Source organism: Patella vulgata, chromosome 2 (genome assembly GCF_932274485.2).
Source record: "Patella vulgata chromosome 2, xgPatVulg1.2, whole genome shotgun sequence".
NCBI lineage: Eukaryota > Metazoa > Mollusca > Gastropoda > Patellidae > Patella > Patella vulgata.
The window spans coordinates 19,076,032-19,220,210 of NC_065880.2; the positions used below are offsets into that span (position 1 = coordinate 19,076,032).

The 144,179-nt window shown below is 33.5% G+C and overlaps 1 protein-coding gene and 1 long non-coding RNA gene across 5 annotated transcripts; both read left to right on the top strand.

The window, feature by feature from the left end:
* The first annotated feature begins 13,499 nt into the window (after positions 1-13,499).
* Positions 13,500-75,947, top strand: LOC126811382 (pituitary homeobox x). Of its 4 annotated transcripts, none has more exons than XM_050536957.2 (4): positions 13,500-13,606; positions 21,228-21,453; positions 66,122-66,324; positions 74,021-75,947. In XM_050536957.2, exons 2-4 carry the CDS (start codon positions 21,252-21,254, stop codon positions 74,543-74,545), a joined length of 930 nt encoding a protein of 309 aa, XP_050392914.1. In that variant the 5' UTR covers positions 13,500-13,606; positions 21,228-21,251; the 3' UTR covers positions 74,546-75,947. The 4 variants fall into 4 exon arrangements, with proteins under 4 accessions (XP_050392914.1, XP_050392911.1, XP_050392910.1 ...); XM_050536954.2 differs by lacking the exon at positions 13,500-13,606 and adding an exon at positions 15,426-15,444; XM_050536953.2 differs by lacking the exon at positions 13,500-13,606 and adding an exon at positions 21,050-21,106.
* Positions 75,948-85,090: 9,143 nt separating this feature from the next.
* Positions 85,091-120,308, top strand: LOC126810205 (uncharacterized). Its single transcript, XR_007675101.2, has 4 exons — positions 85,091-85,341; positions 94,889-94,976; positions 115,552-115,608; positions 119,945-120,308. It is a non-coding gene; the product is annotated as an uncharacterized LOC126810205 (long non-coding RNA).
* The last annotated feature ends 23,871 nt before the right edge of the window (positions 120,309-144,179 follow it).

Below are 144,179 nucleotides of genomic sequence, written 5' to 3' on the forward strand. Positions count from 1 at the left end.
GGGCCATAATTCAGGAAGTTTCGGTCCGATACATGCCAATATCGAAAGCAACCGAGGTCTGTTGGAGATAAACCTATATTTCAAGATTCGTCAAAATCGGATAAGAATTGTGACCTGTAGAGTGTCCACAAATAATTGTGGACGGACGGACGGACAGGGGCGACGGCAATATACGTCCACATGAAAATGGGGCTTTAAGGACGTCTCAAACTGATCCGGAAGTAAAGGATTTACCCCAGTCTACTGTAAATTTTCCTGATTTGAGATTTGCATGGTGAACCTCAGATGATTGCCAGGTGTTATAGTTTATGCCCTGTGAAGGAATTAGCTCAACAGATATTGTGGAAAGAAATGAAATGAAATAAGAGTTACAGCTTGTGAAATAATGTTTTGATCTGTGGCCTGTCTGTAGTGAATGGCACAAATTTTACATTTGTTTGCTGTGATCAAAGTTTTGAAGATTTTTACTTGAAATTTTCAGAGCAGGTACAGTTGACATTGTAATTATTACAACATCTTTATTTCTTAATTAAAATTTCAGGCACTTGGTTTAAAATTTCTGTTTGTTTACACTTTTCGTGAAAGTCACTAATATCGTATGCAACGGTGTAGAACAGTGATTCTCAACCAGTGTGCCGTGTGCCGCGAGATCTTCCTAAGTGTGCCGCGAAATTTTGAACGGCACGCTAAGAAACTGCGAAAACAACATGTGATCCCAATTGAGTATTCACTGGTGTCTACTGATAAGTTCATAGCTGTGTTTTCTTTATTTACTTTGAGTCATCCTATGTGTCTATGGCTAGTCTGTGTCTACGGTTCTATGCCGTATATGATTTGCCATGTTTTTATTTTGAAAAATTCAAATATTTTTCATATATACTATTCAAAAAAAGTAGGGGATATTTGATTTTGGGGGCATAATACTAAAATATGCAAATGACTACGAAAAAAGTCACTATAGAACCTAACAGAAGAAACATTTCCAGTTACATGTGACGCCCAAACGCACCAATAGCTACCGCATGGAATGTATGTGATGCTTGGGATCATCATGGGGGTCCAACCCAAGATTTGCACGACTCTGACTTTGAATGTTACAGTCATTGTGGCATTGAATTCCAGGGTGGAAACATCAGTTTAATTGTTTTAGTGACCAGAAAACAAATTTTGATATGCGTCGGCTTACCCAAAATGAAAGGTTACGTGCCCTTGGCATGCTACAGATCGGCACAACACAGGCGGTTGTGGCGCGGACGATGAATGTTTCTCAGTCTGTCATAAGCAGGCTATGGTCCAGATACCGTGATACACAATATGTACAGGACAGACCACGCTCAGGTCGACCAAGGGCGACAACTCAAGCCCAGGATCGATTTATCCGTACCTTGGCCTTGAGAAATCGTGTCATCACAGCAAATCAGATCAGCGCTCGTCTTCAAACAGACACTGGTGTGAGAGTGAGTGGCCAGACGATTTGGAATCGACTGCATAGGGGTCACCTTCGCGCCCGACGTCCACGCGTGATCCCTTGTTTGAGAGATCATCACATTCAGGCAAGACGTCGTTGGTGTAGGGATCGTCAACACTGGGATAATCGACGCTGGAGCAATGTGATGTTTTCAGATGAGTCAAGGTTCACTGTTGATTTTTTGGACAGACGTAGGAGGGTGTGGCGTCGTCGAAACGAGCGCTTCCAAGACGTTAACGTCATCAGACATGATCGATTTGGGGGTGGTTCTGTTATGGTGTGGGGAGGCATCACTGTTGCTGGAAGAACGGCTTTACATGTTGTTGCAGGGCGTGTTACAGGCCAGTACTACCGGGACAACATTTTGGCAGTCCATGTTGTGCCGTTCGCACGACGTCATGGCCGCCGTTTCATCTTCCAGGATGACAACGCAAGATGTCACAGGGCCAGGATCGTTACAGGTTACCTCCAACAACAGAACATCACCACATTACCTTGGCCAGCACTGAGTCCCGACCTCTCCCCCATCGAGCATGTCTGGGACATGCTTGGACAGAGGTTACGTCAACGTCAACAACGTCCTGCCAATGTCCAAGAACTTGCTGCTGCGTTGCAACAGGAATGGGACAATCTGGACCAAAATGACCTTAGACGTCTCATTAGGAGTATGCCACGTCGGATCAATGCTTGTTTGGCAAACAGAGGAGGATTTACCCGTTACTGACTTGGTTGTGATGCTGTGGTAACTTTGCTGTTTGACCCCGGGTATCATTTTACCCTTATAATGGTCAGTCTTGGCCTTACTTAGTCTAACGATCATTTGGAATAAATCGATGAATGTGAACTTCATTTCATTTTGTCATTTGTTTCTTCGTCAGTTTCATTAGGTGACTTTAATAACACTTAAAAATCAAATATCCCCTACTTTTTTTGAATAGTATATATTTACCCAGGTGTGCCGCTATTTTTTCATGTGTTGCAAGGGGTGCCGTTGGCAAAAAAAGGTTGAGAACCACTGGTGTAGAACAATGTTTATTATTTGTATTAATACTGTATTCTACCAGTATTAGACAGCATAGTTTCAAAATGGGAGCAAGGTTTGCATTTTATGCTGATAAAATTAATTCAAATACTCTAATGTCTGCGAACGGCCACTGTCAAATTTGGCAGGGGTTGAAAACTAGTAATGGCAGATATGGCCTAATACGTTTTAAATGTCCTTCTGATGGTATCTGGCGTACTAAGAAGGCCCATAGATTGTCATTTATGGTGTTCTGTATATTAAATTTCGATTTACCAAGTGACTTGGATTGCTCACATCTGTGTCATAACAGTCTGTGTGTCAATTCAAGTCACCTGAGTTTAGAACCGCACAGTGTCAATAATAACAGACAGAGATGCAAATCTATTGGCTCTTGTACAGGGCATGGTGAATATAACATGTGTTTCTTGCACTTGATGCATATTTAGGTGGGTATTGGCCACTTTTATTGCAGGTTTATTTTTTTAAGAGCGGGTGTGCTGAAAATACTTTAATACATGTAGGCCTATTTCCGGTGTCTGTGATTCTCCCAAAAGGCCGACCCCCCCCCCCCCCAAGAAATAATGCTACTTGATGATAGGGATTCCTTTAATTCCCGCTTATTTTTTTCTACTGTAAAAATTAGAACTACCGGAAAATTTATAGCATTTAAACAGAGAATAAATTATCTGGATATCTTATTTTGATACAAAAACTGTAATACATACATAAATAAAACTTAAGGGACCTTAAAAATAAATTATATACGTTTTGTTTGACACATATTTCTTTTATAAATTCAGTCTTTATCATTATAAGTATTCTAGTTTTCGTATGAAGAAAATGAATCCGACAATGTCATTATTTATGGATATTCACGTCAATTTTCTATTCAGACCCCCATCCTGTAGCTCAGCTGGCGTCGAATTTGAGTTCACGTTTGTGTGTAAGAATGATCCTGCACTGATTCCTCTTGTGTTTCCAATATCTCTTTCTTATAACCAGGAACAGCAGAATGTGTCTGTTTGTATTTGGCAAAATCATACAGTTTTCTTTCCCTAGACCACAGAGCACGCCCGGGGTAAATTCGTTCTTTCTTCAGCGGATTTATTTTTGGATAAAAGGAAAAATGAAGCACCAGTATGTCTGGTCTATTTTCCAAAGATTCCCTAAAGCCAATATTGTTCCGTAAAACTGTCGACGAGAGCCTACCCATATCACATCTTCCAAAATTTGCATTTTTGGGTAAGGAAATACTGTAGTACTATCGGACTTCGTTTCTTGTGTTTCTTTCTTCGCGATCGTAACAAGACTACAGCATCAATGGTTTTACAACTTTATTGCTGCTAGGAATTTCTGAATGAGCTCTGATCTACCTCGCTCTACACCCAAATTTATACCCCCTAATTTATGCAGGTCTTCGATAACCTTGAAGTTAATTTCCATTCCAAATATGGACTAAACCTCTTTATTTCACACGTCTAAAGGAGGAGACATTACCTTATTTGGTCTACCAACCATAGGTCAATTAACAGCAAGAATTTGATGGATATCTTGATAATGGTTATGATTTTACCAAAAAATCACTGTTTTTTATGTATAACTATATATTCACGTTTATTAAGTACGTGTGATTTGACTCTTTAGACAGAATGAAGCAACAATTTTGCAAAGAACCAAAATTGTCTCAAAGACCAAAGTGTTACAACACGTATAGACTGGTTCAGCACCGCACATTTTTGTGTGACATCTGGTTTTTGAACTGGCTTGCTAAGTCTAATTTTCAGGATCTCATTTAATATCAATTTATTATTTTCATTCATTTGCAGAACAGTTATATTGTTAGAGGTCAGGAACATGGAACGTAACCATCAAGAATTGTGAAAACCACCCCCACACACGCTTGAACAGCTACGACATTTCGAACAGTCACCATTACATCCTCACTGAAGATTTTCTTATTGCTCCATTGTTCTAGTCGCTAAACTTTTCTCAGCTGCACTGTCTAAACTGTGAGTCTGCCAGGTGTGTGGGCGCAGGTAGTCTCTGCGCTTTCCACGCCATCCCCGTCTGTTGTCACACATTTGACGGGGGGCGTCCTGTAGAGCAAACCCCTTCCCCAAATCTATACCTATGTCCAGCTCGGAAAATGTAGCCTCTGTTAATAAGTTCGCTGCGCATCCTTCGTGGCCCCCCTGGACATTGTACAGAAAGGCATTTCCCTTCAACCAGGCTCCAATCCAACTGAGTTTGTTTTGCATGACCGCTCTAATCCAACAGAGTTTGTTTGTTTTGCATGACCGCCCCTAAGATGTATTGATTTTGTGTGTTAGTTTCACATGTAAGGGCTATTGCCTGCGAAGTCCCATGGCCTGGCTTTTTGCGCAATGGTATACAGTTGTTTCTGTCATCAACAGCAACATTTATTATAATTGGATCTCTGCCCCCCCCCCCTTTGCATTTATGGCTTTAACTTCATCAACTTGTTCCTTCATTTACTGAGAACTTAACTGAACTGTTTTATCACTGACGGTCTTTGATAATATCTGTCAACTAGTCCGAGATGGTGGTGGAATATCGAAGCCTGGCCTTGGTGTATCCAATTAGTATATCCAACAATAATTTTCAGAAGTAATTACCCTTGTTGGTTTCAATAATTGAAAAGCGTTAAAATTTTACAAATTATTTTGATAAAGAGGCAAATATACTCAAAAGGCATAAATGGTGGAAAAGTGTACAAATGTGTGCACAGGGTGCGGGTGATATGGTCTAGGATGGAGAACATAAGTTGGTTTCTAAATACATGTACAGCAAACGTCATCTCTATATGGGACACTGGTCACCAATACATTCCTATTTTGGTTATCCACGAAAAAAATCCTATTTTTCTCGTACTTTTTTCTCCCTTTTTCAGACGTATTGAGTTGTGTGTTTTTTCTTGGGTTTTTTTTTTTTTTTTTTTGGGGGGGGGGGGGGGGGTAAGATGAATTGTTGTGACGGTGTTGAATATTGAATATTTAACCAGGTTTGGTGGAAACAGACGTCTCACTTTGAACCAGAAGTAAAGAATTGACCACCCCACCCCCCAGTCTACTTTAATTTTCCTGATTTGAGATTTCCATGGTGAACCATGAGATGATTGCCAGGTGTTATAGTTTATGCCTTGTGGAGGAATTAGCTCCATGAATATTGTTGAGAGTTACAGCTTGTGACATGAGTGTGAGATAACATTGAAGACAATGAGGAAATTAATGGTGATCTGTGTCCATATGGGTCCAGACTAGTAATCCTCTCCCCACTGACTTCAATGTTAAATCCATAAGTATTTTAATTTGCATTTTCTGTCATGTTAACAGACATGCATTAGGCGAAATCACGTACAAAAGTGATGTCAGAGCATATATATTCCTTTAACCGGGTGGTTAACATCTTTCAATATTTTATCAGATGATTGTGACATGTTGACATTTTTGTGGTTATAAATATTAAGATGACCGATGACCGGAATGTTCCGAAATAGGTTATAAACCAAGGAATGGCATTGAAGTAAACGGTGAGATGATTGCTTGTCTGGATCTGTATGTTGGCCACACTAAGGGAGATAACTCCATTTTACAATAAATTACATTTTTAAAATTAATTCTGATCAAACAGATTTGGCGTACAATTGGTATAAAAGTGTTGTATATTAAGGTGCGTATTAATATATTTGTTGCTACTTATATTAAAAACAAAGTGATATATTAGAACAATATTTTAAATTCCACTGAGGTAGAATACAATCTAGGAATAAAGAAGAGATGGAATCGGTTGACCCTGATGGCATAGGGGTTCGAATTATTTCACTTCAGGCCTCCCAAAAATTTATCTGTGTTTACGGTTACCCGACCGACCCTTTTTATTTTTGTTCCGATCAAATCGCCTACCCTAAACTTTTTCCCTTATTACCCATGTCCTATAAATCGATTTTGGCGTGGCTTTCGGCAAACACTTCAATTTCGGTATATGTAACGGTCCGGATTGGGATTATTTTACAGTGATTCAGCTTTTAAAAAAATCGACCGACCGACTCTATTTTTGTTTAGCCTTACCCACGTCATTCAGCAGATATTTCTTCTGACGCTGGAAACAGACGTTACAGCAACAGATCCGCCTATTTTGTCGCATTTAAATTAAATTTCTTTGTAAGATACATTCACAACAAACTATTAGTTCCGAAATGACTATACTAGGAGGATGAGACACTATGAGACACTGATTACTGATGTTTCAAAGTGTTCTGAAATGCCATCATGGAAACTGAAGTTAAGGTTGACATGATAATGAAGTGGAATTGGGTTTAATATCATATCAGCACAATGCTTCCGTAATTTCGAGACTAGTATAAAACAAATAATTTATTTCTGTGGTTACGTGTCTGTTTGGGTTTTGATCTAAATTCTTGAAAATGATTATAATCATACTAAACATGATTTACGAAACAAATCTAAAAAATCAATCATATTAAATTTTGTGAACATCAAGGCATATACTTTTCAGGATGTCAAATTATCATGACTAAACTTCTTTTGTCCCATGAATTGAAAGAAATACCATTACACTGAGCCCTGTTGACACTATTGAATGACCAAAATGACAAAGTCAGACGGTAGTTATTTCCCTTGTACTACCAGCCACTCTGTCTAAAAAAAATACAGCTAAACCATTCACGTAATCTTTATTGTACGTGCCATGTCAGGAGTTTTTTTTATAAATATATAAGATTATGTTTTAATTCTATCGAATGTTACCCGGTACAGTAATCAGTGGAATATTTTACGTATTTGGTATGGATGAAAGTAACTCAAATAATATTAACTGATTTCTTATTCGTCCGCATTTCTGTAAAGCAATAAATAAAACATGCCCATTGGGCTAAGTAGTGCATACTGTATTGTAAGATAGCCACGCAAAGCTTGGAGATATACACATAGCAGCAGCTTATTCAAAACAACAACTTGGATGTTGACCAAATTTGATAAGGAAAGGATCCTTCAAGAATTGCGATCTCTATCATGTTCGCACCCACAGGGTTTTCGGAAAAGAGAAAATATTTCTGGTACCATTCTTCACACCCAATTTGAAAAAGACCTTTCATTCTTGACGCGCCTATTGACGGACAGGGTGACGACTATAAACACACAAACTACGTGTGGGCGTATTAAAATGGATCAATACCATTGGGCCTGAAACAGCTGACAAGCCGCTGTAAGTGCGTGTTGGCAAACATGCAGACAAGTTTTAATAAGCGCCAATTTTTTTTTTCAATATTTTCTGGTCGCTTTTCAGTGTTGTTATTCATTTTTTTTTTTTAAAAAAACAACAACATTTAAATGGTTCTCAAATGTAAAATAATGACATAACTTTAAAAGGTCTCTCGTTGTTAATGCTTAAAAATAATCGACCAGTTATAGATAGTCTACCTGGGCTAAAAAAAAACATGTCTGGAGCTTGTACTAAAATCTTCGATTAATTAGCGTGGAAGCACGTCAGCATCTCACAATGCCACAGCTATTTAATACTTACATAGAGTCGGTTTTCCGAAGTTGGATGATTAGAGATGTTGATAATTAGGTTCCTGTTTTGAGCAGTAATATGGTTAATTTTGAGCTAAGTTCCAGCTATCCACTACGGACATTTCACATTTCATCCGGTTAGGTATACAGGATGAATTTAGTATTCGTGGAATACTTCACGTGCAAGCCATTCCATATCGTTCAACCTAAGTATATCGAGAGCCATATTTCTCGCCCTCAAATAAACGAGTCTTCTGAGAGTATTTAAGTCTGAAAAAAATGCAGCAGTGTACGAACCTTCGATCAAATCTAAGCCAAAATAATTCAGTACAAAAGTTAATAGAATACCACGAAACGTGCTCTGTAACTTTGAGAAGTCTACCAACCTGTAATCAAATACCTCAAATTTAACCAAAAGTAATTACTGAAAATATAAATCTTGTCAATTTTGTCAACACAGGGTCATAATTCAGCAAAACATTAATGAAATCCCAAGAAACCCGAACTCGTTGCTAGAGTCGCCATGAACACTTTAAAAGCGCATCAGCGCCCCGACACTCACGTGAATACTTCGGAGAAATATTTCTCGCCCAGTAGCCCTCAAATAAATAAGCAATCGGAGAGTATTGAATTATGTCAAATACAATAATAATAATAATAATAATGAGGTTTTATATAGCGTCTTCTCCATGTTGACACATGCTCAAAACTCTTTTAGTAATGGCTCTACTGGTAAAACTGTCGAAACAGGAAAGTCTTTAGTGCGGATTTAAATTGATTAAAAGTTTGTTCCATAATCTAGGACCAGCTGAACTGAAGGACCTATACCCATATGAGTTTAAATTATATCTTGGAACAACTAGTGGCTGTTTATTTTGAGAGCGAAGTGATCTAATAGGGTTGTAGCCATATAAGAGTTCAGATAAGTATTGCGGAACTGCATTATTGCGACATTTATACACTAATGTGAGTATTTTGTATTTGACTCGCGCCTCAGCAGGTAACCAGTGTAAAGAAGTTAGAGCACATTCTGGATGTGATCAAACTTATGTGTCCTTGTAACTATTCGGGCTGCAGTATTAAGAACTTTCTGGGTCTTGGCTAAATGTGCTTGTGGGATTCCATAGAGTAAACTATTATATACAGCATAATTCAACAAAAACATTAATGAAACCCCACAAAACGCGAACTTGATCTCTAAATCTGTTCAAAAATTCCAATCACATATCTTAAAAATAGATTTAAACATACATTATGCAAGAGCTAAATCTGCCAATTGCGGGTCTTTCTTTAGGCCTGAAATGTTATCTAAATTATTAATTAGGCATTAATTAACTTATCCAGATCATAATCAACTCTCGATGGCATCGCTAGCTTGCGATATTTACTGGATTATGAACCCATTTGCTTCTCGACTTCCATTCATAACTTAATCATGAAATGGATGATCGAGACTATGTTTTTATATCGTACAGACTTTAGTAATGATGATCGAGGCTAGACCGAAATTTCAATCTCTTAATTCTCGGTTCATAGTGGATCAATTTGACTGAAATTTTCAGCAAATTGCCTTTACATTATCTAGTTTTTAACTATTATAGTGAGAACTGTCAGCTCTTTATCTTATCTTTAAAATATATTTTCTGGAAAACAAAAAAATGAGAAGTTCATAGATTTAAGGTTCATAATTGTGTTTTTAAAAAAAAATAACATAATCTCATGGGATGTAGAGACAGTGATATTGTACCACAGGGATTAAAATTTAAGGGTATTCCTATTGTCACTATTTTTTAATAGTGATGGGATGACTAGTGGTCTAGGCTCTAGGGTGTCGTGCTTCAAGCTCTAGCCGGCCTGTCACCTCTGGCTTGCAATGATGGTTTCGGTCTCTGGTGTGAGCGTATATGGCTTGGAGATAGGGGCACCTTCTCAGCCTCGTGGGTTTACTCCGGGTACTCCGCTTTCCTCCCACAGGAAAGACCCCTGCGCGAGCGCTAAGAGGATAATATGCCCCTCGGTAGAAGTGGACGTTAAACACTAAAAACAATCACTAAATACCAGTGTGCTTTATAGCGATAAAATAAAACTAGTGATTGTTTTCCATGGTTTATATCCATGAAAGCCGAGAAAGCACTCATCCTTATAAAAATTTTAATTAAGAAATCAGGTATAATTTTTCCAAAGAAGGCTTTTAAAATCTTTGATTCTATTATAAGACCGATATTGTTATGATAATATGGTTCACAGTTATGGTTTTATGAATAATGAACGAGTGCATGTCGTCTTTTGTAAGTTTCTTCTTCACTTGGCGTTCGCAAAACTAGCACAACAGTGTTGGGGAAGTGCGGACGAACTGGGTAGTCTGTAAGTTTCTTCTTTATCTGGCGTTCGCAAAACTAGTACAACATTGTTGGGGAAATGCGAACGAACTGGGTAGTCTGTACAGTATTTATTAAACTGGGCTGAGCCCACTTCAAAGTCAGATACGAGACAGACAAAATAGGTTTTTCCTTTACATGCTCAAAAGGCTTGACAGTATTGGTAGAAAAAATGGTGTACAAAAATAAAACTCGTATTCTGTTCGTTAGGTTTTGGTTATGCTTTGTTTCAAATGTTTCAAACTAAATCTTTTTCAAGAAGAATATTTAACATTATATATGAATTTAAAGATCAAACAGATTATTACAAAACTAAGGATGAAATTTTTGCCATTATAAATATCAATAAAATCACATCAAAAACTACACAGATGGATTTGCCTGACAAAACCTGAATCTTTGCCTGACATTGTCTGTGACAGATGCCTTATTTTCAGGCTTGGTTATTTGGTATGGTGCCCCACACAACCAGAAATGGGCTCTAATGAAAGTGGAACATACTTTAGTGAATGTTTAGTGAATCGATTCCGCAAATGATTACATCTTATGAGTGGGAATAATTATCGAAATAATTGTGAGAATTGTTTTGTTTTGGGGCGTTAAAGAAAATCAGATTTTTGTGAACCTTACAATCCTATCCTTACTTGTTGGGTGTTTTAAATTGTGATAGATAGAATTTATTTCATAAACATGTAAGTGTTTGATATGGTATGGCTTTGGTGTGTGAATAGACTTTTATTTATATGTTTTGTGTTCCAGATATTTTTCGATTTATTCTTTTAATGAAATAGGAATAATTTAGTAGGCCAGATACCGATAGAAACCAAGACTATTTCCCAAATCGTAGCTTCTGCGAAGATCTAACAAATGGCATCAACTGTAACTATTTCTATAACGTTCCAACTTATGAATGGCTTGGATAAGTTTTAATTTAGTACCAATGCCACTGACGGGTTCCTCTTAAAACGCGCGGTAGAATTGTGTATATCTCAGTCAGTGGGGCCTAACGTCCGCTTCCACCTAGGGTGATATCGTAGACAATAGGGCGTATCTACATAACGACACTAATTTGTAATAAACGGCCTAGATCATCATAGCCAAATAAGTCATGTTTATTGCAATTAGGGGGGTTGGATGGCCGAATGGTTAGCAAGTGCGCGCTGCGCTGTAACATACGGTCTGTCATTGAGTCAACTGGCGGGGTTTCGATTCCCCGGTTGTACGTGACAAGGAGTAGGGTCGCCTGTCCAACCTCGTGGGTTTTCTCCGGGTACTCCGGTTTCCTCCCACTGCTAAAAAACCCTACGTGGACGTTAAACCCCATTTCTCTCTCTTTCTCTTTTTGCATTAAGATAAAAACAATATACCCGAACATCAAAATATTGCCCAAAACGTATGTAGGATCTGAAACAAGGAGTTAAAAAATCTGATTTTTAAATATTATTTTTTAAAATTCCAGGAAAACAACTGCCTGGTATTCCTAGCAGACATTTTGGATTTATGTTGTTAGGGGTTTAATTTTCATGCATACACTACACAAGAAATAGAAATTAGATTTTCAGACATAAATGTGAAAACAGCTTGGTTTGCACCGTTATAATGATAACTGTGTCCTATTATATCTCTTCTTTAAGTAACGGTTCATAAATTAGTTAATTGTTTGAAAGAAAACTCGATATGCATATTATAACCGTTAATCTCCTGTGATCGGAATGCTTTATTACTCTCGAGACGGGGCTAATGAAAACTATATTACGCGTGCGTTGAGACACATGTGTCGTATTAGTATCTTCTATGAAATTCATACTATTGTTTGTTCATTACAACTCAAATACAAACATCGATTTCACTTGCGCGTGACATAATGACAGAATAAGTTGGTCTCGTGGGATCTTAAAAGCTCGTAGTTTACACGAGGACGCTCTCGGACCAGTGAGGACACAACAGATGGCCTCTTGCCAGTGACCACCGACAAATGGTCACTTGACGGAAAGTATCAACTGACCATCACATTTGTATCATAGTTGAAGTTCCTGTTGTTTATCACTCATTTGCGGTTTCCTTCAAAGGCCGCATACTTCAAATCTGAATGAAATGTACATGAGTGGACATGTACACTCGAAAAGGTCCAAACTATCTTCAGAATTCTTGATGACGCCAAAATCATCAAAAAATCCCGAAGGAACAATACTGTTACACATCAGATTGTTTGGAATCTGTGGATCTTTAAAGAGCCTATATTGTCCTTTTGACTTCGGGGCATACCTTTCCGTAATTTTATTTTCTTGTAAATCCGCTGGTTGTTTTTCTTGTTGATTAAAATGTATCTATTTTTCCCAGGGACGTCGTGTATGTCGTTAATTTCGCCCAGCATTTATCGGCTATACCTAGGAATCAAATCAGGGGGGAAATTACGTCTATGCTACAATTTTCTGTATGTATGCATTAGAACTACAATTTTCTGTATTTTAATTGATTATTTAGATTTATGTGACACATTAAGAAAAGAAAATGAAACGGAAAAAAAATAACTGCAAAGGGAAATAAAGTACTTGTACTTTATCTACTTTATTTTATATACATATACATACATTTGTACCGCGATCGAGTACTTTATTTATTACTAAATACAATATACTTTTATGTTCTTACTGTCATAACATCACAATTACAAAGTTAACTTTTGTCATATGTCCTAAATTATTTCTCGGGCTGTCTTTTTTTTCATAATTTTTGTTATAAGATGAAATATATTGTTTTTAAATATTTTAAAAATATTTCCTATGGTGTGTATAAATTGGTTTAAAAGGGGTGAAAAGTTCACATTATAGGGTGAAAATCTTCAAGTTGGTCAACCTTTCCTCAAAAATACACAAAAATCAAAACAATTCTTCAAAAGGGACAGCATTTAAAGACCTTGGCATGTGAAACTGTTACAAAGAGAAAAGAAACAAGTAAACCGTATACATAAGTCTTAGTGAGAATTAACCTTCTAGCTCTTTGCCAAACTCTCGTCTTGTAGAAAGCTAAGAGTTCTTGACTATGTAAATAGCCGATATTATCATGTCGGAATGGTATCTATAGACACTGGAAGTGTTTAAGCACCATTAGGTAACACATTTCCACCTCTAGTTATAAGTCATTACTGCTTAGTAATAGCATTTGGACGACGAGTGACAGTGCCGTAAGTAGCCTTTATTTTAACATACTTTAACAGAGAGATTTCTGTTCGTTTAGGGCAAGTTTTCTTTACAAAGTACGTAATTCAATGAGACTGAAGATTTTATCAGTATCCAAATAAAAGTCAATAGCAGACTAATAATTCTTGTAGTTTTCATTAGGTATTTTATTATATATACTGTTATTTCTTATGAAAGTCATGAAAAGAAAAGAAAACTAATTTTCATTTTAGAAATATCCAATACAGTTTTTTCCCTAAGGTAAATGAGTAATTTTATTTTGTCAAAAGATTATAATATTTAGGAACTTAATTAATAATGAAAAAAGATCAAAAATGTAAAACAAAGGTAGTTCAATGGGTGAAAGGTTATTTATATTCCACTTACTCTGAATAACTAATGAATATAACTAGTTATATCGTAAGCTTCTTTTCATTCCTATAATCGTGCTCAACCTGGACCGGGATCATTTCCAATAATACATTAAAGGGGAAGTAACTCGAACAACGTTCACGTGTCTTGATCTGTCGTATTTCTGGAGTATTTTACTGCTATATTGATGGAAACGGAAAATATTGCTTCCAAATATAATTTTTTTCTTCAAGGTTTATATTTTAATGTCCGAAATTTGCTTTTTCATAACGTAAGAGGATTACGTTTATAATTTTTAAAAAAAAAAAAATAACATAATAACTTAAGGTAATTTAATGAAAAACAAACTTAGTGTGGATTTATTCTGTCTTGAGTGTATATCTACTTGTATACCTCAACAGTCTCAAGCCATTAATTTAGCAATCCTTGTAACAAAATAAAGTAACACACCAGTCTGAAAATTCATCAGGACTAGTTATCAAGTACCGTTATCTTAATGACATAGGAGATATCATCAGAAAGCACCTATGATTATAGATTCCTTATAAATTTTGATCAATAAAAAGCTCTGTCAAAACGAAATTTCATCTTTTCTGAATTACACTATGATAAATAACAAAAATCTTAAATTTACTAATCTTTTTTAATGTCGTAATTGGTTTTATCTCAAGACTGGCTTTATATATAGGCGTAAAATTTTGAAGGAAGGCTTTTTTGTCATATCTCAAAACAAATACATAAAATTCAATGAAATCAACAATTATATTTCGACCTAATCAAAGAAAAGCACGATCTTGCCAACCCATGAAACACAAAGAAGACAATAGAAATAAACAAAACTGTGAAGAGATTGTAAATATGTGGCTTATGTTGTAAACATTATATTTCGACCATACCCCTATCTCCCCAAAATAGGAGGTAGAAAAGGACAATATTTGGTTGATTGTTGCATTGTGACACGGCCCGCAAACGATATTTAAATTATTAGCCCATATCAGAGATAGCCTTTAATATTTCAAAGTTTTAATGATGTGATTGAATATTTTTAAATTGCTTCGTGTCTTTATCTGAAAGTGTAATAATGTGTTCCCATCTTTTACTTTAGAGAATCTTGTGGTGGTGTTCTTAAATCCATACAGATTTTAAAAATTCTTATTCATTTTCATAGATATTGGAAAATGAAATAACATATTTGAAATTTTATACACACATTGTTTAATTTAAAACTTTTTATACGCCCACACTTCATTTTATGCATATTATGTTTTCAGAGTTTAAAATCTGCTGAAAATGGTGTTGTTTGCTTTCAAGTCAAATATTTATGTCATTTCTGCTTTATCAAAGCGATAAATTACGACAGGTTCAATTTTCCTAAAATAATCTTGGGAAGTAACTCCTTGCTCAGGCAACTAACGTCACATCATATTCAATCATGCGACTGTATCTAGCGCACGTCGTCCAGTGACGGATGGTGAGTAGAAAATGACAGTAACAATTATCACAGTGACGATTTATTGTTGTGTTTGTTCTGTCAGTTTTGTTGACAATTTTTCCAGTCTAATTCGCAATCAAATTAATTTTTGTGGTTGTTAAGAATGAATGGTTTGTAGTTTTAAAATAATTGGTTTCTAGATTTATTTCAATGTGTGAACCGAAACAATGTAGCGAAAAGGTAAAACACTACAGTAACAAACAAATATAAATTTCATGTTGAAATTAACAGTCTGAATATTGTTAGACCTCGATATTAAACCCCTTTCTTTCTCGGCATGTACTGTAGTTATAAGATCGTGTGGATTTAATTCTCGAGAGAGAAAGTAAAAATAGTCTTATATTAAACCAGTCTTAAGACAAGATGAAAACTGTGCCAGATAGACGGAGGTCGGGAACCTGAACGTGAATAGAATGATATTGTTTCACGTTTAGTTGTTATTATAACAATATTTTCTATTGACAACCTGCATTAGAAGAGCGATCCATTAATCTAATTATAAAGCAGTTTGAGCTGAATAAAGCCGAATAAAGCTGACCAGTATTAAAGTGATTATGAATTCTTAATAAAGTCTATTTTTCTTTATAACAGTAAGTAGAATCTAGATTTTATGGTAGTTTTTGTTACCAAAGAAAGGCATTGAATTAATATCACAATTTATAATTATAAGAAGTCGCAGTGTGGAAATTTTGGTTTGACAAAAAAAAAATTATGAACCGAAAAGGAAAGGCCAGTGGTATCTTTTATGTTTGCCAGTGTCTCAGATTTGGGTGAAAACAAGCAGCGCCACCTATAATTTTAGCTCACATCATTTGAAACCAGACCAGGAGATTATCTTTTCTCAATTAAATGCTAAATTTTAATTTGTGTACATTTTCCTGTATAAAATAAGATACTCTCCGAAAAATGCAAATGACGGCTTTAAACTTTTAGTTTTTAATTCGTTCATCAGTAGTAAGTAAGTTTATATAATTCTATAAGCTAAGATCTGAAATATATTTTGTAATATCTCTAGTTACGGTTAAAAACTAAACTATTTTCAAAGATCGCTATTGATAACCTAATAGAGATTCTTCAAATATTAATATATTTTTAATGTCTGATCGACATATCCATTATATCAAAATACGGAGTAAAACACATGTTACATTTAATAAACACGATGCACTGTTTTAAAGTTAACAGTCTTCAATCAATTAAAATTAATATACTAATAACAAATTTCAAATAAATGTATAAGACTGAAAATATTAATGGTCTTCTCAAAGAAAATATGTAAGATAAACAAAAATCGTATTCTACGGCGATTGAAGTGGGGCATCATAAATCCTAACATAAACACAATATAGATAACTTAAATCCTTATAATCGTGTGAAATGAAATGAGGTTTAACGTCCTACTGTTCTGCTCCGATATAATCGTGTAATCACTCGTTTGGGTTGTGGATTTGGGGTATCTTTTGATGAGTTAATTTTTACATTTTTGTTGTTGCTATATAGAGAATCTCCTACCAGTCTTTTTTGATATCAAAAAATATCAACAAAAGTTGATAAAGTAAGAAAAAACGAGGCTCTGCCGAGTTTTTTTTTTTTACTTTATCAACGAGTGTTGATATTTTTTGATATCAAAAACGACGAGTAGGAGATTTTATTTATCACCCAATCCCTTGTTACATGCACAAATAGATAAATATAATTCTTTGCTGTAGATTTCACTTTTACTGAACATTACGGCGTAGTGATACATCATTTTTTGACAGCAATTCAACCATTGCAAAGTCCTTTATATTGACCCAGTGTTTCCATCAAGGTCAATGGAATAACAATAGTTCATTTTTAATTTAAAAAAAGTTACTTTTAATAAGAAATGAACTGTTCTTTGAAAATAAAAAAAAGTAGTTCCTTTTCAACTGACCAATCAAATTCATGTAAAACGATATCTCCTAAGGAGATATCGCAGTAGATTATGAAATATATCACACAAGCCATATCTACTGTAGAATGTATTATTGGGTGATAAATATTCTTAGTGGCATAACCAACCACTGTATCTGCATTGAAAAAAAAACCCGTCTCCTCTAAATTCTTCTAAAATAAACAACATTTAGTATGAATGTATTTCCGTGGTAGAGGCTTCTCTGCAAAGATCACCTATTTATTTTATGCAGTCTGAAAAGAGGCAATTTTCCACGATATTTGGCTTAATATAAATATGAAAACTGATTATTAAAATATATTATTATACCCACCCCCACCATCCCCACGTACGGTGACTATAAAACGATAGTAAATGTTATGTATTTGCATAGTTTAAACAGGGGAATTAGCAAGGGTAGAAACTACTTGGAACAGATTTGAGGGGAGGGATGTAAAAAAACTAATGTTGCGGGTAATTATTTCATCGCACACATAAACTTCAAGGACTAAAAATATAACAGACTCAACGAAATTTTTGAAAAGGGTCATTTACAAACGACTTTAAAATTAGGAATTCTTAAACATACATTATGCAAGAGCTAAATCTGCCTATTGTAGGTCTTTCGTTAGGCCTGAAATGTTATATAAACTATTAATCAGACATTAATTAACGTATCCAGGCCATAATCAACTCTCGATGTCAACGCTAGCCTGCGATAATTGTTGGATTATGATCCGATTTGCTGCATAACTTTCCTCCTCGATTTAACGATTAAATGTATAATCGAGACTATGATTTTTGTCGTACCGACTTTAGTAATGATCACCGAGGCTATGCGGAACTTTCGATCGCTCATTTCTCGGTTCATAGTGGATCAATTTGACTGAAATTTTCAGCAAATTGGCTTTACATTATCTAGTTTTTAACTATTATAGTGAGAACTGCTAACTCGTTATCTTATCTCCCATAATGTATCTTTAATCATTATTATAGTGAAACACATATGTGTGAAAGTCAATTCACTAAACGTGTAAATTTCACTATTTTTTTGATTATCCTTGCACATCTTTTATGTTAGAATTGTTTATTCTTATATATATTTATAGCAGAGGGTTAAATAGGCCATGCCTGTCCTTAAATCCCATTCATTTATGAATAAAATATTGTTTATAACCGAAAATTCTATCTGACCAAGTCGTCTTTACGTTTTCCCGTGTGATATTACCAGAAATCGCGCCTATTTTTTTTTTGTCTGAAAAACATTGTTACATAAATTCTCTGTGCATCATTTGTATTTTTAGGAAATATCCGAATTTCCTCGACTACAGATTGATTATTTAACAGTTAATTAAGAAAACAAAAACTATAATATCATTAAAATCTCCCAGTTTGGATTCAATCGGATTAAAAGGTTGGGTTGGTTTATGTTTTCTTTATCCAATAGATCGTTGGTGGTGGATTCTGAATATTGACACATTTTCAATCATCACATTTGTAAACATTGAACGGAATGAAGCCATTTTTGAACTGATGTTCCTGATATTGTAATCTGCAAGAGATTGAAAATTCCTCAAATATTATCCAGAGACTTCAATGTAGAGTTCCCATTAAGGAAAGTAATTTAGAAAAAGGAATAGACTGGCGATTTAAATTATGTTTTAATTACCCCGATTTGTTATCTAGTATAATTCACCCTCGACAATTCAGATTAAAAGGGATTCGGAATATATCTTGTAAATTTAACAAATGGAATATAAATTTAACAATCTTCAGATTTAGCCTGTTATTATAGCCAGTGTTCTATTGATGTAGATTTCATTCATACCAAGTCTATGAACTAATGTTTAGGTTGGAAGAAAGTTTTGTGTCTTTTACTTGGTTATCTGTCTGTTCGACAAACCATCTCTTTTAATCAGCGCTGATTTAGAGCGGATTATTTAAAAGAAGCGACTATCATAACACTGGTAATTTAATAAGTTGATCAATAAAGACAGAAAGTGTGTTTTTCATTATGAAATGCTATCATACGTGTCTTGTTGCCCTTGCAAATTCGTTGAGAATTAATTTGGATTTTCCGAGTGAAATGAATGAGTATGTGAAGATTTTGTTTTTATATGTTTGGCGTCTGCCGATGTTTCAGGGGTCATTTCAGACAAACAGACGACTAATTCGCGTCGGAAAACATGGTGCCACTTTCACTGTTAATTCTAACGGGAAATAGCTTCTTGTTAATTTGTTTAATTGCGACGTTCCATTTCAATGTGAAATTAGATCTCCATTCGGCGTTGTTTTTGCGCACAAGGCGGCATAAAAGAAATAGTTATTGTTCATTTGAACGGCTTTGAAGGAAACACCATTATTCTCACTCCAACCTCTTTTGCTTGTTGGAAGACGAGACTAATTTTCATCTAAATAGCACTTGAATGGCCATTTAATGAGAGTCACGGGAAGGAGGGTGATAAATGGTGAAAGTGATTTATGTTTGTATTAATCCTCTTCTCCCTTATATGAAATTTACATCTCGGCTGACAACAGGATGCTCGGAGGTGGAAAACGACAATTCACCACATGTACATTTCAGATGAAATTGACAAAAATTAAGTTAGCCAGAAAAATGAAGCAAAACCTAAGAGAAAATGAGAAAGTTGTGCATTAATCTTTTCTGTTTAATCTGGACTGCTGAAAGGCGACAGATTTGAAGTGTCTAGGGAATTCGTCAGCAATCGTTTGTTATAAGCGGAGCGTTCTCATTTTGTTACTCGCCCCATCAAGACGAACATAATCAAAATTTGTGATCGACATTCAGTAATTAGGCTGAAGCGATCCAATAAAGATATACACAGAACTGGCTGCACTAAATGCCCAGATTCTATTTCATAACCCGCCATAACGTTTCTCAATAACTCCCGCTATCATCTTTATTTCTTATTTGTATGATAATTTTACCTCCTCTGGGACCGACTCCCGGGTCACATGTCAAATATGGAGTCATATGCAATATGATTCATTTCGATAATATGCCATGGAAGATAAAATAGGAAATGCAGTCACGTGGAGACGATTTTAACTGAAGTTTATTATATCAGAGGAAAATCCCGTTACTCAACTGTCTTTTGATTAATCTCTGCTCTATTTACAAAATTTCATGGCTGATTAGCCGATTGATTAACCCTAGCAAATCGATGTCATCTCTTATTACTGAACAACAAGCCGTCTTTCCCTTCATTTGCTCTCCGATTATATTTATAAAGCGTCAATATTACTACTGGCATATTGAAGGTCTACGTTAAAAGTTCGCCCGGTTCTTTTTCTGCCTAGATTCCAAACGGCATTATACAGATAATACAATTATAACACATCTTCAAGCACCTAGGCTTTACAACAGATCGACAATAATCGGGTGACTTTGGAGAGAATTTCCTCTCGATCTGCCTATTACTGATTAATATACTGATAAAAGTAAACACTGGCTTTCTATCTTAAACCAACTTAAGAACAGTTACTTTTGGCACAATCGACTTTGATGCGATTAATAGCCGGAGAGCCTTATTCAATCACAGATTTAATTCTACTCTGACAGAGATTTTCAGGATTTAAGACATGGTTTCAAACACTCTTGAAATAACTTAGCTGGCATCACTCGAGCGAGCATTTTGTACGGGGCAGACGTGCTATTGCTACAACCGAATGACTGAAAGCGCCATAACTCTATTACTGAAGCAGGTTGTTTTAATGATCGCACCTTTTGCAGAAATTGCACGCGTCTTTACTTCTGTTTCAAGTCGCGTTACAAAATGGTCTAATACAGCATATTATATAAGTATTCTCTTGTCTTTCTTTTCAGTTTTACGGGAAGTTGACTACAAATATGCAGTCATTTTCCGCATTAGAACTTGGCAGAAGTTCTATGCCGACGGCGTCATCCAAGCATTCAACGGTGTCTGCAACAGTCGGAATGTCATCATCTGAACTAAAGATGTCTGGACACATGTCAACACATGAAACTGTCTCACCTTTTGCTGAGATAAAAACAGAGAAAATATCATTTGAAGAAAGTTTGAATATTCAAGGTAAGTCTTACATTCAAGTGTCATAATATATTACTCTTCAAAATCTATTTCAAATTGCATACATTGAAAAATCTAGTTAATATGCCTTTAAAACGGGGTACATAATTTTATACCTAGTAAATATAGTATCAATAGTATTTTTGATTTAGATACGTTCTGAGCAGGGGTTGGGAATCGGAAATAGACGATGTATTTTGTATTAATATGTTAATATTAATCTATGATTTCGATTCGGGATTTCAAGCAAAACTTTAAATATTGGATTTAATAGATTTCTACAAAATAATATTAATATAACTTGGCGAAACTTTTATTTTGTGTACTAGACAATAATTATGTATCTAATAACGATCTTCGAAACATGGATTTCTTTTTACAAACCTAAAGGATGAAAAATGAGAAATATGTCGTCCATCACATAATTCTTCAGATTAAATACTAAAACATTTACTTCAAGTAAAACATTTTTTACAAAGAAACTACAAAAGATGTTTTTAAAAAAACGTATACACTTTTTGGCACTATGACGCTACTAAAATTATCGGAGGAGTTTCGAGGTATATGTTCTGAAAACAAGGCATATCGATCGCTTTGATCTTTTGACAAAAAGCGGATATGAAAGATTGACACAAATGTGTTTATATTTTGGTAATTCAAAGATTGTATAATCTCCACCCGAATCAACAAAATTTGAAATTTGGTTTCATTTTTTTCTTTTTTCTTAAAAGATTTTATTTGCTGTCAACAAACTTTAGATCAAGCTTTAAAAGATAAGCATTATTTAAAAAGTAGCGACCCCTGTCTTTAGGAAAATTCTCTTTTCTGTCGCCCAAAAGAGCTTGAGATGGGAACTCTTTTACTTCATAAAACAAATAAGAGCCAGATTAGACTTGGTGAATCACGCAAACAAATGGAGGCACAGATATTGTGCAAGTGTTTTCGCTTTCTTTCAAAACGGCGAATTGTAATTCTATAGAATTTTTCAAGGAGACTCTTATAAATTAAGAAAAAAAATATTTTTCGACAAGTGGAACTTTACAAAGGGTGTTTAGGTAGGACACCTGCCTCTTTCAGGATTAGCCTAACCCTAACTCTTGAAATGAAATTTTCTATTGTATTCTATATTGGCAACAAGCGATACATGTTTAACAGTATTCAAGTGTCTATTGTAGCCAATGTTTCACCACAAATGTGCAGAGCAAAGAAGAGATTAGACGAATAATGCAGCATATGGCATTAAAATCTCAAGTTATACCTCATTACCATTTTCTATCATTTACATACACGACCCTTTAGTTCACTAAACTCTCTACAACACAATTCTCAAATATTTACATTTGTGTAAATGAAAACGTTTTCATAGAAATTACCGTAATTCGGAACCAATATTGCTGTTGTTATTCAATATGGGGATTTATGTAATCAAAAGGAAAATTGTTCTCGTTTGAATTTTTATTAATATAATATTTGTAACCATTAAAGTAATCGGTTACATGTTTTATTGTATCTTATATAATCATGCAATAATTTAATAATGATTTATATTTTACAATGAAATCCCATTATTGTGGTCCAAAATATTTCTTTCAACATCACTTCGTATTTTGACAGTTATTTCTTAAATACCTATTTGATGGTCAAATATGGAATTTATTTTCCTTAATTTATTTTCATAGACTATGTATATTTTTGTCTAATACGGATACATATTTTTAGAATAATAATAAAAAAAAGTGTCAGTTGGAAAATGAAGAGAATTTTTTATGATTACAATTTTCTTTTTTAAATATTATGTTGTGTTTATGAAATTATTCCTTGTGATCGGTTTATAAAATTGTTCTTTATTTGTTATGCTCAAGTCAAGTGTTTTATATTTTATTTTTTTATTTAAAAGGATTCTATAAACAGGAATAAAAAAAGCTACAATTTGTGTTAGCTTTAAATTAATTTTTAGTGATTATGTCATTTAACGATAAATTTGAAAACTGTATCTTTGAGGCAAAAGAATTCATAAGAATTGGAAGAAGGCACATTCAATGGAGACGGGAGCTTATCGATATCAATTGTATTAAATAACACGAATAAATATTACATAATGTAAATCTATCAGGTTTCGGAAATACTACATTCTATAAATAGCTCATTGGCGAATTAAAATTGAATCAAATTCTATTGTTATGTAATATCAAACATAATACACGCATTAACAAATATTACGGTTATTATTATATCTTAAAAACAACCTACACAAATATTTAGTTAAGGATAAAAGGACTCATTTTCTGCCCCAAATGGAAGTCTGTCGGTGTCGTTGGCCCTGTTTAGAAATTTTTGGTTTATGTATCACTACTTTTGATTGGGATCAAGTAATTATTGTAACAGGCGTTCTTCCAGATGGTCACGCGACTACACTGTATGGTAATAAGAAAAGAAGAACGTGAGAAGAGTTGAATACGTGAGCAATAGCCTTCTAGCTGGTCTTTTTATTATCCCGTTGTTACTATTACAATACACGGTATTGCTCTATTGTAATGGCACCGTCTCGACCTCTAATCTGCATATAAGATAATAACAAGATTAATGTATCCAGATTCGTTGATAAAAGTCTCTTGTAAATTGATACTGATGAGTTAAAGACGTCTCATTGATCTTTCACAAAGATGATGTCTCTATCAGAGATGTTCCATCACCGTGCTCCTGTTCTCTTAATTTGTTCGCCCCGTCATACACTTTCTTATCAAAATATCAAAGCTCTTGAATATAATCAGTTCAGTGATTACAAGTACTAATATTAGTATTTTTGTGTCACCATTTCCTTTACTTTATGTTTCATTTTCTTTACGTGATTTGTGACCTCAGATTTATTGCAACGTTTGATTTCACTCCCGACTGAACAGGAAAGTAGAAATTGTATAATTATATTCCCAAATAAACATTGTAAATGAAAATATAAATTGTATTTTTATGGTTCTATTCTTGATATTTTTGATAGTTTAGTTTTAAAGATTGTTTAAATGTCCAAAGATAAATGATTACTTTAATTAGATTGTTCCGGGATATATATTATATACAAAGTAATTACGTCCGATTTCTTTTTGAATATTTGACCACACTAAACATTTGTTAACTACGGTAAGTGGTATGAGGTGTTAAACTATCGACATGAAGTTGGACATATGTCTTTGTCAATAATATCTATATTCATAATGAATCGCAAGGTGGGTGTTTTATACCTCCGTATGTAATATAAATAATCAGTTCAGTTCAGTAGCACTGAGAGAACACTTGCTGTTCAAACAACGTTTTGAACGTGCCAAATCAGAAAAAGGAGGACAGAGAAGAAATTCACATAATGTCTACACGGCACAAAAAGTTTAGCTCGACGAATTTCGCTAACGCGATTAAAATATCCGTACTAGAAGTTCAAGTATTTTTTATTTGAATTTTTCTTTAATCTGAAATATATTAATTTCTTATCTTGAAAATTTCAACCCTAACTGTGTGTACCATAGATTATTTAATGTTATTATGATGAAAGATACATTATGTAAGATTTAGATAAAGAGCTGATTATTCTTGCTATAATAGTTCGAAAATAGATAATGTAAAATGAATAATTTGAAAAGTTCATTCAAATTACTCTATTGCAAGCGAAGATATTAGCCTTTGTAGGGTTGACAAGGTGTTTGCAATAATTTCAACCACTGTACTGGTTGTTCGAAGCTAAGTCTCGCTCCCCCATTTTTAGATTAAATCAAAATATGGCTGAACCTTTCTAATCTATTTAATATCGGAGAAATATCGATGCCATCGAGAGTTGATTATGGCCTGGATCAGTTAATTATTGTCTAATTAATAATTTAGAAAATATTCCAGGCCTAAAGAAAATATGCAATAGGCAGATTTAGCTCTTGCAGTATATTTAACGAATCATCAAAATGTTTATTTCCGGTAATTAGGAAACATTTAAGTCCATCTGCACTACTTTGAAAGGATGTACAAGAGACATGGCATGATACCTCTTCTGGGTTGGGGAATTCACATGGCTAATTGTACTTTTGTATTTAAACCACGGAGTTGGTGGTCTTTGGATCCGAGTTTATCTTTAACACGGTAGCTTTCGGTGTCTCAAGACAGTTAGCTATATAGAGTGTCGTGCATGGGGCATAATGTGCTTACTAACCCTAGAACACCTGATGTTACATTATTTGAGGAGTTCACATTGCTAACAGTTTAAGTTGTAATTTGGCATTTAGACATTATCTTTTTTAAATGTCTTGAGGTGTTTGTCTGGTCAATAAGGAGAATAGCCCGGGCGATAACGATGTTCGTGAGTGTAATTATCATTGCTATGTTAATCAACCTTATATCCAAGGTATAAAACTATCCGCCTCTATTAGAACTATTCAAGAAGTGAATAATCAGTAAAACATTATCTTTTTTAAATGTCTTGAGGTGTTTGTCTGGTCAATAAGGAGAATAGCCCGGGCGATAACGATGTCCGTGAGTGTAATTATCATTGCTATGTTAATCAACCTTATATCCAAGGTATAAAACTATCCGCCTCTATTAGAACTATTCAAGAAGTGAATAATCAGTAAAACAAACACAAGGGGAGATAATGGAAATTTTAACCTTTTAAATTGTTATTCTGGTGAAGAATAAAATCTTAAAAAAAGAAGCACTTCGAATACACGTAGTCATAATTCATAGACAGACAACATGATTTACTCTTTCATTATGATTGGTAATAAAGTGATTTGTTAGAACGGAAATTCAAAGGGGAACAATTCAAACTTAATTACGGAATAGTTCACTTTTACAATTTCATGGAAAGAAAGTGAACTTGTTTCTAAAATATGTTGTTTCCCACATTACATTGCATAAGTATACATTCAATACTTTAAAGCGACAAATAGTCATAATTTAAAGTGGAGCATTTACTGAAATGTTCACCTAATTATATTATAACGTTTTAAAGAAATATTCATATTGACTCTGAGTGCAATTTACATCAGCTGTCATTTCACTTACAGTTCAGTGGCTGTCGAACACGGTAATTTTTATAAACAAATTTTGAATCAAAACCATCGCAATAATAAAACATCTGACATACACACGACGGACAGAATAAATCGCATGGCATAAAATCTAACATACGCCCATGATCTAAAAAAAATGAAATATTTCTGAACTTTCGGTATGAATATCTGTACAAGAAATGAAAATATGGCCCGTTTATATTAATTGCAAGGGACATGGGGAAATTTCACATTAAAACTAGATTTCGACGTTTTAATCTACCCTATTATACCTACATAAACTATTTCTTTCACGGATATCATTGGCTAAATATGGCCAGTTTAGCACAAATTTGTTAAAGATATTGTTGGACCTTACTGTACATAGGATTGCTATGTGGTCAGTTATTAGTATTTTTTATTCCACGTTTAATTTCCAATCGTCATTTGTGTCGCTTTTATCTTCTTGTGGGTCTTTCTTGTGGAATTTCACAAACTGCAAAATTAGAATCGGCATTAGCGAATTACACCATATGAACCCATTTAGTAAACTTGTAAACAACGATTATGCCATCTTGCATATTAAAAGACCTGCAGATGGATAATGGTGGCGACAATAAAACCAAAGAACAAACACAATCATTTATACAAGCAAAATAACAAAATTCATTGAGGGAATTTGACAATTCAGCATCAGTAAGTGAGGAGCCATATACGTTGTTCCGAAACAAGTAAACGTACCGTGCCACTACCCCTGACATTAACAAAACTGTAACTGTGTAATGTTGGGCCTGCGCAGACAATTCTAGTAATAAGGAAATTGGAAATGGCAAGAGTATAGGACGAATTTGAGAATATAAATAGTGTTGCTAACGTTATTTAAACAGGGTTGTAGATTGGAAAAAATAATTTTAAATTTTACTTAACAGTTCCATCTAGGGTGCTCCATTTAGATTGTATGCAAATTCGGAGACAGATGAATGTGCCTCTCCATCCCCGAAATAGATATTTTAGGTTTAATACTAGTCCCACGCATAAGAAGCTAAGGAGCTCATCTAACGCAGATCATGGCTAGCGACTAATCACCGACAAGAGAGTTTTTGTCAATATCACCCAAAGTAGTGCAAAAAAAATTACAGACAAGGAAATATGTTAAGAAATGCATAATCTTCACGTCATATCCAAAATTGAACTCGTTTCATTAAAACAAAGACAAAATTATGGATAAGTGAAATCATGGACCTTATCATACAAGTGTATGCTAAGGTCCATGGTGAAATTTGACCAAACAAAACATTTTTGTCAAATTTCAATCATCCATTGGTTTTTTTTCAATTATTTGTGAATTCATTTGAATTGTGTAGGATATGCATATCAATAACATATATTTCCTTGTCGATTACTTTTTTTCTACTTTGGGGCTACTGACAAAAATATAGTCTTGTCGGTGATTGGCAAATCCTTTTTGTCAAGGTTTATTTTGAATAGGGTATATTATAAAATTACATTTTTGTTTTTATAGTGATTTAGCGTCCTTAAATTTTTCCAGCCATTGCTGTATTGTTAAGTAAGTTATGCAATATTCATGGATTTTCTTAAAACTCTTTTGATATCTGAAAAACCTCATCAATAAAGCGGTCTCTCGAGATGGTATCTTAAATTTGTATACGAGTGGGTTTTAAAATATGGAGATGGGTTATATTTTTACAGAGATTTGTGTGGCATTTGATTAAGGTATCATAACATATGATATATTCAGATCTCTTTTATATCTAGACAGACAGTCAATAGTGTGATGGGCGAGTAAAAATAATCTCTTGACTAATGTATCGTTTCCTTCTTCAAACTTTCTCCAAACAAATGAGAAATAGAAGCACTTCACCGCAAGACCTAATAAAACAATCCAAATGAGAAATCCATAAATTGCAAGCGAGGATATGAGACATCAATGTCGTCACGGGAGATTTTAAAGTGTAAACGCCATGAAATTCGCCGTCTCCAGAGACCCCTAGCGTTGGTTGACGACCAATTAATTATCATCTACCCAACATTTGCGTCACAGAAAACAACTGGTAGCCGTGGTGCTCAGTTTATCACAATATGTCAATCTTATTCACGATCGTTGGCGAGCGAAATCTGTCGCTTGCTTCATTTGCTTGGCTGTCAGTGCAAATTGAAATAAAGTTCCTTGTCCATTTTACGTCTGAAAAAGGTTAACGACGCCGTGACAGGACGTCTAACCTTACGACATCTCAATTCCATCTCGCACAACAGATTACTACACAGAAATAACAATACTTCATTTGCATCTAAATTTGCTCAAGTTTGCTAAAGCTCAGCTTTGTAATAACTGTTCTTTTTATCCATTATACGGCCACCTGATCACTCTCTGGCAAATATAAAATAACTTTTTAATTGGATGTCAGTGAAGAAATACAGTAAGAGAAGATGATATAAATGGTATTTGATATTTTATGGCTCCCTTGTTTTTGTTCCTTTTATGTGATTAGATTCAAATTGTTTATTCAGATTAGTGTGAGAATTTGATCAGTATCTATAAAAAAGACTTAATGAGGTATCGTTAAATCACTAACAGTTCCCTGGTGACTATTGATGGAAATCGTAAAACATACGTAACACTTGATGACAAAGGAATGTTTTTAAGTTACCAGATTTGTATAATATATATTCATATTTTTAAGTTATATTTTTAAATGTATTTAAATAAAGCCTTAAAATAGATGGTATATATATAAACAGCCCTACATTGTTAAAAGAATAATCCTATAATTCAATATTGCCAGTTGAGAAATTGGCAAAAATACCTTTTTTAACTGTTTGAAGATAGCTATTCCATGGGGGTAATAGAAAAAACAAGGGGGGTAATGTGTTATTATTTCCGGTGTGAATGATTTTATAAGTGTGGTAATGATACCTATGATCGTATAATAGTGAGTTAAAAACCTATTGAGCAAAAGACATAGAAATAATTATGTTTTGACTTTCTTAGAAAATATGAAATTATCGCTTTAAAGGGACGTAGAGAGTAGAAAAAGTATTTGTGTTTTGGACTAGGCTTTCAGTATTTAAGATTCTAGACAGTTGGCATTTTGCACACAGTTTATAGAGTTTAAAGGGTTAGGACTGTGATCTTAAATTTACAGTAGGAGTAAAGTAATAGAAACAAAAATTACCAGTTTATGGGCTAGTCTTTCTTTGATCTATAAAGTTGTCTTTCATATTAGATAAGCATCCGTTGTTTTTACTTTGCACTTCTATTAAACCTATATCTAGTGTACATGTATAGATCATATCCATGTCCGGCTTATTAGCAGATAAACTGCTCGTTGAAATCTCTGTAGACGTAAGTATATGTAGTGGAGATAACCTTAGGCTCGGTTCCTAGAAAAGTATTTTTCGTGCTTACTTTAAGTCAAAAGAAATAATCCGATAAACCACCTTAATCAATGTAACATTGGGTAATGAACTAATGGTAAATTCACATCCATTAAAATGGGGTTGCATTTTTTATTATTATTTTTTTTAGTTTTAAAAGACAACTACGTATGCCATATCGTTTCACGGCCGGTTTCTGTACTTTAAATGCTAGAATTGGGGTATTACGATGACATTAAATGTCTTTGTAGACTAGAAAATGTCGATTTTTGTGAGACCATAAAGACCTTATTAAATATAACCTACAGATTGATATATCAATTCTCGAAGGCAGCCATCTCCAGCAACGGAGACGGAAATATCCAGTATTACGCCCTCTAGTGTGTGAAATTATTTCCGGTCGGGAGCAATTCATCACCTAATCTTTTGACACGTTTTGGACTTTAATGGCGGTGTTTATTTAAGATTTCCCAATCCCTGTTGCGCCTTAAAGATTTAATATCAAAGTTTAAGGAAGCGCTAATTAATTTGTGGACAGAACCACTTTATATTAATGACAAACTTTCATTATAGACTACCAGTTTATTAGCTTTGGGAATTGAAAATTTCTTTGCTTAAATTAATGTGTTTTGTTTTAGTTTTTCACAATACAAATTTTGTGTGATAGTTTTATTTTCTTGTGTGTGGTTCATTTTTCGTTATTAAATTGAATGTACTAAATATTATAGAAGCTAAATATTAAGTCGAATATACTGTTAAAAGTAATACTAGTTTATCAGTTTATCTTTGTTTCGGGGTTGTTTTCTTTGGGTTTGGGGGTGGGGGCGGAGGTTAAATGGTGATTGCCCGAAAGGTGTTGTGATCAATGTAATCATAATGTAAATCAATTATGCTAGCCACAAAATACTTTATTCACGTTCGATGCTGACGAAAATTCCGTATTTAATTCATTATGTTCAAGAATGCATTTACTTTAGTTTTTGGCATACCAAGCCAAATCAACACATTGTCAAATAAGAGATGTAAGTGGTATGCTATCGGAAGTTATCACGGGCTTTTACTCTCTTAAAAAAGATATATGGCAAAATATTTTTTTTTTTAAGAATACTGTAAATGTTCGGTTCAAACGCATACCCGACTTCATTATTTGTTTCCTATCAACAATAAAACGTTTGTGCGTGTAAATGATATTTTCACTGTATTTACTATAATCGTGTTTACAATTGTCATCGAAAGGTAATAGAAAGTTTTGTGGTGTTATTCTACCTCTAGTAGTAGTATTATTGTTGATTTGTTGTGAACGAATATGGTCCGTTCATTGTTCAGTTGTAACAATCAAACGATGAACCCACTGAGTAAATATGATTTGTATCCAACGCGTATGCACCACGCATGGGGGAAATAACGCATCTCAACTGAAAGGAACTTTCCTCGCGAGTGACAAAGCGAAAAACTTCTAATCTTCAAATGGTATATTTAGATCCGACATTCTTTTTATGCCTGTCTAAGCCTAGTTTAAATAAAGTTGTTAGAGACAAACATTGGTCCTTCTACGTTAGTGTGCTATAGAGAAGAACGACCACTTTGCCCCAGTACGTATTTCCTTTGCATCGCTAACAGTTTGACGGAAGCTGGAGTAGTGTCAAAAATTTCATAATTTCTTTTGTTTGTGTTTCTGTTATTTGAAGTATTCTTTTAACCCAAGACGTGGGTCATGTAGAAGACCCTGATTCTGTGTCAAATGATGGAGATAGAAAATTGGCTTCTTTCCTTTAGGATGTGGTTTTAAGGTGTTGTTAACCTTTGAATTCCTTTGATGACAGTGATGTAATTTGACTTTTAATTATAAACTTTTGTATGTGCTTTCCTACAAATTATCTTGGGTCTGATATCTAGTCTTTAAATCTTATAATGTATAGGCATATATTATACGATTTCATCTAGAATTAGCACACATTTATCAACTTCATTCAAATAAATTAGGCATATATATATTGTCGACATATTGGGTGTGATTTTACTACTGACTACGCAAATTAAAAAAAACAACAACAAATATTTACATATACCATTTAATTAAAATACTAATACGGGTGTGGATATTCCCGTCTTGTGTATTAAAAACATAAGAGCATATTTTCATGTGAATTGAAAAAATATTATACCATTATGTAACTGACAAATTGATGGACGTAAATATCCCTATGAATCCTTTATATGGAAAATACGATAAATTCCCGTCAAAACAGTCACTCATATTTTCAGAAAGGCAAAAACACTATTTCAAGAATTTGTCTTTCTGTGCCAAATACCGTCATCAAAGTCTCTCCATTGTCTTTGATATGTTCGGATCATCCCGACTTTCCCATACATTGACATCATCCATTGGTTCATAACGTCAAATACTCCACATCTCAATCATACCGTGTTGCATTTTTGGAATTAACCCAATCGCAATTGGTATAAAATCCTTTGAAGAAAAATAAACTGTATCGTCTTTTATCTTTTTCTTTTGTATTTTATTGTTTATATGTGATACAATAAGTATGATGTCAATCTCTTTTGTATTGCATTTTCTAGAAGTGCAGTAAAATCCCGTTGAGCAGTATGTCTGGGTGGTGTAGATGTCCTTTACATTAAAAGTGTATATCTGATAAAATAGTTGAATGTCATTAAAATAAACATCCCCTCTTTTATCCCTTTGATATACTTTATTTGTTTGTTTGTTTGTTTCGTTCTTTGCTCGTTGTTGTTTTTTGCGAGCAAATAGATCCCCGTTTGTCGGGTGTGTCAATGGGAATCTGTCTGTGAGATTCAATGTCAAGCGATATTGTTGTAGAGTTATTATTATTACTAGAAACATTGATCAGAAATAGTATGTCTTTGAAATATTGTACAATACAACAATTGTTTATTCCTATCAGCTTACGGGATCATGGTGGCTAAGTGGATAAGATGCTGGATCTCTAGCCTGGAAGTCGGGTGTTCGATCCCTGCATTGGCCGTTCTTGCTACAATAGTTTAAAAAAATGAATATATTGAAACTTTCAGTCAAATTACATTATTCTGTGTGAAATTACGGGTGTGTTAAGTTAAGTGTAGATTGTTTATTATCGTAGCAAAACTACTTATCAGATTTCCCACGGCATAATCCACGCTAAAACTCACCCAAATTGATTATTCAACACCAAATCAAAATAGCAACAGTAAATAGCCGTCAGACTTGAATTCAATCGGACTAAAAAGAGGCTCAACAAAAGATTTCAGCGGAACTTAAAAGTTGCGCCGGTTTGTATAGACGAAACAGCCTTAAACCAAAGTTTGGTCATAACGACCATAAAGAAAAATCAAAACGATCGATTAAATATATGTTATTGAAAAGGAATCTGGTAATTTCAGGTACATTGGCCATATTATTGGTCGTATATGATTCAAGAGAAGTATCGCCGTTTTTGTTTAAGGCCGTTTAGATCATATACAGTTTATATTGTCTGGAGAGGATGCCAAACATTGCGAAATTCATCATATCTTTGTAAATACTGAACAGAATTGAACCACCTTTTTGGACCGATATTCTTTTTAGGAATTCATCCTTTACAATATTGTAGTTTTAGTGGATTTAATAATCCCCCAATTGACGCCCAGACACTATTAAAATAAAAATAATTAATTACATTCATAATTATATCGTTTCTTAAAGCGCTTATATAATTATAACAATTTTCTATTTTGCTGTCTAAATTCATGGATAATAAATACCTGTTTCTTACAGCATCACATGAAATATTTCATGAACACTATGAAATAATATGGTCTGATATATTACATATTATAATGTTCATGTTCCTTTCAAAAGGACCCATTTAATCTAAGTTGGGTTTTCTCGTCTGAAATTCCAAACAATGTCTTTTTTTTATTGTCCCGAAATATAAAAGTTTGCAGCTCTATATAATTTCGAATTTTATTCTGGTGGATTAAAGAAAATTCGCGAAAACGGAAACCGCCGCGTTGCATAAATCAATTGTATTAATGATGTCCATTATATTAATTGGGTTGTACAAGTGTTAGATTTAACACCTGTTTTACATAGAACAACTAAAGGGATTTTATTCTCAAGTACCAAATCCAAAAACATAAATCACGTTCTCTTAAAAACACGAAGAGCGCGAGATTGTATGTGGTAAATATGTCTTAAGCAATGATCTCAGGCTAAAATCTTAAAGACTAGTCTTATCTGGAAATCGTCGAGAACTTAGATAAAATACTCTCTCCAATAGAATTAGCTCATTTATGTTGCTTTACTAAAGGTATTCTACTATTGTTATATTAAGGACAGTTTATCAGGGATTTATGAAGAAATCCATGTTCTTAGACGTTATATCCCATTGTTTCTTATCTACCTTTTAAGAGATTCCGGGGAATTTTCTCAAAGACTCCAGAAGACGATTAACTAGCTCTGATGTCATTAATTTCAATTATAATTATGAAAGCATTGGTTTTCGATGGGAGGACTTAGTTGGGGAAAACTTACTTAATCCTTCGCAAGATTTACAAAGAACCTGTCCTGGTTCGATACCATTGTATGCATACGGAATTGGGCGCAAGTGATAGTTTCCTTTACGTTGTCATTATATTTGTCACAAGAGATATAAACTAATCCCCCAGAAGATAGGCAAGCATGCTTAGACGGGTGAAATGAATGTTGTGTGATTACCGAAGGAAATTGGCTTCGAACTCTTGGGGGAATCATTCGACGATAAGGATTACTTGCTGGCTGTTTTTTCCATTTGCATAAGCCCTCACGACGAGCACGCGCCATTAACTCTTGTTTGATAGCAAACATGCGCAGAGAAAATGTTGATTTTCTTCAAAGTGTATAAAGAGGCAATTCTCGATTCGATACTTAAGTTTACTTTAGTAAAGATTTTTCTCCTGGTTTTGACTTTCCGGACATGTTTCCTCCGATTCTCATTGATTTGTGTCGCCTTATGATCAGGACGTCACATTACATGTGTGGTCTGCTGTTCTTCAAATTATGTCTAATAATCATTATGAGAATATTCAAAAAATAAATATACCAATATACAAGAGATCATATATACAATATTAACAACGTTACACTATATTGTTTAGAACCAAAGAACACACATTAACAAGCCCCCCCCCCCCACTCCACCCCATAAAATAAATAATAAAAAACAAACAACCCTACCCCAAAAGGGGTTTATCAAATAATAACAAATGGAAATAGGGACAACTACCCGGCCATCCCCCACAGTAAATGTAAAGGCATGATGAATGATGTATTTTGGATATCTTCAGGTTCCATGAGATCATCACGTCACAAAGTATTCTCCACTCTTTAAACATGTTCAGCTATGTATTTTATATAAATATAATTTAAATAATTTCAAGTGTGTATTTTTATCTGATCATACATTACTTCAGATGTGGGGGTATCTAAAGTAACGGTTCTAAATATAAAACATGAAAAGAAAATTACAAACTAATTTGTTGATTTAGAAAAAAATGGAAACAAATATCAGGAATTGTTCTGAAAGAATAAAACGTGTTTTAATGGTAAAAAATTCCAGGAATCGATTTGGATTTTAAAGGTGATTGTTTGAGTAAAGGAATCGATATGTAATCCTCCATAAAACTAGCTTAAAACAAGAATAGTTATAGCTGGGTATTTAAATGTAATTTAGATACAAGTAAAATGTTATTTACAGATCAATAAATTATAGATTACATAAATAGACATGTTGTATAATTAAAGTTACTCTAACCTAGTCAGCCTGGTAAAGAGAATAAAATGATAATCTCGTAACAATAACTCCAATCTCTTATATTAGATGTCTATTTCCTGAATCACTGAGTATTTCAAAATTCCAATTAAAAAGAAAATTTAGCTTAAAGTTAAATATTCATAATATTAACTACTAACTAAATCTTAGCTTGAACTCCAATTTTAGTTTGCTTGTGGCAGTTTAATTTTAAAATTGTGGAATAATCCCACTCAACCCTTCGGAAATCTTGCATGCGCCATTCATCTATAAAATCTGTGTGCAGAGGAAATGTTTGCTATTGAAAAAAGAAAGCAAAGCGTTAATTCGGATTTGCGTTTAAGATTATTTATTCAAATGTATTTTTACTTTTATATCTGTTCATCAGTTAAAGACTACATATATTCGAGAAGCGAAGTAGCAAAAAAAAAAAATACCCGGAGTTTTCTTATTGTTATTATTATTTTGTTATTGGACTGTTATAGTATTCTTGTTTATATTTTTACAATAATCTGATTGCAAATTTACTTTTTATTTTGAAAATAATTCTGGGTTATTTGCTATCATAAACTTGTAATTGTCTTATTGGATCAACACATCTTAGATTTAGGACAAAACAAAATGTTTTATTTCGATTATTTCAGTGACGGCTCAAGTATACTGTGCAGTTAAATTCATTACAGCAATGAAAGTTCGCCTATTTACCGATTTTCTTTCACTTAAACTGTTACCGGTTGAATTTAAAATCGGGCATACCTCAACATTGACGCTATCTGCAGACGTATATTAACGTCGTAAACAAATTTCTAATTCTAACTTCAGTTTGTACTGATTTTACTTTCAGATTTTAACTATTTTCATTTTCAAAATTTACTTTGTTTTTTTTTATCTTGCATTAATCAACATTAGATAAAAATGTATCCATAAACATGGAAGTACATGTACCGGCATTCTTTATATTTATATACATTCTGGTTTTGTCGAAAACCGGAAGTGATAGAGAAGGTATTCTTTATGAAAACCGGAAGTGGTAGATACATCTGATTTGTAATTGCAATTTTGAAACTATTTGATATTTCGATGGATAATAAATAGGAATAGGCGGATAAGTCCACTAAAAGTAAAATAGTCGTTTTGCATCTCCTACATGTTGATATCTGGCCACAAAATAACATTAAAGTATACTTGTGGATTGTAACTTTTGATTTGGCTAGTAGAGAATTGGAAGTTATAGTTCATTTCAATAGTGCAAATCGAAAACCTATCCATGATCCAAAATAAATAAACAATTTGGAAATGTGCTGTCTTATTTTATTGAGTTTGGAATGAAATACAACAGATTTCAAAAGAGAAGAAAATAATAAATCAACAATTGCGGAAATTGCATGAAAAAAAAACGCTATTTCATTTGGGTGATTGTTTTCGGCTTTTGTTTTAAAAAAATATAGGGAATCAAAGTTATTGTGCACATTTAAATAACGATATTTCTACGTTACCAAGTTTTCTATAGTTAGAAATTGAATTTACCGCTGGTAATGGGACAGACAGTGAAATATGTCCCTCATCACTCAATGAAATTACATGGCAGAAACTACACCATCGATCGTCTGGTGTGACATTGATGATATTTAGAAGATCAGTAAAAACTAATTAGCACCATATTTATCATTTTTCATACCAGTTTGTTCTAACGACCATTGGTCCAAGACCATATAAATTTCAATTCCCGAGTATTGACACAGCTAGTCCCGATTGACTTATTAAATTCCTATCATAATATTCTTTGATTAAGTGATGGATTTTCTGCGCCACCAGAGCTTTTTAGTTGAGAAATTAATCTTTATTCGTTTTCTCGTTTCTTAAAGGATGAAGCGAGGTAATAAGTGTTACATTCAGAGGTTTTATGTCTATTTATTTTGCACTCTGTGATTCATTTAGAATATTACATCTTCCTAACTTCTTCCTTTATTTGCAATTTCGTGTATTTTTGTGCCATTCTAAAAGGTTAGAAAAATCTTCGCAGCGTCACAAAATGCCACAGAGTCTTACGATGGATGCCAAAGTCATTATTTAGAAAATAAGTTTGATTTGCAATCGTATGAATTCGGCATATCTTCATTGCTGGGTGTACCTTCGGGTGTATATTATTCTTTTCCGATTTTGATAACTCTCTAAAGCAATCAACATTTTAAAGTACTAATAAAATGAACAGGAGATTTAAGACGTTTTGCTAATACTGTCCGTCTGTTATTTCAAAAACCAGAAAACGGATGTAAAAAAAGTTAATAAAGCATAAGTTTATTTTTATATCTCTGTTCATTCCATTATAGGTTTTGTAACCGTGGGTGAAAATATTATTTTTTGTCCAAAAATTCGGGTAAAAATATTTCAGACATATACTTGTATAATTAAATGACATATTATGATTCAGGAAGTGGTTTTCTTGTAGAAGAATGTGTCTCATCCAAACAAGTTGCCACTTAGATAAATACATATCGTCTCAGACCAAATCCCCTTAAATCTCCCCGATTTGACGTGAAAGGTATCTTGGTTTTTGACTAAGCAGAGAGTTTTAAAACCATTGTGATTTCATTACATTAACAAAGATTCATTTCATTATTTTAGGCCCAAGAAACACCCCTTTCGTGCGCATAGGGATGAGAGAGAAGTCGTGGTCTTTGATACACTGTCGGCCAGATCAAAGAAATCCAGCATGTCGATTTCAGTCATGCCGCGTGTGACTTTAGAGCACGTGGAATGAAGCTCGAGCATCGATATTGGGGATTGAGAGATTCGAAGGCTTTTTGGCATGATTACTTGGTTTCTTTGCTTTTCATTTTATCGATGGGACATAGGACAGACTCGGGTTAATTGAGAACAAAAAAGATTAGATAATATGGCGATACTTGACCTACTCTCGTGTTGAAAATTAATAAGGTGTTTCAGAATTTGTTCCACGAATGAATACTAAAATCCCCCAATATTGATAAAGTGAGTGATTTATTTAAGGGTCGTTACCTAGTATCGATTTGGCTTGAAGTATTTTTCCCATTCGGTAAAAGTAAAAAAAAAATCTTACTTTTAATATGATCGTCTCTCTGGAATAGCTCCTTTATCACGGTGATTCAAGAAGGAAAGATAATGATTTTTAAAAAAGAAAAAACTTTCTTTCCGAAATTGCTTTTGGCCCAGAGATTAATTGAACGAACTGTATTATGTATATTTCAAACATGATGATATATCTTCTGACAGCAAATTCCAATTTATTAAATTAACATGTCTTGAAACCACAGGAGACATCAAAACATAATGATAAAGAACGACAACTCTGTTTGCATCCTAGAGAAATAGAGAACATAAGCCGAGCTGATACGTCTGATCTTATTCAAACTTTACAGTAAAATGTGACAAGACGGGCTTTAAAAAACAGAAAGAATTACTGAAATATGGGCCAAATATCATATATTCCAACGGTTTTCAAATCGCAGCATTAAGGTCGAAATATGATACGCTTGAAAGTATTACCAAAATTTGATTAAATCGACGGTAATCATGAAATAAATATTGTAAGGCTACGGAATTATAAGAAACATTTTTCTTCATTTCACATGGGTCACGCATTGTTATTGAAAGCTGAAGTAAAAGTAGTCCATCGAACGTGACATTGTCTACAACACCGTAAAGAAAACAGCTTGATCACAATTAAGTAAAAATTATTTGAGAGAAAAAAAATGAAAAGGTCCCCGCCAGAAGGTCAAAACTTGACTTAGAATGAAGGTATTTGTATTAACTCCATTTTTATCAATTAGGGATGAGTGTATAAAATCTCGAGGGACCTTTAGGACGCGGGTTGAATGTTCATCTTAACACAGACAGTTCTCTTTCAATTCTGTTGTAGCAACAACGTAACTAGGACGTTTGTACACGTTTCTACGTTAACAGCGCAACGGGTGTTCGATTTTATTGCATTAGTAAATTAATCCTTTCAGTTCTAGTCAATAATCTCTTCTAAAACTGTCCTTTTTCATCACTTATGGTGCTCCAATCCAGCTTTCTCTTTGAAACAAGTCATGCGTCTTTGCAGCAAAGATCGTGGTCTTTAACAAGCAAGCCAACGCCTTACCATCAATGAATAGAGGTAATCATTTCTGTCTAATGGCACCAATTCGCTCAATTCTCACGCACGAATTACGATTGTTCAATATTTTATTTGATACAGTCTGTTCATGTATGTTTGTTTTACATTCGTTAATGAAGTGAATTTAAAGATGTCTAGCTGATTGTCTCAGATGCCAATAGACAAGCTCCTGTACTGTGAATCTGAATAATGAGATTGTGTAGAACCTAAGATTAATGCTTCTTATAGAGTACCCCATTTCATTAAATAAAATGTCCAAATGATAACACGTCGGGTTTAGTACGACTTTGTGATTGCAAAATGAAATATCTTTAAATTGAGTATTTCATTGTACTCCATGAGTGGATTTACGTAATTGCTGCTTCCGTTCTGTTTGGAACTTCTACTGGATATCCCATTTATATACAAGTAACTTAATTCAATTGGCTAATAAAACGAGCTTGTTTAATTTCACACAAAACCAACTAATCTTATAATCTCAACAAAATATATAGTAATTAGTAAACCATTCTTACATTGTATAATACTGATTCGGGGAATCGTCTCGTTAAAGAGTCAAAGAAACTAAAAAACATTTCTGTATCAGTTAACTGACTGACTGGTTGGTGTTTAAAGGGGCATTATGGAAGATTAGATAAAGAGCTGGAAGTTCTCACTGTAACAGTTAACAACTAGATAATGTAAAGGGGATGTGCTGAAAATTTCAGTCATATTGCTCCATTCTGAACAGAATCAATCATCATTACTAAAGTCGGTGCGATAAAAAAGACATAGTCTCACTTATCCACTTTTGCATCTATCATCAGTGAGCGTTGAGCAGCAGATTGGATTCAAATCCAGTGAAAATTGAACACTAGTCAGGTCGCTTAAATATGACAACGTTCACTTTTTTGACAAAAGCTTCAAAAAGGACATATAAGTAGTTCTCGATGTTCTCTTACGAATAAGAGCGGGTCACACGCAGTCTGAGCCCATTTTCGGCCGCCATTTTGGATTCAAAATGGCCACTTCCGAAATATGAGATTTTGGCTTTTACACACGCAATTTGACCCCATTTTCGACCGCTGATTCAAAATGGCTGCTTCCGAAATATGAGATTTTGGCTTTACGATACGATAGAAATTTGATCTAAGTGTCAAAATCTATGTTTTAGCACCCACTAAATTCACCAGAAGAGCTTTCATTATCATATTTTCAAGATTAGTTACCGAAAACACCGAGAATTGTGGCGTTTCTCTAGTAAACGGCTGAAATCGACATTCACGTGGTTTTCTAGATTACTAGCTAACTTGATGAGCTTGTAAAACTTGAATAAACGGAGCAAATAAAATTGAACGGGGGGGTCAACAAACTTGAAAATTCACCCACCATATTCATTCTTTTATTGGTCACGTTTGATAACAAGTTCATTGCTGGCACAAAGTTCAGTACATGATAATGAAGCTACCATGCATTTACAAGATGGCGTGCAGACTTTCTTGCAACTATATATATGATGAGTTCTTTACAATGTCTGACTGTAAGGTATAGATAGACCATTTGTATCAGTTGTCCGTCCCCAGTTACTCGGACTTGAAATTTTCTGCTGCGGTATTAAAGCTTGAGCCCATACATCTTCTATGGGATTTTAATTTTGTATCATGTCACGTTGGTTGGACCTGTGAAAATCTAACCAAGCAAATGATGTAGACTTCACTTACCCAAATAAATTAGGTCTTACACCATGACTTTACAATAGTTTACAAGATGACAAGTGGATCTAAAACATAACTTAAACTGTATATCTTTAATTGAACTTGTCTGTTGTAACAAGATGAAAGTGAGGGGTGTTTCTTTGGTGCTATTGCCAACTACCAGAAAAAAAATGTATACTAATTCTTCTGGTTGGTATTTGTCCGGTACGTCTGTCAGGTTTCACCCACGTGCTTCTACCTATCTAGTATAATAACCCAAAGAGACAGTAGAAGGTTCAAAACTGAAATATAAGTCGCATATAAGTAACAATTTCATCCAGACATTCATCGCTTTGGATACAATTAGATACTGTCGTATCCTTACACCAAGTTGGCTTTAGTCTTCTTTTCATGATCGCCGACAAGAGATGAACGCGTTTGAGGCTCGGGTTTTATATATTCCTGGTCATGAGCGGGAGAAGGCGGTGTGCCCTATGTCATCCTCATTTTCAAATGACTGTGTATCGAGTATTGGCAGGGGTTGACCCCTACAGTCCACCATGTTAAGAATCAGTCAGTAAATCCATTTAGTCCGTGATGGTGTGAAAAGGTTTTTTGCGAATTGTCAACTCTCAGTATACGACACACAATTACAGAGTTTACCCTGCTACTAGCGCTATTCTAACAGAACATTGAACACTCCCCGTAGATGTCTTGTTTACCTGATGATCGGCCACTGTTTGATCGACAAGGTAAATTTGTTTTAGCGAGGCTCACCTGTGATTAGGAGACATTTTTTGAGAGCTTCAATCCCTTTGATGTGTCCGGCAATCTGTTTACCGCTAATGCCTCTTTGAACCCCCAACCGTCTCTATTTGAGATATTTCTCTCGCTACATACTCTGTTTTTTCCCTCCTGTTTGTACATGTGCAATAGTAAACACGAAAGCCTTGTAATCGGCAAGTCTTTCGTCCTAGTGCGTAACGCGTGTTTCTCTTTGAAGGTATCTTTCTTCACGTTGTTTTAACCAGGTGTGGTAGGAACACAAAAAACAGCCAATAATAAACACACCGGTCGCATTCAGCACAGAGGAACTCTTGAGGGCCACGTATATCTTGGCACCGTTCCTGGTTTTTGTTTGTCCTTAAAAATCATTCACAACAACCATGCAGCTCAAAGACTACCGAATTGTCATCCCCCGCATCAATTTATATATTCTCACGAAAGCGCGTATAGCTAGTCTGGGTGGCATATTTGTACCTTGACATGAAACGTTGAATGTGTACCAGTCTCTTAGATGTCTGGGTTTGTTCATCTCAATTATGCTCTGATTTGTTGGGGTTTTTTACGGAATAAATCATAATCATTGATGTTTTATCTCTCGGACTGCATTTGAAGGACCAATGCATATACTCTGATTCCTAAAACACTAAGATTAATGATGCATATGATCAAAAACAATGAAATGAGACGTGTCATTGCACATTGCGGTACTGTCCTGATGGGTATATTTCTATAAATATACTACACCTAAAAAGAACATGTTTGGGTTAATAAAATATATATTTATTTGGTAAATAAACGCGTTTTTGTGTTTTCTCCAAAACGATGAAAGGCGCACAAAAAAGACCTTGATTGTATCTACCTGGCAATAAACACACTTTTTATTTCGGTTAACGTTTCCACAAAGCCGAGTCGAATTCGGAAGACTCTTCTCTTTGTTATGGTAAAGCTCGGCTACGCATTATGCTTCCCACCTGTTTTTTTTATCAGCAGTTTCGTATGTATCAAATTCGGTGTTTATAAATGGTGGACAACTTTTTAAATAACGTGATACCACCCAAACAATATTTCATCAAAATGTTGTAAGCAGATCTCCAGCTATTGAGCTGTTCATAACATAATTCGCTACACTTATTCATAAGAATTATCAAACAATGGATGTAATCTTTGTATTTAAAGCCAAGTGGCCAGTAAATTTATAGCCAGCCATTAACTCAGTTTATATTTTTCGTAATAATATTTCAAATCGGGCGGGGGTTGGGGGTGTCGCAGATCTAAGAAAGTGTAATCGTATTCTTATTACACCTGGCTAAGATTTCATTACCTGGCGAATACGCTGACTTTAAATTCGGCCGACTCTACTGGCTTAAAATGTTAAGAGTATCAGTGATCTTATCAGTAACAACTTATTACATCAGGTGTACTTTGAGGTAGCCAATGCCCTTAAATTGTCATGTTATATTGCCAGGCCTACCTCCAAGTCTGTGTGACAATGTGTGTAAACTTTTAGTGGGATTTTGTGTAGGCGTGGGTATGTGTGATTTTATATCCTGTATTGAACTTCACTCGCCCTCCAATGTTTTAACATGATGTCATCAAAATATTGGTGAATGACATTTTTCTCTGGCTGTGCAAACTCTAGTATTTGCTACACATCGGGTCAACCCTTATCTCCTTAAATCTTGACACAAACAATTTCCTTTGAAGTCAGAAAAATCAGTAACATGTCTAAATAAAGAGCTGAAATAAAACTGGGACAAGGACAAGATAGAGATATATGTTAAAATCATTAACACAGGAACAAACGATCGATTGAAATAAATACAAGGACTATTTTCTACTGTTTGAAAATAATTTCTGGAATTTTCATTTGAGCATTAAAGCTGCGTTCAACTTAAGAAAATCGCTGAATCATAAATAATCGTATGCCTGAAACATCTTCGCATAGTTTCTAGTTAGCCGTAGTGGAAGCGGGTCGAATTATTTGGGAACCAATATTATTATATCAATTTTACATCGGTACCCTTCAAAATGATCAATAGTTGATTTTGTTTTTAAAGCATGAGATACACAACTAGCATTTGACACCAGTTTTGGGGCATTTACGTTACCAGCTCCTGGACAGTACAGTTGGCCAGGAGCTTCAATTTTAAAACTTCTAAATTCAATAGAAGTAATTCGAAACACTGAGTCTCTCGAATTGGAGTGCTCTGTGGGACCAAAACATATAACCAATATTTATTTTTCATATTAAAGAAATATCAATTTTCATATACAATGTGGTTTATGTTTAAATTTTAAATTAAATGGTAAAAAAACATTCGGTTTATAAATAATACATATTCATTCAGAATATTGAGATTAATATTGCCCCATAAAGCAGCTGTCTACTTTGTGGTAGCTTTAAGACGCTAATAATTATGTATCTCTGTGAAATAAAATGATTTTTATCTTGCCCGTTAATATGATTTAAGGTATTTTATGGCTGTATTATGATTGAAGGCTTAGCTACGTTTTACATCTCCCTTTTATTATGATATTTCTGTTCTTTACATTATTATATATCTAGAAGATACTTCCAACTCATCTTTTGGGTCGTTTCTCGGGCTCTGTAATAGAGTTGTAGCCTATTACATACAATCGACGATTGTGTAATTTTTACTACAATTATACTACTATCCATGTTTATTGTGGGATCAAACACGACACGATACATTTGTATCTTAATCGCATTTCATGATATAATATATAATCCTTTTCACCTATGCTTCATGGTACAAAATACCGTGCATGTCCAATTGTGTCGGCTGGAATGCAGTTAGCAAATAGAAGCGATATTAAATTCAGCCCAACAAATCCATACTTCAGAAATGCTTAACAAAAAGTAAAATAAATTTCTCATTTAATGTGATCTTTTGTAGCGAATTACACCGAAGTACCTTTGGTGTAGATTGTTGAATGTAAACTGAGGGGTTAACCTTTGGTGTATTAGAAAGTCCGCATATGCTAATGATAAATCACGAAACCATTCTGATCTGCACGTACAGTTAAACAGTAGGGATGTAATAGCCACCCTTGTCGACGTCCCCTCTATCTTGCCAGTATGTTTTGTATATTGAATCAGCTGGGGGGTTTGTATACTAGTATTCTACAGTCAGTCAACTGGCCTATCTGTCTAAATATCTGCCTATCATTAAGAGCTATCTGCGAAAGGAGAATTATCACGGTTACTTCACGTATAAACTTTACCGTAGACATGATGTTCCTTTTTAATCAAAGTGGTATTCACGGTTTTTAGTGTCCATATTTTGGTTGCTAAGTTTTCAGATACATAAACGGATACAATTAGTTGTATAGGCATACATGCACTTATTGTTATAGAAATTTAGATAAAAATAGTATCAAGCCCTTAAACCGGGGTTGTTGAGTACATCGATGTTTTTCCTTATTGAACAACCAATAAGTGTAAATTAATTTGTTTGTTGAAAAGATTTAATGTACGAAATTCACTGAAGATTTATTTACTTATGACAAAACGGGTTCAAAAGACCAGCATAGGGAACCATATCGTCTGATTACGAAAGGTTGCATAAAAATTGCTACTGCTAAATGTTTAGCTGCGTGTTCCTTTGTATCTTGGTACATGTTTGTGACCGTATCATGCTCATTTGTGAAAAAAGATGGTGTGTTGAGATATGCATGGATTCTTACAATCCGGAAATCTGCCTTAATTGTCAGTCAATTGAACTGTATTTTATATGAATTATATACATGACATACATATCTATCACACATTCATTTTTATATTTTATAGTGTATACAAATAGTGTCGAATTGTATGTTACGCTGTTTCGTCAAAATTTCAATTGTTCATAGTTTTGTCAAGTTTTGTATATATAAATTTTTATAAGAAAAGCGCTATTGTCATGGTTTGGTCATGGTTTCTATTGTAAAGTTCAAAATTTTTACCTTGTACAAATCCGCACATTACATACAATTGTTTCATATTTATTGATAAATTTTATATACATGTATTGGCAAGATACCGTTAACTTTATAATCATTTTTCACTTAGCAAAATTATGTATGTTTCCCTTTAATTTTATTTTAACTTAATGTCTAATGTTTACTGTGTGCAGTATGTAAGTGTAAGTTTCGGATGATATAAAGGTTAAGAGAATGTGATCTGTACCTAGATCAGCAAACTTCTTTGTATTTTCTGATAATTGATAGGATGGTTGTACTTCCGGTAGGTCATCTGTTCTTCAAATCCACGGCGGTTTTTACGAGAGTTCATATATGCTTCACATTAGGCGGGCCATTTGGCGGCATTGTAAGAAATGCAATGTTTGTACTTTTTGTGACTACATGCAACTTAGTCAAAGTAGTAAAATATCACCTCTGGTGATATAGAGCAACACATTAGTTTTAAAAAAAATGGTATATCGCTTCTGAATTTATTGCTAAACTGGTAAGCGAGGAAGTAACCTTTCTGAACTTTCTGTCACATACAATCACAGAATACAATATATTTCTCTGAATGAATTGCGCCCGTTTTAGATGTTCTAACAATAATGTGATAATAGGATACCTCTTTCAAACAATAGTCGGGTCGATTCGTGTCTTTGATGTTACAGGTGTTTTGTTAAATGTACAGGTGTGGACTATTCGGAGAGCCAAACTCGTTGTTCGTCAGGCGTTTAGCATTGGTAACATTTCCTATTCCGTTGGCTTGTATAGACACTCATATCACCCTGGTCGTATTTACTTTTGTTGAGTTAACGTCTCCCGGTGGCCCTCGCGTGTGCACGTCGAATCTGTGTACTTAGTTTCCGTCCGGTAGGCATGTCCGTTTTCCGGCCTAACTTCACGGCTGGCAGTCTGTGTTACAGATGGATTAGATCACCCCCACATGTCGACTGTCAGGTATAGGAAATAACATTAACTACTGTGCTAACATAGACATTGACACAGTATTAAATTAAATCTAGTCATTTGTAACTACAGGCACAAGTACAATCGTTGGTCATACTGATACTTCATGTTTTACATTTAGTTAAGTACAAGTTAAGGTGTTGAATTCTTCACGTCTAGTTTACAGTGGATTTGACAAATGATATTAAACAGTCAATAGATATTGGTTAGTAATATTCGGTATGACGTGCAACCTAAACTCTGGGCCAAAAAGGGAGCCACGGTGGCTAAGTGGGTAAGACACTGGCTCGCTAGACTGGAGGTCGCGTGTTCGATCCGTGCATTGGTCGAGAAAGTTTATCTGGATTTTCCGACGTGGTTTCCCCTTGTCAAAGGTGCAGGACGGAGGGCCTGAAAATGACAGCTGTCTAGTCGTTCGGGTGGCACGAAAAACCGTGTATACATTGGCGTGCACGTAAAAGATACATATACAGTTGGAATTCGATATAAGAGTAGGCCATAGTGCCCGCCAAAATTTCCCAAATAGCACACTGTATGGCGTATGCTCGTCTTCATTAGCCTAGTTGGAGGAGAACATTTTGAAGTTAAACTCCATTTTATTTAATTGTAAAGTTGTTCCCCAAAGAGTAGGCCTACGATACTCGTACACAACACATGGCACTAACTTCACAGGGAAATCTTATTCAAACAATTTTTAGAGCTCCCTATACCCCCGAAAGGATGCTTCTGTCGACAGCTAGGGATCAAAATCGCACAAAGTTTCGGAGGCTTCCATCGCTTCACGGACCCCCAGTTGGTTTACTCGCAACCTTCCCGACATTGGTTTGGCTCTTCCTATGACCACTACTATCTCTGATTTGGGTTTTGGGTGAACTCAACATTTGATGTTTGAATAACAATTGCTATTAAATCATTAACATGTATACGCGAATAAAGATTTTTGTCGTGATGTAAGATACATTTTCTTGACAAGATACGAAACACTTCGTTTCAAAAATAAATCCTAACTACGGGGAAATATATATATGTTACAATAAATGGCATATCTTACGAGATACTTTAAAGGAGCTAAATCGCCAATATTTGGGACCTAGAAATTGACACAAATGGGTCGCAACGCATATAATAATGTACATGTAATATGAATGTATATAAACTGATTTACATTCAATCGTTTCCGTTTTTACTCTAATTTCAAATCGTTCGTGTTCGGCGAAATATACGCCAAAAGTCTCAATCGAGTCTACACCGATAGTATTTATTGTGCATGCTCTCTAGATAAGAATATGGCGTTACCGTTTGACATGACTTGTAGAATATGTCTAGCCTAGTTCTTCAAGTCCCTTCTTACAAATGGCGTTGAAACGCATTATGGTACACGAATCGTGTAAAATGTTTGTTTTGTCTTAAATATTGGATATCATAAGCCCATCTTTTCTCGGTACGATGACAACATCAGTGTTGATTTAAATTGACAAATAATTCGCGTTTTCAATGTCAAAGACTTGGGATGATATTCAGTTAGAGACTTAGCTACTTTAAAACAAGCACATTGCACATAACTATACAAATATTAAGGCACAAAGCTCTATACGTCACTAAAATGGGGCTATTGTTTCTTACTATCCTTTTTGTGACACGGTGACTTTCAACGTTATTTATATTATTTCTCCGGTTTCCTCCCACTACTAAAGACCCCTACGCGCAAGCGAAGTAATGAAGTAAAATTGAACCATATGTTAGTCCCGAAATGACCTAGTTTGTGTCGAGTGGACGTTAAACCCCATTTCTCTCGCCCTCTTTATATATAGTTTCTTTGCCGGAAGTGCATGTTTTTCCTCCAAATAACATGACCGAAAATTCAGCTCACATGTACTGTTATTTTATTTTTATAAAAACAATATTTTTATACCTCCATATTTCAGTGTATGCGTATTATGTCGTAACCCTGTCCGTCGGTCCGTGTAGCATTGTGGTCATGAGAGGACCAACCCTATCGATAATCAGCGTTGATTATGTATAGTGACTAGAGTTTTTAAAAGGTTTCTTTCTTTCAATTTGTTGTGAGGCATTAGAATTGCGAGGGGATTAACCGCATTTATTTTCAAATTTGGTGTAAGTGACGCAATGGGTTCGGAGAGGGTGAACCCTGTTGAGTTTCGGCATTCTAAAACTTTTTGGTCAACAGATATATTATGTGTTCAGAAGCGCTTGTGGTCATGATCAAATTTTTCATTTCCGATAAGCTCGTGTCTATAGCTATATTTCTTTCGGTTTTCGAGGTTATTTTATTCAAAAATTGAAAGACATTGAGGAACTGTCATAGCCTATATTATCCCGCTGACCTAAACACCCCAACCTCTCTCTCTCTCTCCAGCACTATTACTTCATTTTTAAAATCAATTTATCTGTTAATTTCTGTTTTTTCAAATATATCATTCTGCTTTATATTAAATTAATTTTGATTGCAAATGGAGGTCGGGCTTTCTACCCTATGGTCATTGAATTTGATCATAATGGAAATCATTATTTTGTAACTTGCGTTTCGGGTATGATGGTTTATATATAGTTCGTGATTTTTCAGCATTCTTTGTGTGTAGTGTTAACTAGCAATAAAATTTTACCTGTTACTAATATCAATTGGGGTACAATGATATTTAGTTTTATACTAAATTTACTTTAATATTGACCATAATAATATTTCTTATTTTACCATATATCTTATCATAATCGCAGTAATGCCATTTAGCTTATGGTGTCTGCATAAATATCAATATATGTCACTGAAAAGTTGTAAAGAATATATCATTGGTGAACAGAGCTTGTGGTATTTTTGTCACGAGTGTTACTTATAGTCGGTTTGCTGTTTGTCCGTCATAAACTTGTCATACATAGTCCAACGCTCGATCGAGTTTGTACGTCACTTCTATCCCTTGCTCGTTACCGCCGACACCATATATATCATATTCGCATGTCTTATGAATATATCAAATAACATATCTATTCTCTATAAGTCATAAATTACCCACTAACTATAATTACTAACGGTAGCGCAGACCTTTTTTTTCCTTTGGGTTCGCTCTCCATTATTGACGTCTTGTATCCCATTCTTTTTATCTTATTTTATACAGGATTAAAATCTTATTATTCGTCTTAAGTATTTAAGATAAAAAATACAATTACGACGATGTATATGGTAATAGAATGAACATATTTTCTTTCCGTAATTAGATTTAAACTAGACCAAATTCACACCAAGACATGTGGACAAGGAAAGAAAATATATTAAGGGGTTTGAATTACGTAATTATTGTTTATTTCAGAATAAAAATCCGCGCATAACATCTGTCAAGGATATTATGATTTTAATAGAAAATACATTCTACTAAAATAATAGAATAAATTTGAATGTTTTTTTTTTGTTTGGTTTTGTCATAGAAATAATATGAAGTTCAGTAAATATATTTAATCAAGTCCAAAAGATATAATCGTTATATTAAGCATTGTGGTCCATAAGTATAATATCTAAGAAAATTATGAATAATTTATAATCGTAATCTTACAATAATGAAGTGAAATAAAATAATAGCTGTGTAAATATAATACGTTTAGGAATCGGACAGAATTAAAATAATATTTTCCTTTCAAAGTTTTTAGTTTGAATACTAGTATTAATAATTTAAGAATAATAAACGTTGTATAGCCTACTGATTTTTTTATTATTATTATTATTTTATAAATCATAAACTCATAGCAAATTTCCAATTTTTAAATGACAACAATAATTATATCCATTGGTCGTAACAGTATTGGTCATGCTGGGGTTGGGTATCCCATACATTACATACCTGTACTTACCTCCCTTGAATAGGTAAACACAGTTTTTACATGGTGTGCATCGCGTCTCTGTGCTTATGTACGCGTATGGGATATCTTTCTTATTGCTTCTCTACAAGCAAATCCCAGTATCGCCTTATTCATAAACTTCAGTTTTAAATCATAGAATATTGGTGCATGTTCTGCTTTTGATTTATATTTTGGGAAAATTAATATACGAGATTGAAACTGAACGAAAAAAAAGAAAATTGCAAAAAAATATAATCCACTTCTGCTATATTTTTAGCGTTACGTGTGCATCTGCCAAAAGATTCTTTGATATATAAGAGAGGTGATCTCTGTCCAACATAATTCTACTCCTGCCCTTTGCGTGATTTGGCAAGCCAACTAAGCAAAGTGGGTCTGATTTCAAACGACTTCCAATTCAACAGAGTTTCGTCTTTCACTCGGATTCATATCTTAAGTGCATGATTCGCAAACAACTCTAAAAATCAACTTTATTAAAAATACACAGACAGTTTAGGGACACGGTAGCAAAGTTCAGATTCATCTGAAGAAGTTTATTGCCATCTATTTTCAATATTTATCACCAATGTAACTACGCACGGCGAGAGCTTGTAAATTGAATTGTACTTGCATGTTTATTCTGGATAATAATTCCTCTTTTCTCTTTATTTAGTAAACTTCTACTTTTCAAGACGGAACTTTTCAATGTCTTTTGTTCAAACAAGCCGAGATGTAATTAAGGAGAGTGCGCGCCTTGCTATCAGAAACACAAATTTCAGCACGCACAAAATTTTCAGTTTGCTTGGTTATTCATGAAGCACGATCGTCGAGGTTTATGAATACTTGAATCTCGTTGACACCAAGTTTCGCTTATTCAGTCAGTGCATGTACTTCTTTCTGATGTTGGAAATGACAATCCGGCAATTGACTACGGTCCAACGTCGATACCTAATCTCTTTTCTATGAATAAAAGAGAGATCGCCGTCTTTATTAATGTATTGGCCAAATACAAATAAATTCTGTTCACGCCCATGCCTAGAGATTGTATCACTTTGGTATTAAACGACTTGTACATGGCCACATTGTGTGTAAATTTGTTTGCTTTTTTCATTAATTCATCGCCATATTCTCGCTGTTCAAACTGTTACCAACTGTCTATATTTATTCAGTAATAAATAATCAAATATCACACAGTGGCTGGTTTTATTAAGATATATGTTTTATATCGGTACTTTAAATTAAACTTATTTTAGGAACAAGAAAATGGTTGGTTTACATCAACAATTTTGAATAATAATTAGCATGGCATCAAATTTGAGTAAAAGGTAGGGCTATGTAAGAAAATTAAATGACAATTAGGTTGTACCATCCTGTTAATAACTTAGTTGTTTAAGGGACAAAGCCTTGTTGATTAAGTCAAAATAAATTGTTGAATTGGGTTGGTCTCGGTTATATTTTGAATAATAATTACGCAAACCCCTTTACAGTTTATTTTTTTCTTCGCTGGAGCTGGCGATGTTGATTGGTTTAATACTTTTAGTTTCGTATTTTTAAAAAACACAAAATCGTGTTAATACTATGGACATTAGTCTTACTTTAAATTAACGCTAACATGTACTTTCAGGAAGTCAAATCTTTATTTTTACGAAATAAATCAACATACGATACGCAGTGTGCTATGAGGGAAACCTCGCGCGGGCAGCGGCGCTACGGCCTACTCTTTCGAATTTCAACGGTCTTTTACGTGCACGCTAATGTGTACATTGGACCTCGGTTTTACTTCCCATCTGAACAACTATACATTGTTCCTTGCGAGAACCATGGTCCGGGGGGGGGGGGTCTAGTGGATGAACGCGTGCGCGAAAAATGGCGTCGCCTGTCCAATCTCGTGGGTATTCTCCGGGTCCTCCGGTCCTCCCACTGCTAAAGACCCCTATGCACAAGCGAATTATTGAAATAAAATTGAGCCATATGTTAGTCCCGAAATGACCTAGTTTGCGTCGAGTGGACGTTAAACCAAATTTCTCTCCCTCTCTGCCTTGGTCCTACACCACAGAAAGGGACGGAGCCACGCCGAAAAATCACGATGAACTTTCTCGTCAATGCCAGGGTCGAACACGGGACATCCAGGTTAGCACGCCAAAGTCTTACTCAGTGAGCTACCGCGACTCGCTTCAAATCAAAGAAATCTTGCCATTTAACAAAGGAGATAATAGGTAATGCATTTATTAAAGTGTACATGTTTCTACCTGGTGGTACCTTTGAGTTACAGTTTTGGGCCCTTATTCACGAAAACTTAAACTAAGATACAATCGAAATTTTAAGAAATACTGCAATTCGATTGGCTGACCAGTAAAATCAATTTGCATATATCCAATGAAGTTGCAGTATTTCTTAAAATTTCGGTTGTAACTTAGTTTAAGTTTTCGTGAATAAGGGCCCAGGAATTACTTGGTTGTTTTATTGCATGGTTTGGTTTCAGATTGGAAGTGACTTTTCCTGGTTAATGGGAACTTTCTAGAAAATACAACTACTAAAGCAAAAATCTTCTCAAAGGAATTTTAAAAATGTTATAGGCGTTTCCACTTCAATCTAGTATTAAATACTAAACCGAATCCAAACGATAGAAACACAATTCTCAGATGATGAACCAAACCTACAATTATTTGTTGAATTATCTTTGTTGATATTAGATCAATCAAAAAACAATTCCTCCATAAGAGCTTTAAAGAGAGGGTTGACATTGTTGCTTATGATACTGTACACAAAACATTGGCCGTACGACCAGGTCGCTGTCTTTTTAACGGTAGAAACTATAGCTGGTTGTTGAGGAATGAGGTCACAAAGAAAAGAACAATTTACTCAAAGATTTTCATACCAACTAAAAGCTTTGTAAACGCGCCTTTTAAACATCATATTCTCTTTGGTGAAAATTGCTGCACATCGCGCAATGTATGCTTTTGAATGTAGCTTGGCGTTTCCTGTCCTATGTGACGTTTTCTGACTCCTGCTTCAAAAGACGAGTGTCGTAAAACAGACTTGAAAAGAGATGTTGACAATAGATGGTAAACGTAAAGTTTTGCTCTCTTTTAAATTATGGGAACACAATCAGACATTTACTGTACAAGCGTTGTGGTATATGCAGACAATGTTTGATAAAAGATTGACTTCTACTATGTCAAATCTTTGGAAGTACCTTAGAACTTTATTTTTTCCACTTCCACATTTTTTATTGAAACAACTTGGCAACATTATCTGAAGAAACATATATTGGTTGTCTCTCCGAGATAATATGATAATCGATAGACCATATGCATATATCAGGATACCCCTAATGACCACTTCTCTGTATACTCAATTTATTAATACTCATAGTAGATAAAACTACAAGCTTTAAAATATGGTTGTAATAGATTAATATACTTAACGACCTATATGTCCTAGAGTGCATTTCAGTATTTAAAAATTATAAGTTTTTTAAAGTTTACTTTAATTATTCTACAAATAAGGGCTTTCCAGTAGAAATGTGTAGAAAAACATGTGTTGTCCGACTCTAGTTCCCTCTATAACCTGCCCAAAATGTATATAAGATATGATAAATATAGAGCAGTGGTCCTCTCTAGTTATTGTCAATGAATAATTGTTTCCAAGTCGTCCTGTTACACACATATTATAAACGTTATATAGTTATTAAATTACTATATAGATATCTACAGATCAAATAACTATTTTATTATGTTATAATAGATAGCTTAATAACCGTGTCAAAAATGACATTAATTATATGGTTTCAACTACTGCTATGCAATCCGATGATCAAACAGATATAGAATACGAACAGAACGAAACCTCTTTTATCTTAACACCGCGTTGTCACAACGGAAATAAAGGTTGAGTTGGGTACAAAGAAAAGTTTTTAAAACTAGCATCGTTTTTTTTATATCCAGGATGGGATGGATAGTTTGCCGGATGGCCATTAGTCTTCAACACCCCATTACAAATAAATCCAATTTTTCCCTCAAGTATAATTCTTGTTGCCAACAACTGCCAATATTGTAATGAAACTGTTTGGCTATTTAGATGAATCACTATCATTTCGGAGCTTTGGAACCTCTGCTACTGTAATATTTAGTGGAGTTTCATTTGAAAGGGATTATCTTTGTAAAACTCTCGGCCTGGCTGTGTTAAGAAAATCTCGCGTCCCTCGAGTGGTTCTAGTCGGTCCGTTATCCATATTCTTCCCTCGTTAACTCACTCTTAGAGATGCTAATGGTTTTATAAACGACCACGTATGGCGAGGTTATTTCCAGGACTGACAGGCAAAGACTCGGGGTATTATATGATATTGATATCATTTCTCAGACATACACTGTCTCCCCTGGCCTCAATAATCCTCCTCCCATAGAAAATCAACTCTTTTGACCCTCATTATAGAATGTCGCTGTCATGAAACAAAATGTTCGTGCGTTATCTTCAAATCTGTTGAAGTAACAGGTACGGTGTGTAAAATTCGTTATATTTCTGTATTCACCAAAATTAATATTACAAAAGTTGTCTATTCTTGGAGTAGCCGCCGAGACAGAATATTATCGCTTAAATTTGTATTTTTTAAAATGGAAACAGATTAAGGGGGTTTGTGATTGTGTCATTTAATTAATTTTGCAAGATATATCAGTATCGTCAAATATGATCTTATGAAACTCCCTAATCTGTGGATCTTTTTTTAGAAGCTCATTGTATGAAGACTGTGTGCAAATTGAATATTGGAATAGATGTGAACATTATAACATGCATGGAGTAGCCTATGTGCAAAGTTGCACATCAAACACAATCCAAAACATTCCGTTTGAATCTATATCTCACACTAGGCGTATAATATCTATATTTCAAATAATAAATGTGATTTTCCTGCAGTGTTGCTAAGAAAATACATAACGGGATAATCATTTAAGGAAATTTTTGTGGGTAGATAAGAATAAGTAGTTTATTATTAAAGAGATACAGGTGTGATTCGGGTACTTGGAGGGGTGATTAAGTTTGTGGTTGTCCGGACTAGTGTTTTGTGTAGCAAAAATTCGTCTACACCTGTTTGCCCTACACCAAAGATAACATACATTACATAATAGACGATATATATGAATCATATGTAGTGGATAATCATACTGGCGATATATTTGGATGTATGTTGACAAAAGCGGGTGTTGGTTGTTTTTGGTGTCAAATAGATAAGTGTACGTTGTCCTTGATAAAACAAATTATTGAAAAAGTAAAGTATACTGAGACCTTGGGTACTAATATTTTTGGGATGGAGGTTTGTCAGATGAGTTGGTACCCTGCGTTGTCTCGATAATACATGACTGGTGCCTAAAATTAAAGAACGGCAAATATCCAGGATTAATTGGTCTGGAATCTGAATGAAACAAATTATTTTAACTCGATCAGCATAAAAATATTTTTACAGGGTTCATTTTTTTAACCCTTAGCCTTCTCTACAAAGACATGTTGAAATTCTTACTAAAATAAATTATTCAGAGGATAAAGGGTGTTTTTATGTACTAAAGAATACGTAAAAAACAGTCAAGCCCTTGAAGCAACTGACTTGTTCATTGTCCCCCAACAAATTCGTTCGCTCTAGTTTTAAAAAAAAATGCATACCAATGAATCCCGTCAAGCAACTGCTTCCCAGTTAACAATCTCAGCGAGTTCTATTTCAATATTAACATGTTCCTCCCTTATTCCAACACCACCGTGTATCGTGAACATTGAAACTTCAGATGTGAATAGGGGGATAGAAAAGGTACCATTGATATTTTCAGCCATGCAAAGAGTCCTTGATGCCCAAATCAACAGCACCATCGTGTTTCCACCTTGCATCCCGTCCACAAGCTTTAAAGACCAAGTGGTGAATTGGTTATAAAAAAAACAAACATGAATGCTTCCTTTTGCCACCAACCAGGACATTGTCCTGAAGTGCATTCACAAGCTTTAATGATGATTAAACGTGTAGCATACTCTGCATTTGATCTCTAGTGGACGAACAATTCATTACATTTGCCCTTAAAGAAGCTACCATTTTAATACTTAAATCAGTAGCATGTTAAGTTGACCATCGTGGTAGAAACAGTTGTAAAATGAAGTGTTAGAGCAAAATTTGACAAAAGGAAGATAACCTAGTACTATAGTTTTATATAGAAATACGTGCATGTTGTATTCATATGACCTCTAATCTACTGGTGAGACGTGAAAATCTCCCAAATGCACCATGTTAAGTTAGAGCTCTGCAGCCAATCCACATTTATCCCCGGGTCAATCTCTTGTAATATTTAATCCTTGCATTTATTGGTGCTGCACAGCATGTTCTATTCGTGCTTTTAATAAGATCTGCAGCTTACCTTGTCACAATATCCATTGATAGTTAAGTTTTATATTCTCTACTCCGACGATTGACATGTAGAATAAAGATGTGTATCATAGTTATATATTGTGACAGAATACAACAATTGGAATATTTAGATTGTAATATGCCATTTATCAGTTATTTATAACAATAAATTGGTAATGTTGGCCTTCAACTTGTTATATTTTTCCATCATATCATACTGACATCCTTTCTGTTTTGTTTTTTTTTTCTTAGCAGAAAAAATTAACTATTACTGATTTATTCGGTTGTCAGTTGATACTAGAGAAAATCTCTCCCTGGATTAGTGGCTATTTTGATTTATGGGCAAACTACTTCTTGTATACCAGTTTTGATTATGGCTTCAATATGCTTGTTACGCAGAAGCAAATTTATACAGTAATATAACGTGCATGTGTACAATGCATGTCAGTCCGATTCCTCTTGTCGACTTTCTGTTGGGCTAATTCGTTCGCGTTCAATGTTTTTTGTAACGATGGGACAGTTATTGGTCTAAATGGATTTGTTGGGGAATTGTCGCGATATATAACCCATGTTAAGTCTGCCTCTTCAGTTATTAGCCAGTGCTAAAAAATTTAGGTACTGGAAAATTTACAATAATTCGGTAGTCAGTCATGCCTTTTAAGGTCTTTTCTGAACACATTCACGACCTGCATAGTTGACAGACCTATGATTTACAGCAAAACTTCTAAAACCATTCGGTAAAAAATACTGAATATTTTTCATTTTTAAAAATCTTATTTACCGCCATAATACCTTTACAGGTTAACTAGTATTTCATGGCGTATCTTATCGCTATAATTTCCAAAAACATAAACAAATGGTTGTGTTTATAATAAATATGCATTTTAGTGAGCTTGTAATGTTTAAACTTTTTTAAGCCAAGGTCTTATACAAGATTACCAAGGCTTTAAAACTTACAATTTAATGTATTTTAAAGGATCTTTTTATCATTATTCAAGTAGGGGAAATATGATACAAAGAGATATTTTGTATTAGATTTATTTATTATATTAAATAAAGATTTTGCGATATGAATAACGACCTGGATATAAGAGTGTATATTTGCTGCTAAATGGTTGTGTATACCTTTCGGTACGATTATCTTTTTGTTTCTTTAGAAGCAGTATAATATGTGATATATGTTTTTTGAAGTGATGTTATGATATAATTATGAATGACAGTTACTGTAGGATATTGAATTACATGATAATCTACTTATAAAAATATCCATGGACAAAAATATAATAATTACCTTTGATTTATGTGAAATATATCTGAAATTATGTCAGAGGTGAGATAATTAACTTTTAATAAGAATAGAGCACACTTATGCCTGTATTTATGGTGTCAATATTGTCATATTTTATGACTATGAATCATTGTACACTTTTATTATATCTGATTTTATCATGACAAAAAATTTGGCATTTTTTTTTAATTAGTTTGCACATTAAAGAAACTGTCATAATTTCCCTTATGATTCTTTTAGTAATATATAGTTATGTTATGAAGTGGGTTAGAATTCGTTGCATCTTGAGAGTGGGTGGCGATAGTTTATTGCTGCAAAACATGTACACCAACGGCAATTGTCCACGATACATTATTTGCTAATATAGGATGTTTGTTATAGCTATCTCTGATCGAATTAATGTCGCGTCGAATTTAAAGGTTTTTGTTCGGCATGCCATAGCGATTGTGAACGCCAAATTGAAATATAAATGCAGATGTTGGAGCTTGCTGTCGATATATTATGCACGTGGTTTTAAATGATATGTTCGACATTACACATGTCCTATCAAATTTTAAAAACTTGTTCTTGACGTCCGATTTGTGTAGACTCGAAGTTCTGAAGGCACTAAGTTCCTGCATAAAGCGATACGTTCTGAAATGTATGCCTGCGGAAAATGAATTCAAATTTACGTCTATACAGAACCACGATGGTCGAACGCAAAATAGGTAAATATGGCGTTTATACATGTCTGTATGTCTCAACCAAATTGCTTACTCTATCAAGACGATACAAATATCTATTGGAATCAGCTGTTTTCTGACTTGTGACAAAAAGATAAGCTTCCCATGGGGGCCCTTGAAAAACGATCCGGTATTTTCACTGTGTTGTTCTAAATATATTTTTTTCAAAAATTGTATTAATATAGGGAAAGTACAGATACGTGTCTTGAATATGGAGCATGTCAGAAGATGGTCGCTCTAAAATATCTGCGCTGAGATTTTTCATTGTTTTTCTGCCTTTGTTTCTCTTGTGTTATTTTGCTTCATTTCGTTCTACAAGGTTCTGGTCAATCAGAAATCAAATTTTATTTCTTTAGTAAATAGAATTCAATGCAAACTTGGCCGATTTCGCTAAACGCGTTTTAATTCCATTGTTCTACATATCCGATATCCATGATCATGATATTATCATTAAAGTTTATTTTAATAATCGATCTGTCATTATTGATTCAATTATTTAAGACAATATTTATGCTTATCATTACATATGTAAGCTCCGATAATCGTTTTAAATATTGCTGTCGAATAACAGATAAATTTTAGACAATATGGGTTTAAATTATGGTCAACATTAAACAATGCGTGTTTAAGAAACAATGCTCAAACAGTTTAAAATTAAGCTAAATTGACTTAAAGGATTTCATTGTTCTAGAAGTCTTAAGACCATATTTAACACGATACGTTAAGTGTTTTATCACTAGTTAATGTATACTTACAAAATCTATCAAGCCATTGAATGTATATGTACCTTACCTATCATAGGATTAGTGTACTAGACTAATATCTCACCCCTTCAATGTATCTCCTGCACCCCCAACGGATTTGTTTTGCTAGCGATAGGGGACTATATTGGTGTTAATCACTCTTGATGGGTATTGTACACCTCCGCATGCACTAATCAACCGGTAAGTGCAATTAACCCGTCGCGCGCAATCAGATTACAATTGTATAGTCCTTGCCCTCGTTAATAAGCCCCGATCACATTCATATGACAAAACTTTCTTTTACTGTATTATTGTTTGTAGTGTCAAAAGTTAATGGGGTGTGCTAACTGGTAGATATGCTTCTATGTGGGAAAATCCGCGATCAAATCGTTCCGTCTGAAACACCAGTCTCCGAAGTGTCAATCTTAATGAAATCTTTTTTAGTTGGTAATCCATGCCATAATTTCAATTACAAATATAAAGTATATAGTGGAAAAATGTCTAAATCAGACTGAAATACATTTCGTTCTTTTTTTTCATATAAAATATTCATGAAACCCATATCGTGAATTTTTTATAGATATTAATTATAAATGTCACCGAATGATTTATGACAATAAGATGTGATTATTTTAAGAATGTATTATATTTTGTTTTAAATTTGTTCAAGAAGCAATTGTCCCGCTGTATGGATAATAAAAAAGACAGACTAATAAAATTAATGCATGAAACTAAGCAATAATGTAGGTATACTAAAATGTTCCCTTGATTAAGATCTGTAAATAAAGCAATCGGAAATGTTGGCAATCCAAATTTTATCTTCTAGGGTAGTCTGTTTACGTTGCCTTATTACCTCCCTTTAGCCGTGGCTGGCTCGTGCTGGGGCGATGACAATACCGTTAGTAAAGAACTAGAGAGTTTGTTATTTCAATACAGAGTGTGTTTATAGAAAACATTAAACTTGAATTCGATCTGTTTTCGGAACTAATATATTTAATCGATTAGTTAATCATTATTTGATAATATTTTATGTTATCAGTCAAACGCCAATTTTCCTATTAAATATGACACGATGTTTAGACAAAAATAAGTCCTGCTACCCATAGCCTTTTTTGTTTAACTTTAAAAGATGCTAAATAATTATATATAATGTAAATATAGACACGATGAGTGCTTTAATTGAGTAATTTTTAAAGAAATTTCTAGTCATGTTAAAAAATGCATCTACATTTTTTGTAATTCTCTGAATGTCGCTCAAAATCACATCCAAACTCTTTTATAGAATACACCTCCAAAAATCATTGATTAGTATTTATATTTTGTCCAAAAAAAGTAAGAAAAAAGTATCAATTGCATTATAAAGGAGTTATAATGGTCCCCGTGATACACCACAACATCTTAGGATCATGCATGTAATTGTTTAAGTGAATGAAAATCTTATTTTATCAAGAGATTTTGAGTAAATCGGTGTGGTTTAAAGTCTACAAGTGTATGTGAGATGCAGTATTTACAAGGATCAATCGTCTCACAATTTTAACGCTAAGGAGATGTAGCAACTAATCAGTGAGATTTCTACTGTTTTTATGGTAATTTACTCGAAAATCTACCATTAATTTACGGAGTGCTGTAGAATTTCTACCATCTTAAGTTAAATAGATTTTATTTTACGTCAAAATCTCCTCTGCACTTAAAGGTTTTGTAGTGGGATTCTAACCAGTATTGTGGAGAATTCTAAACCTTGTGTATAGAATAGCTCCAAGCGAAATCTTATGTGGTTATTTAATTGTCCGAAGTGAAGGGGTGGGACCTAGAGCATAGTTTTCTTTTATACTTTTTTATGTACTAACCCCTGTCCAGCTCACGGGCTTTCCATTGGCTGACCACGGCTCTAAATGCTATCAATACTTTATCGACATGCAAAAATTGCCCGGCATCTTATCAATTTATTAAAAACAACACCCAGTTAGTACTGTCATGCAAATTATAGCCGCTATATTGGCAGTGTGAAATATAGCTCGAGCACGATTCAGCCTATCGCAGGGCAGCATGGGTAGTTTGTATATATTCGTGTAGTGTGTGACGTCACAGGCCAGTCATGCTCATATAGTGAGGTTTCGCCAGTCCGTCCCGTGTATGAGTGATTGATGCTGTGGTGATCGTGCTTTAAGCCGCCGTTAAACACTACTAGTAGTATTACCCCGAACACACTGTAGTTTGCAGTTTTCTATTTACATGCCGACAGTTCAGTGAAACGACACAACGTGTTTTTTCTCTCTCTATTTCTTGTCAATGGCAACACAAAGTATTGGACTATTTTATAACAGTAACTGTGCCGTGATTGTGTTGTGAGGTATATAACTAGCGTGGATTATTTTAGCTTCGAAATTGTACAAGCACTTGTTTGTGGCTCCTCCCATTTCGGATTCTATACCGTGCTACTGTTTAAGATATTGCTACTATCGTCCAGTTGAGCGGACTAGGGTAGCAAGAATAACTAGAGTATAAATGGACTCTCTACACGATCCTCTGTGCTTGGATGAACTTGTTTCTGGTTGTGAATCGTCTTCGCAGTCTAACATGACCATGCACCACCTTTCAGAAACTGGGTCCGCCTCGACCACAAGTGACATTCAGTTAGGAAACCCTCACAACCCTAGTCACACAACGTTACATGGTATTAGTTCGGTGGACGGGTCTTCAGAAAAATCAGGTGAGGAAAATGTAATCTCTTAAAATTACAAAATCTTTAAAATGTAAATTTTTCATTAGCGCGAAAATACCTTACTGTGCAAATTGTGTGCAAGATCAGCTGACATTTAGATGGTAAATGATGTCGATGTTAGCAGTATATTTAAATGTTATGTTTATATATTATTAAGTTTGTATGTTTGTATTGGGTAGTGGTTATGATATCGGAGATTGTCTAGTTTATTGATCTACAATAGATCACCAGATTTATCCGTTAGTAAAAGGTCAGTGGTCGATTAGGAAGAATTACTGTATGAATTTGTATCGTCAATTTGAGATATTGCTAAAGGCATAGAGAAAGTCACTTGTTCAAAGTATTGTATTGCTAGAGTTAATATTAGCATCCGTTTCAACGGTGGCCTTTGAACGATATCAATATTCGGTAGGACACGTAAAGTCACGGTGATGAAAGTTGCCTCTTCTATATCCCCCATAAAGTCCCCATAATTCGTGTCAAATCAGGGCAAGCTAGTTGGTCAGTTTTCTTGTTAAAAGAGATCAGAAGTATACTTAGCGTAAGCTTATTAATCCCGATAAATATCCTTGGACAAATCAAACAGTATTAGAAGCCAACACTGAACGGCTCAAATACTTGGACACAACCAAAATAACTATAGCCTGGGGAATGTTTGACCATTTTGGCCGAAGGGCAATAGTCGCAATGTTTTACATCTAGTATATATTTGTGGACATCGTAAAAAATCTACTTGTACCCTATATTATATTTTTACAAGTTTATGAAAATGGTAGAGCTGTACACAGACCGTGTCGTCTGCATTTTATGGTGTCCCTGACCTTCATCGCTGACAAACTGTGTTGGTGAAAATTTAAATTGTCTCTATTTTTTACGGGACGAAATGTTTTACATTCGCAATTAAGAGGAAAAGTATTTTAGCAGAGTGTACTACCATACAGTTGATTGTGATGGTATGTAACTAAACTTGTCGCCGTTGCCCCCTCATGTAAATACATGTTAACCACATTTAAAACAAACTTTAAAATAAAGGTGCAGATTTCCTTTTTTTTTAAATTTAAAACTAGTTTGTATGTAATTGCATACTTATTTTAATATTATACAACACTTAGATTATTTGGAATAAAACTGATTTAGATAGAGAGAGATGTGATTGAATTTTTGTCGCCGTACTTTTATTACTTTAATCACTTTCAAACATTAATAAAGAGGGCCGTCGAGAACTCAAACAGGATTCGACTGCCTCCTTCACCATCCCCATTCGCCCTCTCGTTGGGCCTTTATCTAAGTACTAAATTCATGAACTATTCAGAATTCGACACCTTCCAAAAATTTTCACCTTCATTGGAATTAAATTGATCAGTTTATTTGTAAAGATATTGTGAGGTTTGTTAGTAATGATAATAATTATATTGGATGTGTCGCTATAGCAATAGAAATGTAATTGACCCCCCTGGTTAATTACTGTATCTTATTGAGAGAAATTAACCTCCAGTTGTTTCCATTGACAAGATGGCCTGTTAGAACCGTGTTTAACGCGACGATAGAAAACCTCGGAATTACATTATCTCAACAATTATTTCTTCTCTAGTACCGGTAGCTTTCCTCTCAAGTATACACTTAAGATGTGAAAGATGTGGGATCTATATTGCGGAAGCTATATATTTTTAACCAATGGCCTATGGCAAAAATTTTCTTGCTTATTATAAACGAATTTATCTTCATCGAGAAACTTATGGCATTGTTACATCTATTTATACTCCCCCGTAACCCACTGCATGGCGTATATCCGCCTCCAGTATCCCGGTTGAGGCAGAAATGCAGGACAGTAAACCCCATTTTATGTCATATACTTTTATTTTTAAATACAATGATCGTCCAAAACTATGAGCAGCGTGAAATCAAATATAAAAATCTATAATATCAATTTTTAATCTATATCAATATCAACAAGAACGATATAACTTGCTTAAAAGCCGTTGGTACAATATTAAAATACTCTTGAAAGTAATTTTGATGTGTTAGTGAAAACATTTGAAATTAGAAAAAAAAAGAATTGTTCAAATATATAACCTATTAAGCTGTATTAAAATAAATTTATTTCTTCAAAGCCTTTTACTATGTCTTCGCTGTATTTTAAGAGTTAATATTGACTGTTATCTAAGAGCTCTATTAGATGAGTTTAAAGAAGTGTTGGTTGGTAAATTGAGTGGTCATTTCTTTGTTGGTCAGTCAATCTGAGGGCTGTTTAAATGGGCTTTGTGACCATATAATAACAAACGGTCAACACTCCTAACAATGAGCACAAACATCTCAAAACATATAAGCTCTAAAATCAACATAATAATATGATTTACCCTTTCATAAATTTTCATTACTTCGGAGAATATTATAAAATTTACTTTACAACTTTTTTTAAAGCTCATTTATTAATTTCAATTTTAATTATTAGTTTTCTTCAAAGATTTCTTGCCAAGAAAATTTAATTTATAAGTTATTTCTGGAAATTAAATTCTAAAATGATTTGAATTATGTAGTCTAAAAATATATTTAAATTTCAAATAAATCCATAAAAAAAAGAATTAAACTGATATCCACGGCCATACAATTCGAATTTTTACGGGATTTGTTGAATTTAAATATACATTAGTTAGATATACTCTTTGTCCGCCTTACTACTTGTATTATTTTGAGTGGGGTAAATTCTATTGAATTGTAATTTGATCAACGTAAAAATAAAAAAGAATCTATTTTTTGTTGTGTAAGGCGGACGAAATACGCGTTTACCTTTATCGTCAGAGGTATGTTTACCCACAGGGACGGGTAATTGGAGCCATATTTTAAACAGATTATGACGTGCAGAAAAACAACATTTTTGCATGGATGAAAGCTTGTCAAAATGTGGATAAACAATTTACACATAGTAATATATTATAATAACTATTTATTGTTGCTAAAATCGTGTAAGAGTGAACAAAAAAAGCCTAGGGGTTTTAGAGTGGGGTATATCCGTGGGTGAAATAACTAACTTTTTATTAGAATTTCATAGCTTTCCACTTGAAAATTTACTCCTAAATTAATTTAAAAACTTATAAGAAAAGTTAATCTTCAGGTTGAATTAGAAAAATTATTATTCCCTTCATTATTATGACTGGACATGAAAAAAAATGTCTTCTACATTTTTATTTACAGCTTTTCTGTAAAATTCTTCATATGTTTTAAAATTATTATTTTAGATTCAAATGATGGCACAAAATCCAAAGATGACTCTATATCAGAAGATGATAAAAAGAAAAAAAGACAACGTAGACAAAGAACACATTTTACTAGTCAACAATTACAAGAATTAGAAGCAACATTTGCTAGAAACCGCTACCCAGATATGGCGACACGGGAAGAAATATCCGCATGGACAAATCTCACTGAGGCGAGAGTACGGGTAAGTTTTCAATTTCTAATATTATTAATTTTCTAGTTTAAATTTGTAATACTTTGTGGTGTTTGATAAGTGGAGAGGTTTTTAATTTTCCCCCATCTCACTTTTTTTTAAAATTAAGACGCACACAAAATGTATCTGACATTAAATTGAATCAAATTTAAATTAACTCTAGAGATGATGTAAAACATAGAACACTTTTGATTTTTAACATTTTTCTGAAATAGATTTACCAAGTTCAAAAATCTTAAACATTTTCTTGATAATCAGGGACAAAATTACCAGTAACATTTAGTCGCCCGAAATAAAATGTGTGCTTCAGTGACATAGAAATATATATTTTATATTCGTAAAGATAAATAAAGTTTAAAAAGTTTTAAAATCATTTATTTTCAAACTTTGATTACTTTTCTTGGAACTTGATTGTAAAATATAAAATATAATCATTACTAAAAATTAATTTTATTACATTAATTTTGAAATTAAAACTTCGTATATGCATACATGCATGGCTCTGAGAAAATACTGGTTAATAATATTTACGTGTTAAAGGGATTGACCAACGTAGCCAAAACGATCCTCGCCAGAAGTAAAACGACATGAGGCACAACATTAATCTATTTTATTACTTATCTATATAGATAGTAGATAAATCATACACATCAAAGCTGACTGGTCAGATTAAAACTATTGCTTATTATTTATGTACTTCACAGAGTTGAACTTTCATTAATTTGTATATTGCAAGCGGATTTTTTTCTATCCATGGTGTCACTGAAACATGCTCAACCCAGTACGTGTATTTCGGGTCAATGTTATTATTATTATTTACCCACACCAAGGTCCCCGTTTAATATAATTTTCTGTTGAAATTATTAAATAAATAATCTAAAAATTACAAAACAGGTGCTCTACTTTCCGATTTTTCGAGATCAGAATAAATTCAATGCCTCATAAATTGGAATCCATAATCATGCGCTTATTTAAAATTCCAGTGTTCGTGAGTATTGATTTATGCTTTAGGCTTTGTTTTATAATAATAAAAAAAAATCTTTGAAAAACAATCGATAAACAATGCTTGAAATATGAATAAAGACGTCATACTTATATAATTGACAGGAAAGTTGTCAAATATGCATTTTTTACTACAATAAGTGTAGATAATTATATGTATATGTGTATATTATGCTTCGACCTATTACCAAATTAATGACCCTGACATTTATATGAATAAAGCACTGTTATAGCAAACATGAGATTAATTGTATATATACATATAAACACGCTATATTATATAGATTAATTAGGTAATTAAGATGTAAATGAAACAAATGAATATAATTGGCAAAGAGAATAATGTTAATGTATATTAAACAAGCAAATCGTTCATTATGCAATTGTCTTTCTGATATAATAACTGCAAATTAGCTGGTAAGTGTGCTAGAAACCCGTTGGATGCCACGAACTTGTACCCGGTTTCCTGTCAGAACGGCTTCCATTATATTTATTTTATGCTAATTAGGAAATAGGACGTGTGATATTATGAGACAATGGAATTGTCATTCTCGCCCATTTATATTCTTAATATTTTAATTGGTGGATTTTAGCAAAAACTTTCATTAACACGAAATTTGGCTAGATCTGAACAAGAAAGGAAGGAAAAATGAGTTATCCCTTCACTTAATTAAATAATAGCAAATTGTTATCTCTTTTGCAATATAGCGATGTTAATCATGAGTTGAATTATTTGTTTTATACCTTGCAAATGTACAAAATTCCATTGTGACATGCCAGGGTTGACATACATGATTGTAAGCATGAAAAACATTACCTATTCTGCGCATTTCACAGTCGCGACAAATTCCACGCTTGTACAAATGTAAGTGAAGTGAAACAAGTAAATCTGAATACTGTATATGTTCACCCGTTTTCAACTCATTTCATAGTTGACTGAGGTACATCTAACGTTCGTCTGAAACAAACAGATCCTAAACTTGTAAGTTTTGTAACGAATTGGAAACACACAGAAGGGTCGAACAGTAGTTGACCTCCCAAATTAAAGGTGTGTTCCCCTTATCTAAACATAGAACACATCTATTAGATCTTCGTTTATATGTATGTAAATGCAAATAGTTTAACAACTCGAAACGGTAGCCATTATTTTTACGTCGTGCGCAACTTACGTGTACTCATCGCGTCAATTGCGGGTCGTTAACTTAAGGGGTGGTAAATTTCGCTTTTGTTTACACCCTAAAATTACAAGAGCACGACTGGTTTGTTAAATGTGTAAAGAGAGGAAACGTGCAGTCGATTTAATGAACCGCTCCTGTTAAATATGGTTGGTTAGGTAGAAACAAGGTGTTAGCAGATCGAGTTAAGCTGATTTGAATGTGATGTAAGCCCTCGGTGACCTAAACATTCATTGTCTTCATAAATTGATAACTACTGTCAGTCATTATTCGTCTAATATGGCAGTAGATTAAGAACCGCCACCGCCAAAACGACTTTGGTGATAACAGAAACGCGTACAATGTACTCCCAAATTTGAAGATTTGAACACTGTAGCCGTGAAAAGATGGCCACAACTAAACATACATGGCCTTTTCCCGTCTGCAAATAACGCTTTAAACACGACAGACGAAAACTGACAAAACATCGGTTTTAGCTTCAAGTGATATAAATTTAAATCCGTGATGACATATTATTAGAACTGTTTAGTTATAGATTTCTAACAGAGTAACTAATATAGCTTGATTAGACTAACATTAGAATACTAGAATTAGTAATGCACAGTAATTGATTGTGACTATTGATGAATTGTTATCTAGAATAGATTTATTGATTTAATTATTGGATAGGTTCTTGTTCATCCTTGTCTTATCCATGGTTGTGATGCGGTGACCTTTGATCAGAATACAACATAAGTAAAAATGTATGATGATCTACTGGTGGTTTAGTTTTGAAATGAAATAACTTTTTGAGGAATTCATTATTGACACATCCAATGTTACTAGTCTGTTCGGATGATATTCTAAACCAAATTCACAAATTGTTTTATTTTGTTATTGCTAGAGAAATTAAGAACACGTGTATCATTTTTGTGCCAAAAATTTGTTGCGAGTTGGCGTTTATAGCGTGTTTTTCGGAAATACAACACATAGAAAGACGCCGATGGTATCAGTCGATTCAGTCATGAATGCTAAGAATAGTATCATCTTCTGTAACCAGTTGTGATTGATTTTTCACACGTAAGTGATAATGCCCTGTGAAAGACGATTACTTTGATCATGGCGCTGATCTAGCAAACACATAATACTCACTCACTGTCCTACCACACTTTTCCTACTCTACCATAATGTTATGAATGAAATTAAACTAGCGTGTGTAAATAGACTTTTTTTCCATTGCAATTTTTTTTATTTGGTTTGTTAGATTATACGAGTACGGCGCATTTATTCTATGATATGATTTTAATATCATTTATGTTATACAATGGCAGATGTATTGTGTCAACGACGGAGATCACTGTTGAAATTTGAAAGAAAGGTGCAAAAGGTCTTGTATTTATGAATAAGTGTGTATAAAATAAACATAAGTAGGTATTAAATTCGTTAATAATATGTTATAGTTAATACATAATTGACTCGTGTAAACTCTGTGGTATTTACATTTTATTAATCGAAGTCTACTAGAGCATCTTTAAGAGCTCTCAAAGGTACGCAGTAATTACTTTAGAAACAATTTCACCCATTGCTACTTATCAGTCAAGTAATAAACATAAATATGGTCATATTTATACACAGTGGTTAATCTAGGAGATAAAAATTAGACATTGAACATAAATATACATCATTATAGTGATTTACTATATAATTTGTTGTATTATTTGATTAATATGAAGGTTGTATATATATATATATGGTCATCAGTGAACCTAATATTTGATTTCTGTATGAATTTGCTTTTACTATTTACCCAATTTTAATACAATAATCTGCTGCTTATGTTATTATTACGTTAGATTTAAAGCAGTGTTAGCCATTTTAGCAACACATTATGGTCAATTTCATGGGCATCTGCAGGAAATTAACATTCTGTAAATGTTGTGGCATAGAGGAAAGGAAAATGCTTAAAAGATTTATGTTCGTTTAATGATTAAGTATTAATAGTATCTGGTGCACTGTTTCCAGTCTTTTTAAAGTTATTTTTGACGCAATATCGTATGTATGAAGTCTATGCCAATCATTGGAGGCTTCCGTGCGTAATAGTCATAACTTACACGCCGGCTTTTCCAACAATCCACAGTTTTAATCGAGATGGCGACACCTCGTCATGTTGTTAAACTCAATAATATCAGAAAAAACTAGCGAGCACTTACTGCATGCAGGAAGCTTATTTAGTATTTATGCGATCACGCGCGCCATATTCCATATTATTAACGAGCATCGTTTGTTCTGTTTTATAACTGTGTGCATTGAATGGAATACCAGAAAACGTACATACTTTACAGTCGTCGGTGTACAAAACTGAGTTTATAGACAGTTAAATAGAACATTTGATTTGACTGTTTTCTGATACATAAGAACCGCAGATTTCTGATAAATAAGAACCACAGACAGGCCTTATATTTCTAAAGCTACTATATAAACAATAGGTAAATGATAAACATTTAGTAATACGACTACAGACTAGACAGTATAAATACTTATTTCATCTCTACTTCTAGAAAGTATGTTACACTAACTAGAGAAATAGCACCTGTACTTTAAGTTTATTTGGAAGGTCACACTTATGGTTTCCACTCATAGCTTTATTTAAACTACCATTAGAAAATCTGTATGAAATCAAATAAAATGGGTAATTAACTTTATTAATTAAAATCTGAATATTGTTGTTTTACGACAAGATAAAACTATGTATATGCAGGTCGTACGACAAGGGGCGCTACTATGTCATTGTATGTTCTAACATTGTTCCTGGTACAACTAAGTTACCCTTTAACATTAGTGATCAACATAAGTATGTCACGAGGAGTTGTCATCCTGTATATGATATTATATACTGTCACTGCCTTTCTCCTAATTATTATTACATCATCAGAGATATACCAGATTCTTTGTTATTGTTTATTTACTGCAATTATCGTTAGTGTCATTCATTTTTAAAGTAGTATTCATTCTCCATTTAAAAGGCAATTTGACATTTTTGTTAAACGATTTGTTCAAAAGAGACAGTACACAATTATATGGAATATAATTACTGCTTACTACTGGGCGACGTTTCGAATATGCTTCTCTGGTCTTTATCAAGCAATGTTAAAATATAAAATTTGACTGGATATTATGTAAAAACAATTCTTAGTTACCGATGACCAATCAAGGACATACCACTCATTACCTCGAAGGAGACATAATTTAATTAATGCGGGAAAATGATAAAGTTTAATTGGTGTAATGCAAATAATAACATCCAATATAATACAGGTCACTTTTGCCTGAATTCATGTAATAATATATTCAGCTGTTGTTTCTTCACTAGTTTCCGCTTCTAAAAAAAGCGTATGATACACGGTTTCAACTACCTTGATGTGATTTCAATCTCTGATTACAGCATTCGAAATTCCTGTATAACAGGGTAATTGGATAGAATAATAGAACGATTAACCGTTATTGTACTAATCGATATTAATTGTTCAACAAATAAACCTTGAAATATGATCATCTAGATTATTTTTCTATGGTTGAGTATTGGAGCTCTTTATCTACTTATTATCAAGCCAAACAAAAAAATGCATGAAGAAGGAAATGGGTTTAACACCGTATTTCTCTATTCCAATCGGGCTAATGAAGGCGGGAAAAACAAAGGACTCTTTGGGAAATGAGTTAGGTAAAATACTTAGGCTGTAATACTTTTTTTTAAAGAATTTTGAAAACTTTTGTCCCGTCTTGTGGGGTCGACAATGTGGGCTAATATTCAGTATAATATGTATGTTATTTCATTAGGTACCGACGGGTGAACAGTTTCAATACAGTTAAACTATGAAAATGTTTATTTTAAAACTCTAATGTTTATAGAGATTTCTTTGCTGTCAATATTAGGAGTACTTTCAATGTTTATATATCTGACTTAACATTTTCACTTGATATAAGTAGGCGGATGACTGACAGCACACTATGCACATAAACTATTCTCACAATACTGTTTAGAGAGGAGTGTTGGGAAACATTACATTAAAAAATCAAATCTCTACAATAAACCCATTGCAATTTGGCGAATAGAGCGATTATTTACGGACTCCATTGTTTATAATCTGTGTTAATCTAATCTGCTCATAAGTCGAAATCTCAGTCATGTTCATCTGGATTAAAACATCCTCGTTGTTCATGTTATCGATGTGTCTTTCGTTCTATGGTCAGTGGTATGACCATGTCAAGAAAACCTTGTGCAATATTTATGTTCAAATCATATCAATAATTAATAAACATACACTCTCGGGTGTCACTCGACTATAATTAATAAAATAACTTAGTCGTTTTAGTGTTTTATTCATACGACTAGAGAGTATCATGCTACAATTCTCTATGGTAAACAATACTCAATTAAACGAGCGAGATGATTTATATTTTGACGTATCTGTGTTTATTTTTGCTCACTGCTAGCAACAACGCGCGCTGCAAGATTGATTAAATACTTTGATAATTTGAAAATATTGTCGGTAGCGATGGAATTGCGTAGACAGACTGTTCGAGTGGATGAGATAAAACCAGAACTCGATATGCACAAAGGAGATGGTTGCCCATGTATATAAATAACCAAATCCGACCTTCTCACGTCAAAAAAACATGTCTAACATTTGCATCGTGCAAACTATTTATGATTAAGAATGCATAATTAATTGATGCAAGATAAGATGAGCATTGACGCTGAAAATTCTGTTAAGCTAATAATTTTAGTACCAGATTTTATGAATAAATTAAAGATAGTGGCAATTAAATCGTTCTAAAAAATTAAAACGGTATACAGCATAGTAATTAAGACTCTGCACTTCATTTGTAGACAGTAATTGCAATGCAATATAACACAAGAAGCTGTCACTCATAATACAACAATACTGTCCTTTACGTTAAAAGTATCTTGGAATCTATATCAGTCATGTCATTATTTATTTATTTTCTCCACACACCAAGTTGGTGTAGTAAACACGTTTATAGTATATAGAAAAATATAATTATTGATCGAGGCTTACGTTAAGACATATTTATAACGCTTGAATAAAAATTGCTAGTTCCGCCATCTTGCCCCTTTTCTTCTTACCTCTCCACGCCACCTAGTGCTGTAACCGATCCACATGAAACCTGTAATCTAGAGTTAACCTAACCTGTTACTATCAGTACTTGGTAATTAGTGCGATAAATATCATTGTCTAAGTTACAATAATTATTAACTGATCTGACATAGAAATCACTCAGGTTTAAACGTATTTTGTAAACCATATGCTTAGTTTATTCCCATTCAAATGAATCGGCAATTGTGCAGAAGTCATAAGCAGGGAACTGCAACTAAGGGGAGGCAATCGAATAGTATTGTTTTTGGTTACGCTTATGTATAACCGTGACGTTAAATGATTAAAGATTTAAATCTCAAATTTGTGCATGCAATTTATGCATTTCTAAGATTTCTACTTTTATTGTCTTTTCAGGTATGGTTCAAAAATCGACGAGCCAAGTGGAGGAAGCGAGAAAGAAATATTGAACCGTTTAAGAATGGCTTTGGATCACAGTTTACAGGCTTCATGCAACCACCATTTGATGATGGTCTTTACACGGGTTACTCCTACAATAACTGGGCAGCCAAGGTTCCCAGTCCTTTGGGCACGAAATCCTTTCCTTGGGGACTCAACATGAACTCTCAAATGAACCCTCATCTATCATCAGTTGTATCCACACAGCCGCTGGGCTTTTCGTCTTCCCCGAGTAATATTTCCAGTATAAACTCCATGGTTGGTAGTGTTCCCAATATATCTTCAAATATGAACTCACCTACACCTCCATGTCCTTACGCTCCTCCAGCACCTCCATATATTTACAACCGTGATCAGTGTTCCAACAGTATCGCCGCCTTACGGCTCAAGGCTAAACAGTACGCCCATTATCCATCAGTTAGTCCCCGACAACCAACTCTATCAGCTTGTCAGTATGCTACAGTCAACGGTGGTCCAGTTTGATCAAATACACCAGCATTAAATCAGGTCTTTAAGTATTGGAATGGCAAGATGGAAGGACAGAAAGAGTACATGATAGACGGATGAATAGATAGAGTGTTGGAACATCATAGACAACTGAATCAAACATTACGGACTTATAATTAACTCTTCCATTCGGTGTGGAATTCTAGAGAACGTATTTCATTGATAACTGCCAAAAATATTCTTCATGGTATGTGCTAAAATCAACGAACTGCGATCAAAACTACGCAAAACGGGAATTGTACATAAATTATGATGTACATGTTTTCATTGTGAATTTGATTAAATACCATTGATGTCCGTTCTTGCCCAGGTTATTTGAGCAAATCTGTTGTGGTGTTTTTTATTATATATTATCATTATTATTATTTTATTGTAAGAAAAGACAGCTTTTGATCTAAGATGGTGAGTGTTCACTGTTTAAGTTGATATCAGTATCAGGTATGCGAACTTATCGTAGAGTATAAGAGATATGATGACATCTCAAGCCAATGTCCATTGATTGGTCCATGCTGGACATTATCTGGCCAACGGTAGATAGGAAAGTGACCTTTCGGGAAGAGATGAGTTCTCTCGATATGGAGGCCAATAGTAAATATCATCGGGGTCTTATCGAAATAATACTGGAAACCCATCCGCCGGAGGGATGTGGCGAAAACGATTGGGTAGCGCAGCTGTCGGCTTAAACACTCATTATAAACTATAGTGAAACCTTCCTTATCAGATGAGCACCTTTTGTTTTAGTATCAATTCGTACTGTGTACTTTAAATTGATATATTAATTGTCAACTGTGTATACTGTACCTGTACATCGATTTGCATGAAGTGTTCAAAAGTTTTACCAACAAAAAAAATTAATGTGATTTCTCAATAATTTTCCATATATATTTTTCTGTTTACTAATATGCTTTATTTCTTTGTTTTAATTTCTTGTTTGAACAGACTTTAAATGTTACATAACCAAAGCCAAAATTTAAAACCAATTTCTCTTTAAAATGTGAACATTTGGTTATGTGGATAATTTGTACTCATTTTTTATTGAATATGAAATTTATGTATAATAATAAATTATTTAAATTTTCTTCTATCAAAGAAACAGTGGTTTATGTTAGTGTACCAAAGTTTAGATAGATGTGATTATGATAATTAAAGTGTTAAAATCATAAAAGTTTTAAACATATCAAGAAATAAAAATGATTTTATTATATGATATTATGAGGTTTCTTAAAATTAAGAAAACACAGTGCTATTGAGTCATATTTATATAATCTCAATATAGAAGAAGTGCGAGAATATATTGTGTTAATTGACGTTTTTGAGATGGCTAAATTGTACAGTAAAAAATATAGAGTATAAAAGATAATAATATTAATGGTAATGACTTTAGTAGATAATTGTTTCTTAGAGAAATATGTTAATAAATTATGGTAAATATTCAAACAGTGTGTTGTTTTGTCTGTATTTGATTTTATAGCGTATTGTTATGACTAGTCTACTCAATGATATATTTATAAAACTGTCTAGATGGGGCGATGGTTGATCCCATGACCATACCTAGTGTTTGTAGTGACCTATTGATCACTCGACTAGAAAGAAATATATGTGTTTAGAACTTATGTATGATAATAATTGTTGACAATGCAAAGAAATCCAACTATATGGTGTTTTCAACCTCAAGCAATAAACAGTGTATGGATGGGAGAAGTTGGATTGGGTTATATTACCTGCAAACTAGGTCATTTCGAGACTAAGATATGGTTCAATTTTATTTCATTAATTCGCTTGCACGTAGGGGTCTTTAGCAGTGGGAGGAAACCGGAGGACCAGGAGAAAACCCACGAGGTTGGACAGACGACCCTACTCCTTGACTCAATTACAGACCTTATGATGCAACGCTTACGCGTTAACCATTCGACCCCCACCCCACTCCCCCCTCCCACTCCCATTACATGTTAAAAATGTGGAAATGAAAATATATTTAATACTGACACACGACAAACAGTCTTCTTTATGCTGAAATGGCAGACATTGCTCTTCTTTAGTGAAAAACAAACAATATCGGGTAATTTTGTCAAGTCGTCGTATAATTCGGTATATTAGTGGGTTTGGTCTGATTTATTTGTTTTATTCAGAACGTTAGCCATTCTGGATTTACCTAGCACCCTAAAATTTTTCTTCGCGTTTTCAAATTCGAATTAATTATCAAGTATTCATCCCTTGTATGCTATGGCACTGTTGATCTCACCCAATCAAAATCTCTGATATGTTGTTAGAAAGAAAACATCCAACCATCTTTAATGCACTCAAGGATAATTACGATGTTCCTCCAGCTACAAAACTACAACGAAAAGTAATATCTATGGGAACTTTCCGTTCTACTACGTCACCGACTATGGATGGTAAGGGAAAGATAATTCTTTAAGCGTTTTAATTAAAAAAATTTTAATTCAATGCTTTTATTTATTTTGATAGAGCACGGAATGCTTAACTGTGGTTAACAGGCGGTTTTGTATCTAAAACTGGCGAAAATACTCTACTTCCGGTACAAAGGATATATATTTGTAGCTAGCAAATGGGCCACTTTCGATTATCATCAAATGTTTGCACCTCCTTTTTACTACCGATGTCATGTTCAACTTCATTGTGGCTGATAATTAAAAAAATTGAACCAAAATGACTTCGAGTGTGGGGATAAAAATATTAAGAATAAATGAATTACAATAGGGCTAAGACAGACATACTTAGCCCGGACAACAGCGTTTCTGTCTACTCTTAGCTTTTCATTCCATCCCAAAGACTAGGCACGATTTATTGCTAAGCTCTACGTCCTGCACCACTGACAAGGAAAATCACCCAAGAATAAATAACAACTCAAGCACTTGAAGAAGACATTTTTATGCCAAATAGCAGTAAAATATTTATAAATTGTTGACATTCTATAAACACAGCTAATTAATTAATCAATATACTACAATACTGCATTGGAACTCGGTGATACAAATTGCTGTAATCGAGGTGATGTATGCCGAAATACTACTTAAAGGTACATTTCTTGGACAGTTGAGATCCAAAATTCATAACGATCACTTCCATAACATACTTATACTACCGAGTGAAATATATTTTGTTACCAAAACATATAGTATCGTTCGCAATACCTCAAAGAAAAGCATTCTTTTTGACAATCCACAAATTTAAACGTAATACACTTTCAAGACGATAAATGAATGGGAATTGGTATGATATCAACGGAAGTTTCAGTTGTTAACACCATTTAATATTAACTTAATTTATTGTTGGCTTGTGAAGAAATTTGATTCTATTACTTTATATTTCGTGGTCATTGCAAATGAGATTTTTCCAGACACATGGCCTCGAAATCTTGACCTAATTATGATCAGGGGAACATTTCTCTAAGATGGAAGGCCGCGCCTTATACCCGGATTTAGATCAGGTGTACGGGTCTCAAATTGACGAGGCTGAATATTCCAACTATGTACAGGAATAATTTCAGTATCTGTCCCAGTAGAGAGTATTGTAATACAAAGGTACAACTGGTGTACACGTAAAAGAACCATTGACGGGTGGAATTCAATGAACAGACGGCAAAATTTCATTTCATTTCTTACTGAACAAACACAAGCCCCTTACAATATTAAGTAGTATAAAATGACACTACCGTATTAGGTACGGAACAGAAAAAAACCTAACCACTTGTTTTACGACCAGGAAAAAATCAATTTCTTTGTAAACGGTTGTCATTGCCAGCCAGTTTGTTCTTTAGTCGTCAATGACCGATTTACTTGGTATCATTAAGTCACCGTGTACTCCTTCACAATCACAACACCGAGGTTATGACATCAATTAATAATCTATTTGAATAATGTTAATTTTATCAGTGAAATTTCTGCAGGCATATTGCTATCAGCACCGTAATATAATGAATGCCAAATCCACATGTGACTTCTCATACACTGGGGTTCCTAGAAACCGTAAAATAACAAGAAACCGAGGTACGGGATTAACATTAGGTCGACAAATTTCTAATTACATTTATTCAATCAATATTTTCGTCTTTTACTGAACGTTTTTTATCATATAAAGTATCGTTTGACCGTAACACAAACAGTTTTGCATGGAGATAACTCAAAACCTTAGTTGCACACTCTATTAATAAATAACGCGTTTCTATGCATAATTGCCATTAATTTCCCAACTTAGGAAATGCTTTCTAATAATACTTAAGATTCAGTGTACATTGTGGCATATGTACACAGTGTATTCATATAAAAAAAAACACCATGAATATTCTATAAATTTTTGAGTGTACATATATGATTGAATTTTGGTATTGACAAATGAACGCTGATTTGAGCACTGATTTAACTGTTTTAAATTTTGCTTTTAAAACGCCAGATTTGAGAGAAACAGAAACATTTCTGTATATTATACCTATTTTGACATAGCTTTAAATAGATTTGTTCAAGGTAGGTAAATATGACACGTGTAAAACAGACTAAATTTATTGTAACAATACAAAAATATATTACCTATGTGAATATCTTAGATAAATTAGAAATTTCATCAAATAGTCTTGAAAGACTATTTTAAATGGTCTTGGAATCTGTACACATAGATGCTTTATTCGTCGTACTAATTTGGGGCAAGAATCGAGGCTTTCTCGGTTGTACGTGACACGGAGTAGGGTCGCCTGTCCAACCTCGTGGGTTTTCCCCGGGTCCTCCGATTTCCTTCCACTGCTAAAGACCCCTACGCGCAAGCGAATGATTGAAATAAAATTGGACCATGTGTTAGTCCCGAAATGACCTGGTTTGTGTCGAGTGGACGTTAAACCCCATCTCTCTCTCTCTCTCTCTCTCTCTCTCTCTCTCTCGAGGCTTTCCCTGGTCTATGAGGGTAAAATCGAGAATGAGCATTGTGGTGCACTATAATATCCATGTAACCCGGATTGTTTTTGGTCAGTGCCTTTATAAGTTATGAATACTCACAACTCTATCTGTTAATGATGATGACCATTATTTTGTAACGTAGACATTTATTTAGGAATCGTATTACCTCGTAAAGAAGAACATCATCAGTACTGCATTTGTTACTTAACTTTGTTATACTGTCACTATTGATGTGCGTTCACCGAGGAACAAGCAGTGGCACAATGGCACAGGAATCCAAATGATGAATGAACTATAGCGCCTGTTTATGTGAATAAGATAATATTGTGTTCACACTGCGATATTGCCCTAACATATTAAACTGACAATATCTATGTTCACATACCACAAGGCAATTATTTCCTTATTTTAGGATCCACAGAATTTCCTTATTTTAGTATCCATAGGACATCCGTGAACAAGTTGATTTAGATTGGCCCCTGTCTTCACTCGCCACTGATGTGTTTAGTCTGGAAAAAACAAATTTTAAAAATCATTATACAAGGAAATGTCATTGTATTTAGGACGTTTCGTTTTATTTTCATATGGTGTACTACACATTAACATCTAACATCTGATAACGTGAGCTTGTTGACCAATCAAATAGTCTGTATTAGTATGCAGGGCTTTGTTCTGTGGTGAATCATGAGAATTTTAAAAGCAAAATCTATAGGACGGGATCTTGTGGGTTTGGGTTATCATTGGTTGACATTTCCAGAACAAATTTGTGACTGTAAGTACATATGGGTTAAATTACAATTTCAAAAACAAAGCCGAAACAAAACTGTTATTTACTTTCAATTATATTCGTTGGAATTTAGACAAATCAGGATGAGACAGCGGAAGTAAATTGTAATTTTAACTTGTGTCCGTTTTTGTGGGTTTTGTTTGGACGAACAAATGCGACACGTGTTGTTGATGTGGGTATAGAAATAAAAAAAATAATAAGCAACACAACTGTTAGCTACGTGTACTTCCAAAATCAACGAAGAATAAGCTTACGCTGCCTTGTGAACATGGTTGCTTGCTGGTTGTTTTTTAAAGTCCGCTTCCACAATAAGTACCAAGACACCCATCAGTACTTATTGTTAAATGGAACGTTATCTTGGAAACCGTAGCTGTTCGTTAAAAAGTATTGTGTTAAAAATCCAAAATACATGAAATAATATTAAAGAAACATCAGAGCTCCAGAGATCAATGATGTATGCAGGATTTCCAAAAGTATGGTGCCGCGGGAAGAGGGGTGGGGCGATTATACAAAGAGTAATGCAGTGTAAAAACCTGTAGAAAAAAAGTAACGTGAACTTTAGATGTCCATAACCTACCAGAGCAATGGTCGATTAAATCATTTGTGGACCAATATGACTTTATGTATGACTACTTTTGATTATGTATACGGTCTGAAGTTTATATTTGTTTTTTAGATTTGTAAACACACAGCCTCGTGCACGACAACGGTTAATAATAGCTAAATTGAACTCGGCAATTGAACGAGAAGTTGTGTCAGCATGATAGGTGTTCTATAAAATATATCAGAAAATAATAAGTGTATTGTAATTTCTATGAATGATTTTCATTGAAATAAGGATGCTGGGGTGTATTGGATAAAAAATTAAAAATTATATTTGCGAGATGTTTTACTAACACGCGCTTAAAGGTAACATATTGTATCAAAGTCATTAATTGTGTTTTATGGTTTAAGTTTTTGCGCTTGCCCTTCTTGTAACAGAGGTATAAATTAGAAAAGATTGCAATAATAAATGTGTTGGCCCTTCAATTCAGTATTTGATAAAGAAGGACTATTGAACTATATCGATCTTACCCAATGGTTATTGAGTGCATATTACATCTATAATGCCTAATCACTGACACCAATCCACCTTTATTGTGAACAGCGAAATTGGAAGAAAAAATAGGGAATCATTTAAATATTTTTGTTTATACAATATCTGAGGGGTCCGTTTTAAAAGTGGACGAGGGTGTAGAAGCAACCATGACACAGTTTTATATCATGTAAGATAGGGTTTAGCCATAAACAGTTAAATTTTTTAAAATTCACTGCAGTTTTCGGGTTTTAATTAGTACCAGCAATCGTTGTATTGTTTGTTTTCTGTTGAATACGCGGTAATTTTAGTTAAAGTAGCAGATGTTGGCTCTAGAGATTAACAAATTATGGGGATTACTTACCAATTTCTCAAATTTCACAAATGCCCGAATGCAAATTTTATTTTGAAAATTTGGTAAAAGCCAGATCCTGCGGCGATTCTCAACAGAATTTTACCAGTCATTATCAATAAAAATTCAATTTCACAAGATTTGACAACATGTTGACAATTTTAATCCCAAGACTTGAAATGTGCAACTAGATACTTGGTGAACAGTATGGTTCCGGAAACACACTAAGATACCAATATAGATAAGATCGCGGCGAGGGTTGATTTTTCAATATGATCTTTTCGCAGTTCGTTGGCTGTGCAAACATCATGAAATCCAACCCAAAGTTGTTTCACCAACATATATAAGCAAAGAAAGGCTTAGTGGTTTGCCATTTTTTCACCATTGATGCGATTGTGTTTTAGATCTTGGGGATTAGTTTATATTAAAGTAATAAGAATGCGATTTACTTTCACAACCACGTGATCCTTGCTTTGACTTGTTGCTATCCAATGAAATCCGTAGTTAATAAGTCTATTGGCATGTGTCAGGAATAATTAGAGCCCCACTGTTTCAATAGTTGAAATAAGATAGAAAATGCTTACAATATAGAATTACGCCGGAGTTCCGAAAGAGGCTCGTTTCCTTTACAACCGTCTTGTTAACAAAACACAGGGAAAATCTAGAATTTGTTTTTCTTGTCAAAATTATACTAAGTGGCTTCCTGATGTTTGGTGTACTTACTGCTCTCACGAGAAATAAGTATAAACAGAAACCCTCGTGGTGTTATTACTCAAGGATTTGGGATAGTAAAATTAAACTAGTTTGTTTCTTTTTCATTTGCAAATAAGATTAAATGAATTGGTTGGATAGGGGAACCTTGGTGAACCACTTCAGTAACCGAACTAGAATGGTGACTGGAACTAGAATTGCTCCGTAAATTGAATACTACATGAAATAAAGGTTACAGTCAGTATTGAAATAAAGGAACCAATATGTACAATGGGAGTTGAAAAAAGCAACCAATATTATTTGAAATGGGAACACGATGGCATTTAGCCAGCAACGATGACTTTCAACAGAATCCCATAAAGTTTTATTTCCTATTCAAATCCCGTCTTGCGCCGGTGATCATATTTTAGCATAAAAAGGCAACCGTGGTCTCTTTGAATGAGACAAGTTTATAATAGTGACTAGGATTTTGGTAACTAACTTTTAACCTCAAAGGCCCACCTCGCAATAAATATTTTCTTTATTAGACAATGCGTTGACTCTTATTTCTAAATAAAAATATTATAAAAAGAACAACTTAAATGAAAACCAGCTTCATGTAACATTCTACATGTAGCTGTTGAAATGAAGATAATGTTTCGGGCACACCTAACAGTGTGAAATAGCAGACGAAACCAGAAGAGTGATGGATATGTAGGGTAAATATCTCATGTGTAAAAATACTTTTCGTATGTAATGATATTGAAGAATTATTAGATGATAATATTACATTAACTCGGCAAGCGACTTGCAGTGTATTTGGAAACGAATTATTAAGTGGTTAGTGTCTGGATGACCGAAAAGGGCTATTATGGCCAATGGCGATAATGTGCTCATCACTTGATGACGTAACATGAGTCCAGTTTTGCAATCAGCATGTCTGGCCTCTGTCTGGTTCGGCCTTGACAAATAAATCCATACCACACCTCTAGTGATCGCTGATGGACAGGTCAAGTAAGTCATGTTTTAAATCGCATATTTCAGGTCAAGTTAAAATCTATCAAAAACAATGACATAACGTGATAAATTGAAGATTTGATTGATTGAGTGATTGATAGTTGATGTATATTGGTTGATTTTCTTATAATGTTGTGATATGAGAAAGAGGTTTTGTTCTTATTTGACCTGCATTTATATTGTACTGATTTGTTTTCCGAATAATGGCGGCAATACTTGTTTCAAACCAGATTATTCAATCTAGTTTCTTGATTAATAATTATGAGTAGTCCCATCTAGACTAGACTTTCAATTATCCTATTCTTTAAAGGGTTTGATATTTCAAATCTATGTTAAAATATTTAATTCGACTTGTCATCTTTCATTAACAATCCTCGGATGAGATCTGCTACCATTTTTATTTCAACACTCTAATATAAGGCTTCAGAAAATTAAAATATTTACCGCTTTACATAAATTTTAAGATTGTTGCTTTGGCATTTTTTTTCACATTAAATACATAGACATCTAATTTTAAAAAGTTTTGTCACCTTGATATATTAATCTAGCCTGGAAATATGTCTTCGTTTTTTTTATTATTGTTTTATTTCTATGAGTCATGTGTGTAAAATAACTTCGACATATTTGTTTACGTTTGTAGTTTTTCAAATGAAGCGTAGCGAAACATTTTCTTTATTTTGTTCAGCAGTGGCCTGACTGTCTGTCTTTCATTCATAACATGTGACTTCCTGTAAAACTTGTACACAGGGCTCTGTTATCCATTTCTATAGTAAATAATTTTAACAGTTAGGTTAAAAATCTGATATACTTTGTGAAGCAAAGGAAGTATCTTGACGGAATCTTTTATATCATTGTAAGTTTAGGGACGAGTAGACGACAGAGTAGGGGGTGTTCAGTTGTTACACAGCTCACCAACACCTTTCCATCCCAACTGTCGCCAAATTTCGTCTCTGCATATATTTATGTATGATTATCTCGAACTTATGTTACAAAAGCCTCTCGAATCCCACACAAAATCTAGTTTCCTAACACTCAATTTAATCTCGTATCTCCACTTGGATAAAATGATTATATTAAGAGCGATAACTTTACTAGTTTCTGTTGAACAATACATTGCTATTTATAAATGTAATTATTACTCGTTTTATAAGAATTAGAGATTGACAATGTTTAAATCTGTTGGAGCAATGTTCTAGCAATCTGTATTATTTTATCGGTAGTGCTTGGTATATTAAGTTTACTGTTTATTTGTACAAGTCGTATAACTTATCTCTACCTATATACAGCGTTTGTTTTGTGTATTTTAACCGGCTAATCATTGCAGACGGTCTAATTGCGATTAGTGAGGCTGGGAAGTTTAGGATCTGTTAGGAGATCACCCTAAGGGGCCCTTACATACTTTCTCTCTCTCACCTCGTAACAATGAAGCAATGAATTTAATTGAATGGTCATATTGTTGTGGTGTTTTTTTGTTCAGCCTTCCCCACTGGGGCCGTTGATATTTTGTACATCTCTGGATAAATAAAAGTAACCAATGTAAAACATAAAGTCATTACAATACAACGGTCATCAATAACGAGTTACAGAAAAAATATTTACTAATGCTTGTGGACTTTACAAACAAAATAAAGCTAATAAGTGGTAGTTTGATATCGTGCGTGCAAAAGTTTCTCTGTTCGACAGGACCGTGGTTGAATCAGCCGCTTTCAGTTAATCCCCTCACGGCGGCCATCTTGAAGAGTGGCTTACAGAACGAGTCGGCACGGAAAAGTATTTGTGAGAAAAATCTCGACTGATAACACGGTTTTTGTAGCTCTAACTTCCAAGATGCACCAACTTGATGGTAAAAGGGTGTTTAAAACGATTTTCATGGTATCTACCCGTCAAACGAATCCCACAGCACGTAAAATGCACCTGTTTCTTGGCCACCACTCGGTGTAAATAGTAAGTAAATATGCATTTCTTTACAACTACCATTCCTTGTATATCTACTAATTGCATTCTGTAATTTAACGCTATCTTCGTTCATTCTAACATTTCTTAACATTTTGGTATTATTTTCGAGTGATTTGTTCCAGTAACTGTGATTAATTCGTTGAATAAGATTTCCTTTGTTTGTTCACAGTTTTCAAATTTGTCCATTTAATTCTATTGGTGCTCCGTATATTGACTGCCGTTTAAGATACTTATTTTTCACTGTAATGTCGAGAAACCCGCCCCCTTTGTCAATTTTCTTACGATAAAGATCTACCACCACGAAGAGGAGAAATCGCAAATAAAGATATAAATTCATTATGTTGGCGGAGTTTGTGTGAGTTGTCACTCTGACCTACCTGCTCGGACAGCATGGCAAATTATTCATGATTTAATAATCATATATACAAGGAGTACATAGTTAAATGATTATATTAGTATAGAAATTATTTGATATATGACAGTATAAAGACAGCAGATAAGATAATGATGTTTAACATTTAATAAGTGATATAACTTTATTTTAACCCCCATCACTTCACACATGGCCGCCATTTTTCTATTCGCCACCCACCATTTTTATATTCCGCGTGCTGATCGATATGAACGAAATATTCAACAAATTGGCAATTTTCTGAAATTGTCACCCGAAATGTTGTTTTTTGTGTTCGACTGTTTCATAATTGTTTGTAAAAAGTCAGATATTTATCTTTCAAATGATGGAAAGTTCACTAGTCAATTGTTGTTTACATGCAACAATTCGCGGAGGCACAAGACGCCATTTTGTGAGAATTTCACTTGCTCAATTAATGGCATAATTGAAACCTATTCATATTCAAACCAGATCATTTAAATAAGGGGATACATTTCATTTGTTATTTAATTAATTAGAATAAATTTAATTGTAGTTTTTCCAATATTTCGTTAGAAGTATTTAGAGGTATTTCACACATCTTTGTGACTAAATCATTGAGTGAGAAAAGTTGTAAGCCAAGTTCTCATGAAATATTAACGATATGCCGATTTAAAACTTTACTTAACTATAGTACTATCAACAGTAGTATTAGTAGCGCTAAATTTTACACCAGAGCCCCACAGCGCCATTCTAATTGCAATTAGGTTGTCTACTCTAACTGCTCAGTCAATAGTGAACACTTAGGCCACTAAATAGGTTAAGAAATGCTCAAGAAGAGATTTTCTGACCCTGCTTCTAGTACAAATACTAACGAGTTTAGATGTAGGAGGAAATATTCGCCTCATTGAACAAATCGAATTCTTATTTTCACTTTAGTGCAGAGGTTATGGAGCAATAATGTGTATAGTTAACCCATTTCTTTACAATAATGGTATTTTTTATCTACACATTCTCTCCATTTTCTATCATAAAATCCTAATTGATAAATATAAAAATCATTATTTTATTTCAAACTAATGTAAGGGTTTTTTTGGCTCTCGAATTTTGTGTGTGTGTGTGGGGGGGGGGGGTAATACGTAATTTATTAGCGTTTGTTTTGGAAATAGTTACTTTATAATATTTTGAGGACTTTTATGATAAAAAGACGATTTAACAGAGTGGTGTAATAAAGGATAAGTGGCCTACAAGATGTTTTTAATAATCTGTATATGACTCCCTAGGTGGCTATATTATATTGGTTTTATCACTATAAGTAATCAACTTTATATACCTAACACAATAACTGTTCATTTCAAGCCTCTTTGGTGTTGTAAATTTCATATGTCAGTTACATATACATGTCATAAATAGCACCGTCTGAATATAAATAATATTATTTGCTTGAGCGAATAATCCTATATTTAGACATTATTAGTTAACATTTATGTAACCTTGAATACAGAAAAAAATACCAAATATGCCATTAAAAAGTAATATTTTGTCTGCTGTTTATTTATTAGAATAATATTAGCAGCATTAGTTCATTTTTTTATTGATCATTCATTCAAACATTTTATTCTTTGATGTTATTTGAAGATTTTACAATTAACCAACAATCGTAAACACGCACATTCAAATTTATCAAACAAAAGAGCGATATGCTTGTCAACTTTTTAATAGGTAGATCATGGTCTAATTTTAGTATCAAAAGAAACGTTATGTATTGCTCAGTACAAAAGCAACATGGGCTTATTATACCTGGCACACGTTTTAAAATGATAATAAACCAACTTGAAGAAAGGTAGAAATAATATATAACTTACCTGAGACAAGCGCTAGACAGTTTGTATGAAGCCTTCTTACACTTAAATCTTATTAACCTTAAAATACCACATGATCTACTTTTTGTTATTTTTTTTGCTGCAATAAATGTATTGTGTCAATTTCACAATGAATATACATATTATATACAAATATATAACGGAAACTATTAGCTGTGTGAAGTTCCCAAATAAAACATAAGCTTTCCATACACAACTTAAATTGATTTTTATATTTTGTTTTTAAACAAAAGATCTTGATAAAATGATTTCTTGATTTGTGTGGATAGATCTGAATTAGCCGGATATATCCATGGTATATCCATATTCAAATATATACTCATAAATTCACATATTTATTTCTCAGAAAAATGTCTAAAATAACTGTCCCTTTTACTTTGTATTTTGTCGGGATATAATAAAAATATGTGCTGTTGTATTTTAACTAAAATTATGATAGGATACTACGGTCTGTGTTAGATAAACAAGCAGAGTGGACATTTCCCTCACAGCAAGTACCATTGAAGTAATGTACAAACTACTTGGTAACTTGTACCTAATACTTCTTTCACTAATCAAAAATCTATTCTTATTATTGAAATATTGGTGAAGGCTTTGGTTCTTCTCGCTGTAGTAAAATACCATTATTCGACATTAAACGACTATAAAATAATTAGTGTTGTTTATATAACTGGGTCAATTGCATTTGAGTCCAGGAGGGGCATATGTGACCGGGATACGAAACTAACGAAATCTCAAATGGTGAAATGATTCACATTAGTGCGTGCTAAACAATATTCTATGACAATGACTCGTTCATTGAGCTAGTAGAAAGTACACTAGTATACGCCATTCTTTTGTACACAGGGAATTGAAATGTATCGAGTATATCTGCTTTCACCCCTAGGTACCATTCAGATTAAGGATAAACAATTAATTATGTGTTGGGAATTCACAAGTACTTCCAATCCGTTTGAGGGGTTTAACTCGGATTAACACGAGTCTAACAACTGGCGTATAATACGCCTTTACGTAATTGTATACAAGATGATATTAGGTGCAAAACGTGTCGAGGCCAACAAATGAGTGATCACTCCTCACTTTTTTTTATATATTTGTTTACATTTTTTTGTAAAACTCTTGTTATGTTTACTGAATGTTTTTACTTGTTCTCATTTGTACTCGAAAAGTTTTTGAATTAAAGAAACCAATTTCATTTCTATGGATCAACTTGAATAGGTAGAAAATAGAAGTTTATAAATATGTATTTAGCATAGTGTATAAGGAATAATTTTAAAGCTGGCATTCTACAGGTGTTAATCTGCTTAGTTCTGTAAACATATGGCCCCTACCAGGCATCTACTTTTAAACTTCTGCCAGTTATCAACTGTACTTGATCTTTCTTTTTATAAAACAATCATACTATAACACAATACAAATACAACAGCACCATATATTATTCATAAAAAGATAATCACCTATGTTATATACATCATGAAGTTCTTGTCATGAAATATGTTCGCAATGGTGCTTCATATTTTAAAAAATATTAACTCTACTGTTTCATATGCGTATGAACAGCATATGATTTTAAATTAGATATTTTTTGCTAGAGGAAAGCGTTGACAAGAAAATGTATGCTTTAAACAACAATAATATAGGGACACAAATAGAATATATAGTTGTTAGTGAGAACAGAACAGAATATATAGTTGTCAGTCAGAATAGAATAAAATATATAGTTGTTAGTGAGAACAGAATAGAATATATAGTTATTGGTGAGAACAGGACAGAATATATAGTTAGTGAGAACAGAATAAAATATATAGTTATTGGTGAGAACAGAATAGAATATATATAGTTATTAGTGAGAACAGAATAGAATATATAGTTATTAGTGATAACAGAATAGAATATATAGTTATTAGTGAGAACAGGACAGAATATATAGTTAGTGAGAATAGAATAAAATATATAGTTGTTAGTGAGAACAGAAGGGGTCTATATAGTTGTTAGTGAGAACAGAATAGAATATAGGGGTCTATATAGTTGTTAGTGAGAACAGAATAGAATATATATAGTTATTAGTGAGAATAGAATAGAATATATAGTTATTAGTGATAACAGAATAGAATATATAGTTATTAGTGAGAACAGGACAGAATATATAGTTAGTGAGAATAGAATAAAATATATAGTTGTTAGTGAGAACAGAATAGAATATATAGTTGTTAGTGAGAACAGAATAGAATATAGGGGTCTATATAGTTGTTAGTGAGAACAGAATAGAATATATATAGTTATTAGTGAGAATAGAATAGAATATATATAGTTATTAGTGAGAACAGAATAGAATATATAGTTATTAGTGAGAACAGAATAGAATATATAGTTATTAGTGAGAATAGAATAGAATATATATAGTTATTAGTGAGAACAGAATAGAATATATAGTTATTAGTGATAACAGAATAGAATATATAGTTATTAGTGAGAACAGGACAGAATATATAGTTAGTGAGAATAGAATAAAATATATAGTTGTTAGTGAGAACAGAATAGAATATATAGTTGTTAGTGAGAACAGAATAGAATATAGGGGTCTATATAGTTGTTAGTGAGAACAGAATAGAATAAATAGTTGTTAGTGAGAACAGAATAGAATATATAGTTGTTAGTGAGAACAGAATAGAATATAGGGGTCTATAGTTGTTAGTGAGAACAGAATAGAATAAATAAGTATTAGTGAGAACAGAATAGAATTAGTGAAAAATGTTCGTGAGTTTGGCCTTCATTTAGTATAAATGGTCAGTTTTATTTATACAGCTATACTAACTGTTCATTGAACTCTACAAATTGTTGGGAGTCGCCATTTTGAACTTGGCAAAGAAAGAAGGATAATGAAGTCATTCACTGCGTCCACCGTTTTACCTTCTTCAATCGCTAAAGCTGTTATAGCTATTTTCATCCAGTGCATGATCAACTTCTTTATTAGCAAATACTAATAGAGCATTAATGACTGGATGAACAGGAGTGACTCGTTAATATGGATCCCGCTTGCATCAATGCTGCTCGAAATAGCGGAAAAGTGTTTTAGGAATGCGGGTTAAAATGTTGTGATACCTATTTTTCATATTTATGTCAGGCTCTAAAGTTGCCATGGCAGCATAGCTGATGATGCTTTAGATATATATTTATATCATATTTAAATTTAAAGAAAGAGACAACAGTTTATTAGGATGTTCAGCTTTTGACTTGTCTATGAAACACGGAGCGGACAGTGGTGAAATTCAATGGGATTTTTAATAACATTACCCAAAATATCGCTTTCCTGAAATTAATACCTGCTAGTAATTACATTTACTGACCCCCAAAATGATAAAATTTTCTGTTAAGTATGAAATATTAGAATGGTTTCCGATTGTTTATCAGTGTGTAATGGACACCCTATTGTGTTATATGACAATCATCCCGACATCGCATCCACCTCTGGGTATCTATCTTTTAGGTTAAAGGTCAAATAACTAGATTTTGGTGATAAATTTGAGCATATCAGCTAAATTAAAGATTATTGGTCTATTAATATATTTATATTACAGTGCAAAATTCACGTTTGAATTAGTAACCTTGGTCTTTTTTTCGTAGACCGTGGGCCTATTGAATTAGATTGGCACTTTTTTACAACATCATCTATCCTTTTGGAAGAATCTAGGCCTAAATGAAGCCTAACAATGTTACGACGTTTTTCCATTACGATTTTTAACCTTTATAGATTAAATGAAAACCTATTCAAATCGAAAGTCATCACAATAAAACAATCAAACTTATTTAGAGCATGTAGTGATAAAATATTAACAAATTAACCAATCAAAAAGCAGGGGTCAAAACACGTATTTGATTGGCTGGTAATCTCTTGATTTTTAGATGGCGAATACAATCGACCAATCAAGAGCTTTGTTACAAAATCTTCGTTACTGATTGGTTCAAATTGTTCTAGGCCTATGCATATTTGTAAAATTTGTTTTTAACGAAATTGATTAATATACAACTATGATTTGTTTGTTTTTATTGAAATAATAAAGTACCTTGCGTCTATTTTGATGTGATATATCAAACTGTATATCAGAATTTGATATTAAGGCTTTATTTCAAATGATGCGGATACTGCTCTGATTGGCCTAGCGAGACGATCATTTCATTTGTTGGCTTTTAATTATCGAAATTTTAAAAACTTTTGTTTACTTTTTGATATTTAGTTAAAAACTCTGTCCCATTAACATTTATTTGATGCTGGGATTATTTAGATTTCCAATTATTGTCTTTAAAAGACAGTTGTCAATTGAATGATATGATAATGTTATGCTGCAGGGGCGGGGATCATTTTTCTATTATCATTTTGTCTGAAAATAATACCGTGTTTGACAGCGATTCCAGTTCTAAAACTTTTTAGGCGTTAGGCCTGGAATTGAAGCCTAATATTGTACTTAATAGTGTGATAAGGCAGTTTCATTTTTGCCTGGTATTGTGAGTTTTTCTGATTACTTTCTTTCAAAGAATGCCACCAACACCGTTTACTTTGTTGTTTGTTTTTTTTTTTTAAATTTTAAGAAGGTGTGCTGGTTTAATTTTTACTTATTTGTTGGTGAGATATACAAATGTATAATAGTCTTAACGCTTTATATTTTGAAAAAAAGCCACATGATAATAAAATGAGGAATAGCTATGAAGATAGTTATGGTCGACCGTCACGTCACGACGTAGGTCGGCTGTAAGGCTTTCGCCCATTGGTCGTTGCTCTTATCCTTTTGAACCAATAAAATGATCTGTTGACAAAAGTGCTTCACACGAAATAAATAAAAACAAACATATATTTATTATGCTTTAAGTTTTTAAAAGGAGTAAGAATTCGAAATTTTGGGGTTCATTTCTGATATATCAATAAACACAATGTCTATTCAATGTGCTATGATATAAAAACAGTTAAATCAAAAATAAACACAAGTAATTCTAACCATTTATTTTTGGCATTTCCTTTGATGTGAATGATATTTTATTTTATGATCGAGTTAAAATAATTCAATAAAATTGTTAGCTGTTGTTATTTTTCTTTCTTCGGTCAATATAGAGATAAAGTGTTTGTTTATAATTTTTTCCAATTTCAGTTATTAAATACCATTTACTTTTCCTTTGTGCTTTATCTATAGTTAAACAAATGGTGATAAAAAGCCAATATACACACTAATTTGATAAAAACGTCTAGCACGTATACACAATAACAAAGGATTTTCTATGTAATGTAACGTGTGACCCCCTTTTTAATGGAAAAGGCATGTTCGATTTCAGACTATAGTTTATGAATACGAGATACATCGAACCTTTATCCATGTGTGACTTTTCTAACATTTAAATTTATGTATAGTGAACACACAATATCATTGGAGATACCCACATAGTGTGTGATACGTCGTGTAACTTAACACAATTTCTTATGTAGAAAAGAGTGAAAGTCATCCGTCATTTTGTCAAATTCTAATTACAAATTGTGTGATTGCATAATTGTTTTAATTCTGTGTCAACTAGATATTTTGACACACATCTCTTGTCAATGATGAATGACATTTAACTTATTCAACGTCCTACTCCCATTTGTAACATTATGTAAATTGTATATATATCATCTGTGAAGATGGCTAACTTGACAAATCTCCTACATTTGAATATTAAAGATTTGGTCTGTTAGGTACAATAATTAAATCTTACAGTCTTTATCAAAGACAATAATGTCAAGAATTCATATTACCCGGAAATTACATCGTTTTTGACCGCTTTGTTATTATTGGTATGTTTTTACTATTTTCAAACCGTAGTAAATCAAGTTTGATCTACAGAATTATACCTGGTAGGCCCAACTAGGTATAATATTAGCCAATATGTAACCCAGTTTCGCTGTATGATATTTATACATTCTCCACAATTATCAAACTGTTAATTCATAGATAGTATCTTGTTTGAATCATATTTACGCAAGTTGTATATGAAAATTCCCCTGGATTATGGAAATTTAATAAAAAAAAAAAGTTACAGATGATTTATAGATGTTCCAAATTAGGGATTAATTTCAATCTAATAGATTTATTTTTCTTGTTTATAACTGTAAGTTAATAAATCAGATTCATTATTATCGGTTATATCTCGTCAGTTTTACAGATTTATGATAAGTGTATGAAGACAATAGTATGGATATTGTGATGTAAACAGGAGATTATAGTGTTAGATCTAACTATAGAACTTGTTATAATCTATTGTTCTAATAATATCGTTAATCTCTACCATCTTTTTTATCCCTGAAGACACTAAACTGCCAGAATCAGTAAATAATGACACAGAAAATGTCAGCTTAATTGTGATAATTTTGAATCTGTTTGATCTTTGTTCTAGGATATAGTAACGATCGTAGGCCTATCTATAAATTTTAAAAGAACAGACTCATTTTGAACTAAAATGTTTCACTATAAACAATTATTTGGGTATGAAAGTGCGAAAGTCCCCTGACATGATCCGATGTGAATTTATTTAAAAACAGAAAGGCTCTAAACGACTAAAGAATGGGACGTCGACAAGGAACGATAACTCTGTTTAAAAGGGGCGTGACTACCGCGTGTTTGTGTGATACTGAATAATTTTATATGTGACCATCTTAATATGTATTTGACAGAAACGAAATTTCTTAATGTAAAAGAGTGTTTTGTGTATAGATTTTTAAATCTTGTAGTAACTATTCTTGTCTCTCTTCAATCCACAGTAAAATGTTTAAAACCATATAGAACAGTACTTTCTTGATACTTGTAAATATATATTTCATAATAAATATTCTTAACATATTGAAAGTATTTATTAATTTAAGCAATCGAAATGTTAATAGCTATTCTACTAATATGAAAGTGTAAGTCAAAATATGATTCCTTTTGGAAAGGGCTCTCTGATTATGTACGATAAATGAAATAATGTTTTTGAACTCTGTACAGTTCTGTGGATTAACCAACAGACAGATGTTTGCTAAATAATGTTCTCTTTAATGATAAATTCACATTGTTATCAGGTCTAGAGATACCAAAGTGACTAAATTAGGGTGGAAATATGAATTTATCTGAAATTTTTACTTCTGTGGGTTCTGACTTTGATACATTTTACATTAAGGCTATGGTTTATCAGTCTAGAGAAAACAAAAAGACTATGGAAATAATGAATGTATCTGGAATTTTTACATGTATTTGAACTTCTGTTGTTTTTTTTATTCTTGTAGAGCCTGACTTTGCTTGATGGGCGTGTCAAATAGAAGTAAGATGAAGAGGGCAGTTGCTGACCATATAACATGATATATTGTACTAATGGTAAGGAATGTTATATTTTTTATAAAAATGTACTCCTGACTCTCACAAACATGTCACTTTTATAATAGATAAATAGTTAATGTCACACGTCAACATTGGTTATCTCAGCTTTTTGGTAGAAAAGAAACACCGTCACCTGCTTGTAATATACTTCAATTTGCTTCACTATTGAAATATACATATTACTCAAATAGAATATAGAAATTTGGAGATTTACTTAAATTCACAACTGCATTAAGGAGGGAACTGATCATGGTGAACAAATATTACCATTTAGAATATGATAGCTTTAACTAAAGGATTGATTCGTCTTATTTTTCTATACGATCCATTTAGCAATAACATAGAAGTATATGTTTTCTATTCAACCATAGTAATATAATGTTCACTTGTTGTGCCCTGCTATGCTACACCTCCGTGATGTATGGGCGAAACAAGAGGGGGGCTATGTCTAACACAAAAACATTCTCCGCCTAACAATGGTCCATGACCAACCCTCTTTTATCAATGTTGGCCTCGAGCGTTGGCCAAACCAGGTAACATGACAGGATCGACCCTCTCATGAATAATCTCAAATCACTCGAGTGAGACGAAACTTAAATATAAATAGGTCAACTGTTCAACCTAATGGCGACCGTGGATAAAAGGTGAAACGCCATTGGTTGGGTTAATGTGAATTTCCCAGCATGCAAGCTATTACTTATATTAGACATAGAGAGTAATTGTATTTTACTTACTCACTAATGCGATATCTATTGAAAACTATCATCACTTTTTATCAAAATCTCGACCAATTTAAAGATAAAAATAGCCTGACCAAAATTATTTTGACAAATATGTATGTCATATAAATAAAGATCAAATAGACAAAAAATAGTAGAAACTGGAGGGAGGGAAATGTACTGGACAACCTCCAAGTTAACGATTTTAGACATGCTAATTCTACATGTTTTAGAAAAGATTAAAAAAAACAATTGAAATGATTCAGATCATTCTTGTCTTACTTTGCTCACCTCGGGTTATAAAATATTTAAATCAATCAAAGTAAAAGACAGCCTTCGTTTTATCAGCGAAAAAATACCTCGTGTTGAGCTAATAATTTCAACAAACAAATGTGATATTCATGAATCGTGTTACATACTTTATATTAAGGAATATAAATCTATATGATTTTATTGATTATTGTCAACTGCATTTAATAACTTGCTAAATCTCGTTAAGATTCCATATGCACACGTGTTACTGAATTGAATCCAAATAAATTGTAAATTTCATACTGACGATAACAGATTTTCTATTCCATTTACACAGATAAATAAATAGCTGATGTACAATTGATATATCAGATAAGTAATAACTGCATATATTCATTCATATTTTCAATAAAATCTCTAATTAGATCAGCCATTTGCAGAGATTTCGTTGCTGAAATAAGCCACGTGACATTGTTTGTGAATAAAAGGGTTTTCTCATAATTGGATTTATTTACTTTCAAATCAGACAATGATTTATTTTTAATATTACAATATTCAAGGCTAAACATTTATGGTTAATTTGGATAAAGTAATATTAATAAGACTTAAATTTTTGATCATGTTTTCGTTGAATATAATACATGTAGATTAAGGATATTTGTGTTCATGGATATTGAAATATTGTTTATGTAAATAATAAATAATCACTTTGTCCCATCTATTTATTAGAGATTTGTTAATCCGTATCCCCAACATAGTAAAACTTTATATTAGCAAACGTTTTTGACAATCAATGTTGAAAATGTATGATCATTTGCATGGATTTCGTTATGGGGAAATAAGACAGTGCATTAATTGTCTTCTGGCTTAGTGTGTTATTGTTCATAATGCTCAGTATTTTTACCGTTAATAAAATAATGGAAAGTGCTTTTGCTTGACAGGTTCTTAGAACTTAAGTGGCGTGAGTATTTTGTGCAATAAAAGTTGAAATTGTATTGCAAAGTTCATAGATTTCGATAACGGTAAAAATCATCCACATTGATATCATTATGGTGTATACATATATACAGGGTTTTATCCCTGAAACCAGTTTGTATATTGTTAATAGATTAAAGAAACGGAAACACAGATAATAATCATTTCGTTAATTATATTTCTGACAAAATAAAATCTCCGTTTGACTGCAGGCTAAACATTGTTAATTTATTATATTTGTCAGATGATTATACATTTTAAAACTTTTTAAAACTTCTATTATTAGAGTTTGTAAAAACCCAGCATACATCTGATTTTGAAAAGGGTGGTGGAGGAGGAGACGATTTAATGAATCATGTTGAAAATTAATCTAATTTGTGGGTTAATGTGAATTTCCCAGCATGCAAGCTATTACTTACATTATGGAGCACATTATAATAAAATAAATATAATAGACACTGCATATATCTGCACCATCATATTCTTGTCATATATTATGACATACTGACATCAATACCTGTCAGCAAACAGTGACAGTGTCAAATACAAACCATAAATACATATTTATTATTTTTAAATAAACGATCAAAACTTAAGTGCTGTGAAGATAAAATATAAAAAATCAATTGAATAAAGATCATGATCTCATTGTACCTGCCATCTTGACCTAGTTGTCAAAAACGTCTAACGGTATTTTACATATTTAACATCTAAGTATGAAAGGAAAGTCGGGTGTAGATTTCACCGGGTCGTGGGTGTTCATAATACATTGAATAATATAGCGTATAGGATTAATAATTTCTAAGGCATATTCCTCTCTATATAAGACTGGCCTGTAGAGATAATATTTCAAAGTCGTCGTATATTTACATAGGCAGTAATCTAGTGTTTGTTAAGTAGATGGTATGAAAGCAACCCACTATTCTTAAAGCCCCTCCAAAAGAGTCGTACAAGCAGTTACACTAATATTTGTTAACATGAAAGCTAATTTATTTTCATATATCATTGAGAGAAATTCATGTTTAGGATTCAGAAGTACCCATACTGCACAAAACGTCTGTTCAAACAGACATTAAGGCAGCTGTAGAAATGAGTTACCTCCCTTTATACTGAACTCAGGATCTTTACACGTTGCCGTTTGATACAGCTTCCTTCACTAAACGGGTCCACACATGGGAAATAATTCCAGTGATACGTAATCAGTTTACAGAAGGTCGGTTGTATCGAATGTATATGTAATAACTCTTATACATAATTCAATTGTCATAATATAAACAAAATTACGATGACTTAAACTAATTAACTATTAGACTATTTCAAAGAAAATGCCTGTCAAAGACACGTAAACACATTATAATTTGTTGCCAACATAACAAGTTGTTTAGGGACATGTCATCCGAATAAATGTCTAAATAATAATTTATTTAACATTTGAAACTAGAAAAAAAGACCTACAATAAGCAGATTTAGCTCTTTACATCATGGATCGTTAACTTAATTTTGTACAAATCTTATAAGTCTGAACAATAAGAAATATTTAGCATGCTTGGTGTAATGTTTAATTGTTTACTTTCCAATATTTATATCAGGCAATGTTTAGCCTACTTTAACTGCTATAATGTATGATGATCTAGCACAGTCTGATTAAAACACAGATCCTGTTTTGTTATTTTATAGTTCTAAGTCAGTTTTAATTAACTTCCCGAACGTAGAACCTTGAAGGATTTTTAAATAGACCGCATTCTCTTTGATATAAGAGATTAGCCAATGAATTGGCTCGTTTTTTATTCAAGCTTTGTGCTAGGTGTGCATTGGGTTATAGGAGACATTTATAGGGCAAAACAAGGGTTAAATATAATTATTTTACGTCATTCGTCCAAAGTTCACACGTGATCCCTGACGTTAGATGGTCAGATCCATATGGAGGCCATGGGAAATAAAACGAAACGATCTGTATTTCAAACATATTGGATCGACTATTTAAAAATCCATTTGATACAATCTCTATTTGCAAACTTCCTGTAATGTATATTGGTCAATAATTTAACACAGGCATTGACGACTCGTTGATCACGATTGTCAAATGTTGGCAATGAATTCTGTATAACGTCATGATTTACATAATGTAGGCCTATATTGGTCATGATTGACAAAATGTATATTGGTCATGATTGACAAAATGTCTATTGATCATGATTCTATTGGTCATGATCGACGAAATGTATATCGATAAAGATTGACAAAATTACGTTGGTCATGATTGACCAAATTTGTGCTGGTCATGATTGACCAAATTTGTGCTGGTCGTGATTGCTTAAAAGTAGATTGGTCACGATTGCTATAATGTAGATTGGTCATGATTGTTATAATGAATATTGGTCATGATTTCTATCGTGTATATCAATCATGATGATTGCTGTAATTTCTATGTTCTATAAAGATAATATCGTTGAATGGATACCACTACTTATCTTACGAATCGTACCTTTTCAAAATACTTGTGTCATCTATTTTGTTATTCTAAAATACCCTTTCGTTTTCTTTCTCAACACACTCACGTTGATTTAGTAATACTAGATATTTATTCAAAAGAAAAGCTCAACCAGAAACATTTATCAAGTCTATAAATTCCTTTAAAACTAAAACCTCAAAATTGAATTGCATTTTGTATACTCTCGAAATCCCAAAATAAAGTTTCGTTTTACATTTGTGAAAAATAATGACTTCTATTATTCTCACACTTTTCATGGATTAGAAATATTTTTAAACTGTTAATCGAGTATGCCAGTGTCATTAAAATCAAACACATACAAATTTTTACCACAAATATTTATGATGTGATAAACCCCATTTATCCACAAATAGCCCAGAATTTTACAATATATTTGTTTATTGAATGAATGCTTAGAGTTACTTGTCTTCGAGTAGGAATTAATTTTTAATTCATGTTCACAGAGAAAAAAACCTGCGTCCACACTGCATGCACATTCAATGCGAAGTCTGGAGACCGGCCTCCGGAATTCAGATTGGTTTGTCTCGGTTAAAAGTTGTACGCCACATTACAGCTTATTCGGATTAAATTCAAATTGAAATGCGCCACACTGAAGGTCATTCATATCCAAGATGGATGCGCCTGTCATTCGTATTCGTGATCTTCTGTTGCTATTGTTTCATTTCTTGCCATTGAGCATCGGGCACGATTTCGTCTGCACCAGAATCAAAGGCGAATGAGGTTGATTACTCTTCTGGTCGCGGTTGCTGTGCATCAAGTCTAGGCCTTAAATGAACAGCCGTGATCTGAACACACCACTGACTAGAGAAGCCTATCGAAACGTCGCTCAGTAATAAGCAGTAGTTGTATTCCATAGAATTGTGACCTGTATATTCCAGTTCAATTACTAAATGCCATTGAAACAATTTACCATATATTTGGATTTTTAACAGGTTATGTTACCGCGGTATGTTTCAGTGAGATAGAGCTCCCGCTATGTAGGCTAAACCCCAACTGATTTGTGTTTGCAATATCCAAGCGATAAACCGGAAGTAGAAATGAACATCCGCGCAAAGTTATTCGGTTCCAGTTTACCCGTTGATCCAAATCAAGCGCCAAACTCAAATTTTGACTGCGAATATCCCGATTCGGAATAGTTGTTCCAGATTGAATTCGGAAAAATATACGGCTTCGTTATTTCAGATTCAGTTCGGATTTGAGCGAATTGAGTGTTACGCCAAAATCCGGAATAAGACTTTATTCTGAATTCAATTCAAATTAACACCTCCAGTGTGACCTCACCTAAAGATACTCTAGGAAAAAGAGGAAGAGAAAAAGTCTTGTAAAACTCAGTATTGAGAATCCTTGTTTCTGTATATGTATTATGTATTATGTTTAGAGGTAAATATATTATTTTATGGAATTTAGTATTAATTTGTCATGGGCCATACTGATCAGTGGTCAGTTGAGGACCGTGTTTCAGACAATGTGGCCGGAGCTTGACCTGTTGACCCCTCAAATAGCGCGGCTATTATCATTTCAGTGAAATATTTGTCATGGTCAGACATTATACATATGGTGATATGGTATTTGTATTTGCCACTGTTTTCTGTGGGTATTTGCCTACAGGTATTTTTAGAAACATTTTAGTGGTGTTTCCACCTGGTTGCAGCTTATTTTTACTGATCAATTTTACGAAATGAATGTTCGTCTTTTTGCCGATTCTTAAATTGTTGCACCCTTATCTTTATTTAGCTTGTAAGATATGTACGATACAGATCTTTGATGTTTAACAATTCAAATAAGTTATGACCACCAGCTATCTTCTTAATTTAAAAAAAAGAAACATTATACATTTCGGGTTTTCAAGTGTGGTAGACTAAAATTCAATCAGTGACATTTTTCGGAAAGTAAAACACTATTTTATGTACTTTCAATTAAAATAAATTATTGCGTTTTCTAATCAACACTCCTTTATATTTATAGAAAATTACAATAAGATTTATTATGGAATATTAATTTTTAAAACCAGTTTATCGTTGTAAGCACACTAACCTCAAACTTTGTGAACATTCAGTCAAATACTTTTTGTTTCTTACAATGTTTATTTCTTGACGTATCGAAGCATAGCTTGTCAATATAAGAACTCGCTTTCAATTTCAATCATATCAGTTGACAACATCACACTACCAACCTTAATACAATGAATAGAAACCCTAATTATCAACGCGTCGTTGCGTCATTTTCTAGATTTATTAGACCTAAGCCCCACCTATTTCACGTTAACTGACACGCATAAAGTGCATGTTTTGGTTGCTCGCGCATTTGATCAATTATTGGAGTTTTTATTTAAGGGGCGGAGCTCTTTTCCATATGTATTCTATGCAATCGGTAATATGTGACGTATTGGTGTTCTACTGGGGGGAATCAGACATGGTGTGGGAATGAGTTGACTCAATAGCGATGTCTGGTTCGCGTTAGTTCCAATGTCAATCATTGCTTGCGTAATTTATTCCGTGTAGGTTTCACACAAACAGCCAAGGGAGTGTTATATTAACTTTCTGACATAGCGTTAATACACCAACTAAACGGTGCTCATATATAAAAGACTACATTATTTTAATTCACAGCTCGTAAAATTTGTAAACGGTTTTATGTAGAATATTCTACACAATAAACTAGATCTCAATAATTAGTGAATAAAAGGTAGTTTGGCCGTGACCAGTAATACTGTGAAGCAATATAATGTTTTATAGCCTATAATGTATGTGAATACCTTTTATCAGCTATTCATGCTATATATTCAGTTTTCGCTATTGGTATCCGTTTAAGCTTAACACTTGAACTATCGATTGTACCCCGCTTTTTTACAGGGTATTGATATCACACCATTAACTTTTATTCACACCTTGGCTTACTTGAGGAACATATCAGTTCAAACTTTCTTAACGATTGGAAAACAAGGGTTAGCAAAATTCCAGTTGTGATTGTATGGCAAACCATAAATGTAGATGTTTTGTCTTTCTAGAACGCCTGATAAGTCTTATTCACGAGGGGGGGGGGGGGGGGATGGCCGAATGGCGAGCACGTGCGCGCTGTATCATAAGGTCTGTCATTGAGTCAACTGGCGTTGTTTCGAATTCCCGGTTGTACGTGACAAGGAGTAGGGTCACCTGTCCAACCTCGTGGGTTTTCTCGGGGGGGGGGGGGATAGATGGCCGAATGGTTAGCACGTATCATGTATCATAAGGTCTGTCATTGAGTCAAATGGTGTGGTTCCGAATCCCCGGTTGTACGTGACGAGGAGTAGGGTCACCTGTCCAACCTCGTGGGTTTTCTCCGGGTCCTCCGGTTTCCTCCCACTGCTAAAGACCCCTACGCGCATGCAAATTATTGAAATAAAATTGAACATGTATTAGTCCCGAAATGACCTAGTTTGTGTCGAGTGGACGTTACCCCCCCCCTTCCCTCTCTCTCTCTCTCTGTTATTCACGAAATATTACAATGTGAAGAGCAACTGTTTACTTCCAATATGCCATCTTTTAAAATTGTGTCGATTAGTAAATTAAGTTTGTAAAAGTTTGAGGAGTAGTGAAAGGGGGGGGGGGGGCTGGCACGGAAAGGTGTCTTGGCGTAAAAGAACCCGCAACCGTTGGAAATCGATAAGAATAGGCGGTAATGCCACTGTACGGACAAAATTTCGCATGGTGAGTGTACTTTTCTTTTAGCCCAGTTAGTGCACACTCGAAGGACGTTAAACCCCATTTTATCTGATTTCATTTCTGTTATGTTGTTGTTGACACTTGTTTTCATTTACTGTCAACACGTTACTGTTTATTTTAGATCGTTCTGTTAAATGTTCTGTGCTGTTTAAACGAAAAACAATTAAGCGAGAATGTGTGTTTACTGTAAGCTGTTGACCAAACACTGAGAAACATTTACTTCTTCAACTACAGCTGATGTATAGACTGTAGCAATTTCAATTGACGCACTGCCTAATTCTCATTTCGACTTCCATACTATAAGGTCCGAAACTAATAAGTGATGTTCTTAATATGATTTTTAAATCCTGTATCATTCCATAATATACTAAATGTTATATTCCGACTTAAACCAGGCATAATATATTGTTAAGATGAAATGATTACAGGGGTGCACAAAAGGTTAAGTTTAAACCTATGAAATGCCATTGAAACCTAATATTTAGATCTGCTAAAAGAATTATATTAATTAATGAAACCGTAGACTCTATCATTGTTCAATCTGCTCTCTTTAGTCGTATTAATCTATTATTACTGTTGGTCTTCCTATATAAAAGCCTGTATGTTAATAGCTTAACCATAGATTAACAAATTGCTGTGATATTTACATGGCTTATAACTCTTCAAGTTCATCATATACACCACGAAGCTTAGGTCAGTATTGATTGACACCCAGTGACCATCTTGTAGATTTCAATAACGGTCTTATCGCGTTCTTCCGCTTTGCCGAAGCAGTTGATTTCTTTCAATGATAAAAATTGTGGAACAGGAAAATCGATTTGTATGTGTGTTCACGAAACCAGAAGCTCATATGTGTAATAATCATTTACAATTTTATGAACAAATCTAATGGAATTCTTATTGAGATGATCAGTCCCCTTAATTCATTCATAATGAATACTACACGTGTCAATATAACGTTCCCTTTAAAAGGGAGGTAATCGGTTGTTCCAATGTAAATATTGCTATGTTTGCTTGCACATGGTCAAGTTTCGTGTATCTTTTTTTTAACCAGATTATATTTTGGAAACCCAAACCTACCATTATGATGTAAATCAAGATATGATAACATTCTCTTCAGAGACGATATTCTCACAGACTCAAAAAGATTAAGACGACAACAGGGAAAAAACAGCCATTGTCTTCAAATTGCGAATTGCTTTATAATAATGCGTGTCGGTTTATAATTAATGTGTTTTAATTGTTATGTAAAGGCGTGTCTTCTATATAATCTGCTGTTATCTGTTGACCTTATTTCATCGCCAAAAATATCAAATTCATCACAATTTTTGAATGTGATAAAAAAAAACAACCTTTTAAACCCATTTAGTTTGCGCCTGATACTATTACTGTAATAGATATAAAAGTTTACCGATTAAAAAGAAATAAAATAGGAAAATGGAATAAATAAAACATTTCAGGGATGTTTGTAAATAATGATCACCATGTCACGTATTGTTTCGATTTTAAATATGAATATTTTCCAAGTTCACCTCCTTAGCATGCATGGAAACCAAATAGTGGAATAGAGCATTTAACGATAAGAGAATATTAATTGATTGTACATGAGTATGTCAAGGCATCACCTTAAGACATTAATGGCTACATCAGCATCTTATAGGGATTGATACTTATAAAAAGGTATCATTAAAAAAACACAATAGAATCCATGATAGTAAGACTACTGACACCAGTAAGTTGTGGCTTTTCAATAAGATGTTTGGCGCCCAATATCCACACTTTATTCATCAGGTAATGAGAAAATTATAAATAATTTAATCAGTTTTAGACTTTCAATCTCGTGATTAGAAATACTGTGAATCATAAAACGTGTATATATACAGCATCTAAAAGGTAAAGAAATTAATTTACTTTCGCAGCATACGTCACCGGTTTTCACATTTGTCCAAATGGACAAGCTCCAGATAAAGCCAGATATTGAGGAGTCAGTCTCATCTAAGAGGTGAAATTGTTTCATGGACATAACACGGGTAATATCTATTCAGGGACATAAAATGAACGATATCTATACAGGAACGGGCATAAAACGAACATACCATACGTTTCTATACTTTGGCATTACCTTCAGGAAACTCGCTATTTTTCGGTCAAATTCTGAACTCAATATCAAAACTATACAAGACACCAACCCGTGCAACGCGTGGTTACTAAACTAATATTATTATATAATGTATATTATAACGTAGCTTATTATCACCAGTATTAATTAATATCATACGAATCTCTATTTAGTAACTTATGACAGACGTAGTAAACTTATTAGCCAATTTTTTCTCATTATTTTGTCTGGTACAGTACACTTTTCACAGTAATAAAACCTATTTTTAATAAGGAATATATTTGTATGTTGTCTCTGTACCTTTTTGTGTTAAAACCAAATATATAATACACTTCTACCGTAGAAATATATATATTATCAAACTTATTTTGTCGGAGAGTAAAATGAATTGAACGATGGAACACAATCGTTGAATGTTCATATTGTAACCGTCACGCTCAAAGGTATATAATGCTACAGTGTATCAAAAAGCACCCCTCCCCCAACACCATCAGAAAACCCCAATAATAAATGTATGTACTTTCGCTTGGCATGATCTAGGACAAGACGGCATTATAGTGCTGAAAGCAGTCCAATTGAACTCATTTCTATGGCCAACTAGGTCTTCTATTTCTATATCAACACTTTCCAGATGTGGTCAGTAACACAGTAACTGGACCATCAGTGACCAGAGGTCATTAACTATTAAATAAAGCGAAGCAAATTGATGTCATTAATAGCAGAGAGTGAATTTGATGGTCGGAAATTGAAGTGAATCGATAGAAGAGTTTCCGTGCATGTTATGAATGGAACCACTAGATATCATTTCCATGCACTAACACGCTAATGCGTAGCCAAAGTAGTTTTCTCCGAGGAAAACTTTCTCTGGAGAAATAACCATGGAGAATGAGCTAATTGATGTTGATATATGACCCATTAACCTGTTTTCGTGTAAAGCAAGATGATACCACAAGACTCTAATAAGTTGGGATTTCTTCCAAATGATTCGCTATTCCATTCGACAAAGTATGAACACTGCGCCATACACTAAAGCAAAATATCAAATTGAATCCCAAACTGCTAATTATAAGAACCTGCTTTAGGAAACACACTTTTTGTAAGCATCTTCATATGTTTTGAAACTGCCTCGTGTACCACAACCGTTCGTTATATATTTGAAACAGAGATTAATATATTGAATTCAAATGTTGATCCAGATTTAGAGATTCCTCATCTTGAGGCGAAGGGCCGATAATTTCAATTAGGTCCATAGTATACTTGGACTTATTACAATTACGTTATTTATGTCTTTAAAGGATTACAGCATCAATGAAATGAGCATTGCATGACGCTGGGTGTTGTGCAAGTGTCGGGTATGTTTACTTGAACATCTGGTACCCCTTCTCATTGATGTATTTGACTAACATTGCATGGAAATTTGTAAAGAATTGGGTCATAATAAGAATTATTGCCAGCACATTGGCCTGCTGAAAATTTAATTTATTTATTTTATGCTTTATTATTGTCATATTGAATGATTATATGAAAAGATAAATAAATCAATTATTTATGATTATTCATTATGTTTATTAATTGACCCGTTCAGTTATAAACGAGCATTTATTTATTAGTCTTTACAAGCAGTGGCCATCAGATCATAAACTACTACTCTCTTTATTAACCATTTGAAATAAAGATTTGTTTGACGTCCCTAATCAATAGAAAAAAAACAAATAAACGAACTGAGGTGTTCTCCGGGGTGCAATACAAGTACCAGGCATTGTTAGGAATATAGAAATGAATAGGTTCGTGGTATCTTTGAAGAGCAATATCAACGATTGGATTAGTCAGCATGGTTGGTAGTAGCCTATAGCAATTAGTACTATCTGCCAGAACGGTAGCAAATGGCCGTGAATTAACCGCATGCATTTGACATACAAATAAAGAAAGTCTAAAGGGCGATAACCTCGAATTCATATTCTTTATCTATTTTGTATAGACTATACGTCAAAGTAATAATTGCTATTATGTATGTTATTTATGTAATTATAAAAACATTTCTTTACTAATGACATCGGCTAGTTTACTATAACAAAATGATTACCCCCCCCCCCTCACACACCCACACACCCACACACACACACCCACACTTTCAAATTAAGTTAGAATACTTCAACCAAATGATTGCGTATTAAAAAATTACAGAAATCCATTTTAAGTGCCTAGTAAAATATTGTATGCTTCAGAACTACTTTATGTGAATGAAATTCATTTAAGATATCGACCTTGATATTCAAATGTCCTTATGAATCATGTGTAGTATTTTAGTGTAAATCAATCCACCTCTCCTACAACTTGACATAATTTTAAAGTTCACTGAGTTCTGTACAGGCTTGATTTTTGTAAAAGACCTAGATCCCTTCTTTTTGAAAAATTACACATAAAACTTTTCGATAGTTTGCTTTTGTGTATTTTGCAAGTACGTGGAATTCTATGAATACCCTTGAGTATGCGCCCTCTTCAATAAAAGGTGTAAATAAGTCAATAGGCTGTAAAATAAGTCAATAGGCTGTAAAATAAGTAACAATATATTATAATAAAAGGTTACACCTGGGAAAAATATCAGCTTGTGGTTCTCTTCCAGGTTGACAATCAAAGATCAAAATTATGTTCGATTTGTCCTTGATTCTGTAATACCTATTATTGTAACAATATGGCCTATAATGAATCGATCATAATAAAGTTAAACAGTGGAACAGTTTCACTAATCTGTTTAAATACGACTCAATGCTTATTATGTTATATACAATATAACGTTGGCACAAAGATACATTTATATTCCCTGAAACACAAATCTGTGGGGGAAAAGTCACACGCGAAAACTTCGTTTGACTTTAAATGCTAAGTAGGACAAAGAAAACTTTTACAATTCGACACTTGGCGAAAGTACCGCAAGATATTCTTGACCCTTGTTCAATAGCGGAAACATTTTCTCTCAAATTTCTCAGAGAAAAAGAATTGTGTCGAGGGCGACCGTTTGCAGCAGATTCTCAAAAACAAGGAAACCAAGCAATTGATATTTACATTTAATTATCAGACAGACACAAATCTAAACCAAAATAAAAAACAAAAAAAGATTTTCTTGATTCTAGACATTATTAGTTTTCAACGTTAATCACGTGATGTAATTGAATGTCACTCATTGGTTTGTACTGAACCAGACGATAACAAAATGTTGATGAGATAAAGGTGTAAAATTTTCAATTGAAAATGGATTGTTGTGAAATAAATCATCTTAAAATTCTCATTTAAACTCGGCAACACAAACACCAAATTCTCCCACAGATTCTTTATCAGCTAATTTGTCAAACGGAATTTTTGAAACACCAAGTTCCTAAATCCTAGCTCTGAAAGGGAGGGATTATCCCCGGGAATTAATATCGTTGTTTGTAAATGTGAGCTGGTGATAAGCCGTTTTAATCTTTCATATTCATTCTCTTGTTTTGTGTCTTGTAAAGGTTTGGCCCTCTCTCTTTCTGAGGATATAAACTATTTGTGGTAGATTTAAGAAAGTTGAAAGATTTGAAAGAATTATCTGTGGCCTTATCCCTTCATGAGCGTAATTGCGCCAGACCAGTTATCACCCAATGTAGACTATTCAACATGGACCGTTGCTGCATGGGATAATGGTACTACTTAATGAACTTATTTTTCAAATATACCAGATCTCTGATGCTTTAATATTTTGTCCATCCGTTATTCTGAGTATGCCTTGATCACGTTGTCCCCAGAAACCGAATAGGGCAATTTGAAACCTTAGTTTAAGTGAATCACTTGTCTTAGATTTAAATTAAAGGACATATTATCAGCTCTGTAAATTTTGGTGATACGTGGCGACATGTTGCTTTAGAGGCTGACAGAAAGATATCCCAGCGCTTATCAAATGTATTCAGCTTATGTGTCGTATTAGCACCCAGTCGACGCCACCAACGACATATCTTGTGTATACAGTTACATTTTCTTCCCAATTTCTTTTATTTAGACATGGAAATAGTTTCATTGTTATTTATTTACTGTTTCAAATTATTTGATTTAATGTTTATAATTTGAAAACCAATGACACGTTAATAAAAGGTTTTCTATCTTATTGTTCTTATTTTAATTCCTTATAGTCGTAGTTTCATAAAGTTGTTACTTTATTTACAAACAAAGGTATAATTTCACCATTTTTGCTGTTGAAGTTTTTCAAAGCAATTTTCTGTCCACTACTCAAACGGAATATGTTATTTTTCCATTGGTAGATATGTAGAATGTGGTGTTGAAGTGCACCTTTGTTTTAGTATCTTTAAAGAATATTTAAGTTCAACAGAAATGTCGATGAATGAAAGTTGTTCGAAATTTCAAAAATAAGTTTTCTTCGTGATTTTGACCTTTCGTTTATGACCCCAACATGTATTATCATAATCATGTGCTATTTTCAAATATTAACCTTTTTCAAAAGATGATCACACCATATCACAATAGATTTATAAATATGGCATATTGTTGTCTTTTTTGTGAATCCGTGGAGTGTTTCCCTGCAGGTAACTGCCTAATTCACTGCATTATATTGTTAAAGTTGCTCCCTGTTAAAGGACCACATGTTCTTTTAGTGTTGTAAATAGACAACTCGCTTGGTCAGAGATCATAATAAACATTAAGTTAAACTATGGGTAGCTATATATATATAGCTTGCTGGAGATTTATTGCTCACTATATTGAAATTAAGTTAGTAAAAAAATCAAGGCATTTTTCCTTGTATTCAGATATTATGTTAATAAACATCTGGTGACCATTGGAGACAACTGCCTCTAGAACAGCAACATACTACCATTTTCTTAGTTGGCTGAAACATTTGTAGTCTTTACAATCCAAATGATGCGATGGTTACTTTATGACCTATAGGCCTTCAAATATTTATTCTTAATTTGAAGGGGATCACGTGGCTAAGTGGGTAAGACGCTAGCTCGCTAGCCTGGAGGTCGGGTGTTCGATCCCTGCATTGGCAGAGAAAGTTCATCCAGATTTTCCGGCGTGGTTCTCCCTTGTCAGTGATGCAGGACGGAGGGGCTGACAAGGAAAGCTGTCTAGTCGTTCGGATGGGACGAAAAACCGAGGTCCCGTGTACACATTGGCGTGCACGTAAAAGATCCCTTGGCAGTTGGAATTCGATATAAGAGTAGGCCGTAGTGCCGCTGTCCGGGCAAAATTTCCCTCATAGCACACTGTATGGCGTATGCCCGTCTTCATTAGCCCAGGTTAGGAGCAGAACAGTAGGACGTTAAACTCCATTTCATTTCATTTCATTTCTTAATTTGAAATGAGAAAGTATAATGCTCGGAACTAAGCTATTTTTCTACCATCGTATAAACGTTTTCATCCTTATTGGCATTGCCGCGATTTCTAAAGTCTGTTCTAGATGCTTAGTGACATCTTCTTTGAACTGTTCTGAAACCAACTCCCGGTAAAGATGTTGCCAAAATGTCAATTATTGTTAGCATTTGATTGAGTTATTAATATCATGATTTTAATGAAGACGGTTCTTATTGTTATGTAGTGTAAGTATTTGAAGTATGAATATGTTGCATTTTTAAAACTGCCGCTTTATCAGTGTCTGTAGATCAACATAGTTTCATATAAAGGACACACTTCATAATTAAAGCCAGTATGTAATTCCATATAGTCTGTACTATTATCAACCAGTGATATTCTCATTTAATAGCTGTATCACATTCATAGTAAAACTATCTATTAATATTATTGTCGTGTCATTCAAATTCTTGTCATTCTCATGTGAACGATCATTTGGTTCACGAGACCCAAACCCGAGATGAATTTGGATTTTACACAATTGTTACCAACACGCGTCAGCTTTTCTTGGTGCTTGATTGGTAACTGTTTGACATTAACTATACGATATCGCACTACCCGAATAACAGCTGGAAATTATCTTTTAGAAATATTTCCATTGGCTTGTCACAGACCTAAGCTGGTATGTCTCGTATGTTTTAAAGACGTCATTTTGTCTAATCGAATCGTTTTATAAAAAGGAAATTTAATCGTTTGATTGATATATCATTGTTCAAAAAGATTTTCCATGTTCTTGCTTGGAACTCTTTCTCGTTCCGATACATATGAGATCATGAAAATATGACATGAAGCCATTAAATAGTAATTTTCAAGCTACCAGTACATCCCATCTGTTAAGAGGTTAAGTAATAGCACGTATCTAACATTAATCGCCATAAAACTAGGTTTGTTATTTCTGGTTCTATTCAAGTATAATTATACAATAACATGTTTCTGGGTATATGTATATAGCTTTATTAATTATGAATTTAAAATGGGGGGGGGGCATATCGACGGTAATCAGAAATTAGCCAAACCTGGATCTTTCTGACAAAAAACGCAGCTCCCGTTAATAAACGTTTCACCAAGAGTGGATATTAAGGCTAATATGACATTGGTTTCGGTCGTTAAATCTCAATTTTCTATGAAGTTTAATTTATTATCTCATTTTACTTTGTATCCCGCTGAGCTGCCATAATACTATTTAATACCTGCCCATCGACCTTTTTTAAAACTCTCTCTCAACACTTAACATCGTATAGACTTTATACACGTATTCCAACAGGATTTCTATATGTACATGGTACAAAAGATTTATTAGACATACTATTTACATGTACGGTTACTTATATACATGTACTGTGGTTGATCTTTCAACCGAAAAATATCATTTTAAGGATTTGGTTATTATATAAACAAACAGTTTATTGTCGTTATAATGAGAAATATATAATCTCAATTTTCTCCTTTACTTAAAAATATCTTCAGTTACATGCTTTGTTATTGAGTTTAGGAGAATTAAGTAATATCACCCATGAGCAGCAGACTATTTATGACTTAATACTATGGTACATCAATCATGACATATCTTTACACATTTTTTATATATTGAGGACACATGTAGAGGTATTCAATATCATATTCCGTTAATTCCTTTGACGTGCCTGACTTGCTTCCATTCAAAAGTGAGAATGGCGCTTTTACGGGGACACTTTTCTGAATATGTTGTAACTTTTTGGGTGATCTTGATAGTGCATCTATGACGAGCACTGCTTGTAAATGGTACGAAATTTAACTGGCTGTGGCTTTCTGAAAATTCTACTAAAAATCTCAGTTCTTGACAGTATTAGTTACCATTGTATTGCTTCAGGAATATACCAAAAGAGCAACTCAAGTATCTATAATGGTTCCCCTGGTGTATAAAGAAAAAGGGTCGTTGTAGTCTGTGTTGTTGGCAGATTGTTGAAATGCTTTCTATATGATTGTTACAGAAATATTCTACAGGATCATTACAAACATATTTCTTTCTTTTCGATTTGTCAAACCGATTAAAAGGTGTAACTTGAAATTCGTGGATTTAGAACATCCGGAGTCAAATGCTCATAATGTAGGCCAGTTTAATAAAAGAAAGGGCACTGGACGAACTTGCTTAGGGAGGGTGTTTATTGATTTTTAAACAGGAAATAGTAGATACAGATATTGTTGAATTTCAAGCATGCGAAAGGTACCGAAATGACCTTTAAAAGTGTGTCGCCTAACATTAATTGTTTAATTGACGTTTAAGTAGAAACTAGGTAGCCAGTAAAATATCTTTTTCAAAACTCGTGTTTTGTATAAAGCTATGGTTTATTAACTCTGAGTTTATTCCAGCATTTTATGACTTTTATGGCCTATGGTATTTATTTCCACTTCATTATCCCAAGAAACTATTAGGTTGCCTAATTAACATATCTATTCTGAGTCAAGTGAAAATCATTGATGGTTATTTTTTTAAAGAAAAGGAAAGATTTAGTGTATTTTGAGAGTAAATTTATACGCAGTTTGCATTAGAAAACGATGCGCGTGCTCCTTTATAAACATCCATTAACTTGTTGATATTCCTCCGCGTGTTTCGACTTTACCAATCGACGTTTGCCATTTTTCATTTCTTTCAAATGACTGATTGTAATCAACACTTCTTTTCACTGGATGAATAGAAAAGAAAAGGCAACCGGAGTCTTGTGATTTGATGATCTAAAATGTCGATTTTCACTCAGCACACAGATTTTTCATTTAAATAAAACTGATTAAATTTCGTGTCGTTTTACTCGGTCCTTTTAGAAATCTAAGTGAAAGAATGGTTGCTTAATGTTTGGCTTATAAGTGAAAACTCGTTGTCACTTACTTCTTAATCCACGTGTAAACAAACGACAATGGCGGCGATCGAAACGTGGTCGAAAGGTCAATTTCACAAATGAGTTACATACACAAGCACACCGGTAACAGATGCCAATAACTTAATATATATTGTAACTTCAAGTGTTATTTGTAAATAGTTGTATAATAGTCAATGATAGATGATTGACGTTTAAACTGATTTGATCAACTTGTTGAAACTACTTGCTAAGTCCTATACAGTTATTGAAAATATTCAAATTAACTCAGTTTTCATTCATTCATCCAACCGAATACAGATTTAATCAAATGATAAAATATTTTGTTTAGGTTTATTTGTAACTGTAAACGGTTTTGTATTATTGGAATTAAGGAAAACTGTTTGAAAACCAAATTACGTTAAATGATCTGTAATATTGATGGTGTCGTATCAAAGATAACAACCAACTTCATAATCAAACAAATTTTTATCAAGTTTCGCATTGGCTCATTATCATCATTTAAATCTTTAATAAAATTGTAAATCTTGGGACGATTTGTAAAGAGAATTATTTTTGAAAATGTACAACCATATTATTAGGTTCAGGGGACAACAAACAGTAACAGACATTAATAGGCTTTATATCAACAAGTGTAATTATTTGGAATTATTCAGATTCAAAGTTTTAACAAATTAACTGTACAATTAAAAAGGAACAAAACCAAAGTTTGTTGTAGGCAAAAATCTTTGTGTAACATTAATGAATGTATCTGAATATAGGTTCATAAAGTATGTATGCTTAACAGGTTAAAAGTGTTAAAATTATGTATAACTCTCTACTTGTAAATTTCCAGAGTGTGAAAATGTCAAGAAAACGTCAAAAATCGGACATAACTACACATCCAGCCCAATTTACCATCCTCCATATAGTTTATGTGACGTCTCGGTAAATCACGTTACAACGAACATTTACGAGAGAATATGCAAAACTTCTTCGACATCTCACACGTGCGTTTTTCTTTGTTGTGTTTAAAGAGCAAATCCTGTCAAGTTTTTAGCAAGGTTTCTATTACTTCATTAAGATGGCGAAATTTCAATTTTATGCGAGGGGGGGGGGGTGATTATTTATAATTATTATAATTATTATTTTCTTTAAATTTAAAAATCAAATTGATCAATTACAAAGTTTAGGGTTTGGGATTATATTTTGACCAGGATTCGAGGAGTTCCCCTCCCATTTCAAATGTACAAGTTCGCAATATAATTTCTTTTTTAAATTTTTAGTCAGGTAATTGATATAAAGCGTAAATTTTGCAACAAAACTGCCAAATATGCAATTCTGAAAAATTCTAAACATTCTTTCTTTGAATTCCCACAGCGATAATTGAAATACTCCACTACCATGTCGTGTTAACTTGAATTCATCTTCGTCGATGGGTTTGTCAAAATACTCCTGGGTTTTCAACAAGTGTTTATAGAGTTGATTTAGTGGCTGTGGTTGTGGAAGATGCTTTGTTCGAACACTTGTAGTTAATATGTCTGTTATTCATGTCAGTTTCCACAGTTCAATCTCCAAGATGATATTTCTCACTGGAATAATCACGTCTATTAATCATGAATACCATCAATTGCAATTAACGACTGGATATTTTAAGATGAAATATAAAGTCTTTATGGCACGATTACAAAGTTGCAAAAAGAAAAAAAATCATATTATTGTATTGCGTTAATTTTTTTTTTTTTTTTTTTTGTATAATTGAAAATTAAAAATAAAGTAATTGCCTCTGACAATTATTTTATTTTAATAAAGACATTTATTATTCTTTCAAAATGAAGCACGTATGTTTAAGGTTTAAATATTGACAAAAACATCTGGGGTTTTATTTGCTGTGGATTGGAATCACCATTTAATATGCATGGTGTTCACTGCTGAATAAAAACCTGCGCCATATTACTATATAATGATGGCGATCGATGTTTACTAATACTTTCTTTTATAAGTAAAATTATACTTATATATAGTTAATCACAAAATAATTCATTTACTGTAAATTCATTTTCTTATCATTTCAGGTTATTTTATATCGATAGAAATGGTAAAAGAAAAAGACAAGGGTTTTTGTTTATCTGGTACGTATTTTCTATGGTTATTTCATAAAACAAGGCGTCCCAGTTGAAGTTCTTTAGTTGAAGAGATTTACACTTAGAAAACTAAGCCATTTTTACAGTCGTATTTATAACATCTATTTTGTAAATTAAACGAAATTTGAAAGAAGGTGAATGTAATAAAATGGGGTTTAACGTACCCTTGTTCTGCTCCAACATGAAAGTAGGTAATCTGGTCGTGTGACAGAAATCATCAAGTGAAATAGTATGAATTAAATATTTAATTATTGATAACTATTTATAGAAGAAAAAATTTATAAAATATATTTTGGTGATTCTAAACTTTCTTTCTTATTTAACACCAACACATAATGCATGACGATTGTATATTTGTTTAAAAGGCGTTTTATAGATGTCGTTAAGCACTTTATTCATCTTTAGAACTGAATATACGTATTATGTTTTATTTGTCCTTTGTATTCTTGTAAATAAGGAATCTCTATTTTTATTGCTCCTGAAATGGAGAAAAAACGTTTTTGTGTCAATACAATTAAGATATAAATGGGAATGATAGTTAATCGATGCTTTTTATTTTGCTTTTAAAATATTATATAGAGGAAAATCAATGATGTGGCAGAGAAATCAATTTATATGGTTGTCAGGGGGTGGGGCTTGGTTTATTATTAACGTGAAGAGGGTGGGGACAATAAGTCCTATCTTGATTTACCTTTTCTCACCTCACCTTTTTTTCTAATATCAACAAGACAATAAATTATCTCTTATCGTTTCACAAACTGTCACTCTTGTACAGTCTGAAGGCGGGTCTTAACAGGCGCCATTTTGTGTTTTAGTCTTTCAAATATCTCTTATTTTATTTTAGTTCAGTTCACCAGACTATAGATTAAATGTAAGGCGTATTTCATTTTCTCAGCTTCCTAATTAAAAATTGTGACACCACTGAGAATTTTGCGATTATTATCCGAGTATAAGAATGTATAATTTCCATCTTATATTTCGGGCACCAAGCTGTATAATTTGTAGACGAAATGTCCACAATAAATTGAGAACTAGATTTCATGAGAATAAATCATAAATATGCTATTTCTATATTTAAAAGAATGATAATGTGCTCAATTCTTTACTCTTTCCCAAGGTTCAACCGTTTTACTGTAACAACTATAGGAGACGGTTACATTAAGAAAATACTGTTTGCGTCACATATTATTTGGGTATATGCTTGCCATTTTCATTAAATATATTGATTTTTCTACTGAAAAACTAAAAATAAGAGACTTTTCAACCAAGAAAGGCAAAATTAGAGACTTCTAAACTTTTTAGGAGGTTCAGTTTTCTGAAGATTTCTAAGTCGCCTATGCCTCTCTGTGGGTGTTTCAATATTTGTGTTTTATAAAAACATTTATTGAAAGTGACCGTCTATTCTAAGAAAATAAAAGAAATAGACCCACACTATAAGGATTGTATTGTAGTAAAATCTAAAGAAATCTTCATATTTTTAACTTGGTGTCGTAACAGTTCTTAGATTATTTTATGTTTGAATTCAAATTTACATCTGAAACAAATGAATCTGATCGAAACATGAGTTATGAACAAATTCTAAATCCAAACAAAACTTCGTCGCCATTTTCCCCCTGGGCGTGACATCGAAACAAGAATACATGCATAGTTAGACGTTAGTCGATTGTAGGATATTAGAATTCTTATACACAAATATTGTATATTTTATAAAATATTTACAATGTTGTATAACATTATAATAGTATGTCCGTTTTTTAGAGTCGACAATCAATAATATTATTTGGTGATATATTTTTAGTTATTGTCTGTGAATAGTTGGATTTCGTTAATTTTAAATTCAATGTCGGCAGTTTTAAGTAAACGCAATGTCTGTTTTACTGAATATATTTCATTGTTTTTAATTTTTAATATATTATAGCGTTTATCAAGTAACGCTTTTAGAGATAATAAAATTTATTTAGAAAATATGTTAATTTCAGTCTGGCGTAGTGAATTCTAAAACAAGGTATCTGATTAAATAAATGCACTAACAAAGCCACAATAATGTCTTTATATTTCATAAATAATAACTGTAGACAGAAACTACGGACAATTTTCTGGAAATAATTAGATTCATTACATACTATTTACTAATTTATTGTTTTGAAATATGAAAATAATGGTAAATGTTAAGAATGTAAAATATCTATAGAAATAGTAGAGTTTGTCACATATTTGCAAATTTAATTATTTTTATACATATTTTGCAATTTGTTATTTTCATTGATTAGCTTTTCAAATCTTAGTAAATTGGTTTTGTGTTGTACTATTTTTGAACAATAACTAAATTTGATTCTTCTTAAATGATGCACTTATTGACACGAAATCCTTATTACGTGAGTATGATGTAGGCTACACTGGCTCTGAATAAGACGTGAATATAAATAAAACACCATGTTTATTTTTTCTTCAATTTATATATAATATTATTGTATACAAATACAGGACTGAATTTTCGTTATTCGTGTATGCCCCTTTTCTTGTAAGTAAGATTGTTGGCTAATAATATGTATTGGTGAACATGGCGGTGAAAGATCTATACACAAATTTTAAAAACACGTACTTTCTGATTTCTTGTAAGTAGACCAAGTTTTCTGTTAACAAAAGAGAGTTGTATTTATTCAGGGTATATTTGATAGTTCTAATTAAAACCTGTTTATCTGTATAAATATATTGAATAATAGCGTGCGCCTGTCAGCTTTGTATTCCTAATAAATTCTATTAATATTTTAGTTTTTGTGCGGCCAACAATTTTCTTGTTAATAGTTTATATAAATAATTATAATACGTTATATTTTTAATTTACTTGATTGAATTATAGTAAGTATTCGTAATCATGCAATTAGTGTAGAATAACAATTTTATTTATACTAAAGGAAATAGTTTTCTTAAAATAGACTAAGCAAACAAACTAGTTTACTGTGGGATAATAAAACGGGTGGGCCTATTTTAAAAACAAGTAACAGCCTAGGCAAATTCGTTGCAATTATAACTCTGTTACATAATTTCGTTTTATTTCATTGAAAAATGAGTATATGATAAGATATAATTTATTTTAACATATCTGCGTAATATACTCATAACAATTTCACCCGATATGTAATTGTTATGTTATTATTATTTTATTCCTCCAATAAATGAAAACAAAGACTAGCCCAATTATACTATTTTAGTTGTTTGTCTATTGTCATATAATGTTTGAAAGCTTCAATGGTGACTGTAAAAGAACAGATTGTGTTTTACCGTTTTATTTAATGTCTAGATGACCCTTACATCTAAATACAAAAATTTCAAGAATAAGTTCCATTGGTCTCATTATAACGATACTCTCTCCTATCAGTTGATGTAAAACATGAATATATGTTTTATCTAATATTATAATTAGGTATTTAATATTCGTCATAAAATTATTTCAAAGCAACTTTAATCAAAAGAGGTTTTTTACTCTGTCAGATAAGAGATATATTCGTTTTCAAAACATACATAAACGTTATTCTACCATTAATTTAAAACATAGTCTGCCTTTTTTATCAGTATAATCCGTCAGCTATCATTTCTCGCTTTTTTAAATTAATTTTTGCATAATAAACTAATTTTTATTTCTATAGACTGACTACCGATTACAAGTAAATCGCAAATTTATTCAATAATGTATAACATTGTATCTAACAATATGGTTTGATTTGGGAACAAACATAGGCAATGATAATTATTAACATTTTTTGCGTTATTTCAAAATAATGTTATCTGATTACAGTTACTTTGAAATATGTTTATGATGAATATTAATGACCTTATTATAATATAAGATGAAAGAAATGTTCATGTTTTACATCAATTGAAGAGGGAGGGTATTGTTATAATGAACCTGAACAATAACCAAGGAGCTTAGAAAAGGGTGTTATATCCCTTTAATTGTGAAAGTATAAGATGGCGAAGCTTTGAAATTCCAATATTGGTCCCAACAATAAAAATTAAGACCCTGATTAATATTGGATAAATAAACCTAATTTTTGATGTTATTATGGAATAGAACAAACATATAATCAAAAGATTTGATAAACGACAAGCAAGTGCTAAAAGATCAAATTTAAATACAGCCTGATTTCACATGTATTTGACACTTCTTTAAATGGTGTTCATATTCGAGAAATTTGTATGAATTAATTTTTAAATTTCAAAGTAAAGGGGTTTTTATATTTCATTTTGTTATGGGGTTTTTTTTTCGTTTTTTTTTTTTTTGACACTGAAAACTCATGTAATTTTATGTGTCCATATGTTTCAGGGATTATTGCGATGACAGCTGGAAAGAAATCCCTACTTTGACAAGCAAAACAATGGTAAAAGGGTGCCATTTGGTATATATGCCTGCGCAAACAACAAAATGACAGGTAATTCTATGTAACACGGAGTCTATAATTATGAGAGATATTTGATGCTATCATGCCAAACAGACAGACTTGTCATTATAACTATATTGTCTATAGTCACATAAATTAAACGCGAATGCTATGTTAATATTTTTGGTGAAACAATAACTGTTATTTGTCATATTATAGGTTAATAGCAATAAGAATGTAATCTTCTGTCTTTAAAACGCTTGACTTACAATTATGGTTGGAGACATTGCGAAAATTACCTATCATTCTATTGTAAAATGATATTATTTATTGAATAAAAAATGTTTAAAGTGTATTTAACCCTTTGAGTTCTTCTTCAATGGATGGTATTAAATAGTGAGGGTATTATTTCAGCTATATGTGAGTCTATCTGTCGGCTGATTTGGATGTGGATAGATCAGGGTGAATCGGGGGGTTGATTTATACACTGACGTGGTGTATCATTACTGATGGGCTCTCTCCTCGTAAAACACTGCCAAACAAAGACCCGGATTGAGGTGAAGGGTTATCCTAATATTTAAGTAAAGAAACGTTGAAAAGATTTGTGAGTAAAGAATACAACTGATTATAGTGTTAGTGATATAGGGTAAGACAAAGCTATTCGGTTAGCTTATGGACTGCGGGGTCGCTAATTACAACCTTTATAAGTCAATGGCATTACCCTTTAATAAGGTATCCAGGATCGAGTTAAAGTAATACCCAAAAGCAACAGCAGATTGACTCTATACATTTCCCGGTTCAAAACACAGATATTAAACAAGGGCCACCATTTATTTAAATGATATCAGGGTTCATAATACTCTCCTCATTGACTTCAATGTTAAATCTATGCATTCCTTGGCCTATAACATTTGTTTCAACATGTATAACCACAAAGTCCCCAAAAATATTGAAGGGGGTAGACCATGCCCGGTCAAAGGAATCTATAGGCTATGGCGCCATTTTTGTATGTGATTCCCTAATTATTGTCTGTTTACTGATACGTCATGACCATTCACGAAAAATTGGCGGAAAATATAAATTCAAGCACTCTTGTTCGATTCTAGACCAAAAGTCAACACAAATGCCATTTTAAAACTAGGGGAAATAAAGAACGAAAGAAAGAAAGAAGAGGGGGGGGGTAGGTATTATATATAGATGCACTAGTAAATACTAGTCTGAGACCATCAAGAAAAGGCGAACTGGGTTTCATTTTTTGTATACTAGAGATCGATGCATGGATTGTATGGAATGCACATTTGGGCAACGCATCCTCTTATAATAGCAAATTCGGAAAGGGGGCATTTCGGTGAGAAGCATAACACGTAGCCTTATGTCCTACCGGAAATCAATCTTTAATCACCGGACAATCCCCTGCACAATACCAATGCTTTAACCCACCCGTTTCTCCTATAATTGTCGAAAATGGCGCACCATACTTAAATATTTCATGACTGGATATAGCCTTACTGCTGGTTTGTGTCTTAAAACGCCATAAAACAGAAGCTAATATGAAGGTGAACTGGTGATATATTGAACTAAAGTTGGACAGTGTTAATCCTTGATTTCACCCTTGCTACTCAGCAGAATATTTCTACTGTCACATGCTAGCCGAATTAAATAAAACATCTATTAAGATATCAAAGTGTATTTCCACAGCATAATTAATGAGGTCATGAAATTTGAAATAAGATAGAATTAAGTTCTTTTTTTAAATTTTACTTTGCTACACGATATAGTATCTAATTACCTGATTGTACATGTACATGTACTTAATATAATCATATCTTCTAAAGGTGATTCAAAAAGGACGAGAGAAACACTCACTTCCGGTATTGTATTTAAAGGGATACACAAGAACAATCAGAGGATACATGATTGACATAATTGTCCCAAACATCCCAGGAGCTACGACTAGACGGTATGGTTGTTTCGGGTTCTTTTGTTTTATGGGGGTAAGAGGTGCTTAATTGTGACAAAAACCTTTCTGATGGGGTTAAAATCCGATTACAAATGTCGACGTGGATTGGGAATTATTACAGAAGCCCGAGTGTTGCCCGACAATACATTACTATGATATTTATTTGTACGTCACCTAATACTGTTTTAGAATTTTTGTTTTTGCACAAAATATGTGACTGGAATTTTAAAAAAGAAATATATCATAATATGAGGGGTAAAGAAGTGATTATTTGTACATTCATTCCTCATTTCTAAAACTGAAATTCGATGTCTGCGAGAGTCTCTTTAATGAATGGAAACACTATACAGTCTCCACTGACTAATCTTCACTAATCTTTCAAGACTGATCAACATTATGTTTTAAAAAATGGTGTCTGTTTAAACGTCTATATAGATTCAAGCAACACAACTTGGTCTGTACGAACAAAACAGTATTTTGAGTAGTATGTAGACAATTGTATACTGAGATCAGAGTTGTGTTAAAATAGTTAACTCAAGTGACCATTTGGTGACATTTTTAATTCCTTCCCAAATGACTCTGGTTCATATAGCATATTAAAGCCAAAATCTATCCTGCGAGGCTTGAAAGTCCAATTTCCATGGCTGAATCTAATCTGGTTTGCTTATTATTTTTTATTTGGACATTCCATCATAAAGGCAGTGGTGTATCGACGGAAAATAGCGCCTATGGCAAGCACTGGAATTGCATTCCTGTATAAAGATCTGACACCTATTTTTATTTAGATAACTTTACCATAAAATCAGCTCAAAACTATAGATTAATCTCGTTAAAGGGGCTAAATCGCTAATATTTGGGACCTAGAAATTGACACAAATGGTTCGCAACGCATATAATAATGTAATATGAATATATATAAACTGATTTACATTCAATCGATTCTGTTTTACTGTTATTTCTAATCAGTTACCTTTGGCGAAATACACCAGAAGTCTCAATCGAATGGCAATCTCTAGCGTCTGGTTATTCCAGTCTACACCGTTAGTATTTATTGTGCATGCTCTCCAGATAAGAATAAGTGAAATGAAATGAAATGGGGTTTAACGTCCTACTGTTCTGCTCCTAACCTGGGCTAATGAAGACGGGCATACGTCATACAGTGTGCTATGAGGGAAATTTTGCCCGGGCAGCGGCGCTACGGTCTACTCTTATATCGAATTCCAACTACCAAGGGATCTATTACGTGCACGGCCAATGTGTACACGGGACCTCGGTTTTTCGACCCATCCGAGCGACTAGACAGCTGCCCTTGTCAGGCCCTCCGTCCTACATCACTGACAAGGGAAAACCACGCCGGAAAGATAAGAATAAGGCGTCACGGTTTTACATGACTTGTGGAAATATGCTTAGCCTCGTTATTCGATATTCGAGTCCCTTATTACAAATGGCGCTGAAACGCATGTGTACCATGGTAAAATGTTTATTTTGTCTTAAATATTGGATATCAGAAGCCCATCTTTTCCCGGTAAGATCACAACATCAATGTTGATTTAAATTGACAAATAATTCGTGATTACAAGGTCGAAGATTTTGGATGATAATGAGTTAGAGACTTGGCTACTTTAATCTTTTAACTAAAACAATTATGGCACTACATTAATATTACAATTATACACCATCCGTGCTTTCATTGATGCAATAGTCTTACTTCCGTTACTTCTCGATGACACCCTCTTCTAGCGGCACCCAGGGCACGTACCCTACCTACCATACCGTAGATACGTCACTGTATAATGGTTAAATAAAATAGTTTGAGACAGACAAAACACAATCAACCGTACTTTTATTAAGAACTCGGAGTTCGTATCTATATGACCACAATTAATGGAACCAAAAGCGTCTTCCAATGTTCTTCTGGTAGTGATACGAATTCTGGTCAATCTGCATTGAGACCTATAGCGCTTTAGATAAAGAAACTAAAATGGACACTATTATGGGATGTTCTTAGGGGATGGAGCAGATTGTGGATTTGAAGTAGATACTGCTAACAAGTGGTTGATGTTGTGATTACAGATAATTGTTCCAGGTACAAGATAGCCACCCACAAAACACCACTTCAATACCAAATTATAAACCACTCAATACAACATTTTAATATGGTGACATGTCAATTTGAAACTATTTTGTGTAAGTTTCAGATTATAATGTATTACAGCGTCAATATATAGTATGCTTTATTACGACAGGTTCAACAACAGCTTATACATATTACCGTGTTCATATCGTACACAGTTTCTTTTTTCACATTCACAAATGACATTAGTAAGTTAAAGACAGGGTGGCGGATTTATAAAGGGAAATCCTAATAGCTAAACTCTGTAATCAATATCCAAGATCAGTTTCTTACTAATAGTGATTTAGATCCAATACACCCACATTCAACTATTCATCTATTCGCTAATTCAGTCAAACAGTAAACTACATATTCTTTATAGAAATTCTACTTCCAGGTCCACACTTTGGGTCTAATTTCACACAACAATAACCCACAAATAATTATATCCTCAATAAACTTTCTCTTATAGTCTCCCATATTTCACGATTCCATACAAATTCTCTAGTAACGGGTACTAGAAACCATGACACCCTCTTTAAAGAATATCGACGCCCTCGACCCCTTCCCATTCTCTCCTTATGTGCTTAAAGATATGTCACACACAATGTTGTATTAATAAATTTTTCTACATTCAAACTTTAAATGCCTGTCTGATTTTCTTTTCAAAACCCAAATAATATTATATTAGACACTAAAATAACTCAGAAATGCAGAGGGACCAGTCACTACTTCCAGATAATAGGTTCAGACAAGGACAAGGAGAGGTAGCTGCAGTACATAGAAGATATCTGGAATAACCGTGGACAATTTATTATTTCATAAACAATACATAATACATATGTTTATTTCTGCTTCTTAAAATGACACTACCTTTTGATTTAGATAAAACGCACTGAATTGACTGTATTTTTTTTATATGTTGAATCGTTTGGTTAAATGACAAACAGTCTTCATTGGAAATGATGCAGATTTTAAACCAGAATGAAACTGAAATTAGTGAACAAACCACTCAATCTTTCGAAACGAAAATGCACCTTTTAGATGTTGATGCATCCCTGTTTGAAACAACGCCAGATGAACTCAATTCAACACTTTTTTTGGACACAAATTAAAGAGATTTAGCTCCTTTAGTATTACACCTATTTAACATTCAACATGTTTCCGGACATTTCACGACCAAATGTTGTGTGTTCTAATATGATTTGATATAGAAAAAACGTACGTGAGGTCACAGACTTTAAATCTCGCGAGAATCTGGTTATAGTATTATGACCTAAATTTGATTTTTGTGTAGAAATAAAGTAGGTTGATAAGGGAGAAATTTGTGGTGATTTAGCGATAAAAGATATATCACTAAGACCCAGTTGATATTGTTAGTGGTATCTAGAGACCCAACTACATTTGTGCAAGTTTGATTAAATAGTTCTCAATCTCTTAACGAACCGTGACCCAGTAATAGAATATAAGAACTAAACAGATTAGACCCATGAGGTACTGCTATGATGGCCTTCGATAGTGTAATTTACTACTTCCTACCCAGTTTTTGTCCAAATAAATAGATTCTGTAAGTGAATGACCGTAGCAAGTGAGTTCATCTTTATTTGTAAGTGAAACAAGTTAGTGAATTAATTTGACCATCAGGGATATCTGTATAATAGTGTAAAACTACTACATCACGATATAGTACTATAGTAATAAATAGTACCATGACCTCATTCATTTCCTTTTCAAAATAATATCGAAATAATTACATTACGTTAATCACGATCCTCATAGTAAACCTACAGATATATTTGATCGTAATTACCGTATGACCTACTATGAAATAGGGTCTAATGTGTAAAATCCGAAAAAGTATGTCATAATCTGTTAAAGCATCCATTCCATATTGCCCATGACATTATCCCGCTTGGATCATTGAACTTTTTAACAAGACAGTTTCCATCACAAAAATACTTCCATGGTTTTAGCAGAAAGGCATATTTTTTACCTTTTCAAAGAGAAAGATGTGATCAAATGTCGTGGACCGGACACAGGCCCTCCTCCATATTATAACGAACGATTACAATGTCGGAAGGTGCTTTATTTTTTTCTGTCAACCGGTCTGAATTCTAGGTACTCCCTATTTTTAGACGACCGAGTCTACCATTTTTGATAAACGCCTCAGACAGGCAAGTAAAATTTGATTGACCAAACTAGTTGACATTGGAGAAAATTGAAGAGAAAGGCTCAAGTTATACGATCCTTTCTTCTCTTCTTTCAGTATTTTACGGATTGAGAAACCGTTTCAGACGAGTTATTTGCCCCTGAATTTGATTATCTTGCTTGTAAATATGGCATATTGCCATATCGGTGTTTTTTGGCCAATGGCACGATCTAATTGCGATGGAAAACACACTGTAATATTATTTAATAACACAAATAAAAATTTACATAAGTAAGTATTCTTTATTTTAAATCTAAGTCTGGAAATAACGACACTCAATAGCATAGATTTGTTTTCCTTAAAACATTTACAATGTATAAGCGTGAAATAAAAACTATGACAAAAGCGATTATTTGCCAAACTCTAGAAATTTGAAACGGTTGCGACAGTTAGCCATCATTAGACGAAAGCTGATGATTAATGATTACAGTTCTGTTTTATATTTGAATCTGATCGACGTAACACTCCACCTTCCATTGTTCTTCAAATCACGTGTTTGTTATTATTAAAGTCACATTATCCGCTCGGCTTGTATAACGTAAAGTGTCGCTACTGTCACTCGCTTAATTCCAAATTACACGTCTTTGTTTTTAAGTTCGCAAAGGTGCAGAATTGTTTGCCAAAAAGGGATATAAATCCATTGAGCAGGCGTGACGTTAGTTATTAGCCATGTAATTCTAATGTTATAACAGCGGAAGGGGATCAGTGATAATTTGATTACCACATCAAGAGTGAAAGCATTTATAATAGCCTATGACAGCTTACTTCGGTGTAAGATTTTTTCAATGTATGGAACGCTTTTCGTGATAATACAAAATACTACAGAAATTATTGACTGCGACAACTTAACAAACAAAGTGGTATCGAGTTGTCTGAAAAGAGTATACGTGCAATCTCAACCAACGACGCATACACGTGACATTTATAATGGCCTCTGTGTTTGACGCTGGCTGGTAACCAGAATATGTTGTAAACCAGTCCCACCCTCAACCTTGATTTAGAATAGGCAATACAGAAACAACCTATAACACATATATAAAGGTGATTACGATGAACATTGTGTGGTAATCTGAGTTAGAATAAGGTTATAGAATCTGTTTCTTGGATTTACCCCGTTTTAGCGTCTGCCATTACTATAACTTTTCTGAACATGTTAACCCATTTAGCTGTCCGTGTTGGTATTTTCCCATTTCGCTGTCGGACTGTAAGCAACACACCTTAAACATTACAGCGGTACAAAGTAAGTCCATGTTTACTGATTTGGTGGACTTCCTGGTTGTTGAAGAGTGGATGATACTAATCAGGTGTCCTTTGGTGAGGTATAAGATAGATGTCAACTTTTCAATTAAAAAAGACAATAGTTGAAAATTTTATTTAAAAAATTGTACCTACGTAGATGAGTACCCCAGAATTTTTTCGTACAATTAAAGTCACTTCTTAAATAACATCCTAGTAAATGGAAGTTTGTCTACAAGCGTGCTCTTTCTTGTTTGATATCGATTAAAGTGTTCCCAATGGTGTTCCGTAGTTATTTAATAATTGCAAACAATATGACGAGATGGGTTGTAAAAAGTAAAGTGTGAAATAACCCAGGGGTAGAGTTAGATTTCTTTAATAGAGTTTTCTACCAATTTTAGCCTATTTCAAACCAGATTACCATATTAGGACGGGTAGAAATGCCAGCACACACAATATAATGATAAACGATGTTAGCCGTGCTTTGTTCCATGTCACATTAAGTTTCAAACATTGGATAATTCCTGCTTTTTACTTCATTTTGATCAGTTTCAATTACTGTAGCCGTTGATAATTTGGTCTAAAAGAAGTTGTTAAAACGAAAGCGAGTTGATTTTAAATACATTAAAACACAAACCAGTCCTCGATCAAATTGTTTTATTACATTGAAAAAAGCCTTTTATAATGTAATAGTATGGTGCCATTTGTCAAGGAGTTCCTGCCCTGTATCAATTCTACACATTAATAAAAACAGCGAAAGCGTTCAACAAAACAATCATTCATGGTATGTATATATATTAACAGCACTCGTGCTTGCAAGCACTTTCTTGGTCTAGAATGTGACGGGGCATGTTTTTTTTTTATATATATTGTGATATTCTAAATCTTTTAATCTATTAAATTATAAATTAATATATAATGCAAAATGAAATGAAATGAAATGGGGTTTAACGTCCTACTGTTCTGCTCCTATACTGGGCTAATGAAGACGGGAATATATAATGCAGGAAAATCGTTGATTTTAGAATTCTTTATAGATGCGATTGATGTGGGATTCACAGTAGATCTATTACTGGAGATTTTGTAAAAATCATTGAGATTGGTAAGGATGAACGGGCGGGCCGAATGAACGATCATGTGACCGTATATGGTTGAATGAATTATGTTTACATACATATTCATACAAATAAATATTCATATTTGCATCAACAGACCCAAAAAACAATAAAAATGTGAAAATCGTAGATGGCTCCCTAATCATCCATTGGTCATTAAATAATAATCTTTATGTCCTCGTCTAAGGGCAATTTACAATACACTAGTATAAATGTTTGATTAGTTAACGATGTTTATTATTAGTATTGTTTATAGAAAGTTTATGTGAAATCAGATAGTATCACTATGTACAGCCAATGGCTATAAAATTGATAGATTTTAAACAATAACTTGTTCAGCATCATTGATATCTATTGTTGTAGTTCATCGTAATGAACATACAACCTTTCTCTACAGAATTTGAATGGATTTTTTTATGATAATAATAATAACAGTGGTTTATTCAGGCGAATGGGTCTCAGTTATACATAAAAAGTATGAAATACATATCCCATATGTAGTTTAATACATTATAAAATGTAATGACTTTGATGAAACATTGGTTTAAAGACGGATACATTAAAAAGGCAATATGATTTGTATCGACATTTGTTTCACAGAATAATAGGAATTTGGTATAAAGTATATATATAATAAGTTAACTATATCTCGCGGTACAAACATTTACTAGGATTATCATGTGGACTGATGTCCTAGTACTTTAATAATATTACAATAACGGATGAAGTTTCAACATATAAGTGTCTAACACGTCCGGAAATCATAAATATTAGCCAGCTCTATCTCAATAATGAGCCAATTATCGCTATAAAGGCACATTAGGATTAAAAATTGACCAATGATCCCAAAGTTCGTGTTGCTGTACAGACGTGACATCCCTCTTTATTTGCCTATATGGAGACTATTGTAGCCCCCGGTCAAATCCAATATCAACCTCATATTTGGCGACTATTTTAGTATCTAGCGGAACAGAACGACAAGCAGGAGATAAAAGAGTAGAAGAATGAATATTACGAATGTTGGTGGACAGAATTTCCTCCCAGTTCTCTCAGATACCAGATGTTTTCAAGATAGCCAAATAGCCCAACCCTTCTAACAATATTTGACCTGTATGTTTGAAATTAAAGGCGATAAAAATGGATGTTTATGAGCATAAAGGTAGTAATGTGTTAGACGATGATAACAGAGGCTAGCTAAGTTTAAACAAACGACCCGGGCGACACAATGGCCGAAAATCACCCTGGATTACCCTTTTCACAACAAGAACAACGATAATAATCTGTATCTATAAACCGACGTTTCTCATTGGTTGTTACCTGGACATTACAGGCTTTTATGTCACGTGTATTCATCTGATATCACACCTTAGAGTCTGATTATTGTTTATGATATAGGCTCGATAATTTCCTACGGCTTATCATAGGCAAAGATGGATCTATAGATTATATGTATGTCTACGGTATTTGTATTCTTTGCTCCCCTTGCACTACTATTAACTATATCATAATTAAGAGTATATCATAGGCTGGCGTCAATTTACGACATTACAATATAACCATACAAACTACTGGAGCATGGCGCGACCATAACCCATAACAGTTGTATGGAAACCCATAAAACATAAATAATATAGCCGGGATATTGACGACAAATTACGATGTTGGTGTGCTTTTATGAGTTTTATATTGAAATATAATTTGACGGAGGTAACAAATAATAAAGTTATGATTGCTCCGTCAGAGACATTAATCAAGCATATTTATAGCAAGCCGATTTCTATGATTTAATCACTTTAAGATGTAAGGTCAAGGTTATTATAATAATAAACGGTCAATAAACTTTCTTTGAACTATATACTGTATATATTTAAATATTTTCATAGAAGTATAAGTTAGATTTTATTCAAAATATACTTTTAAGCAAAGACAAGAGCTTGAAATCTGTTACTTATATAACTATATATCTGCGCAAGAGCGACATTTATGCCTGTGTTTACCTTCATTTCAATATACCACCTTTTAGTAAGCCAGCTTTTAGTATTTAGTAAAGACTACCAATTCCTGGTCCCACTGGCTACGATTTCTTATAGTAGGCGGCGAAAATAGATACATCTTATACGTATATTTATGACAAACTGTCAGATCGAGTGATGAATATTTGAGGTGATATATTCGCATCTCTTGTCAGGCTTGTCATCAGCCTTGTTCTAGAGTGTTGATTGGCGGGTTAGAGGTTGATATAGACAGTGATGTCTAATCTTAAAGGCTCTTTCTCACACTGTATTAACCCTTTGTAGTATACTTAATATTCATTAAACTACTAATATGATTGATATTGTCCATTTTAATAAGAACGTGTTAAAACTCACTTTACATTCATTTGAATAACACGTGTCCACTTCGTTTTGGTTGAGAATTTCCATTTTGCACTACAGTATTTCATATAATATAATATCTTATCAAATCCGATTTAATTAAATTGTCTTGCCCTATTTAGCCAGTTGAATTGCTTATTCTTAAACTACTACAATAAAACACTCTTGGCTTATCAGTACTAAAACAATGCACCAATAAGATTACCAGTCTTATTATTTTGCGATTTGAATAGTAAAAGTAACAACATCTTATTCATATTGATCATTAGCTCTGAATCTTCACTATATAATAGATGATATTTTTAAAACGCGAAAACATTCATAAGTAGAAATTACTTACAATAGTAAGAGAAGACAAGGCTACAAATACATTGTTAAAATAAGATAGGACACATTTGTCATCTTTGTTGGATACTCTGCGCAGTCAGTGGTCAGTTGTCGATTTTATGATCCATCAATTTTACGACCACGGATCTCCTTTATGATGGACAACCGGACGGTCAGTGTGTGAAAACGATGACCAAGTGCCTGGATACCTAGACTCCCTGATGTGTATGTATCGTCACCACGTCAACGAATTTATTTCATGGTTCTTTAAGCTACACAATGAGGTCTTTATGAGGTAATTTTTTCAGACAATCAAACAAAAAACACCAACATATGTTGTAAATTTAACTTGAAATGTTCGTGGGTTTTGATACGATAATACAGTGATAGATCATAAAATTCTGAAGCGCACATCACTCAAGAATTGTGATGTTTAAAAAAGTATATTTCATTAAACAAATTTTAATTATTAGGGTGTCATTTATATTTTGTTTTATATTTTGTCACCCTTTAGTAAACTTAAAGGAGCTAAATCGCTAATATTTGGGATCTAGAAATTGATAAAAATAGGTCGCAACGCATATAATAATGTAATATGAATGTATATAAACTGATTTACATTCAATCGTTTCTGTTTTTACTGTAATTTCTAGTCAGTTATGTTCGGCGAAATATGCCAGAAGTCTCATGTGAATGGCAATCTTTAGAGTCTGGTTTTTCCAGTCTACACCGATGGTATTTATTGCGCATATTCCCCAGATAAGAATATAGCGTCACCATTTGACATGACTTGTGGAATATGTCTAGCCCTGTTCTTTGAGTCCCTTGTTTCAAATGGCGCTGAAACGCATTATGGTACACGATTCGTGTACCAATGGTAAAATGTTTATTTTGTCTTGAATATTGGATACCAGAGGCCCATCTTTTCCCTGTAAGATCATAAGACCAATGTTGATTTGAATTGACAAATAATTCGTGTTTTCAATGTCGAAGATTTTTGATGATATTGAGTTAGAGACTTAGCTACTTTAAAAATGTAAAAACTGCTGCCGAATTAAACGTACGATTGTAAGTAAATTATTGTTTTTATTGGTATAAAGTATATAGAGTACTGTTTTACTTTGTACATTATTGAATTTGGCTTGGTTTCTCTTTTCAGATGTGGTTAGCCAAGAGCTGTTAGCCAAATATATTATTGTGATGATATTCTTTTAGCAAACTGATGACCAGGATAGGATCAAATTTGATACATTTCTTCCGATATTATCACTATAAACTATCATTACTGATAACCTTCTTATAACATGCAAGTGTTGAAAGTAATGGAAAGTACTGGTCACTCCTGCTTCAGGCAATGAAGGGATGTTATTAAGCACGGTCAAGGTCGGAAAACGGAACACACTCCATGGTTGATGGACACACTCGGCACTTATTACCAATAGTTAGTAAAGGAAATGACATTATAACATATAGTTACTATCCGACTCTTGGCTGGAAAATTTAATTATTTTCAATGGTTAAAGAATATCGATTTCGATCGTATTCAGAATAAGGTCAACTTAATGTCCATTGAGAATAAGATTTCGCGTTTTAGTTTTATGAATATTCACATCTTTCCCGTATATAAATAAAGTAAGATATTTAAAATCTACATCCAGCAATAAACAAAATTACAAATAAATGGTTCTGACGATGTAAATACTTCATTTATCATTAATTAACAAGGTTTTTTTACTTACTTATTTAGGTCTGTTATTCCCAAAGAATATAATATGATTACGATAGTTCTTTTAAACAATAATTTTCCTCCAGTAAATAAACCGAGGATGAAAGTGGGGTTTTATTATCAAACTTCCGTGACGGGTAGGGTGAAGTACCGGAACGTCAATCATAAGAGTTCATTGATAAACTAAGAATTTCATATGAGGAGGTTTTGTAACTGTCTCAAAACATATTTTGCCGGTCCTGAGGTATACTTAGAACAGGAAACACATTTTAAAAGGTACTAGATTTTTTCAAAAGTGCCTTCTTATTCTACAACTATGGCAATTGGAAAGTGAAGTCGTGTGGTGATTGTCTACTTCATTTTTCCAATTTACACGGTTTAAATTATATATGAAAGCTTCATATAATATACCTTTATAGGTAAATGAAGGCCCTATTTTCTATAGTTTCAAGTATTTTATTGTTGTATGTGACGTTGCTTAAGGTTCCAGGAATCTCGACTATCATTTGTAGTGGGAGGCAGCTGGATTGGACGGACGAGACCACTTGATCGAACAAATAATTACTTGCTATGCCAGGTCTCATATCCGCCTACATACTGACGTAAGTCGCAGACATTGATCAAAAAAACGAAAACGGAACGATATGAGACACTCGACGATTTGTGACATATGTTTCGGTAGTAAATCGACTAGTTAACTCCTCTCCAGAAATCGCACCAAATAACATTAATTTACCGAAACATATTTTGATATATTAAATAGCTATATGTACCAAACGACTTACTATACCACAATGGTATTCTTACTGCTTGACAGTAGGGAGCCACGGTGGCTAAGTGAGTAAGACGCTGGCTCGCTAGCCTGGAGGTCGCGGGTTCGAACTCGGTGTTGGCCGAGAGGGTTCATTGGGATTTCCCGGCGTGGTTTCCCCTTGTCAGTGGTGACAAGGAAGTGCACGTAAAAGATCCCTTGGAAGTTGGAATTCGATTTTAGAGTAGGCCGTGGCGCCTCTGTCCGGGCAAAATTTCCATCACAGCACACAGTATGGCGTATGCCCATCTTCATTAGCCCAGTCGGAGTAGGACGTTAACTCCATTTCATTTTCATTTTATTCACACTGATACAAGCGAAACTGCATGCATGAAGGATTTTATACGATATTAAGACCAATGGCCAAACGACTGATTCACAGTTTACCAGATAAGTTTCACGTCCCTTTTTTGTTATCAAGAAATATCCATACTATATATTCAAAGAGTAGGTCATCACTTAAATAGCCCCTGGGTGCCACCGTAAACCTTCTTGTTAATGATGATGGTCATGATGCCGTTTGGCTGTAAATGATCAAGGATTCCGATTCTGCAAATTTTATTACAGCAATACGTTAATGTTCCATAACGCAACAATGGATTTTTAATGTATTTTTTCTTTTGGAATTTAACGATGTCGGGTGAAGGTATTAGGCAAACAATAATTAGATTACGGAAGCATTATCATGATAATGTGTTATGTGGGATCTATTCAAATAATAACCATTGTCATAATTCTCCTTCATTTTCAATTAACGGTTCCCTAAATGACATAATTCAACATGATGGGAGAAAATGAACCACGGGTTAAGCAGACGTTGCAAAAACTATTGACAGTGTCACCTAGTGGCGACTGTCTGTCACCACGGGAGATAATCTAGCTTATTGCCCGCTATTGGAATGTAGTTATTTATAAAAGTTTTAGCACAGGATGTGAAACTCATTGATCGGTTTTCTCCCGTTGTTTAATGGACTTATCTAATCAATTAAAGCCGCGTATCTACGATTGGACAGACATATTTGCGTAGATAGATGTCACGGTCATCGTGGCCATGAAGCTGGTTGGTCACCCAATGACCATATTATAACCACAGGGTTCGCCCAGGCGGTGCCCTTTGATATCCATCAGAAGACAGTCTGATTTACTGATAGATAAAGCTTTTATTGCCGATTATAATCGACATTCAACCCTTCAACGGTATAGTCGATACCCTAGAAAGTTCTCGGTAAGATTGAAAATTAAAAAGCGGAGGTATTGCTTGGGTTGATATATAGTCTCCATAAATAACGGTACGGTGCATGTGATACCTTTAAGTTTCTTATACCATTAATTTAAATATGCCCTTTCTTTAGTAGATGTTTCACGCATGACTTTATACTGAAATTACTTCAGCGAAACACCACGTATATTAGATAAGACATAATTTCCTTTTTATACCGACCAATAAATCTTTATATACATATGCAATCCATTAATACATGCAGTTTCAATACCAAGGAATGACCGACCACTTTGAAATCGACCGAATACCCGCACAATCAGACCTTGTGTCTCCCTTCCAATTCCAAATTTAAATTTAAAACACAATGATTTATCATACGTATATGGTGACCAATATTGAGATTTATCGCTACCAGGGACACATATTTACACGTCCATCTTGTAAGGTCTATCATTACTGATAAAATGTTGCCAAACTTTAGCCTTAGGTCAAATATGACTCCATTGTATTTATTTAGATTATTACATGACAGTTTTATATTATCAATCAGATTTTATGAACTTCAAAGTATACAGTTTTATTCAGTATATGGAGAGAGTGTGTACTTCGGTCTTCCCGCAAGACACGACCGATTAACTAAAATAATACAATGTTATGTAAAGTGAAAATAACATTTATATATATATATAAATTTATTAACCTTTTTGAACTGATCGCTTGTCCACGAGCTAAGATATAGAGAATAGAGAAGATAGGGACGCTATGCACCGGCATACCATTGCTTCAGTTTACTTGTACTGTTTACTATTATGAAATATCAAGATATTTTGTTTGTGAAATAACTAAATCTTCCTGTTTGTGAAATATTTTAATCTTCCTGTTTTTGAAATATCTAAATCTTCCTGTTAACGGGAAGAATTTATCTAGGCACATTGTTTATTTTATGTTTTATGGCACGTTTTTCAGCTTTAATATACAGCTATACCCTTTAATATTTCTTGACTGACTATGGTTTGTTATTTCTTTAAAATTCATTCTCTCGCCATGTGCATCTCCTTGGAAAATAAAATCAAGATTAATACCAGAGAAACTGGTGGTGCCAGGCGAACTTGTGGTACCAGGCGACACTTCCAAAACCACGCTACTACTGGGAAGGACGCAAGTTAACACCCCCACCCCACCCTCACTCACTCTCATCCACTCCACCTCCTAATCCTCCTCCTCTGAGCTTACCTCATAAGTACGGAGAGAGAACGCAAACACTTACTATATTATATCACCTTTGATGTGGACATTTTTAAAATGGAAGAATAGCAGAGCTATCAATCTTTGTTAATTTTCTTTATAATCTTTCAACTAGCCCACCCACACATATAATGGTCTTATATGAGATGTACTGCAAAACCTAAATATTTCACATGTTTGGTAAAAGAAACATTTTATGATTACGAATTAAATCAAATAAACATTAGAAAGTCTTTACAGTCTGAAATCTGGGAAGAAATAATGAAAGAAGTTCGTGATTTAAGACAGATAGGGTTGGCGATAAAACCAGATATCCCTAGCCGATGATTAGTTTTGTCTTGCCGAGAATAGGCTATCAAGAATCAATTGTTTAAGCTTCAATCGTATCATACATGATACCAAATCACACATCAACGCTGTGGTTGACGGGAGATAAAATTCTTGTGGGCGAAAACAGGGGCACATTACGGGGATAGATCATTAACTATATAGATGCCCAGGGGGAGAAGACCAGTCAGTGATAACGGGGGTATTGTACCAATCGACAAATGAGCATCTAAACACTGATTGTTGTACCACTCTGTTTCTACTTGTTCTCTTACATCAAACATTACTTTCTCTTCTAATAAATTCTATGAAGATCTTTTAAACACCCCGACCACTGGTAATTAGCACTGATACCAATTATATTTTCATCTTAAGTCAATTAAAAATCTTCTTTTCACTTCAGAACGACAACGCGGAACGGTGTCATAAAGCAGGGAATACGTTACAAGGACATGACATCTTTGTAATTGTCCAAAATAGATTGTTTGCCAATATTCCCAATAGGATGCTTGAGATAAAACCAAAAATACATCTTTGTCAAAATAGATTGTTCATTTTCCCAAAAGGATGCTTAAGATAAACCAAAAATACATATTATGAAATAAGGACCAATAATTCAAATAAGGGATATGGCGACCTAGTTTCGTGATGGATCCTACGTTTATGCTAAGATACCAGAGAAGCATCCACATTAATTATCTATTCGTGCTTAAAGAAAACATATAAAAACTTTGATTAAAACCTATTCGAATTTATGAGTTGATGAATCGTTATATAATCTTTATTACGTATTTACGATGTCTGCTTGCTTCAAATATCCGAAAACCGTAACAAAAACAGACGAAGGATTTATCTATACAATTAATTTCCAAATGACAAATGAAATTGATTTCCAAATATAAAAATATTTTCTCTGAGGACATTAATAGTTCATGGTTTAGAATGACTGAATATTTTCTGAAAGGATGAAGTTTGATGGGAGTGATAAATGAGTTTCTAAGGTGAAACAGGTATCTGAAGTAATGGAATGTTTTTGATGATAAAATAGGGGGTTGGGTTGGCGTCTGGTTTCTACTGTAAATTTATACGCGTCAGTGGCCCCTACTTTCTCTTGTCTGTCGACCCACCCACCAAATTATTCTAACACCTTTAACTTTAGAAGTCTGACCTTCAATAAATGATTTAAGGTGTCTGTCTCAGGATTAAAAATTAAAATTGTGTAAAAGGTGAAGCATGGAGGCAGTCACTGTCGGATTAAACTGCTTTTAAGATAGAAGAATTTGTTGTAAGACATCGTGTAATCCATGTTAAAGGATTAAACTTATCAAAATTAACTCAAGTGGCATAAATCGTTCATTGACTAAGGATTTTTATGCGCCATTAACTTTACAGTTCACCCCTAACATTGTCCGTAATGAATCTCCTGTCGGATTTTTACAATTTTATTCTTGGGGGTTAAGAAACTTGAAATGTGAAAGCAAAATATGAAATTAAAAATATGAGGACGGACTTGCTAAGTATATGAAAACTGGCATCATATAATATAGTAAGGGGTGCACACTATGCATGATGTATAACACGTGTCATTATCTGCATCTAAATTGAGCAAAAGTTTACTTGGAGTTTAGCTACTTAGGTCATCAGTAAATTCAGAGACTCTTTGTCAATGACACGTACAAAATAAATTTTAGATTATGTATCAACTTTGCAAATGCAATATGAACGATAATGGGTTTAAAGTAGAGGTACCATCATGGTAATGGCCACTAGCCTACTTGTCTTGCGCTCGTACATTTTTTTTTATGAGACGTGGTATAAATTTGAAACCACAAATGAACGGAATAACGAGATTCTACAGTATTATATCATGATGGAATAACGAGATTCGATTGTATTACACCATGAAGGTATGAAGGTTACAGTTATCTTTTGGTAGGGCCATTGAAATCATTGTCGGCTTCAGTGTTTAATGCAACATTTCGGGGCTGGTGGAGATCCGTGTTCGATAGGTATGATAGAACCAAACCAGATCCCATATACACATAACCGTGTATAAAGAGTGGTATTCCCATTTTTCAATAACAAAATTACTAATTTTATCATCAATATGGACCAAAATTATTAAACAATGGTTGAATATAATTATGCCCCATATTTCAATTAGCTTTTGTTTTACCAAATGTGTTTAGTATTTCAGAGCAATTGCACATACTGAATAAAATACACAACCATATATAATATGTTCACATAATCAATAAAATATAGATTTTTACATCGTGACGAAATCGGTGCGTAACGATTTACTGATAAAACACAATCTGTAATTGTTTAACAGTCTAAGATGGCGGCCAACTGTTAAATAATTTGTACGTAATGGCAACTTTAAACAGCTCTTGGAGTTTCTAATATACGTGAAGTGTTTATCATTTATAGGATCTCGACCTCTATTTCTCTTGGGAGCCTTAGGCGGCTATGTTCTAATAATTACAATATGTTGTGTATGTTGTACTCCATACAATGAATGGCATGATGGTCTAACAATGTTTGTTTTATCTTCAGTACCATCAAAAACTTACAGATGAATCATTTCATGATTGGTACAAAATCCTTGTTTTAAAAATAACAAATCAATAGTGGAAGCAATATTTAGAATCCTCGTCATGTGGACCAAATGATTGTTAATCATTTATTACAAGTATCTTTATCAGTTTCCATCAATGCGGGTTACGGCATTTAGAGTGTCGGTTGGATCCAAGGCAGTTTAAGGGATTTAAAGTAGTGGGCCCCGAGTGAACAATTTACCTGCTAGGAAGAGGGGCGCGAAAGACTCCCTCTCTTTCCTCGTTCGACCAGAAATTTCTGAAAAATCAGATGTGATTTGTTGCATTCTGGCATATCTCTAACACCAATAAGCCATTTATATGAATATACTATAAAATCTTGGCCAAACAATTTTTAACGATTTGGGTGGGCTGGTGGGCCAATTTGATTGACTGGTGCCTTGGTAAAATCAGACCATAATCGATATTAGGCAATGTGTCATTCAGTATAGGTTTTGAAAGTCATACAGATAGAAGTTTCACCATAACACATTAGTACAGACGCATTATTACATGACATAAACGACGACATTATTGGTTATGATGTCTCCTTTGAATTAAAACATGCACGAATCTGTAAAAACTCACGCGAAAGGTTAACAAATAAATACCATGTTAGTTAATCCTCTTTATAAGATGGAAGGAAACAACTTGCATGTTAACACAACTCTTTTACTTTCTCATTAACTTTAACTTAATCAAATTCTCATTATAAACGAGCGAGTATTAAAAAATATCACTTAAAGCCAATTAGAACATGTCCAAGTGTCACTCATAAAATCTTCTCTGTTTCAATTCCATATCAATTTACATGTCTGCATTGTAATTATTAAAGAAGGGACATAACCCCATGACAACGTCTTGACGACTTGACGTTTGATAACGTCGCAGGTCAACTCACAGCAAACCAACAGCAGACTTGTTGACGTATTGTTTCCATCAGTTAAAGTCTGATTTCTTTCCTTTCTCTGTCATTTTTATAATAATAGTAAAAACAATGTATTTATTTAATGTGAAGGTCTTGATTACTACATTCTTGCATATTGTATGCTGGTCATATGCACAAAATTAAAACATATAAATAAATTGTGTTTTTGGTTCTTGAAATAGAATTGTGTAAAGCTATATAATTCAGGAACATTCGTAGAAGCCAAGGGGTAGGCCTACATCGTGACCCTCTCTATATCTCATAGAAAAACTTATTAGTCCCAAAATGACCAGTATGAATTGTTGACCCGACATTAACTAAAAACTTGTTTATGAACTTTGCATCTAAATATGAAGTGGTCTGTGGTGTTCTAGAATAATAATAATTATAATATTTCGCGTGCAGTTTCGCTTTTACCTAGGCTTTCTGCGTTTATAGTAAATATAGTTGCAAGTAATAAATCAAATATACAAACAAATCAAACAATATAATTAACCTGAATCTATTATTTATTCCTATATGGACTGTTAACAATTTCCAAAATTAACGACAATTGCCGAACTTTAACCTTTAAAGCCTGTGTTGTATATCAATGCTTTAAGTAAATTCAACATACATATATACCAAAATATCAAGCACATTGGACCATCAAACTAGTGAAGGGAAATGGAAGAGTAATGTTTTGAATGTTATCGCTACTGGTAATTGTGATAGATTCACATTTTATACGACTTTGTCGCCATTCTGGCAGATTGAGAGAGCATACGGAAACGTCACCAATGAAAGGCACTATGCAGCTGACAATGGTCGCGTGAACATTGATTGAAAGCCACACGCAAAGACAAACTTCATTTGTTATATTGCATGTTTATGTGATTTATTCGTCAATATTCAACAAACGATACACCAGTTAATGTTTATATACATTTACGTACCCTTCCAGTTTACTTTGCATAAATGTGCTAGGATTAAAGATGGTCGGTTTTAGGGTTAATCGAAAATCATTTTAATCAAAAGTAATGTTGGGTGTAAAATTTACAGATTCCAGAGGATTGGGATGGTGTCTACAGTATTGACTTCGTATTAGTCTCAAAATGTCATAATAAAATGTTTACGAGACGTTAAACTTCATACCATCCTATTTTACCTGGATATATTGGCCAGCCAACGGGTGTTTTCAACTAATCTATTCAGCTATTGTAAATAAGTATTATAAACGAACATATTGTTCTCTTTGATATATAAGTGGATAGTAATAATATGTTGTCCTTGTATTATGTCATATTTAGATAGATGAGATCGTGTTGTATTTATCTTTTAAAAATTAGATAAACGTAAATTGATTGCAATTATATAATCACTGATCAACTTAAATAATACTGTGATAATATTCTACACTAAATATTATAACATGATGTAAGAAGTCCAGTGTAATAATTTCCATGTCCCTAGATGCATTGTTTGTATTCCGTAAAATATGAAGATTTTTGTAATGGAATCATAATGGAGAAACCGGGACCTCCATTCCTAAGATCTGAAAATGAGGTTTTGCTTCGCGGAAGCGCACAAGTTCAATAATATCGTAACATCCTTTAATACATTTGTAATTACAAGTTTAATTAATGATATGTAAATAGAAATGCATATTAATTAATTATTTGGCATTGATGAGATTTTAATGTCCTATTATAATCAAATTCATAATATTCATGATTAAATCATATATGTCTACGGCTAGAATTATGACACTGGTCAGATCATCAATTTACATTTCTAAGTTTATTCAACAGGGAGAAGGTCTGTATGCTGCCGTGCAGATTTATTGATAGTAAATAAAGGAACAGTATCCTGCTTCGTTTCAGTGGTACACCATATAATTTACAAAAAATAAACGGTAATATAGGTAAGGTGTCGATCTCACGAGCGTCCTAATTAAGAAATAATTCCCAAGGTGTCATTTTCAAAAAAAGATAACATGCAAATATAAAGGGTATCATAGACTTTATACAGGGATACATTATAATAAGTGTATATTTTGATAATGTATATACAGGTGGCTATAAATCGTACAGGTAGCCTCAGGTATGATAATTAAATAGATCACTTTTATTTATCCACCTTCATTATTTTATCATCTTTTGTAGTTCAATGCCAAACTTTATAATAAACTCTAACACTACTGGCTATTTTATACAGATTCAAAATATTCATTAAGCAAGAACCTCAACTTAACTCCTCGTCCTCAATTTAATGAAACAGGATACGTGCATTGTTAGTGGCCATTTGATACCAATACTTTATCGGGGTAATTTTTATCGATAAAACCATTTTTGTCGTCAGCGTGAGAATGGATTTGAGATCATTTATGAAATGGGAAAGGGAAGGGAGGAGGGCTTGCCACAACCCTGTCATAGCCCGCGGTCAAATAATATTTCTTGAAGAAAATGCACAAACATTCCTACTAAGAGTTGGCATGTTTAAAACACTTTCCGTCCATATCAATATCCATGTTTTACCTGCATGGGAACCAAATCATCTGATACGTTAAGGGTGGACAGGCGATCATGGTTTTTGTAATGAATTCATTAAAACGATGTGTGATCAATGCGTCCTATAATTTAATATTTATGAGGGGATGAAGCTATCGGTATTCTATAACTGGTAGGAGATTTATCTAGCTTAAAACAAGCTTGACAAGCCCTTATTAAAATATTTGATTATCATTATATATAGTATAGAGGTTTCCTGGCACATTGAAGAACGGTTTTATATATATATATATATATATATATATATATATACATCGGCTATATCGTATGTATTCGGTTGTGTTATGCATTTTGTTTGTTGAATAAGAAATATATAGACATTTTGAAATGAACATTGCAAAAATCGTGTAATGTATGTATTCGTGCTTTAGAGAATTCAACTGATAAGAAGAAAATTTACTTACATTTATCCGAGCAAATGTGGGACCTTTCTAAGCTTTCATACAATTTGAAGGGAGAGATAAATATTTGGCAATATACATACACGTGATTTTCAGTTCTTTACAAAGAACAATTGCAGTGAAAAAATGACGATTGCTTTTGAGCAAAAAAAGCTGGAAGCATGATAAATGCGAGTCGGGTTAAAGGATTAAATATATGTTTTATATGAAGCGTATTTATGTAATAAAATATAAAGAGTTTACAATGATTGATGAAATAATTTCATGTAAAGCCATTCATTCCTCTTTATTTAATAAACCGAGCAGAAAATTAAATCCCCTTATTTTTCAAATAAATCTTTTAAAACCCCGAGATGAGTTACAGAGGTGCAGAATATAGCAGCACTTTTTAAATGCATGATTTATGGCTTGTCTATGTGTACAATTGGAATGATATAATTATATTAATACTAAATTACCTTTTGTCCCCTTTACTTAGGTTGACCTTTTAAACAATCATACCCTGGTCGTTGATCAGGAAAACAAATTACGACTCACAAATATACCCAATTGAGATTTGTGCAGAATTAGAAGTATATCTGCCGTACATTCACCCCCCAAACGATGTTTCTATTGGAAAAAGGTTACTCGTAATCATATAGAATTTAGATAGGTCTGTATAGCACTGGCTCACTAACCAGGATATTTCGGGTTCGATCCTGTGTTGGCTGAGAAAGTTATTCGGGATAGGATGAAATGCCGAGGGCTCATACTTACTCCTTGTGCAAATAAAAGCACCCTTGATAGTTTGATGAATAGCTGGCCTAGACGGAAACGTCGCTGCCCGGGCCAAATGTCTCTCATAGCCCACTCCTGACGTAATATGTCCATCTTTTTATGCACTTTTTCTGCAGAGAAGTATAAGCACTTAAAACCCCATTTTATTCCATTTTACATCATATGTTATGCCAAAACCGCTTTTGGTATATTTTAATTGATACAAATCAATTATGCAAGCATGAGAAGTCATGCCTTCAATCATCTTAACTACATTCTA

What these genes read in the sequence shown, in the direction of transcription:
- LOC126811382 (XM_050536953.2), top strand. Translation starts at nt 21,071, where the DNA reads ATGACTGAAAGCGCCATAACTCTATTACTGAAGCAG. An exon ending in TAACTCTATTACTGAAGCAG is followed by an intron (nt 21,107 to 21,227) that starts GTTGTTTTAATG and finishes CTTTCTTTTCAG; the next exon opens with TTTTACGGGAAGTTGACTAC. An exon ending in TCACTGAGGCGAGAGTACGG is followed by an intron (nt 66,325 to 74,020) that starts GTAAGTTTTCAA and finishes TTGTCTTTTCAG; the next exon opens with GTATGGTTCAAAAATCGACG.